Genomic DNA, 112,016 nt, shown 5'->3' with positions numbered 1-112,016 from the left:
GCAAAGTCATAAGTGACTCAGTTGAGCTTTTTGACACTTCTCTTGGTAGATTTGTAAACGTTTTGCGAAACATATTATACAACTATCATTAACATTATGGTCCAACCTAGCGCTTAATAACTTATCTTAATTATTGTTTTTAAGGCTTTTTATGTAAATTTATCAATAAGTACTTCTGTACGAAAGGGTTTATTTGAAACCCGTTTATGTTCAAATAAATAGATAAATCTTAGTGTTTCAACGTGAGTACCTCTTCCCTACGAAAGGGAAAAAATAAAACAATAGTGATAATAGAATTACCAAAATTGAATTTCAAATGAAACAATTCTTGAAAAGAGTTTTATTGATGAATTAAAATTTTTTACTCACAGAACTAAACCTTTCCATTGAAAAAGTATACATTTTTCCAGCCGTAAATGTACAAGGATTCGCGGATCTCATTATTATGATGATCAACATTTTTTGTGCATTCAATGACATTTTATACCAAAGTCCATCGTGTCTATAAAGAATAATTCAAATCATAATTATTAATTAAAAAACAAATATATGTAGTATATATGTGAATATTTAACTACTTTTTGCTATTGAATTTAATAAGTTTTACTAATAGTAATTTCTACTATGTTATAAAATTTACTATAATTCAAAAGTAAAAACATGATCTTTAATACAATTATTATTATTAAATAATTTTTAAAAAATTGAAGATTTTAGCAAATAGGAATTTGAAGACTGCGGTCAATTAAACGTTGACATGGAAGGGTTCGAACTAAAAGCATAAACATTTGTCCTAATGTATATAAAAGGCAAGCAACGTCTTCTCGAGGATCGTGAATATTTATAATCATCTAAGTATAAAAAATTTATAAATTTCAAAAACCAATTTCACTAAATGCACTGAAAAAATTTATTTGATTCAAGTAACCAATTTTTACTTATGGACAATTCCACGTGAGATTTAAGTCGACCTCTTAAAATCGGCCAAAAATATTTTTTTTCTATTTTGTATCGAAAAAAAACAGATACGTATTTTTTTACTTTTGTTTAATTGTCCAAATTTTCGAAATTTTGGACTTTTAATTGTAGACCTATATTCAGTAGCTTATAAGTCCGAAAATATTGAGTTTAGGAAAAAGTTGTCAAAGAATGAAAGTTTTAGTATTCTTTCGAATTTTGAAAAATGTAAACAAAAAATTTAAAAAAAAATTTTTTTTTTATAAATAAATAAATTTTTTTTAACTTTGGGTCGGATTTTTTTTTATTTTTTTAAAATTTATTTATTTATTTATAAATTTATTTATTTTTGAAAGTTTTTTTTAATAAAAAATTTAAAAAAAATTTTTTTGTTTACATTTTTTAAAAGTCGAAAGAAAACTAAAACTTTTATTCTTTGACAACTTTTTCCTAAACTCAATATTTTCGGACTTATAAGCTACTGAATATAGGTCTATACAATTAAAAGTCCAAAATTTCGAAAATTCATAACTCGAAAATTTTGACAATTAAACAAAATTAAAAAAATACGTATCTGTTTTTATTCGATACAGAATAGAAAAAAATATTTTTGGCTAATTTTAAGAGGTCGATTTAAATCTCACGTGGAATAGCCCTTATCCTTTCTTAAAAAAGACATGGAGTGGAAAGGTCGAATGTATCGAAAAGTATCGAAGTAAAGAATGGGCAATGAGAATGTAAAATCTTAATAGAAGGGTGTTTTCAAAATTGTTTGGACATTAGATATGTGAGGTGGCGCTGCAGTCGTATGTTATTTAAAAAGAGCGCGAATATATAAATTTTATTTTTGTTAAGAGAAAGTACTCATCATAAATCTTATTTTGCATTGTCAGAAAAAACGTCAACATTTCAAATATAAATAAGCAAATTATTAACTGAAAAAATTTGAATATTATTATTAATGAAAAAATGGACTTGGACAATGGACATAGAAAAACTAGCACCGTAGACAGCCGCTTGCGGCCGTCGGAGGAGCTAGTATAATATAATAATAATTTATTTCATTGTATGTCCTTTCGTAGGGCCTTTACAATTTCCTTTACACTTAAATTAAACCTTAATTAATAAAATTTACATATTATTTCTCTTCTCTTAACTTATTTTCGACATTCTTCACGTTCACACATAACTCTTCGACAATCTCTCCTCTTAGTGTTTCTACTAACTTATCCTTTAAATCTCCCTCCAGTCTGTCTCCTCTCCAATCTATTATAAATTTTCTAATACTATCATCCCGCAATTTCTCCGCTTCTAAGCAACTAAATAAGTGCGTTAATGTCTCTTCTCCCCAATAACATAGCCTACAAGTCCATTGTTTGAATCCTTTTTTGAACGCTCTTCCTACATTGCCACATCTCATCCTCGCCCATATTTCTTTGCAATCCTTATTTTTTACCATCTTTTCTAAATATTCAGCTCCCTTTTCCCTTGGTATCATTTCTTTATATAACATACTAAACGTCGATTGCTCTATTGCTTCTCTTTCCTTAATCTGTTCTCTATTCCAACAGTTATCCAGACCATTCTTTAATTTTTTATACACCTCTGACTAATTCTCTCTATTCCAAATAAGCCTGCACACATCTTCCACTTCCTCCAATATTGCAATCACGTTCTTTCCCCATTTTGTTGGCTTTTTATTTAAGATCCCCCTCATATCCTCCTTTAAACATATTTTAGGCCATCTGTCATCCTCCATTTTCATTATATCCCTTATATATCTGAAAGCTCTTTCTCTAACCGTGTATTCCATTCCTACTACTCCCAATTCACTTCTCGATAGATATCTTGGAGTATTTCTTGCAACTTCAAGTGCCATCTTATAATACCTTCCCTGTACCTTGCAAATACTTTTTAGATTTCCCCAGCTCAAAGTTTCTACACCATACATAGCTCCGATCTTGTTAATGAGTTCATTAAATAAATCCTGTCCTTTCCTTTATCCCTACCTGCCCTCTAAATCAGCCTTCACGTTGCATTAGCCGCCTTCTGTGCTCTACCTGCCATCATGCTAATTTACTTTTCTTCCGAATTAGCTGTACTGAACCAGTATCCTAGGTACTTAAATTCATTTACTACTTCCAACCTTTCCTTTTTAAATGTCCATATTTCATTCCTTTTTCTCTTCCCGCCCTTTCTAAAACCATGATCTTTGTCTTCTTCGTATTTACTGTTAGTCCATTCCTTTTTGCATACTTTTCTACACAGAAAAAAGTGAGTGTTATTTTAACACTGAATTCGGTGTTAAAAGTGTCTGCATCAAACTTTAGCTCGGAAGTGTTATTTTAACACTGAAAATAAGGTAAATTTTCTATTATAGAAAATTTCTGTGGAAGAAAGGCATAACAGCATAACTGACATTTTTATCAAATTTGAGATAACATCAGATTTGTATATATTTAATATTGCTCTTCAAAGTTCAATAGCTGAAAAATCATTAAAATGGTTATTAATGTAGAAAATAATGGAAAACATAATCGCATAATTGCGTTTTTGACAAAAGGAGACCAGCATAATAACATAACTGCATTCAGCTTAAAAAACAATTGACATAATTAAAAATGAAAATAACCTTTATGAATAAAAACAATAAGAATTTTGTAATAAAATGTTTTCAGTAAAATACATTTTTCGTACTTTAAATTAAATATATTTATTTTAATAAAACTGGAACAAATTTTTTATAGCATAAATTGTGCATTTAATTATGTACTAATTTTTAAGGGTATTTCTATTCTAAAAAATTTTGGAAAGTATTTAAAAAAATAAATTGAAAAATTCTTCAAGTTGAACAGTAAAGTAAATTTTTTCTTCGTTTCAATAAATTAAAAACATTTTATAAAAAATAAATTTTATAACTAAATAAACTCTTATAATTTTTTCTAACGAATTAATAGTTTAATTTGTCTTTGTATGAACAATTTTTTATTATGAAAAATCAAACCAAAATAAATTGTGACATTAAAAGTGTCTGAAGTTGGACTCATATACAATCTGAACTTGCATAACCGCATAAGTGCAATAAAACTCATGATTTCGATGAAAAATTATCAAAATTTATATCAAATCGTGTGTTTTATTAAATGTTATAAAAGAATTTTGAAAATATATTAAATAATAATACTAAATGCAAAAGACCGAACAAATCTGTTAATTTTCTGAATTGACAGAAGTGAGAGAACATTAAAATTAATTTATCTCGAAATCATGACAAATGCAGTTATGCTGTTATGCCTTTCTTCCACAGATTTATCCTCACTAAAATTACCCTACCAAAATTTACCCGCATCAAAAACAACACTCGCTTTTCTCTGTGTAGTGTTTTTAACATTTTTTGCAATTCTTCTGCCTCCTCTGCTATTACTGCTATATCATCAGCAAACTTTAAAACTCTGATCTTTAGCTTCCCTATTACCGTCCTCCCTTCTCCTTTTATTTCCCATCCGTTGTCCACATCATCAATGAAAACGTCAAAAAGCACTGAACTCAAGGGGCAGCCTTGTCTAACTCCTATATCCGCTTCGAATTCTTCCGTGATTCGTCCTTCTGTTTGGATTTCCGCTTTAGTAACTTTATAAATTTCCCTAATCATTGTATGCATCCTGCCTCTTATTCCTAATTCCCAGATTTTCTTTAACATCAATTCTCGGTCTACTGTATCGTAAGCTTTTTGAAAATCTATAAATGCCACATATAGCTTTCCCTTTTTTCCTTTAACCTACCATTTATAAGGGCATTGAGAACAAAAATGTGGTCTCTAGTTCTTCTCTTTTTTCTAAAACCAGCCTGACTTTCCTTAAGCTTTTTTCCCTTCTCAATCCAGCAGTTTAATCTATTCGCTAATACATTTGTTAGAATATTGTACCCAACATTTAACAGAGATATACCTCTATAATTACCAGTATCATTTACATCTCCATCTTTAAATATTGGCACAATTCTAGCTTTTTCCCATCCTCCTGGTAACTTTCCCTCATCCCAAATTTTATTTAAAACTATAGTTAACAAATTTAAGTCTTCACTGCAAAGGATCTTTATACATTCTATTGGTATTTCATCTTCTCCCATGGCTTTTCCGTTACACATTCTATTTACCGCCGTTTTAATCTCATCCACACTAAATAGGCGATCCAATGCTTCGTCCTCTGATGTCATCGTACTCACTGTCATTTCATCTTCCCAAGGCCTAATCATTTCGTCAATTATACCTTCATCTAACAGTCCTACTTTAAGTAAACTTTCAAAATGTCTTACCCATTGTTCATCTGTGATGTCACTCGTTACCTTTTGTCTCTTTGCTATCCTGAAACTATTAATTGTTTTCCACTACTCAAAAATATCCTTTGCCTTACTTATTGCATCCCATCTTTCTTGTGTCCACCTTTGACTTTCATTCTTTACAATTTGTTTTAGCTTATGCCTACATTCTATTAACCGTTTCTTTTTTTCCTGGCATCTATCTTTTAACCACTCCTTTAAATTTTTCTAAACTTCATTCCTAATATCTTTACATTCCTTTGACAATTTCCCATATCTATTCTTCATTTCATTTATTCCGTTCCATCCTCCCACTCTTTTAATAATTTCCGCTTTCCTTGCCGCTGTCCAAACTAAAGTTTTAATCCTTTCCCAGTTATAATTATCTTCACCCTCACTAGTAATTTGCCTTACATCCTCTGTAATAGCCTCTCTAAAATTTTGTGCTTTTTCCCTATCCCATATTATTTTCTTTCTTTTAATGTTATTATCCCTTCTTATGCTCTTTACATCATCCTTACTTCTCGCTTCTAATCCTAGTTAGTGTAACGAGACAAGCAGGTGGACTGATTCAATTCTAAGAATAATTTCAAGTTTTTCGACGATTTGTAAGTTATCTCTATCAACCATCATTACTAAATCGATTACCGAACCCGCATACATTTCATTTTCCCCTACATAAGTAATTTTACCTTCCCGGTCTCCTTTCGTTCTACCGTTTAATAATACTAGTTCTAACTCTTCACCAAGCTTTATTAATCTTTTCCCACTATCATTCAAAGTTTTGTCTTCTGATCTTCTTAAGTTTAGGTGATCTTCACTCCCTCCCTTATTACATACTTGCATTTCACCAACTCTTGCGTTCATATCCCCACAAACAAATACATTTTCGCATTCAGCCATAGCTTCTTTTAATACACATTTAAGCTTTAATTCTAAGTGAGACATTCCTATATTATTATAAACTGAAATTATACATATCACATCCTTCAATTTTAAAATCATCCCCGAATTCCACTCATTTATATTCCATCCCTCTATCATATTGCGCTTTATTCCTACAATTTGTCCACCCGATAATCGACCCTTCTTGGCATCTATTTTTTTTGTCGCACTCTTTACCCAATACTTAAAATTTAAATCTAAATTTCATAACGCTTTTTTTGCACTTTCTTGACTGAGCCAAGTTTCTTGTAGAATAACTATATTAAAGTCTCTTAAAAAGTCTTTTATTTCACTTCCATCTGCGCTGTTCTCTCGTTGAAACTCCAGCTTCTTCCATCGAGACGCATGCTTATTCCCGAAATCTTTTTTGACCAAATAGTTATTTGATATAAAACTACTTAACTTAAAATTCACATAACATGCACATTATTTGACATAAATTTCATTGCACACAAAAAGGATTTAACATAAATATCATTTGTCATAGAATTCATTAAACAGAAATATTATGTTACATAAAACTCAGAAAACTTAATTCCCATTTGACATAAAAAGTATGTAACATAAATTTCTATTGACATAAAAATCATTTAACATAAATTTCTTTTGACATAAAATTCATTTAACGTAAATTTTATTTGTTATAAAATTCATTTGACATCAATTTCATTTGGCATTAATGTCATTTAACGTAATTCTCATTTGACATAAATATCATTACACATAAAATTAGCTTGACATAAATTCCATTTGACGTGAATATCATTTAACATAATTATTATTTAACGTAAAATTAAATTTATATAAATTTCATTTAGCATAAATTCCATTTAACATAATTCTCATTTGGCATAAAATTTACTTGACATAAATTTCATTTGGTATAAATTACATTTAACATAATTTTCATTTGACATAAAGTTCATTTGACATAAAAGACATTTAACACAATTCTCATTTGTCATAAAAGTCATTCAACAAAATTCTAATTTGACATAAAAATCATTTTACACAAATAATATTTTACATAACAATATCGGCTCGAATTTTAAAAGTAACCAATTAGATATTATCAACAACATTGTGATTCGACAATTTTGAAATTCGCGCCCATATTTTCATGTCAAATGATCTTTAAGTAAGATAAAATCTATGACAACTGAATTTTATGTCAAATAAGAATTATGTGTCATGAGTTATCCGTCAAATGAAATTTATATCAAGTGAACTTTATGTCAAATGAAAATTATGTTAAATAGGATTTATACCAAATGAAATTTATGTCAAGTAAATTATATGCCAAAAGAGAATTATGTTAAATGGAATTTATGCTAAATGAAATTTATATAAATTTAATTTTACGTTAAATAATAATTATGTTAAATGATATTTACGTCAAATGAAATTTATGTCAAGCTAATTTTATGCCTAATGATATTTATGTCAAATGAGAATTACGTTAAATGACATTTATGCGAAATGAAATTGATGTCAAATGAATTTTATAACAAATAATATTTACGTTAAATGAATTTTATGTCAAAAGAAATTTATGTTAAATGATTTTTATGTCAATAGAAATTTATGTTACATACTTTTTATGTCAAATGGGAATTAAGTTATCTGAGTTTTATGTAACATAATATTTCTGTTTAATGAATTCTATGACAAATGATATTTATGTTAAATCCTTTCCCTATTGAAAATCCCCATATGGGAAACCACATGGGAAACCACATGGGATCCTATGTCAAAAACCATGTAAAACCCTACTTCCATGAAGGAAACCACGTGGTTTACCATGTGGTTTCCCATGTCAAACCATATGGGAAATTGAGACAGGATTTTAGTTAGGAATAGACATGGGGAATTTGAACAGTTCATCTATGCATAAAACCATATCAAATCCCACATGTTTTTCCCAGTCAAATCCTAAACCGAATCCCATGTGAAAAACAGTATCATTTATTTATAATTATTTTCCCATGTCAATCCCCAAGTGAAAAACAGTATCATTTATTTATAATGATTTTCCCATGTCAAATCCTAAACCAAATCCCATGTGAAAAACATTATCCGCCTTATTGAATATCCCTACATGGGAATCCACTTGGAATTTTACAAGGGATTTCACATAGGATTTTATATCGGAATTGACATAGGATTTCATGCAAGATTTCACCTAGGATTTAATGAGATATCACATAGTATTTTATTAAAGATCCAATGAAGAAATTTTCAAAGGATTAAAAATTATTTAATAAAAAATTAAATAATAAATAGTATTAGTGTTACAAGTCATCAAAAAAGTAAAAAAACGATCATTTGAAACACGTCCTCTCTGCTACAGGTTCTCAGCTTTTATATACTTCCAGAATCGTCTCAACAGCGAGAGAAGTAACTTTCGCCACCTAGCGGTGAAACTATAGGAGCAACAGTAATCTTTAACATTACTAAGGAAACCATGTGGAATACCACGTAGGATTCCATGTGGTTTCCTACGTGGGGATTTACATGGGATTTTACTTAGGAATTCATTTGGGAATTTATTTCTACTTAAATTCCTAAGTAAAATCCCATGTAAATCCCCACGTAGGAAACCACATGGAATCCTACGTGGTATTCCACATGGTTTCCTTAGTAATGATACTTAATTCCTATACTTTCACCGCTAGGTGGCGAAAGTGACTTCTCTCGCTGTTGAGACGACTCTGGAAGTATATAAAAGCTGAGAACCTGTAGCAGAGAGGACGTGTTTCAAATGATCGTTTTTTTACTTTTTTGATGACTTGTAACACTAATACTATTTATTATTTAATTTTTTATTAAATAATTTTTAATCCTTTGAAAATTTCTTCATTGGATCTTTAATAAAATACTATGTGATATCTCATTAAATCCTAGGTGAAATCTTGCATGAAATGCTATGTCAATTCCCATATAAAATCCTATGTGAAATCCCTTGTAAAATCCCAAGTGGATTCCCATGTAGGGATATTCAATAAGGCGGATAATGTTTTTTACATGGGATTTGGTTTAGGATTTGACATGGGAAAATCATTATAAATAAATGATACTGTTTTTCACTTGGGGATTGACTTGGGAAAATAATTATAAATAAATGATACTGTTTTTCTCATGAAATTCGGTTTAGGATTTGACTGGGAAAAACATGTGGGATTTGATATGGTTTTATGCATAGATGAACTGTTCAAATTCCCCATGTCTATTCCTAACTAAAATCCTGTCTCAATTTCCCATATGGTTTGACATGGGAAACCACATGGTAAACCACGTGGTTTCCTTCATGGAAGTAGGGTTTTACATGGTTTTTGACATAGGATCCCATGTGGTTTCCCATGTGGTTTCCCATATGGGGATTTTCAATAGGGTTTTGTGTACAATGAAATTTATGTCAAATAATGTGCATATTATGTGAATTTTAAGTTAAGTAGTTTTATATCAAATAACTATTTGGTCAAAAAAGATTTCGGGAATTAAAATGCGTCTCAAGAAAATGTACAAGAAAAGAAACTAATACAAGAAAATGTATATGATCTTGAACGGGTTCATGTACAAGTACTTGTACATATGAACACGTTTATGTTCTTGTACAAGTAAATTTATAAATAAATTTTTTTTAGAAAATTGGAATAAGTAAATTTTAAAATAATTTTTTTTAAATTGCCATTTTAATAACTTATAATCGTTAAGACTCTTCACTTTAGGCAAGCTAAAAACTATTGCGCAGCTCTAAAGGCTTATAAAAACTACTGCGCAGCCTTTAATGTTTATAATTTTTACAACTTAAAAATAATGTGTAAAGAAAATGTACAAGAACATGAACGTGTTCATATGTACAAGTACTTGTACATGAACCCGTACAAGATCATATACATTTTCTTGTACTAGTTTCTTTTCTTGTACAAGTATGTACATTTTCTTGTACATTTTCTAGTACAAGTTCCAATAGAAGAACTTGTTTCAAATCCGTATACAAGAAATTGTACATTTTGTTGTACAAGTTCAGCTGCTGAACGTATGCATTTTCTTGTACAAGATCTTATACAGGGATTTTCAGTAGGGCTGACAGCTATCACCCTTTACATTGTCAATTTTATTATTAATGTTTATCACTTAATCCATTCTATCATTTATATTTTTATTCTCGTTTTCTAAATTTGTACATGTTCCTTCTAGAGCGAAAATTTTTTCCTTTAAGGCTCAAGGTCTGCTTCCAATTCTTCAATTTTTTCTCTCGCCCACCTCCACTCATCCTTTATCAGTTCATTTTCACTAGATAGAATGTTCTGTGTTTGCCCTAACCATTTTATTTTAAACTGTAAGGCACTTAGCGATAAATTATTTGTCTGATTACCTTCCTCTACTTTAAATACTTTTTCACTGTTATTATTGTCATCATTCTCATACACTGATTTTTAAACTGAACCATTTTCGCTCTCTTGAGCCACTTTTTCGACACTTGTTTCTTTATTGTCACTTAAATCAACCAAATCGTTTTCTAAATCGCTTTCTAAATCACCATTGCTACTCTCTTTATCTGATTCCTCTATTAATATATTTTCCTCTTTATTATTTATACTTTCCTCCTCTCCCCCTAAGTGCCTTATGTTTTTATGCTGTGGCGAATGTATCACTTTACCTGAAACCTTATTTCCAAACTGTATGAAACTTAGTAAATCTCCCTCTTTCTCCTTCTTCTTATTTTTTGAACCTGTTGGTCGTCCTGGTCCTCTTTTCTGCTTTTTCTCATTTTTGACATCAGCCATTGTAACCTCACTTTCATTCATACTCGAAATTTTGCCCTTTAAAATTAGCGCTGCAGCACTATGTCCCACCTATCGGTAGATAATGCAAAGTCAAGTACGCAAGGTGCGTACTTGACAAAATTTTTAGGTTAGCTTTTACACTAAAGTTTTTCTCAAATAAACCACTAAATCATCTAATTCCTATACTAAAATTATACAACCTGGCCAAACTTCAAACAAAACTATACCCGTTCTCCATAATAACTTTACAATCACCACTAGTATATCGTATATTTAGAGCGAATTAATTTTCCTGTACACAGAACACATGTTCATTCTCCAGCGTCCCAACCGGAAGTCATTGCCCTTATATATATTATCAAATAAGTATTGAATCAAATGATTTTTATTTAAATCAATTAAATATCATTTAATAATATAAATTCATTATTATAATTTTTATTATTCTTAATAAAAATAAATATTTTGACAATTTGTAAACTAAAATGTACAAAGATTTTTATACTTAATTTTTTTACCTAATGCTGTACCAAAAAATTATAAATATTTATTAAAATTAAAATTATAAATAATTAATAGTTTATCACCTGAACCATGATGAAACTTATCATCAACATATTCAGTCCCAATGCAAAGAAATAAGGGGTTGAAAAGCAGTTGTTTATATCATTTACAAATCTTTAATAGACCCTGCTGGAAGTAAAGGGATAGAAATCCTATCTCTTTGAATATTTTTTTATCTCTGAGATAGAAAGAGATAAAGTTTCTCTATCTTAGTTTATCCCCACTTTATCACTTCAATCACTTTTTATCTCTCCTTCTGTATAAATCTCTTTCAATAACCTTTATTTCATCTCTTTTAATACTTTCAGTATCCACACCTATCTCTTTCTATTTCTAATTTCATCTAAAAATATACTAATCTCTTTTAATAATCTTGTTTCTATCCCAGGCTATCCCTTTTTATTCCCTTCAATTTCTTTCTATCTTCCCTTTTTATTCAATCTCTTTTAATAACCCTTACTTTATCGCCTTTTATCCTCTTACTATTCACTTCTTTCCCTTTCTATCCCTATTTAAATCTCAGTCCATACTTGTCTCCTTTTATTCCTTCGGTTCTATCAGAGTCTATCTCTTTTCTATTAAATTAAAAAAATTCGATTTTTTCTTTTTTCTTAATCTTTTTTAATAACCTTCATTATATCCCATTGAATCCTTTTTCAATCCCCAAAGATAACTTTTTATACCTTTTTCAATATCACTTCATACTTATCTAGTTTCATATCTCCCTGCTGGAGGTCAAGGGATAGGAATCTTATCTCCTGGAAATATTTGTTTATCTCTGAGATGGAAAGAGATAAAGTTTATCTCTCTTAAGCTATCCCCATTTTTATTACTACTATTGCTTTCTATCTTCTCTTCTTCTCAATCTTTTTGAATAACATTTTTCCTATCTTCTTCAATACTTTTCTTATTTACTTTCTTCCCTTTCTGTCGCTGGTTTAATCTATTTAATTTTTAAACTTCAATTAAGTAAAAAACTTAAATCCAAGAACACACTGATCCCTGCTTTTGACCTTCCTTTATCCCAGGCTTTTCCTTTTTTAATACTTTCAATCTCTTTTTATCTCGTATTTTTTCTCAATCTCTTCTAATAACCCTTATTTCATCCTTCTACTATTTACTTCATTCTCTTTTTATCCTCATTTGAATCTTAGTATTTACTTTTTTCCTTATCTTTATAAATAACATTTGTTTTATACCGTTCTATCCTTTTTATCCTTGTACTTCTCTCTTTTTATCCACATTATAATCTTAGTACACACTCATCACCAATTACACCTTGGGTTAAATCTTAGTCTATCACCTCTCGATTCGATTCAATCTCTTTCCATCACCTCCTTTTGCTCAATTTTTTTTAATAACCTTTACTTTCTTTTACTATTCACTTTCTTTTCTTTTTATCTAACTTTATTCTAATGCCATACTTTTTTCTTTTTATCTCCTCGATTCTATATCAGTCTATTTCTTTCCAATTCGATTGAAAAATAAGGCCTTTTCTTCTTTTATCTTAATAATTTTGTTATTTAGCCCTTATAATATTCTCTTCTTTTGCTTTCTAATCCCAATTACATATCAGTACATACAATACTTATCACTTGTATTCCTTTAACTCAATTGCAATTGGTTGCAATAGACTGCAGTCTATTTCCTTCCTATACATTGAATTAGCTACGTGACGATTTCGTGATAAATAAAGAGAAGTTAAAACTTTAAAAAGGAGATCAACTGAGAGATAAAGAGTGATAGAGTAAGAGATAAAAAGAGATCAATACAGTCCCAAAATTTAAAAGGTAGTTCAAGAAAAATATCGTCCAAGCTAGCGTGGCTGAGTAACATGTGTATTCGACTTGCGTCCCTAAGATTCAGGGTTCGATCCCTCCTGCGCGCGAGATTTTTCAAATTTGGTTTTAAGTGATATATGTACAATGTTAATTAATAATGTGAAATGAAATATAGATTTAAACAATAAATAATAATTTCATAACAAATAAATAAATAACTTGAATTGTTAAAAAAAGGTTATAAATAGAAGTACGAAAACTCTAAAAATATTTTTTTTAAATAATAAATTCAATTGAAATTGTAATACTTCATAAAGTCTTTAATATTGTTAATAATATTGGTTAATTAATTCTTTATATATTGAAAAGGATAAAAATCTGCAGAAAAGAGAAATAAAAACAGATAAAAGTACATAGGTATAAAAAGAGATAGAAATTTAGAGATAAAAAGTTATAATATTTCGGGTATGCGCACGGAGAGAAATCTGTTAGGATTAATGCTCGAAACTTTTCATATACTTTTTCCATAGATTCTTTGATGCTAAAATCCTAACAGAGAGCCTATATTTATTCCCAACGGAAAGTTGCCAATGGTAACGATTGGTTCAATAATGGGCCATGCTTGGTGCCCAATGGTTTTTTCTTGGCAAAACAATTGGCAACCATCATTGGACCACAAATGGTTTAAACTTGGGATGATCACGCTACTGCCAATGATCGGTAGCCAAGCATCGGGCCAATATTAGTTTCCAAGGAATTGCCAAGGAATCAAAATCGATTTTCAGAAGCTTGATTTTTTATTGGCAGCCAACAAAAAACCAAGGTTTTGAAAATTGATTTTTTTAAATTATTAATTAAAATTTATTTTTAAAAAATATATTTTTCAAAAATTAATAGAACATATTAATTTAATTTTTCACCTCTGGTAAAACAAAGGTGAAAGACTGATAAAAATTCCCTCACCGTATCTCACAGTGGAGGGATAACTGTGAATGTCTTTGCAAGAGAGGAGCAGGTACTTATATAGAGCCAGTGAAACAGGTCACAAGCGAGAAGAAATCACTAGTATGCACTCTGGCGGCGCTTGTCGGAAGTGGCGCAACGTTGGTGGCCAAGCGCTGTGTCGATAATGTCAGGATATGCATGTGCGCCAGAAAACAGTTCTGACAAGCGCCGCCAGAGTGCATGCCAGTGGTTTCTTCTCGCTTGTGACCTGTTTCACTGGCTCTATAGGCTTAAGCACAATAGATTCGCGAAAGTCGTTCGCGAACGCAAAGCATGAGTTAGAAAAGGACAGAGATATATTTGTGTCCTTGTCTATCTCATGCGTCTCGTTCGCGAACATCTTTCGCGAACCTATTGTGCGTTGGACTTATAAGTACCTGCTCCTCTCTCGCAAAGACATTCACAGTCATCCCTCCACTGTGAGATACGGTGAGGGAATTTTTATCAGTCTTTCACCTTTGTTTTACCAGAGGTGAAAAATTAAATTAATATGTTCTATTAATTTAAAAAAATATATATTTTTGAAAAATATATTTTTTTTAAATAAAATTTTGAAAAAATTATTTTTTAAAAATAAATTTTAATTAATAATTTTAAAAAATCAATTTTCAAAACCTTGGTTTTATGTTGGCTGCCAATAAAAAATCAAGCTTTTGAAAATCAATTTTGTTTCCTTGGCAATTCCTTGGCAACTAATATTGGCCCAATGCTTGGCTACCGATCATTGGCAGTAGCGTGATCATCCCAAGTTTAAACCATTGGTGGTCCAATGATGGTTGCCATTAATGTTCCAATAATGGAACAGAGTTCGCCAAGCATGGCCCATTATTGAACCAATCGTTTACTTCCCATTGGGTTGCTCCAGTCCGCCTGAATATTAGGCGGAGTCGACTGATATTCAGGCGGACCTCTTATACTTTTCGCTAGTAAGTGCTTATGCTATATATTCATAACCTCTACTCTATGCCTTATTCGCAACAGATTTCTCTCCGTGCAAAGTGGCTATTTCAAAGGGATAGAAAAAACTTTATCTCTTTCTATCCCCAAAATTCTATCTCTTTCTATCTTTTTACTTCCAGTAGGGGAGGCAACAATTATTATAATTATCATAAACTTAAAAAAAAATTATAATACAAACATTGTAATTGATTTGTGAAGTTTTACACAAAACTTAATTTCCTCCAATATATCGCTGTCATCACTTGATTGATCAGAATCCATTTTATAATATTTTTCAATCTAAAACTGAAATTTAATACCCGCGGGTAAAAATAATTTAAAAAAATAATAATTACGCGTAAAAATAATTAGTAAAAATAAATAAAAAACCGCTGTCAAGTTGTATATTTTTTGTAATTTTGGTGCTCATTTTTTCATATAAACACTTTATTATTGCTTCCTCATAGAGATAATAATAATAATAATAATAATAGAAATATATGAATAACTTTTTATAAATATGGTAAAAGTGATTGAATCTTGGGTCAATCAATACATTTTTAAATACCCTACAAGATAGTTATAATAATTTAATAGTTAAACAAAAATTTTCACTAAAAAAAGTTGAGAAAATGTCATTTACCACAATTTTTGGTTTTTAAAATACCAATAATTTCGAAATTTATGATCGAATTAGGTTCAAAAATAGGTCAATCGAAGCGTTTTTTAATGCTTTACAAGTTGGTAACGATAATTATAAAGTTACTTCTACATTTTTAACAAAATTTTTAAAAAAGTCTTATTTTCCAAAATTTTTAATTTTTTAAAGTTTAAGATCTCCAGTTAATATGTACAAAAAATGTTTAATAAGCGCTCAAAAGATGCGTCTAAAAAAACTCTACAAAATTAGAGAAAACATACCTAAAGGTACACTCTCACCTCTACTGCCTGCCTACCTGCGCAGGCATGCGCAATGAGAGTGAGAGAGAAAAAACATTTAATTTGAATTTTCTGACTCTCTTACTCTTATGTGTTACCATGACAACCTGCAGGCAGGCAGGCAGTAGGAGCTGTGCTAGCGCCTTTAAGCTCTTCATAATCTCAAGATATTTTTGAAAATGTAATGTTTACACACACACATTCGGAATGACATTTTCAAAAAATGTGATTTTTGAACTCCTGAGGTCAAATAACATAAAGATATGTCAAAAAATCGAACTTGAAAAATTTTAGTATTACAATACTTCCTCTATGAGGAAGTAAAATCGAAATAAATAAATAATATTAATAAAGATGAATAAACTACCCTGGTAAAAATTTCGGATTGATTCCGGATTAAATATGGACAGATAAGTACGCAATAGCCCGAAAATTGTACGAAAAAGGTCCGAAAATGATCCGCGCTAGTCTGATATCAATCCGAACGAAAACTTGAATTCGAAAACACTCCGGAGTAATCCTGAATGTCTACGAATTCAGTCCGTAATAAGTCCGCAACAATCCGAATTTATGACCGCGGTGAAGAATTCTTCTAAAATAAGTACGGAATTATCCGATATCAATATGTAAAGAATACGGAATCAGTCCGCAACAATCCAAGTTTAATCTAGTTAAAAAAACTTAATCCGCAAAATGTCCGGAGCAATCCGAACTCTGTAAGCAAGAAATCCGGTATTAGTCCGCAACAATTTGAAATTAAGTGTGACAAAATCCTATTCCGAAAGAAGTATGAAACAATCCGAAAACTGTATGCTAAGAATCCGAAAATTGTCTGCAACAATCCGTATTTAATCCAACTAAAACGTATAATCCGAAACAAATACGAAATAATCCGAAATCTGTACACAAAGAATCCGACATTAGTTCGCTTCAATTCGGAATTAGTGTGGTAAAATCATATTCCGAAACAAATACAAAACAATCCGAAATATGTATGCTAAGAATCCGGTAATAGACGGCCACCCGAATCATATTATATCCCTGGTAAAAATTTCGGACTAATCCGGATTAAATCCGCGGGTATATTAGTGTGGCTTAGTCCGATAATTGTACGAAAATAATCTGCGTTAATCTAACAGCAATCCGAGTGAGATTGTGAATCCTAAATCAGTCTGGAGTAATCTCAGATGCCTATGAATTAAGCAGTGTGCCCGAATTGCGTGCGAAAATCCAGGTATGATCCATTTTTGATCGAATTGCGTCCCAAGGGCTGGTAGGTAAATGTTGAATTGCGTCCCAGGCAAAACCAAAAATTACCCACCCCACATTTTCCTTCGCACTCTATCCAGGCTTAGGAAAATAAAAGCTTAGGAATAAACTGTTCTTTAATTATAGTCTCTTTGCATTTTCTCCCCCTGCTTCTCATTTTTACATAGACTTCGCATTGCACTCCTTTTAAAATGTCAATAAAATTAAAAATGTTTGGATTAGATTTATAAAAAAATAACGAATTAAATTTTGAATGAAAGCATTCACAGCCATTTGTAGTTCGAGTTATACTATTTGAAAATTCACCCCAAATTTCTGGAGGAAAATCAGAATTCTTAAATTTTCTTCCAAAAATTTTGGGTTAAATGGAAACGGCAGCCTTTTATGCTAATTGTTTGAAAACATAAGCGAATGGCATTGTGAATTGCTTTCTCGAAATCTACAAACACTGTTGATGGAGAAAATCGCAATTTTAATTTAAAACATTCTGCTATCAAAATATTAAACGCCTTTTGATATGATGTTGTCATTTTGTCAGGCAGGAGGAAAAATGCTAGAGGAATATAAATATTTTCATGATGTCCGTGGACAATAAAAAGTTGTTTAAACATTTTTGGACAACTATAAAATGTACCGTCAACAAAAATTGTATTTAAAGTACATAAAAAAGTTAAATTTTGTTTAGTTAAAAATAAAACAATGTTATTAATCTTGTCATTGTATAATAAAAAATTTTCTAAATTATTTGTTTTAATGTCAGTTGTGTTCAAAGTGTCGTGTAAAGAGTCTATTGTCTCTGGTAATTTTGGAAAAGCTTTCCTTCGCGCATAATTCATATTATTTCTTATTTTACGAACGTCGTCAATCGTTAATGTCTGTATGTCACCTTTTTTCAATTCTTTGTGCAAAATTTTTGATGGTCGATCTGAAGGATCGTCAACAGCTTTCCGCTTTAAACAATTACTCAATACCTGTCTAGAAAAAATTTTCTCACTGTCCGGATTATGATTATGATCAATATGTTTTTCAATAATTTTATGTTCAGAATTAATTTTTATATATGCTCTACAATTTTTTTTGGAACAAGCCCACCTTTTAACATCATTTTTTAAAGTTTTTTGTAAAGAAAACTTAAAACCTTCAATTACAATTAAAGGCTTACCTTTCTCTCCCATTACAACATTAACTTTATCCATATTTATGAAGAAAATGACACACAAATGAAAGAACCAGGATACACAACATAAACACAAGCACGTTAATTGCCAACTGATTTTAAAACGAATAATTTCTTTCAATGCTTAGATTTCGGAAAGAGGAAAATATGGGCGGATCTATTTGCCAGTGGTTCTCAGCTCATACGCAAATCTCGACCGGCACGCAATTCGATCGACCCCCCCTAGCCCCTGGGACGCAATTCCACTTATACCTGAAATCATTGGGACGCAATTTAACATTTACCTACCAGCCCTTGGGACGCAATTCGATCGTCCGCACGCAATTCGGGTTCAGCCGAATTAAGTCCGTAATTATTACGCAACAATCCGAAATTAGGGGAAAGGTGTACGAGATGATCCCCCTAAGGGAGAATGACCATTATTCATAGAAAAATCAACATTTTTGAGTTTGTTTTGTACGAACTAGTAGATAATTAATCCATATAACTTTTCTGATTAGAAATGTATGCAGCTAATTAATATTTTACAAGTAACTTTAATTTTTCTAAAACCTTACAAAAGGATCATGTGGACACCCCGGTGTCCAAGATGATCCCCCTGGTATGGACAAGATGATCCGTAGGTTTATCTTACCCCAATTATTGGAAAAGGAGACTAAATTGAAGAAATAACGTATATTAATATTAAATATGCTTTATTTAGGTTATAAATGCCTTTAAACACTCACCAAGATTCATTTTTCTACTTTATAATTACCAGGCATTGTCTACAACAAGAAAATTAATAAAAATAGATGTAGATTTTAACTTTTTGTTTTAAATAAGTTAGCTTTGATAATAAAAACATATAAAAAGCGAGAAAAATTGAATTTTTTATTAATACCCCTACTAAAAATAAAATCACAAAACGACTGAAATTTAGTCAGAATCTCTGACGTTTTTAGGCTGCATTTGTTACGATTGCAGCCACAGAACGTCAGGCTTGAGTCATGTTTAATCAGAAAGCTTCAAAAGTAGTCAGGTTTATTATACAAAGACGACACCCTTTTTTACCTGGAAAAAGGTCAACTGACCGTCATAAAATTGAAGGGAAATCTTTTTATTTGTTTATATTCATATTTATTTAAACATTATACTTGTTTTTCATCGACTTAGAATTCATCTAACAATCTGCTCTTATTATGCATGCAGTATATCCTTTAGAACTTAAATTCAAAAATAATATCCTTTTTTATTTAACAATTACGGTTTTCGAGATACGTTACAGTTTCCTTAAAAAAATGTTTTTTACAATAAATTTTAGATATTTGTAATTGTGGAGATTTCTAGATTTTGAATTTATATTCATTTCACTTGAAATTTTAAAATTGCAAAACTTTTGAGCAATAAAAATTAGGTTAGAGACCCGAACCTCGTAACAATAGACCTGCAATTCTATTGTGAAAAAAGGGCTACGCACAAATTTCAAGTTTTAACGGTACTTTACATTTACCGGCTATATTTCGGTGAGGGGCTGTAAATAAAAAAAAAGATTTCAATGCTCAATAATCACAATCCATAAACATCAGGATTCAACAGGAGCATAAAAAATCCTTTAGTCAGAATTAACCAAAAGCTTCATGAATCGTCAAAGTAGTCACAAAACATCAAAATTTCTGACGTTTTCTCTTTATTTCTGATTTTATTTTTAGCAGGGACTAGAAAATTCACTTTGAGGTGAGACGAAATACATGGGAATCAGGGGGGATCATCTTGCCCCAAATGCCACTATTTTGTAATTTGTTCGTAACTTAACCTATGAGCTCTGTTAATCCATAATACCAATCAGAACACTTAATTGAAGATATACTGAAGCTGTTAGTACAAGAAAAATGGAATTTCAGCTGATACAACAAAAGTCATCTAAGTACAAAGTTAAGCTTTTCTTAGATCAAAAGTATGAAATTTTTATTTTTACAATAGAATTTTTTTAACGACGAGTGTTGTCTTGACAGTTTGACTGATTCAAAGGTATGTCGTTGGCAACGTATTATCGTATTTGCCTAAAAGGTTACGCTTATAGGATCTCCAAAATTCAAAGGGATCATCTTACCCCAGGGGATCATCTCGTACACCTTTCCCCTATGTCCATCAAAAAACTCATCTAAAATAAATACGAAATAATCCGAAATCTATATGCTAAGTATCCGAAAATTGTCTGAAATAATCCGGATTTAATCCAATTAAAAGGCATAATCCGAAAAAAATACTAAACAATCCAAAATTTTTATGCAAAGAATCCGGTAATAGTCAGCGGCAATCCGAATAATATCCGATCAAAACACCCCAGTCCGAAAATAAGTCTTATAATAATATGATATTTGTAAATATATACAATCCACAGGCGGTCCGAAACAATCCATATTCAATCCAATTCAAAGACTTAATCCGGAATGATTTTGGTATAATATTGAATTTTTATATTAAAAAGAATTTGTATTAAATGCAGATAAATTCAAACTATAATTATAATTTCGTATGACAAAAACCTGACCAAAACCAGATTAATTCCGGATTTAATAATTTCACATTTGCAAGTTGCGTATTATCAGACAAACTTCGGACTAGATCGGACTAATTCCGGATTCACTAGTTATACACAAACCGCATTGAGTTTGAATTTATCCGGACAAATTCCGAGCGACAAAAACCTGTCCATAAGCAGACTGTTTCGGATTAGCTGCGAATTTACTGGTTAAACCAACCGGATTACTTCTGCATTTACTAGTTGCATATGATCTGACTAACTGCAGACTAAACCGGACTAATAACGGATTCAATATAGTTATAAAAAACGGTATTGATTTCAAACTTAATTCATGGTGAAAAAACTCCACAATAAACCGTACTGTTGCGGACAAATTCCGGATTAGTCCGAAATCGGTCCCACTTTTTATTCAGGGTATTTACTTATGGTAAATAAAATATTTAATTCTGCAGTCAATTTGTTTTTAAAATTTTACTAGTATTATTAGTTTTTGTTTCAATATTATAATTAAATGTGTTAGTTTTTTGTTATTTCTTTTCGTGGCATTTTATAAATTCTATTATGAATTTGATCTCCCATGCAAACGTGGTATAGTGGTTAGTGTATTCGATTTCGGTGCGTTATAATATTAGATAGGTGTAGGTTCGAATCCCCAAGCGTTAGAAATTTTAAGTTAATGTAAATAAAATTGCGATAGGTAAATAGAAAAATATGTTGAATGTACCATATAAAGTAATAATAATTAATATGTGTAACTTGCATAATTATTTTTTTATTAACATTCACTAAATTGTCCGGACTAACTTTTGACTGTTTCGAACTAATTCCGGATTCACTAGTTAAAATTAACTGATTAATTTCGGACTTCATCGGACCAACTCCGGTTTCACTAGTTGTTCACAAACCGTATAGAATTCGGATTTTTCCGGATTAATTTCGGGTGACAAAAACCTGACCATAAACCGCATTGTTTCGGACAAGTTTTGGATTAGTCCGAAATCTGTCCGGTTTTTTAACCAGGGTAATTAACAATATTTTTACGATTTAAAACTATTAAAAACTACTAATAAGTAGTAGTAACTATTATTAATAATAATTATTATTAATAATATTAAGAACTATTAATAAGTATTAATAACTATTAATAACATTAACTTTAAAAATTTTAAATTAGTAAAAGTATTAATTTATTCAATTCAATTATTTATTATTGAAGTATCTGTTATAATTTTGACATATAGAGGAAGTAAAAATTGATACCCTAAAATTGCAAGTTGTCCACAAGCATGATAAACAAAAACAATAAAAATTCCGTCAATGCTCAAAAAAACAGTGACATGTGCGAAGCATGAATAGATAGCATGTACTGATACTAAAAAATAATGATCGTCTGTGTTCACATAATAATCAGCGACAAGCATAAGTTTTCTTGGTCTAGATTCGTTTAAAGGCTGGAAGATGTCCAAAAGTATGGGAACAAGAGGCACCGAAAAATATTGCAATATGACTCCATAAGCCACAACTAAAAACAATTATTGAAGGAAGTGAATTTATCATTCGGTAGCTCAGTGGTCAGAGCAGTCTACCGGCAATAGAAAGGTCGTGGGCTCGTATCCCACCATGCTGCCGTTTTTTCTGAGTTCTTTGATAATTTTGAAATTATTAATTAATTTCGAAAATATTTTTCAAATTAAGCAGGTTTCTGTATTAGGGCAGCTGTGCTTTCGATACATTGAAGCCCATGAGCTTATCGAGATTTATTTAAGATATTTAATTTATTTGTGTAGATTGATTCGGGAAAATTTTTAACTTCTTTCAAATTTAATAAAAACAATTATATTTAAAATTTTGTTTAATTTTTAAATTAAAAAACCAGCAATTATAAATAAAAAAATGCCTTAATTGAATAATGAGTATAATGTTTATGATATATACCTATGAATATAATAAATAACTTTCTTCCAATGTTGACATTTTTTCGAACAAGTTCGAATTCATCAGGGTGCGATGACCATTCCTTCCATTCTTCTTCCATTTCCGATAAAAGCAATGCTATCTAACATTAATAAAAATTAATCAAAATTTATAATTTATTTATTTTTATACAAAAGACGTGTAAAAAATTTTTGATAGTTTTCTAATAGTTTTCTAATAGTGTACCTTTTTTGGTTAACAGAAGAAGCCCCTAGGCATACTACACCGATAAGATTTGTTAACATAGGTGGTAGTGCAATCAGCAATCATATCAAAATTATCTCTAAATTTTACCAAAGCTGAAATCTAGTTCATTTTTGAAAATTTAATTTTAAATACTCTATAAACAGGATTTTTACTGTTTATTAGCAGTTTTTATGGAATTTTGTCTATGAAAATAATAAAAAAAAAAGAAAACAGAAGGAAGAAAAATAAAAAAGTATAAAAAAACAAAGATTGAAAAGTCAAAAAAACATTAAAATCAAAAGTCTCTCACACAGCACCGAAACTTTCCTAAAAATTTATTAAAGATTTTCTTTGCAAACTTCGAAAAATTTATTTGCAAAGTTTAGTGAAAATTTGGTAAACTTTGCAAGTAAATTTTTCGAAGTTTGCAAAGAAAATCTTTAATAAATGTTTAGGTAAGTTTTGGCGCTGTGTGGGCTGTACTTGCGCGGCGAGAAAACTCAAAATACTAATCCAAAGCAGAATGATAATAGAAAATCTTTTTATTTTCGTCTGTTGTGGCCAACATCCGATAACGCATAGAAAATATTTATTAATTTTGAAAAACGATTCATATCGTTTTGCTGGTTAAGAAAGTATTAAGACTCTCAACCCCTTAAGTTGAGTCTCCAATAAGACAAGGTGCGCATCGATGTTCATAGCTATAGGTATAATAAAGTATGCTGTGGTATATCTATAGCTATGAACATCGATGCGCACCTTTTCTCACATTGGAGACTCAACTTTATTGAAATACCTTTTCATAGAATTAAGTTAATTATACTTTACGTACCCGTGTGGAAAAAGCCCGAGGTCGCCCGAGTAGAAGTCGGTTGCTGGTCAGGGGCTAGAAGGACTAATTTTTCACATAAAAGGATTGCCAGATCTAGAAGGGGACAAGTTGGGCTCAGTTTTTTGAAAGCCTTACTAGGAAATACATGAATTCTGGACAGTTTAGTTCAAACTTAAAAAGTTTAAAATCATTATCTTGACATAAAAGTAATATTTCTGAATACAAAATTTATTTCTTTATATTAATAAAGTTTTTCCTGCCGCTGAATCTGCATCTTTAGTTGAAATTGGAAATTTTTTATTTCGGCTTCAAAATAACAAAAAAAATTTTAAGTAATCGAATTTAACGAAATTACTTACTCACAAATTTTCAAAATTGCTAAAATCAAAATTTTCAACAAAATTTAAAAATTTTGACTTGAAAATGGCTACAAAAAATTGGCTTCTAATAAATGAAAAAAATTGAAGTTAATAAATTTGGATAGGAAATGACCATTTCGGTTAATCAGAGCCACTAAAACCAAATTTTCATTAAAGTTTTCTTAAATAAAATGTTTTCAGGCAGTCTTCTTATTTTTGATCTCTCATGGTGGTAAAAAAATGACAAAGTTTTTTAACCCTCAAAAATGACAGTTATAAAAAAATTGAAAAAGATGAATAATTTCATGTTATTATCGTAACCTTTTAATTTTCAGTTGCTTTTTTAAGAGCTAGTGCGAGCTGTTATTGTTCCAGAATGTCAATTTGACATTTCAATTTGTTTTTGCATATAAAACACAAGTTTAAGTACGAATTTGTTAAAAAAAATAATTTTCAAAAAATCCTTATAATATTAGTCGGGCCCTAGTAGGGCGCTCTAACATTTCGCTCGAATAGCCACCGAATAAAATGGTGTATCGTTTCTGGCTGGGATCCAGCCAGAAGCCCGATAAGTGCCCAGGTTACGTCTGTATTCACTTCCCATAACACGACTAGCGCCCAACTTTAACACGGGCTCCCCGGCCATGGCACGGCTAGCGCCCAGAATCAATTTCCACACGGGTAGAAAATGTCATTATTCTCTTTAAATATTTAAAAATCCGCACAGTATTCCCCTTATTATGAAGAATATTTTCCTTGAGCGACATTTTAAAATAATAACTTTTAATTATCACCTTGTTATTCGATTTCGTGCAACAAAGTTAATGTATGCAAAATGCTACTCAAGACTTTGTATGTCAGTCGCTATAGAGGAATAAAATCAATGCATTTCATTGTTAGTCGTTTTTCAACCATCGGACAGGAAAGATCGTCTTGAATCAAAGGGCCAAGAATTTACAGCGAAACATTTGACGAAAATTCCTGATACAAGTACTGACAAGTACTAAATCAAGTAAAAATGTACTCTAAAAATAATTATAAGTTAAGACCGAAGAAAATTTATTTCATTGAAACAAATGACTACTTTTCTATTTACAAATAATTTTTAATTATCAATTATATTAATAACAGTTAAAAATTAGTTGCCTGACGCATAGAAAATTGGATAAAAAACATAGAATTGCATCCCATAAAAACTCTATAGTATACATATATATTATCATAAAAACGACAATGCAAAATGTTTTACTGGACAAAACATCAAATTCATATTTTTCACCCTTGAAACACTCAATTCTATAAAAAACTGCAACATGCTTTTAGATTGTATAATATTCAGTTATTCACGAACTGATGTTAACACCGTTAAATACGAAACAGATGCTTTAACAACCTAAAAATATTTAATACATTTATACAATATTTGAAAAGAATAAACAAAATGAAAAATCAAAATAGAAATATCAAGAGAAATAAATAGAATAAAAAAAAATATTTTAATGACACAAAGATAGAATGAAAATAAAATTATGCATCTAAATTGAATTTAAAAGCAAAAGCAGATTTTATTTGAAAAATTAATTAAAATCTTTTACTCACAGTACCATAACTTTGCATTGAAAAAGTATAAATTTTTCCAGCAGTAAATGTACAAGGATTTGCGGATCGCATTATTATAATGATCAACATTTTTTGTGCTTTCAATGACATTTTATACCAAAGTCCGTCATGTCTAAAAAATAATTCAAATTATTTATAATTTTTTTGATTTAATTTAATTAAAAAGATTTAATTTATTTATATAAAGTTGGTAATTAAATAATTATATATGTACTAGGGTGGTTCTTATTTGGGCGATGTTTCCAAATCTTCGGTCTCACCCAAAAAATTAATCAAGGTATAAAAAAAAATTTTTCTGAAAGTTTGAAGCAAATCGAACTATATTAACACGTGCCTCTAGTCGACTGGAATTTTAATTGGAAAATACATGTGTTTTTTGGAGGAAATCACAAAAAAAAATTTCTAGCTTATAAAAATGTATTTAAAATTCTCTAACTTTAGGTTCTTTTAGAACATGATAAGAGGTAAAACTTCCAATTATTCAAAAATTTTTTGAACGTATCTACTCCGTTTACAAGCTTGATGAATATGCCGTTATCACCCCAGGTAGAAAAATTAGACGCATGATTTTCCCCTAAACGCCAAGTGGTCGAATGTTCAAATGGTCGAATACCAAGTAGTCGAATCGTTAACTGGTCGAATGCTAAAAACATCGAATGGACAAAACGTCGAATGTTCAAAACATCGAATCATCAAATGGTCGAATGCTCAAAACGTCGAATTGTCAATTGATCGAATGCTAAAAACGTCGAATCGTCAAAACGTCGAATCATTATTTCGTCGAATGCTAAAAACGACGAATTCTCAAATGGTCGAATGCTCAAAACATCGAATTGTCAATTGGTCGAATGCTAAAAGCGTCGAATCGTCAAATAGTCGAATGCTCAAAACGTCGAATTGTCAATTGATCGAATGCTAAAAACGTCGAATCATTATTTCGTCGAATGCTAAAAACGACGAATTCTCAAATGGTCGAATGCTCAAAACGTCGAATCGGCAAAAAGTCGAAAAATTTGCTTGGTTTAAGTTAATGTTGACTTACATCAAACAAATATTTCGAATTTTTGGTGATTCGACGTTTTGATTATTCGACGTTTTGATCATTCGACCATTTGATGATTTGACGTTTTGAGCATTCGACGAAATAACGATACGACGTTTTGACGATTCGACCATTTGCCGATTCGATGTTTTGAGCATTCGACCATTTGACGATTCGACGTTTTGAGCATTCGACTATTTGACGATTCGACGTTTTTAGCATTTGATCAATTGACAATTCGACGTTTGTAGCATTCGACCAGTTGGCGATTCGATGTTTTGAACATTCGACGTTTTGTTTATTCGATGTTTTTAGCATTCGACCATTTGACGATTCGATGTTTTGAACATTCGACTTTTTGTCCATTCGATTTTTTAGCATTCGACCAGTTAACGATTCGACTACTTGGTATTCGACCACTTGGCGTTTAGGGGAAAATCATGCGTCTCGAAAAATTTAATGGAAGCCTAGACATATGCTAGCACCACCACTGGAATTTGCATGTCAGTTTATCTCGCCGACAACTGCAATTTACTGTTCATAATAGTCTAGAGCCTTCATTTTTTAACCGATTTTACTGAACTTTGTTTTAAATGAAAGATTATTAAATTTGGAAGAGATTTGTCGAGGCGAAATTTTAAATTTCAATTTGTTTATATTAATTTTTTTATTGCAAAGTTTAACAAAAGCAACTATTTTTAAGAAAAAGTTATCTCTAGTCTCTATAATCGAATGGCACGTGCTAAAAACTTTTTAGAAACACACCTAGAGTACTCTGTAAATTGTAAAAAATTTGTGCAGGTAAATATTCGAATTTTATAAACTATTTATATTAACAAATAATTAAGTTTACAACAAATTGTTAATGTGGGCAAATGCTTTGATAGATTTTGATGAAATTGTATACTTAAGGGTTTTTGGGGTCGATGATTACGAATCCATTGTTGGTTTTTCAAAATTCAAAATGGCGGATCCAATATGGCGGATGCTTCTTTTTAAATCGATTCAGCTTGGCTAAAAATCGTTACTCGGGGGTTTTTGGGGTCGCTGATTACGAATCCGATGTTGCTTTTTCAATATTCAAAATGGCAGATCCAATGTGGCGGATACTTTTTTTTAAATAGATTCAATTTGGCTAAAAATCGTTACTCGGGGGTTTTTGGGGTCGCTGATTACGAATCCGATGATGGTTTTTTAATATTCAAAATGGCGGATCCAATATGGCGGATGCTTTTTTTTAAATCGATTCAATTTGTCAAAAAATCGTTACTCGGGGTTTTTTGGGGTCGCTGATCACAAATATGACGTCAGATTTTTAAGAATACAAAATGGCGTTGATAATATGATAAAAATCAAATTTAAATTATGTTTTATACGTTAATTTTTAAATTGATTATATACGTTTTTAAATAAAGGTGATAAGCTTTACTGAAGATTTTTATAGTCTTGTTTTGACAATTTTATTCATTTATACTTATTTTGATACTGAATAATTCAAAAAAGTAATAATTTTTTACAAATTGTGATTAATTCGTACACTTTTAAGTATGTTCAAATCTATCAATATAAGTATAATAAATTTTTTAGCAAATTTAAAAAATATTATTGATCTAAACAATTTTTTAACATTATCGTATTTTTCAATTTTTTAAAATAATTCTGAATAGTGTAAGGATTTTTAGCACAGATTGTTAGTCTTATTAGTGATTTAAATTTCGCGGTAAAAGTATGAGCTTTTCATCTTTGCCGCGAGATGGCTTGAAGCTTTTTTACGTCTATAAGTGAGAACGATTCGTTTTTCATTATAAGAGCCTATTACATTTGTGAATTAAGGGGAGACCCCACCTTAATTTTGATAAAATAAAATTATTAAAAGAGGTAATATTTTTTTTCTTGCATCATTTTTAACCTGAAAACATATAAGATGGTCAAAAATATTTAATTTTAATTTTTGAAGAGGTTAGAATTTTTTCTTTTGACCTATTGCATATTATTGCAAATCTATGCGAGAAGTTGTTTAGAATGATAAAATATGCATGGAAAAAAATTGTCGTTAAAAAATATTAAAAACTGTAAGAGAAGATCAATTTTTAATATTCAAATCTTTAAATTTTGCCGAAATTTCGAAAGCCTGTAAATCTTTAATTTTTTTCCAAATTATGTATATTCACGTAATTTTATGCTATTATTCAAAAAACTTTGTTAAAATTGACATTTAGCTCATTTTCGTGGTAAAAACCATAAAAATCATAGTTCGAAGCTCTTATGGTACACTTTATATATACCGAAATAAATGCAAAAAGCCATGATTTTTATAGTTTTTACCATGAAAATGAGCTAATCGTCAATTTTAATTATGTTTTTTCGACCCAGAGAATCAAATTGTAAAAAATTAAAGATTTTCGAAATTTCGGCAAAATTTAAAGATTTGAATATTAAAAATCGATCTTCTCTTACAGTTTTTAATATTTTTTAACGAAATTTTTTTTCCATGCATATTTTACCATTCTAAACAACTTCTCGCATGGATTTGCAATAATATGCAATAGGTCAAAAGAAAAAAATTCGAACCTCTTCAAAAATTAAAATTAAATATTTTTGACCATCTTATATGTTTTCAGGTTAAAAATGATGCAAGAAAAAAAATATTACCTCTTTTAATAATTTTATTTTAAAGGGGTCAAAATTAAGGTGGGGTCTCCCCTTAATAATGTAAAAGATTTTGATATACTAAAAATATTAATTATACTTAAAAAACCCAAAAAACCTCTCCGAGTAACAAGTTTCAAGTACATCTAATCAATTTTTCAGAAAACCGCCTTACACATTATATCATTTATTAAAAATTTTGAAAAACTAATTACAGATTCGTAATCAGCGACCCCAAAAACCCCCGAGTAACGATTTTTAGCCAAGCTGAATCGATTTAAAAAGAAGCATCCGCCATATTGGATCCGCCATTTTGAATTTTGAAAAACCAACAATGGATTCGTAATCATCGACCCCAAAAACCCTTAAGTATACAATTTCATCAAAATCTATCAAAGCATTTGCCCACATTAACAATTTGTTGTAAACTTAATTATTTGTTAATATAAATTGTTTATAACATTCGAATATTTACCTGCACAAATTTTTTACAATTTACAGAGTACTCTAGGTGTGTTTCTAGAAAGTTTTTAGCACGTGCCATTCGATTATAGAGACTAGAGATAACTGTTTCTTAAAAATAGTTGCTATTGTTAAACTTTGCAATAAAAAAATAAATAGGGGAGACTGGGGCGAAAAGTTAAATTTTGCATAAATGATTTTTTTTTGGCAATGTAAGCCGCTTAGATGCAAATATTTGTATATCAATATTGTAGGGCAACTTGTCCTCTACAACTTTCAATAAAAAAGTTCCTGATATTTTCGCAAAAAATACATGTTTTCTCCTTTTTTGAAAATTTTGTCTTTTTTAACTTTTCGCCCCACCCTGGGGCGAAAAGTTAAATTCTATTTTTAGCCTACTAAAACTATTTTCTGATAGGTGATAAATAGTAGATAAGTTAAAGTATACGTAAACAAGTAATTTAGTAAATAAAAGATCTTTGTTTATTTGACAAAAGCTTTAGAATAGTTGTAAAGTTAAAAAATTGAAATTTAAAAAAAAAAAATTTTTTGGTTTATTTCACGTTAACCGGTTTATTTTTTGACAGAGTACTTGCCCAATGTAAAATAAATCATTTTTAAATAAATAAACCCAAAAAGACGAAAAATAAAAAAAAATTTTTTAACAACATGTAAAAATACATTTAACTTTTCGCCCCAGGGTGCGTTTTTGGCTTTAACAATAAATATAAAAAATCTGACTAAAGATATTTGGCAAACACCTTTAGGTATCTCTTCAGGGGACCCAAATAAGGATCTAAAAAAATCGCGATGAGAATAAATTCAAAAAATATACTTAAAAGTTGATATTTTCTTTTCCGAACAAATTTTCAAAAGTAGGTTAAAAAAAAACTTTCAATATAGACACCACAAAAATGAACAGAATTGCACACAACTCCGGACATTTATTTAGGGTGATAACACCCTTCTATAATTAAAATTGCAATGCTCTAACTATTTTCGTTCGAAAGATAATGAATTTTAACGGTTTTGTCAGTTTAACTTTTCGCCCCAGTCTCCCCTACCTATAATTGAAATTTAAAATTCGGCCTCGACAAATCTCTTCCAAATTTAATAATCTTTCATTTAAAACAAAGTTTGTGTTTGTTTTTATTTTTATAGTAAAAGTAAATGTTTGCTTGTAGAATATTGTGGCATTTAAAAACAATAATACCTAGTAAATATTGCATTTTAAATTTCTTGTTCATTCGTTAATTTATACACTTATTTATAAAAGAATTTTTAGTATATGAATGTCTTATTCAACCTCCAAGAATATTTTAAAATATATTTTAAGTAATTAATCTAACGATTTATCACCAAGAATAACAATAAATACTTTTTGATGGATCAAATATATTATTAATTTCTCTCCATTCGAATTAGAAAACATAACCTCAAACTGGATTTATTTTTTCTTTACTTTTAATTGACCTGACAGAAAAGATTTACTGATTTTAAAAAGGAACTTAATTTTTGCAATTATTATTATTATTATAAAAGAAATTAGTTAATTTCAAAAATTTTAATTTCAATTATTTTTTTTTAATATTTATTTGGTTTATACACCTGTCTTCAGCCTTACATACTTGGCTATACAAGTGTTTGTTTACATCTCGTATATTTTTACTCTTACAAATATTTCTTATATACATTTCCTAATACTAAGTTTTGCGTCTACAGAACGGCTTGAAATTAGAAGTACTCGCATTTACCTGGACCACCCGTCTGATGGGTTTTCTCGCCAGTGGAGAGGGAAACTGTAGAAAACCTCTCTTGAGGACAACCGGTTTATCGACAGTCGAGTTCTAATGGTGTGTACCGGACAATAATCGACGGTGCACATCATTATACCTCGACGTCAAACCTCCCGCTCAGATTGTCTCACGTGCCGGAAAAATACCAAGCCAAATGGGCGCGAACCAACCTTGGTCAACCTTGGTCAACCTTGGTCCTTAAACGACCGCCAAGCGAGGCATCTATTCGACTGAGCTAATCTGTCGGTTAATTTCAATTATTAACATGTGTAACTATTTTTGACACTGTTACTGCAAAGAAATAAATAATTTTTATGGAAATTTAATAATAATTTAGGGTAAGTGTGTCAATTGTGGCGGGTGCTCCAATTATGGCGACTTTGTAAAAAATAGAATTATTTACTATTTTAGAATAATATAGTTATTTGAAAATGATAGAAAAAGTTATTTTCGACCTTACTCGATATAATTGTACGAAAAAAAACACATTTGAACTATTATTGGTTTAATTATTTAAGTACAAAAATTGTGCCCCGCCATAATTGGCACATTTTCATTGAATGTGCGTGCTCCAGTTATGGCGCGCAACACAACCTCTAAATACACGTTATTTTCCCCGCCGTAATTGGCGCGCCGAAATTGACTCAACCGCGCCATAATTGACGTTTTTAATCCTAATTCTTATTGCTTTAATTTTGTTTAGATAATTAATTTTTATAAAGTTTTTATAAAAGTTTTATTATCTATATGACACGGGCTTTTAGTTTAATAAGCCATAAATTTACTTCTTTCATTATAATTTTTGAATTTTCTATTTCAAAGACGGCTAAACCAGTGTTACGGCCGAACTCCGTAACTTTTTATATTGTTAATACCTTTTTTTAATTATACTTAAACTAAAATTACATGCAACAATTACACGCAATATGAGATTTTGTTAAACAACACAAAACATTTACACAAAAACAACAACAAATTTCACAAAAGGGACATTCTTCTCTTTGAATATCTTAATCCAGAATATTTTAATTGGAAAAAGATCTAACTTTATATAAATAATATATATTTCAATAGATTTAACATTCCTTTAAGTTTCACAATTTGAAATGAAAAGCCTAAGAATAAAACACGGTATTTCTTAATAAATTCCTTTTCTTGGACAAACAGTTTATTGACCCTTTTGAAAATTAGTTAGAAAATATCAAAGTTAAATTGCTCAATATAAGGAGTGGTGCATCCAAGTCACTGAACTCGGATCACACCACTGCCTAAATCTGCAAGGTTGCAGAAATTGACTTGACAACAGTCAAGTACAATGAACTTAACATACGATTTCCCCACTAAATCGTCTTTCAATAAAATTGATTGACACCGGGAAATCGAGGCAGTTTAAGCCAGGCCGTTGTAGCCGGCAGTTAGCCCGGGCAGTTTAGGCCCGCAGTTTTAGTCCAGGCCATTGTAGCCTGAAGTTCTAAGTCCGGCATTTAGCCGTGTTAATCGTATCGAAAGTCTAACGGTAGAATAAAAAGTTTGTTTAAAGAAAGTGAATACAATTGAGAATAATATAAATAAATAAAAGTTAAAGAAGATTGAATTGAAAATATATATATTGAATATAAATAATTAAATTGTGTAATTAAAGGAATCAAAGAAATATAAGAAAAATATTGAAATATAGTGAAAGAAAATAAATAGAGAGAATTTACTTAATAAAAATTAAATATAGGAAATTGAAAAGAAATATTAAAATAAAAGAAATGAAAATAAATTTAAAGAAATCATAAATTATGTTAAAGAGTAAAAGAATTGAAGTCTCAGCATTGTGCATTATCTAAGGAATATTAAAGTTCATAGTAAAGAGGATAAAAACAAGATTCGTCATTGGATTCGAATTTCGAAGTACAGAATACCAAGTAGTGAGTAAAAACATCTTACATTTTACGACACACACGATTATCTCATTCACACGTACAGATTCACACGTACTTTTTACACACGTAAAGATTAGTTTTATTTGTATTAGGGACTCATTGGGAAAATATATATCTTATATTGTTTAATCTTATTTTTGCTTATAATTTAATTATTCCTAAAACTATCCTATCTTCTCCAAATTCAAGGGATAGGATTCTCACCCCTTGGTTGAACCAATAACCAAGTAGAGGGAAGAATCCACTACCCTTTACAAATTATTTTGTCCGAAGGACACGTTTAGTTAAAGTTTCTTTAAAAATTTGATATTATTAAATTAATTTATTTAATTTTTCAAATTCGGCTCTAACAACCAGAACCGCGCCATAATTGGCACACTTACCCTATTCTTAAAATTTCCATATTTAAAACAAACAATTTTATACAGCAAATAATGATCAAAATTTTTATTAGGCTAGGGATTAAGAAAAGGTTACCGTTTTCTGAATTAAAATCTTACCATAACTTTAAACGAAACGTGTATAAACTCTTCAAATACGTTAAAACTTCATTGTAGGCAGATAACTAGTAAATGTTTTTATATGTACACGATTTTTTTAATTATATTCGTCAAAAGAAACGACATAGGAATTATTCTCTAATTCGCGAAATAAAGTTTTGGCAGGTGAGGTTATATTCATTATAGCACTGCGAGCAGAATGCGAGAAAGGCGCTAGACTACAAAAGTGTTTCAAATGCTCTCAGCGCCACTACAGCGCAATGGAACGCGAGAGTGGCACCATGCTACCCAGTGAGAAATTGCCAATAGACTTTAATCGGTCCAATATCGGTCCAATATTGGTTGCCGTGCTGGGCGCCGATTGACTCCCAATATTGGACCAATATGGGCTGATGCTTGGGATGTAACGGCATCGCCAGTCATCGGTTGTCAATATTGGTCCAATATTGGCCGAATATTGGCAACCAAGAGAAAAAAATTTTTTAAATAAATTTTTTTAATTAAATTTTTTTAATTAAATAATAATAATAAAAAATTAATGTTTATAATTTTTGTTTAATATATTTATTTGTTTAATTATTTATTTTTAATACTTCATGTAAATAATAAATAATTTATTATTTATAAATTATAATTATTTAAAAATGCAGCAGCTATTAGAAAATAGCATTCTGCAAAAAATTCTATCATTGAAAAATCAATGATAGGCGAGAGAAATCCGCGTCTTTAAATAGATTCGCAGATGATAGACAAGAGATATCCGCGTCATTAAACGGATTCGCAGATATACTCTGGTCTCGCGACGAATCTCTCGATACTTATATACACTGGAGTCGCCGTGTCAGTTGCGAGAACGGTTACAGCGTCCCTCTTTCGGCGGAGATAAGAATTGTCACGTAAACTGCGGGTATAATAAGGCGGTCGGTAAAGCGATTTAGCAGTTTACGTGACAATTCTTATCTCTGCCGAAAGAGGGACGCTGTAACCGTTCTCGCAACTGACACGGCGACTCCAGTGTATATAAGTATCGAGAGATTCGTCGCGAGACCAGAGTATATCTGCGAATCCGTTTAATGACGCGGATATCTCTTGTCTATCATCTGCGAATCTATTTAAAGACGCGGATTTCTCTCGCCTATCATTGATTTTTCAATGATAGAATTTTTTTGCAGAATGCTATTTTCTAATAGCTGCTGCATTTTTAAATAATTATAATTTATAAATAATAAATTATTTATTATTTACATGAATTATTAAAAATAAATAATTAAACAAATAAATATATTAAACAAAAAAATTATAAACATTAATTTTTTATTATTATTATTTAATTAAAAAAATTTATTTAAAAAAATTTTTTCTCTTGGTTGCCAATATTCGGCCAATATTGGACCAATATTAACAACCGATGCTTGGCGATCCCGTTACATCCCAAGCATCAGCCCATATTGGTCCAATATTGGGAGCCTTTATTGGACCGATGATCGGTCTCTTGGCTCCCAATATTGGACCGATATTGGACCGGTGAGAAATTTCTCACTGGGTAGCGCCACCAAATTTTCTACTAGGGACAGTATAAACATGACTAGTATATTAATCCTTAGATACACACATTTTTTTATTCATTTAAATTTGACGAAACTCGGTACTCGACGGGTTTTTCGTGAGGTCATTTTGAAAAATTTCAAAATGTCGGATCCAATATGGCGGACATAAAAAATAAAAAGTCGTTCAATTCGACTGAAACTTGGTACTCGGGGGTTTCTAGGATCGCTGCTTGCGAATCCGAGGTCAGTTTTAAAAAATTCAAAATGGCGGATCCAATACGGCGGGATAAAAAATACAAAAAAATGTAAAAAAATAAAACCTTAGATTCGTAATCAGCGATTCCAAAAACCTCCGAGTACCGGATTTCTGACAATTGAACGACTTTTTATTTTTTATGTCCGCCATATTGAATCCGACATTTTGAATTTTTTAAAACTCACCTCGGATTCGCATTCAGCGACCCCAGAAACCTCCGAGTACCGAGTTTCAGTCGAATTGAACGACTTTTTATTTTTTATGTCCGCCATATTGGATCCGCCATTTTGAAATTTTTCAAAATGACCTCAGATTCGTAATAAGCGTCCCGAAAAACCCTCCGAGAATCGAGTTTCGTCAAATTTAAATGAATAAAAAAATGTGTGCATCTAAGGGTTAATATACTAATTAGTCCTGTTTATGGAGCTGTTTACTGTGATAGCGGCATGGCATACAGAAAAAATTACATGTATTTTCCATTTAAAATTTTAGTCTACTGGTGGCACGTGTTAATATTGTACGATTTGTTTCAAACTTTCGGGAAAATTTTTTTTTATATCTTGATTAATTTTTTGGGGTGAGACCAAAGATTTGCAAACATCTACCAAATAAGAACCACCCTAATATGTACCTAGTTCATTTGAATGTTACTTAAAATATAAGTAAATTAAATCTTTTTAATTATATTAAGTAAAATAAATTAAAAATTATTATTTATTATTATTATGTTATTATTATTATTAAAATTAATAAAAAAAATTTTTAATTTACAGGCAAATAGGAATTTGAAGACTATGGTCAATTAAACGTTGGCAAGGAAGAGTCAGACATAAAAGCATAAACATTTGTCCTAAAGTATATAAAAGGCAAGCAACAACTTCTCGAGGATCGTGAATATTAATAATCATCTAAGTATAAAAAACTTATAAATTTCAAAAACCAATTACACTAAATGCACTGAAAAAATTTATTTGATTCAAGTAACCGATTTTTACTTGTCTATACAATGGAACCTCGATTATCCGAACTAACCTAGGTAAGGCCGGGTTCGGATAATTGAAAGTTCGGATAATAGAGGTTTTAATGATTTTCATAATTAAAGTAAAAAAAATTGGACAGTTGAACTATATATATTCAATTTAATATATTTTTTAAAGATATATAAGTATATTGTATATGTAAATATATATATTAATTTATAATAATAAATTAATAATAAACAGAGAATTCATGATTTTTAAAGATTTTTTTGGCATAAATTTCGTTATTTTGCTTTGAAAGATGCTAAAAATGTCCCGCGAAAATATGAATGATAAAAAAATAGAGAAAATAAATGTTAAGATTCGGAAGGTCAAGAAAAAGTTCGGATAACAGAAGTTCGGATAAAATGATTTTTGGTTCGGATAACAGAGGTTCGGATAATCGAGGTTCCACTGTATTATCAAGTAAATTAGTTGACTGCTATTAATCAAATAAATATTTACTTGCAACAAATAACTTTTACAACAAAATCAAATAAATTGTATTCGAACAAATAATTTCTGCATTTGAATTTTGAATCAAGATATTTTATATAAATAGAAATTAATTCATATAAAATTATAAATACATTTGATTTATCTCTATAAGGAAAATTAATTTATTACATTTCATAATAAACATATATTTTGAAAATTCGTAAACTAGAACGTACAAGAATTTCCGAGAATTTCTATACTTACATATTTCTTTACCTAATTTTACTATATTTGAATATTATAAATTCAAATCGTATAATTAAAAATAATTTAATCACCTGAACCATTGTGAAACTTATCATCAACATATTTAATCCCATAGCAAAGAAATAAGGAGTTGAAAAGCAGTCTTTTATATCATTCACAAATCTTTAAAAGAACCAACAATTTAACCCTTAGCTTTAAAACAATTATGGGTGATTCTCCGCGTAGCGAACAATTTAATGTCCCTCATGTTTTCTAAGAAATCAGTTTCATATATTCTAATAAATATAACGTGGATAACTTATTTCCATGATAACAAATAAAAGTCTATAGTCGTTTTCATTTAAAAGTTTATAATTTTACTTAAAAATCTGTTTTAAGGTGCCAAAACGTCATGGTGTAATCAGTCCCCACTACCATTTCATATATAAAAAGTTATTTTTTTAGCAAAATATAATAATAAATGTAATGAATATTGACATTTTCTTATTGTCTAAGTTAGTAGAATTGAGAAAAACTTTTGTTTTGTGGGAAAAAAATTTATTTTTTAATATTTTTGTAGATATTTCTTGTCCCCCGTTTTCGCGTCATGGTAGGGGAGAGTGGGGCAAGACGGGGTACCGGCCTTATTTAACAAACGAAATTAACGAATCGCGATTATATTTTACATAATACTGCACCGAGACGATAGTTTCTTGTTTATGAAACCTAAAAGCCATGAGAACAAATTTTTTATCTGTTTTACTAAAAAACTGTTTTTGATGATTTTCTTGTGATTTTTTCACTTTTTTAGGAGGTGTTTATTATTTAATAATAACAGTTAATGAACTATATAAAATTTTTTATAACTGGCAAGGGTTACAGAAGAAGGGAAGCATATGTTTTTTTTCTTTGTTGAATTGTCAATATTGTAGTAATTAATCGTTTTATTCAATTTCGTAGTTGCGGGCAAGATGGGGAAGGGGAGGGTGGGGCAAGACGAGGTACACAAATTAAGCAAAAGAAAAGCAAAATAATAGAAGTTAAGAAAACTACTTAAATCAAGCCTGAATAAAATAAGAGTGACCAAAAACAATAAAGCTTGTAAGGTTAAAGCATCACTTAGCGAAGGTAAAGTGGAAAATACACCTTGTCTCTATTGCAATGGTTATTATTTAGACTCAAATGAAGGCTGGGCTGCTTGTTCTGTCTGCGGCCAATGGGCTCACTGCAGTTATGCATGAAGATGAAGATGCAACCTTTACTTGTGAAATTTGTCGACAGAAATAGGTTACTTTCTTGAGTACCCCATCTTACCCGCCGGTGGGGCAAGATGGGGAGATTTGCAATTTTTTCAATATTATTAATTATAAGCTTTTTTAAGAAACATGTGGCCTTTGTACGCCTTTATTACGAAAGACTGATTCCCAAAGATGATAATTAAAAATAATAAAGTATATATTCGATAATTTTCGTTTTTTTGTGCTTTAAACCTTAAGTACCCCGTCTTGCCCCACTCTCCCCTATAATCACATTGTAAAATTGCATAATTTACATTAAAAATCAAATCTAAAAATTACTTAACATTAATAAAAAGCATTAATAAACTCTCCTAAGTAAATTACTAAAAAAGAAATTAATAAAAAAAATTTTTTTCCTTTTTTATATGTGTTACAAGCATGAAAGTTGCATAGGGAATCACAGAATCGTCATGGTCGAATTATAATATATTTGCAATAAAATTAATAATTATTTATATTTTACGTCAAAACAAGTTTAGTAATCTAAGGTTAGTGAAAACAAAAGACGTGGAAGAAGAAGAATTTTTGAAATCGATAAAATTTGCTTAAAAAATTAGTTTTTCTTGTGCGTCATGGTGTAATCACAGCGTCATGGTCGAATCACTTTTTCATAGTAAGGCTTTTCTGTATTGAACTGCGTCACTAAAGCACTCATAAATGTAAGGATGTGCAGAACCGAAACAAGATATTTGGCGCAATCTAACCACGCCTTCATAATCCCACTATAATACTGACTCACTGCTGTGAGTGAGAAAACAGCCGAGTTAGCCCTCCTGTCACTAGTCTTCTTGGCCTGTGCCTTGCTTCTGTGCGGATCAGGCCCTTGCTTGGTCTTATTTCCTCATCCGAGGAACTTCTTTCCTTAGAAAAGAGAAACATTTCTTCCTTTTCCCTCGCCAAACGATCTGCTGGTGGGACATTTGCTAGGACCTGCACAGCACTCGTAGATACCGTCTTATATGCAAAGATGATACGCGTAGTTATCGATCTCTGCGCTGACAGTATCTTATCACAGATGGTCACACATTTTATACTCCTCAGGGATGAAAGATCTGCCGCACTCTCGATCGCCTTATTTGACGCCGTAGCCATGTGATGGTGGAAGTTTAACCTTCCATCCAACTCCACACCAAGATATTTAATTTGTATACTCCACTTGACCTCGAATCCGTCTATCACGATTCGGGGAGCTCATAACCACATCTGTCTGTGACCAGCAGTGCCTCGGTATTTTCCAGGGCCATTTCAAGACCTCTGGTATCCAGCCAGCTTTTTGCTAGTCGCAGACATTCGTTCACCAATGTCCCAAGAGCCTCCTCACTTTCGGCAGTGCACACGAACAACGCGTCGTCCGCAAAGCCGATGATCACCGCACCTTCGGGCAGATCCTTTCGCAGGAAGTCATCGTAAGATACATTCCATACAAATGGACCCACCCTCGAGCCTTGAGGAGCCCCACGCTGCATCTCTTCCTTGAGAGTGCAGGTGTCTCCCTCATATAAAACCCACCTGTCGCTAAGATAATTATTATCCATTATCTGCAACAAGTAGGGCGGCATGTTTTTCTTTCTCATCGACTGGATGAGATCTTTCCATCTTGCGGAATTAAACGCGTTGCGTATGTCAATTGCTACCAACGCGCAGAAGCTCTTCTTTTTTCCAGGTCCCAATTTGTTTTTTCCTGCTTTGGCTATGTTCACAACTGCCTGGATGGCATCATCTGTGGACTTGCCTTTACGGAAACCAAATTGGTGATCCAATAGACTATTCTTTTCGGTCAAGTGGCTTTGCATTCTCTGCAGAACTATATCCTCTAGGAGTTTACCCATTGTATCCAACAGGCATACAGGCCTGTACAATGAAACCTTATCTAGAGGTTTTTCACCTTTCCTTAGGAGGACTAACCTCTGTCGCTTCCAGTCGCGGAAGAACTCTCCTTTTTTAAGGCAAAGATTGAAGCATCGAAGCAGAATCCGGGGTGCAGTGACATATTTATAATAGAGACCAATAAGGCTCTGGCCTAGGGGCGTTAAGTTTTTAAGGGCGGTAAAGAAATTGACTAAAACAATAAAAAATTTTATAATTTTTATACATTTGTCACTAAGGCAGAAGTCAAACGTTTAAAACGTAAATCAATGTTTACAACGTGTGATTTCACCTTAATCTCAAGAGCAAACTTCCGAAAAAAATATCTTTTTTATATTTTCATTTACTATAAACGAGTCATTAAAAAAAATTTCGCCTTAAGTAGGGCGGATCATTGATGTGGCCTAAGGCGGTAAAATTTGTAAATTCGGCACTGCCGGGGTGAAGTGTCGATATAAACAACTTTAGGATCTTGTTACTTATCCCATCGATTCCAGGCGCCATGCCTGTTTTCAATCTTTTGCCTGCTTTTTTCAGTTCACTAAGTATGAAGAGTTCTTCCTCTTCGACTTTGCAAAAACTCCAGTCCATTCTAAGGTATGGCTCTGCACGAGGAAACAAAGAATTTATTATCTTTCTGACCCAATCGGTGTTGTCCAGGCCGAATGTCTTTTGCCTCGTTACTAATTTCTTAGAAACGATTTTAAAAGCCATACCCCATGGGTCCTTATCGACTTCCTCGATAAGGTCCTTTCAGCTACGGCGTCGCGACGTACGGATCTCTTTTTTGAGGTCCTTTTTTGCCTCCTTGAAAGCCTCTTTTAGCAAGGGATCTCCCTTAGATCGGGTGTATGTCCTTCTTGCTTTGAAGCATTCCTTTCTCAAGGGAACAGCTTCTCTGACCACCAGTGCAAGAATTTTTTTCTTGGAAAGGCATCTTTGCGACGTGGCATCGACGCATTGCAAGCGGTGACGATCATATTCCGCACCGCTCGCACCTCTCCATTCAGACTTTTCGGCCTCCGCACCCAACCAGAATCCTTAATTAAGATAGATTCTTCTTGGGACCGGCCGAACTTCTCCTTGTCGAGTTTCTTAATGTTCCACGAGAAGGTTTTGCGACTAGGAACTTCCTGTCTTTTTCCTCGTGTGTCTTCCATTGAGACTGAGAACTCAACGTACTGGTGGTCACTTGCTGTATATTCCTCAGAGACCTGCCAGTCGCTTATGCGGCTAAATATATTAGACGATGCGATCGTTAGATCTATAATCGATCCGATCGCACCTCGTCTAAATGTCCACGTTTTCCCCTGGTTTACAACTAATAAATCGTTCTTGGAGATCATTTCTCCAATCAGAATTCCTATCTTGTCGAGCCTCGTCTCACTCCACTCTGGCGACTTTGCATTAAAATCGCCAGTGATGATGACATCCAGCTTGGATTCTATGAGGCTCGATTCTAGGTCTTCTATATTGGCTTCGAAGGTGGTCAGTGGATCGTTGGGTGTGAAGTAGCAGCTATACATACGTATATTAGCCACCTCTATCCACACAAACTCGCTGCTTGTCTCCAAGAACTTGTCAACCCGCAATTCTGGGTTGCCAGCCGTCACATAGTTATAGTTATATTTAAGTGTTTACATCAATTTTTAAATTATATTACTTTTTTTAATAATATTATTAATCAATCTTTTACGTCCAAGAAATAGTAATTATAGTAAAGGAGAATGAAACAAAAACATTTGGACAAATAGTTTTTAAAAATTAGTTTACTCCAACGTTTCAAAATCTAAATGATTTCCTCTTCAGGGAGTCAAAAATAAAAATTAATAAATAGACATTCGTCAGCAAAAAGTAAAAATAAATTTACCCATCAAACGTCAGAGAATTCATTAGAATTTACACAGCTCGGCTCGAAAAATGAAAAGCTCGAAAAAGCTCGATCAAACTTCGAGCTTCAAGCTTTTTGCACAACTCTAATTTTTGGTCTTGATGATTAAAATTGTGAAGTTATTTTTAATTATACTAACTCTCTTAGCAGAAACATGATTTGCAGAAGCAGCTGAAATATTTTTAAAGTATTATTATCAAGTTGTTGATAAAAACGGATTATTATAAAAGTTATAACATTTTACAAAATCAATAACAAATTTTTTAACACAGTTAAGGGAGCGTTCACAAATGATGTCACGCAATTTTTCAGGCTTTATTTTAGACCCCCTCTACCCTGTCACGCAATTTCACATGCAAAAATATATTGTGTCACGTTTAGTAGAGACCCCCCCCTGCCCCCAAAAACGTGACATCATTTGTGAACGCTCCCTAAAAGCTGACTGACGCAAAAACTTAAAAAAAGTAGTTTCTGACAAAAATGGCTGGTTAACGAACTTGGCCTTCATTTTTGCACCAACTTTAAGTGTGTTAAATTTAAAAACGATCGGATAAGTTTTTCAAGAGTTATCGTGGGAACAAAATTTTTGGTCTACAGACAGACAGACACCATCGCCGGACCATGTTTTTTGGGTTTAGGGAACCCCAAAACGTCGAGATTTCATGAAATTAGCGAAAGTCAATTTTCGACCAAAACTAATACTTTCTCATGTGATGAGAATGTAAAAATACTTAAATAAATTAAAACTCTGCGTGTGAAGTCAAAATTTTCATTCTCCTTTACAATAATATTATTATTAAATTGTTATTATAAAAGCAAAAATAAGAACTAAACTTAAAACAGTCTCATTCTAAACATAATATGTATTTGAATTAAAAGTAAACAATTTTGATATGTACTATAATTATGGCTCTGTACTATAATTTTACGGCCCTGGTCACATAAATCTCTCTTTAAAAAGCTGCACTGAGAGAAGACCGAGACGTAATAGTTCCCGCTAGACGTCGCTATGAGCTACTCTGCTTGTCGTGTTTGAGTTGTTCCGAATCGGGTGCTGAGACTCCCCGATCCAGTCAAACATTGTTCTCGCATGTGAGAAAACAACTGGTGGCAAACACTGAAAGTTCTGTGTAATCTCGCTTCAGGACGTTCCACGTTTCGCATCGGGGCTTGAGACATCCCGATTCGAGGGTTCACATAAAAACATTCAAAAGTACAACTCAAGGCTCGCACGGGACGTATTAGTTCCCGGACTTCTCTCAGTGTGGCAACACTGGTTTCACTTAAGCGGACTAGTGCCACACATTTTATATAAGAGACTGAATTTACCAAAAGAAATAAAAATTCTAATGATTTAATTAAAAAATACTATTTTACTCATAAAAAACATACTAAATATTTAAACTTCAAAGTTAAGTGATTTTTGAACACAAAAACATTGTTATACTTTGTAAAGGTACCAGAAGAATTAATGATAATAACAAATCACGATAGAAAATTCAAAGTAAACGCATGCGCTTAACCGTAAATTTGTTTAGCTTCTATGACGGCGACATCTGCACCTTTTACCTAGAACTATAGTTATAGTCTCCCTTTATTTAGTGGAAGTGCCCCCACAGTGGTCAGAAGTCGGCAAGTCACATCCAAGTCAGGGTTTTGCAACTTTTCCTTTAAATATGGCAACCTAACCCATAAATTAAATACATAAAATTTCACAAAAATAAGTTCGCGCGCATCAGATCGTACACATTTTCTGCACAACTTCTAACCCTCGATATAATGGGAGAGAATATACAAGTAGATTTCCATTACCAATTCAAAATTTATTTTAGAAGGACTATTTAACTCTCTTCGTAAGCAAAGGAAACATACACTTTTTGAACCTCTGAATTTGGCTCTCCAGTTTTCTCAGTGCAGAACCTGTCCAAACAGTGAATTTGTTAATTATTATACTTGTTTACAACAAAAATTATAAACAATTTTTCCGGCCCGCTATGGATTTTTCTTTCTGGAACCTTTATCTTTAAAACAATATATTGATAATAAATCACAACGATAAATTTTTTTTTAAATTTCATAAACCAAATTGTGCGCTACGCGGAGAATCACCCTTATATTAACCCTGTTGAAAGTAGAAAGATAGAAGTAGATAAAAACTGATTTTAATATATCATTTCAAATTTTTAATATATTTTATTGAGATATGTAATAAAATAAATATAAATATTATTGGGAAATGGAATATATACATACTGGCGATTCAAACAGTTCAACCAGCGCCACTGTTGGAACTAATATATGCAGGACATCTGGTCTATGTTTCTGTTTGTTTACTTAAACTTTGTAATGATTTTAATAAAATAATTTATTTAATTGTATAATATACAGTTTATTTATTAAAATAATTATAAAGCTTAAGTAAACAAACAGAAACATAGACCAGCTGTCCTGCATATATTAGTTCCAACAGTGGCGCTGCTTGAACTGTTTGAATCGCCAATAATATATATTTTTTTAAAGGACTATAACAAATTATTTTTTAAATATTTGTTGTAATAATTTAGGTGTATAGAGTTGTCAAATACCGTTGAGTATTGTTCTATAATATAATTCAACCACATGGGTAAATTAATTGACTTATATAGAAATTAATACAGTTCAGAAAATTTTTCAATATTTTTATATAACTGATATAAATTTTAGTTTGCAAGTTATTCGATTGATAGTAAAATTAACCATTAGAAACAATCATAATAGATAGATTTGGATACCATAATGTTTGAAAGTCAAAGATATATTTAGTTCCAGACTACTGTAATTAAATAAAATTAGCCTATTGAAAAACATTGTTTGAGATTTAATTCCAGAGATTTATATAGATATAAAACTAATTAGATCATGAGATAGAAAATATTGAAGATTATTGAAAATAGATTATGTTTCATAAAAAATATGATTAAGAAAGATTGGTTTCTTCTTCAATTGAAACAGGTAAAAAAATTATAGATTAAGATGAAATTTAAGTGATTCGTATGAATGTGAAATACAATGGACAAATGTAAGGATTACAAATAACGAATAAATAAGATAGAAATAATCTATCTTTATTAATCTTTTGGATTAAAAAATATTAAATTGGATAGAATTTGTATCCATATACTTCCAACAGGGAAATTAATTAATTTCATTTAGTTAACTAATTATTTTTATAATATAGGTATATATTTTTAATTTCCCTTCTAATCCCATTTTTGTATATATTTCAAAAAATAATACCTAACTTACCTATATGTGCATGTAACTTAAGTAAATAAAAATTTTTTTTTTGAAAAATTATAAATAAATTATTATAGTAAGTTTTAAAAATTTTATAATACAAACATTATAATCGATTTGTGAAGTTTAACACAAAATTTAATTTCCTCCAATATATCATCGTCATCATTCGAATAATCATAATCCATTTTTACAATATTTTTTAATCTAAAACTGTAATTTAATCCCCTTAAAAATTATTAGTAAAAATAAATAAAATTAATCAAAATAAACAATTTTATTAAACATAAAAAAAGAAGTTAATATTATTTTTACAATTAATAACTATAAATAATTGTTAATAAGTATTAATAACTATTACTAAGTGTAGTGTATAGAGGGCAGCACTGAATGCGGCTCTTGCGCCGTACGCAGATAAGGGACGAATTAGAAGGTTAGCGACCACGTGCAAGGAGAGACGCTGGACAGCCACGTGTTACAAAGTGTGTTAGAATTAATATAATTGTTCATTAAATAAGTTTAAGGTGATATAAATAAATTATTGTTTTCTATATTGGCGACAAGGTAAAAAAACAAACAAACAAAAAGTTGAGTATATAGAATGACTTCACTGACACCGTTGGAGAATTTCGATTGTGAAGGAGATCCTCATGCTCTTGGTTGTAAATGGGAGACATGGAAGAGAGGTCTTAATATATATTTAGAGGCTGCGAGTATAAAAAAGCCGGAAAAGAAAAGAGCCACTTTATTACATTTGGGAGGCCTTGGACTACAAGAAATTTTTTACAATTTGCCAGAAGCTCATGTAATTGCTACCAGAGATTCAGGGGAAGACCCGTACAAAATTGCACTTGAGAAGTTAGATGAGTATTTTGTCCCAAGACAAAGTAAAGTGTTCGAGAGGCACATGTTTCGGCTTACAAAACAAGAAGCAGATGAAAAGTTTGACAAATTTTTAATTCGTTTAAGACAACAAGCAAACAAATGTGGTTTTACAAATATGGAGGAAAATATTATTGACCAGATTGTTGAAAAATGTTCTTCAGGTGATTAATGAAAAAAGATTTTAAAAGGTGGTGACAAAATGACCTTGCACGAGATTATAATATAGTCAAATCTGTTGGAAAGTGTTAACAGACAAATGAACGAATTTTACAACAGAACATCGTTTACCAGTGCAGTCAATGAAATTGTCAATATAAGTCTCAAAGGTGAAAAAAATGTACCAGATGCGGAAGCTATAAATACGATTCTCAGTCTTCCGAATGCCCTGCAAAAAAAATTAAGTGTCACAAGTGTGGCATAACAGGTCCCTATTGAAAATCTCCATATGGGAAACCACATGCGATCCTATGTCAAAAACCATGTAAAACCCTACTTCCATGAAGGAAACCACGTGGTTTACCATGTGGTTTTCCATGTCAAACCATATGGGAAATTGAGACAGGATTTTAGTTAGGAATAGACATAGGAAATTTGAACAGTTCACACGGAGAAAAATGAGTTTGCTATTATATGGATAGCGAATTTTTAGCTATTACAGCTAATAATTAGCTGTTTTAGCAAAAAAAGTTAGCTATTTTAGCTAATTATTAGCTGCATTAGCTAACAATAATTGCTATCTATATAATAGCAATTAAGGTTAGCTAAGGTAGCTAAAAATTAGCTGAAATAGCTAACTATTTTTCTCCGTGCATCTATGCATAAAACCATATCAAATCCCACATGTTTTTCCCAGTCAAATCCTAAACCAAATCCCATGTGAAAAACAGTATCATTTATTTATAATTATTTTCCCATGTCAAATGATTACTGTCGCTCCTATACTTTCACCGCTAGGTGGCGAAAGTGACTTCTCTCATTGAGATTTGATTTAAGTGATTTCTTCATTTGATGTTTAATAAAATACTATGTGATATCTCATATTAAATCCTAGGTGAAATCTTGCATGAAATCCTATGTCAATTCCCATATAAAATCCTATGTGAAATCCCTTGTAAAATTCCAAGTGGATTTCCATGTAGGGATATTCAATATGGCGGATAATGTTTTTCACATGGGATTTGGTCAGGGTTCGGAAGTTACGTGTAACTTGAGAGTTTTTGACGTATATAACGTTTTCGACGTAATATACGTCAAAAAGAGTAAAATATTCAGTATATTACGTTTTCAATATGGCGCGCGCAAGATATGTATAAATTTTTCTTCAAAATAGTTTATATTTATTTGGACGGCAGAGAAAAAAAAAATTTTGTTACAATATTATATAATGCAGTAGGATAAACTCCGCAAATATCAATATTAACGTATTAATTTTTTTGTAAGGATGTTCACTCATAACATAACCTTTAAAAACATATACCTTATAATTTTCCCTACTTATTAAACTTTGCATAATTAAGCGATAAAATTATATCACGTTTTTTTAATTTAAATGTTGGTTTTTATACAATAATTATACGTAAATAGCATTAGTTTTCTGATAGTCTGTCAATTGTTTTAGAAATGTCTGTAAAAAAGGGTGACAAAAATGCGTTCAATGCAGAAAATTTGCAGTCAAAACATTCATCTTCGCAGGCAGATGATTAATAATAAACAATTTGTGGTTATTATTAACAATGTGGTTATTGAATTACAAATATTTGAGGTTATGTTATGCACGTTTTACCCGTTCTACGCATGCGCCGTAGTAATATCGACAAAACGTACTATACATCTATTTTCGTAAAAAATTCAAGACGTAATATACGTAGTAATATACGTGTAGAAAACTACGTATATTACCTTGACGTATATTACGTGCGAACCCTGGATTTGGTTTAGGATTTGACATGGGAAAATAATTATAAATAAATGATACTGTTTTTCACTTGGGATTCGGTTTAGGATTTGACTAGGAAAAACATGTGGGATTTGATATGGTTTTATGCATAGATGAACAGTTCAAATTTCCTATGTCTATTCCTAACTAAAATCCTGTCTCAATTTCCCATATGGTTTGACATGGGAAACCACATGGTAAACCACGTGGTTTCCTTCATGGAAGTAGGGTTTTACATGGTTTTTGACATAGGATCGCATGTGGTTTCCCATGTGGGGATTTTCAATAGGGGTCACTTCCAGAAACATTGTCTGACGAAAAAAAGATTTCCAAAAAGAAAATCAGAGAATACGGAAGGCAATTTAACCGAAAAGGGACAAAAATCTGACGATAAAAAGGACGATGAAGAAATTGATGAAGAAATTGACCACGTTGATGACGATACCCACAAAGCACAGACATTTTCTGCAAGTTTGCTGCATGTTTTCCATGCAAATTTCGCAAGTTTGCAGCAAACTTGCATAAATATAAATATGTCACCCACTTGGAAAGTTTGCACTGCAAGTTTGCAGCAAACTTGCGCCAAATAGCAAAAACTTAAATGTATGCGCAGTAGTTTACTATGACATCTAGAGCTGCGCACTATATTTTAGTCATCCTCCCTACAGGGAAGGCATCATTCATAAAAATATATGCAATTTGAAAAAAAAATTTCTTTTAATTTTTTAGGTGTTTTAGAAAGTTTGCTGCAAATTTTCCTCAAGTTTTCATTGCAGACTTACCAAGAGGGTGACATGTTTATTTGTATGCAAGTTTGCTGCAAACTTGGATGCGAACTTGTGAACTTTGCATGGAAAACTTGCAGCAAACTTTCAGAAAAATACTGTGCTTTGTGGGTACTATTATCGACTGTTGGATTGGAGACGTGAAAACAAAATTGCTAATTGATTCTGGATGCAAATGCAGTTTAATAACTGATAAAACATGGCAGACAATGAAAACAAATAAAGTAAACGTATTTGATATAGTGAAATCACCAAATAAAACGTTTTATGCTTATGGAAGTAAAAGTCCGCTAGTAGTTTTAGGATCATTTAAATCTGTTATCAAAGTTAATGTCAAGGAAAAAGTTGCAACATTTTATGTTATAAAAAATGGAACGAAAGATCTTTTAGGAAAATTAACTGCTACAGCTTTAGGCGTACAACTAGGGATTAAAATAAATCCTGTTGAACACAAATCAGAGGAATCTTCTAGAATAGATACTGATACGTTTTCAAAAATTTAAGAATGTGATGGTTAAAATCCCTAATGATGAAAGAGTGAACAGTACAGGAGAACAATAATTCAAAAAAAAAGTTAGGGAAGAATATAGACCTGTAATTGAAAAATAAAGAATAAAAAATAGGAAAATTTATAAAAAGGAAGAGATGTAGAGTATAGAGGGCAGCACTGAATGCGGCCCTTGCGCCGTACGCAGATAAGGGACGAATTAGAAGGTTAGCGACCACGTGCAAGGAGAGACGCTGGACAGCCACGTGTTACAAAGTGTGTTAGAATTAATATCATTGTTCATTAAATAAGTTTAAGGTGATATAAATAAATTATTGTTTTCTGTACTAAGTATTAATTTTACTAATCTTAAATTTGTAAAATTATTAATTTATTCAATTCAATTCAGGCTCCGGATCTTAACCCGTCAGCATTATCGCTTTTTTAGTGTCTCACTCGCACTCCAAGAGTTCCCTATAGGTTGAGTAGTGTTGCGTGAGACTTTTTCTCTATAGCGCGAGTGCTGACGGGTTAAAAGGACACACGCGCGAACACACGGCAAATAAGTTGGCCCCTGAAGATAAAATTTTGAAGTTGTTCAAAATTAATTTTAAATTATTGTTTCTTATACAGAATTTCAAGGCGAAACTTTTTTTCTAACAAAAATTTTTATATAATTTTTCGTTTTCACGTAAATTGAAAAAACGTATTTTTTTAAGTTAAGAAATTTCAATTAATTTTTTACTTCAACTAGTGACTACTTCGTTAAATATTAATATTTTTCCACGAAATTTACACGAGCAATAGAGAAGAATTAATTTTTCTAATATTTTGCTGTTCACAGAGGAATTGGGTTTTTTTGGAAATTCGCCTATTCAGAAAGATTAAAAAATCCTCGTTTAACAGAATATTTCTGGAAATTTAATCTTTTTCTATTCCTCGCTTCTTACCGGGTAAATAGATTATTATGTAAACATACTCAAAATAATAGATAAAAATTGATTTTAAAACTTAACTATGAAATGTCAAAAGTCACTACATTTTAATTACATTTTTCTAAAAAGTTTATAAATATTAAAAAAATTTATTACTTCATAATGTAAAGTATTTTCAATGTACTTTCATAATATGTGCTAACTTTTCAATTTTATAATATAGAAATATCAAAAATTTTACCTTTAATATTGAGTGTTTCATGATTTTCAGTGATTTTAATCACTTATTTCTTCTCAGGTGCAAGACTAAAAAATCCAATTTTTGTCTTAATATTTAAGTTTGAACGTCTTTTCCATTCTATTAAATTTTGGTGATGGAGAACGAGCTACTTTGTAGTTTTATTCATGTTTAAAAAGTCTGCTTCCAAAAGCGAGTTTGTTGGTTAAAATGCAGGTAATTTTATAACACTGAAGTTGCTATCTCAATAGTTATGCAAAAATCTACTAGCATTTTAACCAACAAATTAGTTTTTTCAGCAGATTTTTTAAACTAAATTTAAACTGAGAAGTAGCTCGCTCTCCATCACCAAAATTTAATAGAATGGAAAAGAAGTTCAAACTTAAATATTATTATTAGAGGTGTGCAAAAAGCTCGAATAGCCGAGCCGGGCCGCAATTTTTTCGAGCCGAGCCCGAGTCGGGCTCGATGTATCGGGTCTAAAAATGAAAAGCTTGAAAATACCCGATCGAGCTTCGAGCTTTGAGTTTTTTGCACACCTCTACTATTTATACAAGTAAATTAGCTCATTTTTAACAAATACACCGAAAAAAATGCCTAGGACCCGTATACCAGGAATTGACTGGGTTTCCTAGTTACGAGAGGAACCCACTATAGAATCTTAGTCAAAGTAATAAAATTCAAGCATAGTTAAAGTCACCAGGAAAATTAGTCGATGTAATCAGGAAAAAATAGTCAAATTGACTAGGATAATAATATTAGATTTATACTGTGTATCATAATTATTTGAAATTCTCAATCAAATTCTTATTATCCAATAAAAAAGAGAAAGTAAATATAATTAAAAAAAATAATTAATTATTTTATTAAACATATTGATATTTTACTTTGCATTTATATACCTTGGAATTAACTTAAACTTATGAAATAAATATTTGACGCAGGGGGGAAGCGAACACCTGAACCTAACCAATACGCACTTTGAAACTCGGAACGCCCGCGCCCGGCAAAAAAGTACCGGGCCGCATATCAAATAAATACCGGCCCAGTACCGGCCCGGTGGTAAATGTGGATTTCTACCGGTACTGGTAGTGTGTACCGGGCCGGTTGATTAAAAATATCTGGCCCAGCACCGGCCCGGTACTATAATTTACTTCTTTTTTTATACCGCCCACTCTCTAAATCTGAATCAGCGATAAGTATGCCACTATTTCAATTAGCGTATATGCGCTGTGAATTAGTGAAATTTCACTAAATAATCAGTGAAACTTCACTGATTAATTAGCGCATATACGCTGTTTTAAAATAGTGGCATACTTATCGCTGAGAATCAGTGAAATTTCGCTGATTCAGATTTAGAGAGCAAGGAGATTTGCCGGTGATAATATTTGTACCGGCCCAGCACCGGCGTATCACCGGCCCGGTACTGTCATTTCGCTCTGTTTTATACCGCCGACGGAGATTTGCCGGTGATAATATTTGTACTGGCCCAGCACCGGCGTATCACCGGCCCGGTACTATAATTTACTTCTGTTTTTATACCGCCGAAGGAGATTTTCCGGTGATAATATTTGTGCCGGCCCAGCACCGGCCCAGCACAAAAATTTACTTAATGCTTTCTACTGACACAGAAGTTTTGCCGACAAAAATATTAGTACTAACCCAGTGTCCTCCCGGTTGTTTGCCAATGTTAAACTATCAGAAAAAGAATGAAAGAAAAGAAAAAAAATTTGAAAATTAATTTATTAATTAATTTATTAATTTAATTATTAATAATAAATTAATTAGTTAGTTGTGCCGGCAATTATATTAATACCGAGTAGGTTGCTTATTGGTGCCGGCCTGGTATTTAGCCGGTGAATAGGGCGGTTATTATTATTTATAATTACTATTTTTATTTATTTATTTTTAATGATTTAAATTGAATTAAAATAAATTAGAAAATACAAATACTGGCCCGGTACCGCACCGGTTGAATATTAGTGCCGGCCCGGTACTGCTGCCAGGTGGAATGTCGGTTGGTCTTTATAAGCTCACTTTGCATTTGCTTTCCATATGCAGGTTTAGGTTAGCGGATGTGGTGTTGACTTTGCAGCCTCAGGGTCCGGAGTTCAATTCCTCGAGTCTTCAGATTTTTCTATAATTGTTTATGTTTCTCTGTTTCAGCATTTAATATATTTACTGTTTCCAATTTAAAATTAATAATAACATTGATAATAATAATAATTAAACAATTAATCAGACTGAAATGTAATTCTTTTAACCGGCCCGGTACCACACCGGTTGTTTTTTAGTGCCGGCCCGGTACTGTGTCAGATATTCATCAGTGCCGGCCCGGTACGGTTGCCGGATACCTACCGAAGTTATCATCCGGCAATTTACCGGTACTGCGCCGGTGGAATGAACAGATTTATGCCGGTACTGGACCAGTACCTAGCCGGTTGTGCAGCCGGTAATAAACCGGCACCAAATGCCTTCCAACAATAACCGGGCCAGTACCGCCCCGGTGGATTATTCGGTACCGGCCCGGTACGTATGCCGGATACCTGCCGCAGTTATCATCCGGCAATTTGCCACCAAGACGGTGAAAATTGCGGTCTTATGCCGGTACCGCCCGGCACTTATAATCCGCCGTTTGTACCGGGCCGGTACCATCCCGGTCGTCAATTTCTACCTGGGTAGGGTCATAGTTAATAATACCATCGAGATTTTTTTCGGTGTATCATTCAAGAAATTTCTATTATCTAAATTATTTCCATGCTTTTCTATTAAATTTTCATAACTGTGAATCTAACCTTTTTTCTGTCCAACTCAATTTAAAAATTAAAATTCTAAGTTAAATTCAAGAAATTTTATGAAATAATTCTCAAAAATGAATTCTATGGATATTAAACATCATTTTTACAAATATGAGATTTTTTTAAAAATATAGGCCGCAACGGCTTCAGGTGAAATATAATGGACTGACCCAGTAGAATCATTTTTCCGACCAAATTATTTAAATAATTATATTTACTTTGATATACATTTTTTTTAAATTTCCAAATATTGTTTCACTTTTTGAATAGTTTGAAGAATATTGCGTGTAAATTTTGTTGAAAATATTAATATTTAACGAAGTAGTCACCAGTTGACGTCAAAAATTCATTAAAATTTCTTAACTCAAAAAATCACGTTTTTTTCAATTTACGTTAAAAAGAAAAATTATATAAAAAATTCTTATTAGAAAAAAAGTTTTGCCTTGAAATTCTGTACAAGAAACAATAATTTAAAATTAATTTTGAACAACTTCAAAATTTTGTCTCCAGAGGCCAACTTATTTCCCGTGTGTTCGCGCGTGTGCCCTTTCAAGATCCGGAGCCTCAATTATTTGTTATAATTTTACATAGACATATAAGAATAAACTGCGCGAGTTTCATGATTCCCATGAGAGGAGCAAGCCGGTGGTATAAAAAGAGACGGATAGAGCGTAAGAACTCTCTTTTTTCTCCCTCACTCCAAAGCATGCCGTGCGCTAGAAAGAGTCTGACAATCGGTTCTCCTGCTCTATCCGTCTCGGTCAAACGCATTGATGTCTCTTTCTATTTCACAAGCTGAATTTCAATCCTCTTGCGCAGTCTATTCTAATATGTCTATGTAATTTTATCATATACACCGAAAAAAATGTTTTCAATTTTAGACGATTCCTCTTCTTTTGCATCATTTTTTCCTCTTATATGTGGGCACTAAATTTTTCTTTTCTCATTAAGTCGAGGATTTTCCTCTTTTATAATTTATATTAAATGTCACTTTTTAAACAGTTTGAAGTTCAGAAAAACAAAAAAACAACTTAAAAATCTTCTTTCTATTATAAAGTTTCAATTTGAGAGGAATAATTTCAATCAAAGAAGGAAGATTAAAATTCGTCTTTTTGTTAAAAACCTTTCAAATATAAACAAAAAATAATTGTTAAGCGGAATTCTCTATTCTCACTTTGAGATTTTATTTTTTTCTGTGTAGGGGGTGTAAAAATTATTACCCTAAAATTGCCAATTGTCCACAAGCATGATAGACGAAAACAATAAAAATTCCGTCAATGCTCAAAAAAACAGTCACGTGTGCAATGCATGAATAGATAGCATGCACTGATACCAAAAAATAATGATCGTCCGTGTTTACATAATAATCAGCGACGATCATAAGTCTTCTTGGCCTAGTTTCGTTTAAAGGCTGGAAGATATCCAAAACTATGGGAACAAGAGGCACCGAAATATATTCCACCATGACTGTAAAAACCACAACTGAAAAAATCAAAATTAAAAAAAAACGCATACACTAGATAATAATTTTTTGATTCATTAATTTAATAATATATTAACTTAATATTAATTAATTTTTAAAAAATGTACTAATTTAATAATTTATTGAGAAACTGTATGAAAAAATTTTTTATCAAAAATAAAATCTAAAATGTTTTCAGAAAAAATTTATAAGAAAGTTTGTATAATTAAAAAAATGTTTCTTTATAGTTGAATATTGAGTATAATGTTTACGATGTACCTATAAACATAATAGATAATTTTCTTCCAATGTCGGCATTCTTACGTACAAGTTCAAATTCAACAGGGTGCGATGCCCATTCCTTCCATTGTTTTTCCATTTTCGCCAAAAGCAAAGCTATCTAACATTAACAAAATTAATGAAAATTTATAATTTATTTATTTTTACAAAAGACATGTAAAAATGATCGCTTTTCTAATAAATGTACCTTTTTTTTGTTGACAGAGGATGCCAGTAGACAAACCATACCGACAAGATTTGTAAATATAGGCGGTAGTGTCTGAGCAATCATATCAAAATCATCTCTAAATTTTATTAAAGCTGTAATCTATAGTTCATTATTGAAAATTTAATTTAAAATTTATTATTAGTATTTCTTTGGTAGTTTTTCCACTACAATTTTTATGCTCGACTTTTGTCTATAAAAATAAGAAGTAAAAAGCAAAACACAAAACAGAAAGCAAGAAAATTAAATGATATAAGAAAAGAAAAATAAGAAACAAAAAATAGAAAGGAATTCATAAGCAGAAAAAATAAAATAAACAAAAAAAGAAACATAAAAAATAATTATTAAGGGAAAAAGGAAAAGGAAAAAACTTAAAACATAATGAAGTCTACCTGCGCGGCTAAAAAAATTAAAAGACTGATCCAAATTAAAATAGTAATTGACAGTTTTTTTATTTGCGTTTGCTGAGGCCAAGATCCGATAACGCATAAAAAATATTTATTTACTTTCAAATAGGATTTATATGTTTCCATTTTGCCAGTCAAGAAAGTATTAAGAACTAACCCATTATAACCAGAATAAGATAATTATTTTACACAGAATATTTCAAAGTATTCCGTTCGTTAACGCTGTTTTTGAATATTTAATAAGCTTAGCAAGAGTTTTCCCTTATTTGAAGAATATTTTCCTTTAACAAGGTTTAAAGATAATAACTTTTAATTATCACCTTGTTTCGATTTCGTGCAACAAAGTTAATATATGCAAATTACTATTCAAGACATTGTATATTGGTCACTAGAGGAGTAAAATCAATCTATTTCACTGTTAGTCGTCTTTCAACCATCGGACAGTAAAGATCACTTTGAATCAAATACAGTCAACAATTATTGATAAAGAAATTATAAATAAAAATTATTTTATTTATTTTAAATTAAAACATGAGGCTGCCCTCGTGCCGTTAACATCGGCACGAAAGGATTTTAAATATTATGTAAAATAGTGGGCGAACTAGCCTTTGTGTCACTGTCGTAATAATTTGCCATATTTTAATAGTAACACTGAGGATGATCAGCGTCGATCTGATCAAAAAGCTTTTGTGACAATATAAATATTCATAAATAATTGACTTGATAAGAAACTATATAACCTTACACCTTTAATTAAATAAAGAAATTATATTTTCAAATTTCTTCAAAATTGCAATAACATTGTAAAAAGTGTGTCTTTAGTCCGATTTCGGCTAAATTTACGTTAGTCATTGTCTGAATTTTAAGATTGGAAAAAATGATTTTAAAACCCATGTAATTGTGTCAAATTTTTATTTTAAGCTTATTTTTAAAAAAATACGTTTACGTTTTCAGTGCTTTAAGACTTTGTTATTACAGTGAAAATTTAATAAAAAAAAATACTAAAGTAAAAATTTTCGGATTTTAACAATTTCCATTTGTTCCTCAATAAAAGTACATGTATAGAATAATTTTTCATATAGAATTTCTCTTCCTGTCTTTCGATTTCCGTATATATATGCAAAATAGAAATTTTTTATTTACGCTCGAACTGATGCCAAAACAGTTAAGTAAGAAACGGATGTTTTAATAATCTGGAATATAACATGAATTCAATAAATTTTTTTACGTCGTTGAAGTTCACAATGTTTAAAAACAATGATTAAAAAAATTCACGAAGAACAACTCTTCGTTTCATATAAAACTTTATATAAGAATTTGCTTACAGAAATATTCTCTTTCCTTCACGCTAATCATAAACATTGTAAACTTTTTTGTAAACAAAATAATTTTTACCACTTATTTACAGTTTTTCTAAGAATATAAAATTGAGACAAAAAGTTTTTTGTCTCAATTTGATTTCATTCTTTTCAAAATCAAATTTATTTGCTGAAACTGGCACCCACTTAATTAAAAAAAATTTTGGTTAAAAATCAAGAACCAATACAAAGATTTGAAAAATTAACTGGGTGCCAGTATCAAGATTATATAAATAATTAACATTTTACTAACAGAACAAAAATTTTCCATTGAAAAAGTATAAATTTTTCCAGCAGTAAAAGTGCAGGGAATTGCCGACCGCATTATTATCATGATTAACATTTTCTGTGTTCTCGATGACATTTTATACCAAAGTCCATCGTGTCTGAAAAATAATTAAAACTCTAAACAAATATTAAAAAATCAAAAATTTACATATGTAGATTTAATTTTAAAAAAATATTAATGATAAATAATAACATCCAAAGTCATGAATTAAAAGGACCCTAGGCCGATTTGCTTCTTTTCGAAATAAAGATCAATTCCCGAAAAAAATATGATGTATTATTTCGAGAAAGGTATATATGAAGAAACTTGTTTTTTAGCTTCAAAACTTTCCGGTGTGTGCGCCTATTTTTGACTCCTTAGGAAGTTTGTCTCGGATTATTTTTATTTACCCTCTCGTCTTCTGTTCAGTTCTAAGACATTGGGGCTTTTGGTACCTCAGTTGTCCCAATATCCTTTCCCCTCATTTCTTCTTCTCCAGCTCCCCTTTTGTCGCTTTTGGACTGCCAGGGCTCCTTTCACGTTTCCTGGCCTCCGTGAATAGATGAAAAACATTCGTCATCTGTTTCCTCATGTTTTGTCATTGCTGCCTTTATAATATCTCAAGGGTTCTTAAATCCGTCCTTTATCATTCTGTATTCAACGATTCAACGTTTTCTATAAACGTTCTATTAATTTAAATCTCGAGTTTCTTTTCTTCATTTTATTTATAAGTGATTTGATTTTTCTGAAAGTGCTACTATATTGAACTTCTATTTTTTAATTTATTCAGATTTTTTTAAATTGTTTTCCTCTATTGAAACTACTTTATTTCATACTCAAGAGTAAGAATTTAATTTAATTTTAATGTGCATTAAAAATGTATACTGAAAGAATAAAAATCTTGGACTAATTGTTTTTTTTTATTTATTAATAGAAATTACAATAATTATTAACTAGTACACTTTAAATAGTTTTCCAGAGTAAATCTCAGTTCAGTATTTAATCGATAAATTTTCTTATATTTGGGCCTTTTTTAATTTTAAAATAATTAATAATAATTAAATAATAATTAATTTTAAAATCTTAAAATAAACCGCAAATGACTAAAATTACTATTTCGTTGGAGCACATTTTGCTTTTAATATTTCTACAATTTTCTAATTGTGCTTTATTTTCCTCATTTCTCTACTCAGAAACATAAAATAAAAATTTATTGTTACATATTAAATAATCGTAGATATTCAACACTTGATCAGAACTGTTTTCAGAAGTCAAAAATAGTGTAAAAATTATAAAGTTCATTCCCAATTAACAAATAAAAAAATATAAAACATTGATTAATGATATTTTTCAGTCTTTTCTGGATGATTAAATTGTTTAATTCATATATGAGGCATTTTACGTGAAATGTCCTAAGTTGAAATTTCAACTTCTTGAAAAAAATTGAAACTCGAGGAATTTGTTGTTCTATCAAGTAGAAATGTGACCCAAAAAATATTTTTGATTTTTTCGAAAAATTGGAGGGGGTAGAGGGGGGTCAATTTGACCAATTTTGCCAACATCGGCTACTTTGTGAATTTTTTCTGAACATACTTGTAATGGGAAAAATTTTTTAGAATATGTTTCTGAAAGGTTTTTTCGTCCTCTTTCCAATAGTGTATTTTATTTTTTAATATTTTAAAAATTTACCCTAATTTTTGATAATTTATATTTAATTTTCAATTACCCAAAAATCGGTCCGTTTTTTTTTAAAATAAATTATTGCAAACGAAAGCTGAGGTTTTTTCCTATCGGCATGTAAATTTTCAGAATGCCCTTTTTTTTGTTTTTGAGTTATTGAATTTCAAAGAATAAATTGCGGCGCGCTGCGTCGCGGTTGCACTGAGCCGCGTGGCAACCCATGGCAACCGGCGTGAGACGAGGCGCCCGGGACGCTGCGCGCCGCAATTTATTCTTTGAAATTCAATAACTCAAAAACAAAAAAAAAGGGCATTCTGAAAATTTACATGCCGATAGGAAAAAACCTCAGCTTTCGTTTGCAATAATTTATTTAAAAAAAAAACGGACCGATTTTTGGGAAATTGAAAATTAAATATAAATTATCAAAAATTAGGGTAAATTTTTAAAATATTAAAAAATAAAATACACCATTGGAAAGAGGACGAAAAAACCTTTCAGAAACATATTCTAAAAAAATTTTCCCATTACAAGTATGTTCAGAAAAAATTCACAAAGTAGCCGATGTTGGCAAAATTGGTCAAATTGACCCCCCTCTACCCCCTCCAATTTTTCGAAAAAATCAAAAATATTTTTTGGGTCACATTTCTACTTGATAGAACAACAAATTCCTCGAGTTTCAATTTTTTTCAAGAAGTTGAAATTTCAACTTAGGACATTTCACGTAAAATGCCTCATATATATATATAAATTTCTTGAGCACTTATATATTTTGTGAAAGTTGAGTACTCTGATCAATCAGACGTTGACTTGGCAATGTTATCATAAACAAACGAAGAATTTGCGTCAAAGAAAACAATAAAATTTCCGAAACATCACGAGGATGATCCAATGAAATGATCAACTAAAGATTTTCGTTCAATTTTTCTCTAATTTTTCGCTCTTTATCATATTCTAATAATAGAAATGGTTTAGTTTAAAAAAAAATAAATTTCTTGTTACCTGAAGTCCTGTCAAACTTAATGATATCATACTTATTCCCAAACTCAAAAAGTATGAAAATGAAAAGCAATCTTTAATTAAATGTACAAACCTTGAAAAAGAATAATGCATAATGTGAATATATTTGTTAATATTAGAGTGTATTTAAGATGGTAAGAATTACTTCAATTACGTTAAAACTGATTTGTGTTTTTCAATGCAGAATATAATTTCTTTTTGTATAATTTATTTTCATCATGGGCTGATAGTTTTAAATCTATTTTCACAATAAGGTTCTTCATTTTGAATCTGTAAAGGAGAAATTTTTTTGCATTTTTCATCACAATGAAATGAAACAAATTTGTAATAGAGTAAAGAGTTTTTTGTTTTTTTGCAAATCTCTTAGGAGTGTTTAAAATAAATAATAAAAATAAAAGAGGAAAATTCTCTCAATTAAAAATGATTATACTTTAGTGTTTAGATTAGTTATAACTTTAGAGGATGCTGCAAAAAAACAGGAATCCTCTAAAATTGAGAACAATTTTTTCCGGTTTATGATGTAGTGTGAAAGAGAAAAGTAATTTCTTACCCTAATATTTCCAATTGGCAACAAGCATGATAGACGCAGACTATAAAAATTCCATCAGCTGTCAGGATGACTGTCGTTAATACAATTGTAACATGCCACTGATGTGTTGCTATTGCTGCATAATACTGACCATCAGTGGTATCTACCAAATAATCCGCAACATGAATTTGCTTTCTTGGTCGTGTTTCATTTAATGGTTTTATTACATCCAAAAAAATTGGAATAAGTGGCATAGGACATGAATTCAACCATAGCCGCATAACTGAAAACTGAAATACAAACATAAAACTAGGACTTTTCCTCTAAATATGAAATTACTTTCATCCTCGAGCTGTGATTTGTATCATTATTTACCAACTCTTGCAATATTTAGATTACTTGATTGAACTCCATTATTATGCAAAATCTCAAACTCTGAACTTGATTCACACAACAACCAATCTTGTTTCATTTTCGATAAAATTAATCCTATGCAAAAAATATTTTTTTCTGTAAAAAAAAGGGTAAGGAAGAAAGAAGAACCAGAGTAGAGGGTAATGAAAAAAGAGATCATTAAAATAATAAATAAATAAAAATAAACTAAGAAGCGAGTTAAGATAGGATTGAATAATGAAGTAAATGAAGTAAATTCCTACCTTACTTCTGTGAATGGAAGTGGTTACTACAAAATTTATACTGAGAATATTTGCAAAGCAGAGCGAAAGGCAATTTATTATAATGTCCATATTGCCCCAATTGTTTATTAAAGCCAGTACCTAAGACTTTGCCGAATTTAAATTAGATTTTTGAGCTTGTTGCAAAGTAAGTGCAGAATTAAAAACTGGTATTAAATTAAGATTTTCTTGAGCAGCCTTGTTTGGAACATACCACGCAATGAAAAGTGTACTAAGAAAATTTGCTGCAATTGCGGTAATTATTTGATATAGTAGAAATAAGCAAAGATTTACTTGTGTCACTAGAAAACTCATAAGGCTGAGCAATAAAAATAAAGAGATTAATCTGTGAGTGGATTTCGATTGCTTAGGCCACAATCCTGTGGCACATAAAAAATATTTACTGATTTTCATGTAAGAATTGTATGATTCCATTTCGACGTTTGGTGATGAAATGACAAGCGCACTCCCTTTCAGACTTTCCATATTCTCTTTTCTTTATACTGCTCTGTTCGTTAATTATAGTATAAACCGCGTAAGATAATTATTCTCAATGTAGAATCAAGTACTGCTTTCTATTATATACCAAGAAAAGGTGAAATATTCCTATCTAATACCCCAGTAGCACGTAATATTACAGCGATATTGGGAACATTGCCTTAACATTACCAATATTGTCTCAATGTTGTGGCATATTGCTGGAATGTTCCCAATATTACGTGCTACTTGGGTATTAATTAGTACTTCAGCAAAAGCTATACTTTACTCTTAGATATAATCTATCTTGTCATAAAAAATTATCTTTAATTCCATAAAAAGCTTTAAATGCGAAAGCAATTTATTAATGACTTTCAAGAATAACAGAAAAATCAATTTTTCCCTGTTGAGCACAGTCAGTCGAGATTTAAACTTTGAAGAAAGAGGATCGTCATCATTTTTGCTGTCCAAAATAAAAACCTATATAGTATACTGAAAGAATTTTAGGCAGGCTGCTGGCTTTTCATGTCCGAAATTAGTGCTCCTTGCACAGGGCTCGCAGCTCACCTCAAAAAAGCGAGCATCTACTTCCGAAAGGTGAGCAGCTGCCCCTGAGGAGTTGCTGCTTACCTTTCGGGAGTAGATTCTCGCCTTTTTGAGGTTAACTGCGAGCTTGAGGCAGCGAGCTCTAGCGGCACTCATGTAAAGCCTGCAGCCTGCCCAAAATTCTTTCAGTGTAGGCGCATTTGCAGAGGTCGCGATTTGTTTAAAAACTAACCGAACTGAGACCTTACGAAAAATGTAAGTATTAGGTTTTTACTTTTAATAGCAGATTTTACAAAGAAAGTTAATCAAGAAAACTAATTTTTTTGAGATATTTGTCAACTTATGTTTCACCCCAGCAAACACTGTTACAGATCTGTTACAGAACTGTGACAAATAATTGAAGAACATGTTCTGTAACTGGTGACTCACAGGGGACTCACTGGGTACGCAAAATGTCGTAGTCAGGGGGATGTCACAGTTAAGTAACAGATCTGTAACATGGTGACGAAGATACTTGTCACAGTTCTAGAACAGTTACAAATATCTGTTACTCATATCTGTCATTAAAAAATATTTAAATTAAAATTAAAAAAATATTCCACGCTGTTCTCGCATGTCATACATACCCGGAATGTTTATACATGTCGAAGAAAATTTGTTTTGATATTTATTTAAATATTTACAATCACGAGGTCTCGAACGCAAGACGCAGCTAGGAGTGGATTAGAAATCAAACGCTCTACCAACTGCGCCACGGAGGCTCATGAAAGGAAGTTTAGAATTTACATATATAACGAAGGAACTATGAAAATGTGCTTTGTAACTTGAAAAAGGATACTGTATTTGCAACAATAGTATAATTATGTTATGTATAATATACATTATATTTAATAATGTTAATTGAAAAATGTAAATTTTCAAAGTTACAAGTATAAGGAAAGGCTTAAAAATTACTTTTTAAATGAAAGATTAAAGCAATTAATTTAAGCTTAATTAATGAAATTTCTAAATTTTTAGAACAAATTTATATTATATAATTTTTCATTTAAATATAAATAGATTTTACAAAATTCTTTGTCAAATTAATTTATCAAAAAAATTTGCTATTACGAATAATAATAATGTCAAACAATTAACGAATAATTACATTCAAGGGGGTTAAAATGGTTAAAATGTTTAAAATGGTGTACACTCTAATACACTACATTTTTCTGCTATTACGCGTATTATCTAGTATTATAGGGTATTACAGAACTATTACAGGGTATTACTGATTATTACAGAATATTACCTTTATATTATGTGGTATTAGACTGACGTAATAATGCTCTATTACACTCTATTACGTGACTAATACGCGAGGAGCGTACACGCTAATTCACAAATAAATACCCCCTCGATTACATTACATGCACCTTTAAAACATTTATGAGACTTTTATACATAATAATATTGTTTAAATAGTCACTAGAAGAATAATAAAACTGAAGAAAATTTAAAGATAGAGTAAAAAATGCTACTAATAGTAGTATAAAAGAAATAAGAAAGCAATTTGTTGTCAATAATTACTATATAGGTATTTTTTATAAATTATTACGAATTATATTATATTATATTAAAAATTATATGAACTACACCAAAGTTTTTAGAAGAGTTTAACATTGTTCGGACAATGTTAAACTGTATATTACAGAACTGCATTGCAACATATGTTTAGACCAGTTACACAACAATGTTCCTACACAGTTATAGAACAAGGTTGGAACAACAGTTACAGAAAATTTGTGACATTAAAGTTATGTAACTCTTACATCACATTGTGATAGAACTGTGACATAAGCATAATACAGAACTATTCTATAACTAACTTGTAACTATGTTCTAGAACTCTGTTACAATCAGGTTATATCACAGATCTATAACTAGTTAGGAACAAATGTTCTATAACACTGTGACCTCACTGTTATAGAATACTTATATAACGTGTTTGCTGGGACTCATCAAAGTGTTAAGTTCTTTAAATTCCAAGTCATTCTAACAAGTCATGGGAAGGAATAAAAGTACATAATATTAATTTTCATGGTAATTTGATGATTACACCATCAATTTTTAATCATTATAGTTTCTAAATACATATACAAAACTTACAACTACCATTTTTCTTTTTAAAAAAAATTTGTAATTTCAGTACTTGTACTGTAATAAAAAAAAAGTTATACAAAACAAAAATTGTATAATCACTTTTACAGAGTGTAATATATGTTATGGCTGAAAATTATTCGAAAACTAAAGGCTCTCAAACATTTTCAATGACAGAACGTGTCGTAATATTTACTGTACAATAGTATTACATGATTTTTACCAGTTTAGTCAAAATTTACAATTGACGCAAATTCTTTAATTATCCAAACATTATTTATACATATAATTTCTATTCAACGAATAAATAGAAATGTCTCTTGAAATATTATTTTATTCACGTAATGATAGCAAAACTGTGAAATATGAAATCGATGTTTTTACCACCTTGAAAAGATTTTTAAAAAAGCACAATGAATGTTTATTATTAATTAATTGATACACGCTATACATATTATTTAGAACTAAATTTATTAGTTATATCTAATTTATTTTGACGCCTATATTTATTGAGTTGTAAATTATACTTGCCGAACCGAAATTACTCATGGAGAAAACGTACAATTTTCCTGCTGTGAAAGTACTAGGCTTTATGCATCTCAGCATTATTATTTTTAACATATCTTTTGAACTTGGAGTTAAATTGTACCAGTAGCTATCATAACTGAAAATTTAAAACAGTTCTTTATACTTTACATAAATAAATAAGCGAAATAATGCAGAATTGTTGTGAAAATAATTTACATATTTTGTGAGAGTTGTATGCTCTTATCCATTAAACGTTGACATGGCAATGTTAAACTAAATAATCGAAGAACTTGACTCAAAGTATATGACAAGATGGCAAACGTTTCACTTGGATCATCCAATTTCATGATTAACTAAAGATTTTTAAAAAAATATTTCAAACAGAATCGCATGATTCAAAATTTATTATACGTATATTAAAATATAATAAAATATTAACATTAACGAATGTTTTAGTATCAAAATTTTTTCGACAGACTCAAATTATCAACTTCTTACAAAAAATTCAATTTACCGCAGGAAAGTTCAATTATGAAGAGATGACTGTATAAAAGTGCAAACTATATTGCAAGTACAAAAAATACAGAAATACTTTCAAAAATACAAAATAATATTATGAACCGACTGGGTGGGGGTAATAGAAAAGTACGCAGAAATAAATACAAAATTATATAAACTAACATTATAAATTATAAACTCAAAAAATTGTGTGTTGATTATAAACTTTCTATTACCTGCACACCTGTGAAGCTTATCATTATCATATTAAATCCCAAGCCCATAAAATACGATGTGGAAAAGCAATCATTAATTTGATTTATAAACCTTCAAAAAGTAATAAGTGTCAAATTAAAATTATATATATTTTCTAATCTCAGTGCGTGTATGTCTAATAAATTTTATAAATAGCTTAACATTTTCCGCAGGAGTTTGTAATACAACCAAATTTTTTTTACCGAAAAATGTTCTTGAAAAATGTGCTTTTCAAAAGAAAAAAAGATTTCCATATTCTAGGGCATAAATTGAAATTTACATCAATAAAAATAAAGTACAAACATTAAAACCGATTTGTGCTTTTCCACGCAGAATTTAATTTTTTTCTGTACATTTTTCTCGTCAGTAATATCCATGCTGTAATCTATATTTACAAGAGTTCTCATTTTGAATCTGAAATTTAAAGGCTTTTATTATTATTATTATTATTATTATTATTATTATTATTATTATTATTATTATTATTATTATTATTATTATTATTATTATTATTATTATTATTATTATTTTTTTTTTTTTTTTTTGCTTAGGGAATTTTGGGAAATCTGTTTACAGATACCTTGGATTCCGCACTCCAAGGTTATGTGGGGTTGGTAAAATAAAAAAAAAGGGAATTTAAAAAAAAGGATAAATAAATAAATGTTATAATAAATTTAATAAACTGGCGACCTACTACCAGCCCGACCCACTAAAACCCGTAACCCTTCTTTTGGAGCCCTTTACCCTCCCTCGGAACTGTCGTAAGACTTTAGCCTTCGAGGGAGGCGCTCCAACTCTATCGCTGCTGCGACTTTGTTCTGTGTCTGCGGTTCTCCTGCGTCAATAGTTAAAAAATTTAAAACTATTTCAATATAAAAGCGGAATTAACAGCACAACAACAATAAAAAACAAAAATTTTAAGAAGTTTAAAAAGTCAAAAGATAAAATTATAAACGGATATATAAAAAAAAAATAAAAATAAACGCGTATAAAATATTGAAAACATAAAATTGTACAAAGATGAATAAAAAAAACAAAACAAATTAAAAAAAATGTATAGGGACAAATAAATCACAAAATAAATTAATAAAAAACAAACAAACAAATTAAAAGCTGTTTAAATTACGCTTTTTGGCGGCCGTCGAGATCCTTCCTCGACATAACCGAGATTATGAAGTTCTCGACTTGCCGCCAATTCTCTTCCGACTGGGTCATCAGCGATACCATATTCTCCGGTGTAACTTGACTGTTTACACCTTCGAACATGGCCCGCCTCTCCAAGTCCCATTTTTTGCATGAGAAGAGGGTGTGCTCCGCGTTGTCCTCAGGGAACTGGCAATATGCACACACCTCGTTCTCGCGTAATTTAAAGCGACACAGGTACGAGTTAAAACACCCGTGACCTGTGAGCGCCTGAGTCAAATAATAGGAAACCTGACCGTGTTTCCTATTTATCCAGGTGGCGAGTGCCGGGATAAGGCGATAGGTCCATCGACCTTTTCCCTCACCATCCCATCTTTCCTGCCATCTTTCTATGAGCCTGTGCCTCGCTTCTTTGCGGATCAGGCCCTTGCTTGGTCTTAATTCCTCATCCCAGGAACTGCTTTCTTTAGAAAAGAGAAACATTTCTTCCCTTTCCCTCGCCAAGAGATCTGCTGGCGGGACACTTGCAAGGACCTGCACAGCACTCGTAGATACCGTCTTATATGCAGAGATGATACGCGTTGTTATCGATCTCTGCGCCGACAGTATCTTTTCACAGATGGTAACACATCTTTTACTCCTCAGGGATGGGGCCCACGCTGGTGCTGCATAGAGCATTTTAGCGTGGGCGACACTCGCCACCAGTCTTCTTTTTTGTTCACGGGGTCCGCCAACATTTGGCATTAACCGTGAAAGATTAGCCGCACACTCGATCGCCTTATTCGACGCCGTAGCCATGTGGTGGTGGAAGTTTAACCTTCCATCCAACTCCACACCAAGGTATTTAATTTGTTTACTCCACTTGACCTCGAATCCGTCTATCACGATTCGTGGGAGCTCATAACCACGTCTGTCTGTGACTAGCAGTGCCTCGGTCTTTTCCAGGGCCATTTCAAGACCTCTGGTATCCAGCCAGCTTTTTGCTAGTCGCAGACATTCGTTCACCAATGTCCCAAGAGCCTCCTCACTCTCGGCAGTGCACACGAACAACGCGTCGTCCGCAAAGCCGATGATCATCGCACCTTCGGGCAGATCCATTCGCAGAAAATCATCGTAAGATACATTCCATACAAATGGACCCACCCTCGAGCCTTGAGGAGCCCCACGCTGCATCTCTTCCCTGAGAGTGCAGGTGTCTCCCTCATATATAACCCACCTGTCGCTAAGATAATTATCCATTATCCGCAACAAGTAGGGCGGCATGTTTTTCTTTTCCATCGACTCGATGAGATCTTTCCATCTTGCGGAATTAAACGCGTTGCGTATGTCAATTGCTACCAACGCGCAGAAGCTCTTCTTTTTCCCAGGTCCCAATCTGTTTTTTCCTGCTTTGGCTATGTCCACAACTGCCTGGATGGCATCAACTGTGGACTTGCCTTTACGGAAACCAAATTGGTGATCGGACAGACGATTCTCTTCGGTCAAGTGGCCTTGCATTCTCTGCAGAACCATATCCTCTAGAAGTTTACCCATCGTATCTAGCAGGCATATAGGCCTGTACGATGAAACCTTATCTAGAGGTTTTTCACCTTTCCTTAGGAGGACTAACCTCTGTCGCTTCCAGTCGCGGAAGAACTCTCCTCTCTCAAGGCAAAGATTGAAGCATCGAAGCAGAATCTGGGGTAAAGTGTCGATTACCAACTTTAGGATCTCGTTACTTATCCCATCGATTCCAGGCGCCTTGCCTGTTTTCAATCTTTTGCCTGCTTTTTGCAGTTCACTAAGTGTGAAGAGTTCTTCCTCTTCGACTTTGCAAAAACTCCAGTCCCTTCTAAGGTATGGCTCCGCAGGAGGAAACAAAGAACTTATTATCTTTCTGACCCAATCGGGATTGTCCAGGCCGGGGGTCTTTTGCCTCGTCACTAATTTCTTAGTTACGATTTTAAAAGCCAGACCCCATGGGTCCTTATCGACTTCCTCGATTAGGTCCTTCCAGCTACGGCGTCGCGACTTGCGGATCTCTTTCTTGAGGTCCTTTTTCGCCTCCTTGAAAGCCTCTTTCAGCAAGGGATCTCCCTTAGATCGGGTATATGTCCTTCTTGCTTTGAGGCATTCCTTTCTCAAGGAGGCTAGCTCCTCTGACCACCAGTGCAAGGATTTTCTTACTGGAGTGACGCCTTTGCGTGGCATTGACGCATTGCAAGCGGTGACTATCATGTTCCTCACCGCTCGCACCTCCCCATCCAGACTGCTCGACCTCTTTACCCAGCCCAAGTCCTCAATTAAAAGGGCTTCTCTTAGGGACCGGCCGAACTTTTCCTTGTCGAGTCTCTTCATATTCCACGAGGAGGTTTTGCGACTAGGAGCATCCTGTCTTTTTCCTCCTCGTGTGTCTCCCATAGAGACTGAGAACTCAATGTACTGGTGGTCACTTGCGGTATATTCCTCTGAGACCCGCCAGTCGGTTATGCGGCTAAATAGTTTAGACGATGCGATTGTTAGATCTATAATTGATCCGATCGCACCTCGTCTAAAAGTCCATGTATTGCCTCGGTTTACTGCCAATAAGTCGTTTCTGGAGATCATTTCTCCAATACGAATTCCTCTCTTGTCGAGTCTCGTCTCACCCCACTCTGGCGACTTTGCGTTAAAATCACCAGTGATGATGACATCCAGCCTGGATTCTGTGAGGCTCGATTCTAGGTCTTCGATATTGGCTTCGAAGTTTGTCAGTGGGTCGTTGGGTGAGAAGTAGCAGCTATACATACGTATATTAGCCACCTCTATCCACACGAACCCACTGCTCGTCTCCAGAAACTTGTCAACCCGCAATTCTGGGTTGCACAGCTTTATGGCGGCTCTCTTCGCCTTATCCTGATACCAAGGGGCGAGATCGCTTCCTTGATACTGCTCACTGCAGAACAGGATATCGACCTCATTTTCCCTTGCTGTTTGCATTAGGAGCAACTGTGCATCCTTACTTGTATGCAAGTTGACCTGCAAAAATTTTAAGGATTTGCCCTTTTAATCTTTTGCAGTTCTTCTCTGTAAACCGGGCAGGCTCTCTTTCCGGGATCGTGATCCGTCTCTGGCTTTCCCAGGTCCAAGCATGTAAGGCACTTCGGCTTAACTTTACAGCTCTTCGCGAGGTGTCCCTCTCCGCCGCATCTCCGACAGTTTTTGCTTCTGTCGGGGCCTTTGCAGGTTCGGGTTGAGTGTCCGTATGCTAGGCACTTTTGGCACCTAGCTACTTCAACATGCTCGCGAATTGGAGCATTTATCCAGCCGATTTTTATTTTACCAAGCTTTAGCAGAGTGTTACTTTCTGCCTCTGTCAGACGTACCAGAGCAACCTTAGTTCCTCTGTATCGCGGCAAAAGTCGACACTCCATCTTCAGGTCGGGTTTACCCAGCTTTTCTCTTAGTGCTGCAGTTACCTCATCCTCTGAGGTGGCTTCGTCCAAATCCTTAATCTCTAGAGACCTTTTATTCACTAGAGGTGTGACCTCAGCTTTACCATGCAGGGCCGAAGACAGTGCATCTGCAAATTTTAAGGTCTCTCCGCCCTTTTTCACTATCACGAGAACCTCCTGTTTAAAGGTTCTCCTGATTTTCCGGATCACGGTACCCGTATCTTCTGGGTTTACCTTTGCTTTTAGCAGCGGCAAGATACCCTCATAAAGCTTTGGGTCGCTTGCCGTAATTTTAACAGCTTCCGTGCTCCTCAGCTTCAAAGGGGGCTTCGGAAGCTCTTTTTTCTCACCTGAGGGTTTCTCTTTTGGAGTCCGTTTCTTTTTGCTTTTAACAACTTTGAAGCCGTCCCCATTGTCCGCTCCGTCCTTTAAAACGGTCTCAGCATACGAACTGCCAGGACTATTTAAGGGCGCCTCTTTCGTTCCATCTAGCGACTCAGAACCAAGCTGTGGAGCATCCTTTCGCTTAATTCTTTTCCCGCTTTGAGTCGCCCGTTGCGGACTCGCATCTGGGCTTGCACCTTCCCTGGGGCGCTTATTAACGCCCTTTGCCTTATTAGGGCGTGCAGTTACGCCGTCCAGAGCTGTAGTCGTGCTCTCCGTCTGATCTCGAGCTCCCACAGTTGGATGTTGCGGCGCCTGGTCTTTGAACGGCTCGGGGATAAAACGTAAATTCTTACAAATTGTTAAGAACGAACTCTCCAAAACCGCCACGCCATCCTGGATGTCACGACTGACGTTCTTTTGGCGCTTGAATGCCTGGTACACGCTCTTAAAAATCCCGGGAATAGCCAGAAACTGATTTGCGACATTTGATTCGTAGCATGTCAGCTGGCTATCTATTTGGCTCCCTCCAAAATCCTTGGAGCCATCTGCACCGACTATCGGGGCTTGCACCCGATCAGAATCGGTGGTGGGATTACCCTCTTTCGAGGTACCCACTTGGAGTATTTCGTTTAAAATTTTGTCCATTTCATTTGTGTTTTTTTTTAATTCTTTGTCCCGTGTCGAGGGACAATCGGGCCTTAACAGGGTACTACCATCTGGCCAAGATGGGCCCTGAACCGCCTCCGTTAGTTACATAGACGTTATAGCATTGCCGGAGCATTGATGCGACGTCTATGATATCCAAGGGCACGTGAACATGTGTGTTCGGACGTGGAGGTCGATGTGTCTCTCCAAGATAGCAGGAAGTTTCCGCAAAGGGAGTGCATCCTGGTATCTCTTCACAGAGTTTACCCTCATTATTATTATTATTATTATTATTATTATTATTAAATTTAACATTTAATTAATATTAATATTTAATTATTTATTTATTAAATTTGTTGTGCTCCAAAGAAAGTTTCAAGAAAGAAGCAAAAAATTGCAGATGTTTATAATTTTTAGAGTAAAAATACAGAAAGGGAATCAATTACTATTAAAAATTGTTGATGCTCAAGTATTCATTACATCCAAAATATTTTAAAAAATGGTTTCGAATTTACAGAATTTTGAAGTAACGTAACGGCCTTTATGGGAAACGTAATGTAACGTCCCCTTGGAGAGAAGGAGGGCTTAAAAAATCCTAACTCATTAACGATGTTTTTTATAATAGGGAGTAATTAAAAAATTTCTCAGTATTTACCCTAATATTTCCAGTTGTCCAGCGGCATGATAAATGAAAGCTCTAAATATTCCGTCAACAGTCAAAATAAGAGTGATTGTAACAATAGATACGTGCCAATGATGAGCCGCTATTGCTGCATAATATTTATCCTCATTTGAATCCACTAAATAATCGGTTATGATAATGAGCCTTCTTGGCCGTGATTCATTTAGTGGTTTTATTGCATCCAAAATACTTGGAATTAGTGGTACCGTAAGGAACTCCAGCATGGCCACATAAAAGAAAACTAAAAAATATTTTTTTGGGAATTCTTTCAAAAGAATTCTTTTTAAACTTATTTTTAATTTTTTATGTGTATTTAATATTTTTTATTATAATTAAAATTCCTTTTCAATTGTATTTGCCATTACCGTAAATTGTATTGTTTACAGTCTTTGCTAGAGCTCCGTTATCCTTTAAAATTTCAAACTCAGCATCCGATTCACAAAATAGCCAATCATCCTTCATTTTTGTCAAAATTAGTTCTATCTAAGAAAATTGAAATAGAAAATTATTAAAATTCCAAAAGAAATTATTATTATTCTTGTCCATCACTGTTTAATTTTTACTCTTTTTCTGTTGATAGAGGCAGGTACGAAACAACTTATGCTAAGCAGATTAACAAAGCAAGGCGGAAGCCACTGAATTATAATGTCCGAATCGTCCCAATTGTTCACTAAGGCCAGCACCTATAAAAGATATCTTTTATTTGCAAAAATTCTTACATATGAGCGATTCCACGTCAAGTGATCAAGGGGTCTTACGATGCAATGTTTATTTTGATAATTTTTTACTCTTAAACAATTAAACATAAAAATTTGGCCAAGTACAGTTTCGAAAGGTTTTTTCATGCTCTTTCGATTGGAAATAAGCATTTAAAAAAAAAATTTTTTTGACCAAAAAAATATCAAAATTAAAAATAAATTTTAATTTTAGTAGGGGAAGGATAAGATTTTTTCTTTTTTTTTTTAAAGAAAGCTGAGGTTTTTTACTAAAAGGACATATATATATATATATATATGGGCAATCCCACGTGAGATTTAAGTCGACCTCTTAAAATCGGCCAAAAATATTTTTTTTCTATTCTGTATCGAAAAAAAACAGATACGTATTTTTTTATTTATGTTTAATTGTCCAAATTTTTGAGTAATGAATTTTTGAAAATTTGGACTTTTAATTGTAGACCTATATTCAGTAGCTTATAAATCCGAAAATATTGAGTTTAGGAAAAAGTTGTCAAAGAATGAAAGTTTTAGTTTTCTTTCGACTTTTAAAGAAATGTAAACAAAAAATTTTTTTTTAAATTTTTTATTAAAAAAAAATTTTTTTTTATAAACAAATTAATTTTTTTTAACTTTGGGCCGGATTTTTTTTATTTTTTTTTTTATTTTTTTGTACCTTATAATATAGAGAAGATTTTCCAAAAAGTCCCGAAATGGGCCTGATGTGTTAAACGAGTTTTAAAATATTTTCAAAAATCACTTGCAAGCATCACAGTGGGATTTTTTTACAATTAACTTTTTAAAACTGTTTACAACGTAGACCCTTTCATTTAAAACAAAGAACACTCAAATATATTAAAAATTATACCTTGTAGACAGTTTTAGAAAGTTAATTGTAAAAATATCCCACTGTGATGCTTGCAAGTGATTTTTGAAAATATTTTAAAACTCATTTAACACATCAGGCCCATTTCGGGACTTTTTGGAAAATCTTCTCTATATTATAAGGTACAAAAAAATAAAAAAAAATAAAAAAAATCCGGCCCAAAGTTAAAAAAAATTAATTTGTTTATAAAAAAATTTTTTTTTTTAATAAAAAATTTAAAAAAAAATTTTTTTGTTTACATTTCTTAAAAGTCGAAAGAAAACTAAAACTTTCATTCTTTGACAACTTTTTCCTAAACTCAATATTTTCGGACTTATAAGCTACTGAATATAGGTCTACAATTAAAAGTCCAAATTTTCAAAAATTCATAACTCGAAAATTTGGACAATTAAACATAAATAAAAAAATACGTATCTGTTTTTTTCGATACAGAATAGAAAAAAAATATTTTTGGCCGATTTTAAGAGGTCGACTTAAATCTCACGTGGAATTGCCCATATGCAAAAGTGGGCCTAGAATGTTTAAACATTGAAAAAAAGAGATTTCTACTGACCGGAGAGCTCAAAACCCGGTTTTTGGCTCTGTTTAGTAGAAATCTCTTTTTTTCAGTGTTTAAACATTCTAGGCCCACTTTTGCATATATATGAGGCATTTTACGTGAAATGTCCTAAGTTGAAATTTCAACTTCTTGAAAAAAATTGAAACTCGAGGAATTTGTTGTTCTATCAAGTAGAAATGTGACCCAAAAAATATTTTTGATTTTTTCGAAAAATTGGAGGGGGTAGAGGGGGGTCAATTTGACCAATTTTGCCAACATCGGCTACTTTGTGAATTTTTTCTGAACATACTTGTAATGGGAAAATTTTTTTAGAATATGTTTCTGAAAGGTTTTTTCGTCCTCTTTCCAATGGTGTATTTTATTTTTTAATATTTTAAAAATTTACCCTAATTTTTGATAATTTATATTTAATTTTCAATTTCCCAAAAATCGGTCCGTTTTTTTTTTAAATAAATTATTGCAAACGAAAGCTGAGGTTTTTTCCTATCGGCATGTAAATTTTCAGAATGCCCTTTTTTTTTGTTTTTGAGTTATTGAATTTCAAAGAATAAATTGCGGCGCGCAGCGTCCCGGGCGCCTCGTCTCACGCCGGTTGCCATGGGTTGCCACGCGGCTCAGTGCAACCGCGACGCAGCGCGCCGCAATTTATTCTTTGAAATTCAATAACTCAAAAACAAAAAAAAAGGGCATTCTGAAAATTTACATGCCGATAGGAAAAAACCTCAGCTTTCGTTTGCAATAATTTATTTTAAAAAAAAACGGACCGATTTTTGGGTAATTGAAAATTAAATATAAATTATCAAAAATTAGGGTAAATTTTTAAAATATTAAAAAATAAAATACACTATTGGAAAGAGGACGAAAAAACCTTTCAGAAACATATTCTAAAAAATTTTTCCCATTACAAGTATGTTCAGAAAAAATTCACAAAGTAGCCGATGTTGGCAAAATTGGTCAAATTGACCCCCCTCTACCCCCTCCAATTTTTCGAAAAAATCAAAAATATTTTTTGGGTCACATTTCTACTTGATAGAACAACAAATTCCTCGAGTTTCAATTTTTTTCAAGAAGTTGAAATTTCAACTTAGGACATTTCACGTAAAATGCCTCATATGTCCTTTTAGTAAAAACCTCAGCTTTCGTTTAACCCCTTCGCAGTCAAGACTAAAATCTCATAAGTGGGCTCAAAATGTCGACAACTTTTTAGAAAACTAAAATTTGCGCAAACGAGCATACTATTGTATTTGAAGTCGCTCATTACGAATCCGATATCAGATTTTGAAAATTCAAAATGGCGGATCCAATATAGCGGACATGAAAATGAAAAATCGACTGAATTCACTTGAAACTTGTTACTCAGGGGTTTTCGGGGTCGCTGATTACGAATCCAATATCAGATTTTGAAAATTCAAAATGGTGGATCCAATATGGCGGACACCATTTTTTAAAATTCATCAGATTCACTTGAAACTTTTTACTCGGAGGTTTTCAGGGTCGCTGATTACCAATCCGATTTCAGATTTTGAAAATTCATATTAGCGGATCCAATATGGCGAATGAAGTTTTCTAAAATTCATCGTTTTCATTTGAAATTCGTTACTAGAGGGTTTTCGCTGATTACGAAAAACTTTTGAAACGATAATAAATACAAAATTTTCCCCCGCAGTCAGTTGTTAAATATACTACTTTACTTACGACCCCAGAGTTTACCATGTGGAGGTTTGCGGTTGGATTTTACACTTTTTCATTTATTTTGTTTTTTTAATATTTTTTTTGTTTGTTCTTATATTGGATTCGCCATTTTTAAAACCGATATTACATTTTTAATCTACTACATCAATAAATCCCAAGTAATAACTTTTAAGTAAATCTGATAAATTTTTTAAAATGGCGCCAGCCATATTCGAACCGCCACATTGTATTTTGAAAATCTGATATCATATTTGTAATCAGCGACCCCGCAAACTCCTGAGTAACGAGTTTCAAGTGAATTCGATGAATTTTTGAAAATGTCCGCCATATTGGATCCGTTATTTTGAATTTTTAAAATCTGATATCGGATTCGTAATCAGCGACCCCGAAAACTCCTGAGTAACAAGTTTCAAGTGAATCCGATGAATTTTTGAAAATGTCGTCCGCCATATTGGATCCGCCATTTTGAATTTTTAAAATCTGAAAACGGATTCGTAATCAGCGACCCCGAAAACCCCCGAGTATCAATTTGTGGACAAATCTGTGTGTTTTTGTAGACAAAAATCTGCTTGCGTCTATACACGTCATCGACAGTTTGAGCCCACCTGCACCATGACGTGTATACACGTCATCGACTGCCAAGGGGTTAAAAAAAAAATCGTATCCTTCCTCCCCAAAAATTAAAATTTATTTTTAATTTTGATTTTTTTAGTCAAAAAAAAATTTTTTTTTAAATGCTTATTTCCAATTGAAAGAGCATGAAAAAACCTTTCGAAACTGTACTTGGCCAAATTTTTATGTTTTATTGTTTAAGAGTAAAAAATTATCAAAATAAGCATTGTACCGAAAACCCCAAAACTTTCACCCCCTCCCCCTCGGAAAATATTGGACTAGGTAAAAAAATATTTTCACCAAAAATCACTATCCACTAGTACTACAAAAGCCCCAAGTTTAGGCACGATTGGAGAAAAATAAAATTATTGTCCACCTTGATCACTTGACATGGAATCGCTCATATTGCAAAATGAATCTCAGCTCTGAAAGATAATTATTTGCTTATAAAATATTTCTAAATCAATTTTTTTTTTTTTTTTTTTTTTAATAAAAATTATTTGATTCAATTTTCTTCTTCAAAAATTGTAAGCAATCTTTCTCTTTATGCTTTACTGGTAACGCAATGTAATTAGTATAATAAAAAAATTTACTTGTGGTATGAGAAAACTTATAAGACTAAGCCATATGAAAAAGGAGCAAAATTTTTGTGTAAATTTCGACTGATAAGGCCATAATCCCGTAGCACATAAAAAATATTTATTGATTTTCATATAAGAATTGTATGCATCCATTTCAACGTTTGATGTTGAAATGACACGCGTTCACCCTTCTAGATTATCCATTCTCGTTACTTTGTTCGGTAATTATAGTTCAAACCGTAAGATAATTATTTTCAGTTTTAAATTCAAATACTACTCTGCGATATACAGGAATATAAGGCGAAATTTTCTGATTTAATATTAAATAGTTTTAGAGCGAAATCTCTACTTTTCTTTAAGATAATCTTTCTTGGGCTATAAAATATTCTTTTCAATTTCTTAGGAAGTATTTAACGAATGCAAATTATTATTCAAGACAAGACCGTTAATTATTATTATTCTTTTGAGCGAATAATCAATATTTAGCTACAAAATATAGTCAGTCTCGTTTCAACCTCTCAACAATGATGATTGTTCAGAGTTAATATAAAATTTCATAAATACAAATCGTTTTCTTAAAGATTTGAATTGAAAAAAATGGTTAAATTGCTTTTTTCTTCTTAATATATTTATTTTATTGACTCTAAAACTTATACTATTAAATCTCTGAAACTTCTACTATTAACTCTTTAAGACTTTATATGTATACTATTAACTCTCTAAAACTACACTGAGAAAACTGTTTGGTTCCGACAACAAAATTTTGGTTGTACCAACAAAATCTTTTATTTGAAATATGTGCAATAAAACGGTTTGGTTGGTCGAACCAAATTCTTTTGTCAATTTTTTCCAAAACAAATTTCAACACTAGTATTTTGGTATAAAGATGTAAATTTATAAATAAAGACTGTAAATATCATTAATTGAATTCAATAAAATAGTGTTGATCTTATCTTATTTGTTAAATTATGAAAAGAAAGAAAAAAACAACGTCAACTGTCAAAGTGTAGGGAGAGTGTAGGGGAGAGTGGGGCAAAGGCGCTAGGTTTACATTTATCGATGTATATTTTTTAAATTAAGCAATTAATTTATGCGGTCTTTGTTTTCCATTATTCTAAAACTAATCAACAAGAAATTTTAATAGTTGTTATTTAGTATATTATAATTATAAATACATTATTTAATGAAATTTAAAAACAATGCAAAAAATGCCTTTGCCCCACATGCTGGGGCAGCGACGTTTTCGCTTATATTTCTAAAAGAAAGCATTTATAAGCCTTAAAAAAATTAACAAGTGATATTTATTAGTATAATATTTACGAAACATAAGAATAACAACATATTATTAAAATAATTAAACTATTTAAATAGAAAATAAAAACTTTTAGTGATTTTAACCTTATATTGTGAATAAATACGATAAATACATAGAAAATTCGAATATTCAATTGTTTTTAACCAAATTATGTTCAATATTGCCTTTGCCCCACATAACAAACTTTTTTTTTACTTTAAATTTCAAATATTTAGATACAAAATTAAACTAAAACACCGCGCCAGTTGTGTAGAGAAATATTTAATTTATTTACATGTTACGTTTTTAAAAATTAAATACTTAAACTTATGTTTTAAAAAATAAGAGTTTGTTCAGTAAAATTATCATTTTATTATTGCAAAACAATTTTTTTGTTATATTTCTTAAAATATTTAATATTTTTAGGTTTTTCTTTTTTTAATCAATTGGTCTGATTGCAATGCAACTTAATTTTTAATACCAATTGAGTAGCTGCATGCAATAACTCGCCGAGCGCTGAATGTTCAGCCGAGCGCTCGGCGAGTTGTTGCATGCAGCTACTCAATTGGAATAGACAGAAAATAAATGAGATATTTTAAAAAACGTCTTTGCTCCGCATAGCGCCTTTGCCCCACTCTCCCCTATGGTTTCATGAGCAGCCATATTTATTAGAACAACGCGTGCGCAGCAGACGATTTAATCGCATTCTGTAGATTATTTAGTACGGACAACCAAATTTTAGTAATCTCAACAAAAAGTGCTCAACAAAACGATTTTGTTAACAATACAATATTATTTTTCTCAGTGTAAAACAGTAAAATTCACCTGTGAACCAGTAAAACTTGTCTTATTTTCAAGAACTCTATTTTCAGGATTTTAATCAATTTAAGCCATCATAGTTAAAAAATCACTGAAATTTTTCCTTTTTTTCAATTGATCTGAAAATTAATCCAATTGAGGCCTTGGATCCAATAACTCGCCCGACGCTCGAAGGCATGCGCCACGAAGTGGTATTAAGGTACACTCTCACCTCACCGCCTGCCTGCCTGCGCAGGCAGGCGCCATAAGAGTGAGAGAGAAAAAACATTTAATTTGAATTTTCTGACTCTCTTACTCTTATGTGTTACCATGTCAACCTGCAGGCAGGCAGGTAGGCAGTAGGAGCTGTGCTAGCGCCTTAAGGCTGCGGTTACACCTCTGCAGGCAGCCTGCCTGCCTGCAGGTTGTCATGGTAACACATAAGAGTAAGAGAGTCAGAAAATTCAAATTAAATGTTTTTTCTCTCTCACTCTTATGGCGCCTGCCTGCGCAGGCAGGCAGGCGGTGAGGTGAGAGTGTACCTTAATACCACTTCGTGGCGCATGCCTTCGAGCGTCGGGCGAGTTATTGGATCCAAGGCCTCAATTTTAATGATTTCAGGGCTCGAACCACACGGAAAAACCTTTAAGCAGTCTGCTCACCCAAAACTTATGCGTCAGCGCCACCACTAAACTTGTTCATCTGCACTCCCAAACTGGGTGACCAACGTACCCAGTTGTAATTTTCTAAACTTTTTGGGAAGTTTGTCTATCCCCAGTAAGAAACAAAAAATTGAAAAGTATTAAAAAGATTCTATTCTTTTGAATGCCATTTCTGTCCAATACTTTTCTATCCAGTGAGAGCAATATGAAAAGTAACGATATCAATCCTCTTGAATACCCAGTAAGAAAGCAAAGATTAAGAAGCGTTAAAAAAATTCTATCCTTTTGAATACCATTTTTGTCCTATGCTTCTGAATTCCGCGACAGTAGTATAATAATATAATACTAATATTGTTGACATATAGAATGTTCAATTACTTTCAAATATCTGCACTCATGAATTTATTTGCTATTTTAAAAAGGAATAATTATTAAATTATCAGTTAAGAGGGTTAAAAGTGTTTAAAGGTCTCTGAAATTTTTAGGTTATGATTTAAGAATAACGGCCCTGACTCGTTTAAATGACGTTAAATTGGTAAACAATCAATTTTTCAGCAAGTTTTTCTTTGAACACAAACACTTTTTACAAAATCTGCCACTGTATGTATCTTATAAATTACAAAAATCCAGATGATTGCTTGAATGCATGCAGAAACGCGGTTCCAATGAAAAATTGAAAAGTGATGTAATGACAGCAGGAAGGAAGAGTAAGGAGACCGAACTCTGCTTCTACAAATGTCTGAGAAATATGCACGAAAAGTGCCAGACTCACTGTGTTCTAGTTGATCGCCAATTAAGTCGATCATGCGCATTGAACTAAAGTTCAGTGTTGACATAGATGAAAAGTGTGGTTATGTCAAGGTAAATATAACATAGTTTAAACAGTGTTAATTTTAAAAGCAAATTTATTTATTTGCAATTGTGATATTATTTAGATTTTCAAAATAATTTAATAATATATTTATGAAAAGGGAAAAATTTTGCGAAAATGGTTAAGAAGAATTGTGTTTATAACTAGAGTATATTTACATACCGTAGAAGGATAGAAGAGACTAATGTTTTTAGACTCTTTTTGTTCTTTCTTTACATCCGGGCACACAACACGACATTTTTTAAATAAAATAAATACATAATTATTAAAACGAAATGTATTGTATATGTATCTCACTAAGACCGGCTAAATGTAAACATTAGATCTTACATCTCACTCGCACAATTTTTACGAGAAACAGAGACACAACACAGCTTATGCGCATGATCGACTTAATTGGCGATCAACTAGAACACAGTGAGCCTGGCACTTTTCGTGCATATTTCTCTGAGATTTTTAAAGCGCTTTCTACACAGAGTTCGGTCTCCTTACTCTTCCTTCCTGAATGACAGGCTGTAATAATTTCGGATGGGATTGGAAAGCATTCAGAAAAAAATTGTGTCTTTGTTAACAATTACAAACAGAATTGAATAGCATTCATTTTTAGACGAAACGTGGTCCTATCATGGTATAGAAAAGTATTGGACAGAAATGGCATTCAAAAGTATTGGATAATTTCTACTACACCATACAGAGTTTGAATTATTTCAATTCTTTTCAATTCCTCGCTTCTAAGAAGGAGTTTACACCGTAAGCCTTAAATATAAGCCTCCGCGAGCATAAACGGATATGCCTCCATGAGGATATACTTGCGTCTGCGCAAAGTGTTTGCCTGCAGCTGTGTTGTGAAAAAGTTTGCCTTGACCACGTGTTCGCGCAGGCGCAAATATATGCTCATGGAGGCATATCCGTTTATGCTCGCGGAGGCTTATATTTAAGGCTTACGGTGTAAACTCCTTCTTACTGGGTCGAAAACGGTAATGCTACGCACCCAGTGGCGGGCGATCAGACTTTCCATGCAGTGAGAAGCGAAATTTTGTCACAGTGGGAAGGCAGACTTCTCAAAGGTTTTTCCGTGCAGTGAAAGTATTTAAAAATACGGACTTTACGGACCAGTTACTGACAAAAATATAATCAGTCCGAGTCAAATAAGCACAGGAAAAAAAAAGTCTGACTCCGTTTACACCTTAAATTCAGCCCATGTATTTCACATAAGTCTGTCCTTGTTTAACGGGACTGACTCCGTTTACACCTTAAATTCAGCCTCAAAAATAGGCTGAAAGTAAAACTTTTTTTTTAGTGTGAGAGAATAACATTTTACTTAAAACTATAAATTAAATTTTTTCATAAATATAAAACATGAAGAAATCGATTGATTTCTTCATGTTTTATAAAATGGCCCAGTGATAAAATCATTAAGAATATTGTACCTACTTCTTCAAAATTATTTTTATAATTTCAATCAAATTATTATTTTCAAGAATTTTTAACTAAAATTCTTTTTTCAATCAATTATTTTTAATAATTTTCGAAAAAGTTCTTTGGCAATTTTCAAATTCATTTGTTTACAATATTCAATTTTACGAAATTTCAATTATTCGTAAATTCTTCAATTAAATATATATTCGACAATAAAAACTTTAAATAATTTCAAAAAAAATCTGCAATTAAACTTTTTCAAAAGAAATAATTATTTTTATTAGAAAATAAATAAGTTATACATATAAGTTTATTTGTTTTAAATCAGAGATTCATACAAAGAAAAATAAATAAGTTTATTGAATAATTGAATGTTTCTTAAAGCATAAATTATTTTATCAATAAATTTGTAAATAACTCAATTCTTTTGACAAATTGTAATCAAATTTTTAAGAATAATTACAATTTTTGAGAAATTCTATTAAAATTGAATTTAAAATAATTGAAATTCTGTGATGAGTTTTATTATTTATGAAAATAATGAAAATTATTGAGAAGAAATTTATAAAAAATTTGTAAATAATTGAAATATTTTGTGAAATTTTAATTATTTTATGAATAAATTTAAATGTTTGCGCAGAATTTCATTAAAATTTTTTTAAATGATTGAATTCTTTTGGAAAATTTTTCTAAAATAGTAGATATTGAAAATCATTTAATTAAAAAAAAAATTTGAAAATAATTTTGAAATTTTTTCCTAGAATGTTATAAAATTGTTTAAAAATAATTGAATTGATTCGAAGAATTTTCATAAAAAAATTTTAAAATAATTGAAAATTGAATTCTCAAAAATTATTTTATCAAAAAATTTTTAAATAATTAAATTCTTTTGACGATTTTTTATAAAATTTTCAAGAATAATTACATTTTTCGAGGAAAATTTTATTAAAATATTAAAAATAAATGAATTTGTGCGATGAGTACTTTTAGAAAATAATTAAGTTCCTAAAAAGAATTATATTACTGTAAAAAATTGTATTATTTATAAAAATAATTGAATTTCTGCAATAATTTGTAATTTTACCAAAATTAAATTTTTTTTAGTGTTTCTTTAACTAAAATTCTTCTTTAAATCCATTATTTACAATAATTTATGAAAAAGTTCTTTGAAAATTTTCAAATTCATTTGTTTACAATACAATTTTACAAAATTTTAATTATTCGGATATTTTTCGCAATTAATAAAAATAAAAACTTCAAAAAATTAATTTCAAGTACAATTCGAATAAATTTTTTCAAAAAAATTAATTCTTCTACAGAATTGATAGTTTCAAAGATTTTAATATGAAACCTTTTCAAAATTCAGTTATTTCTAAAAATTCACGCTATAATGCTTTTAATATTCAATTATAATCTTTAATTTTAAATGAAATTCATTTTTAAATCAACTTTTATTAGTAAATTCTGCGAGAATTCAATTATTTAAATACAAAAATAAATAATTTATTAAGTAATTGAATGTTTCTCAAAATTGAATTCTCATATGAAGAACTTTATCAACAAAATTTTAAATAATTCAATTCTTTCGACTAATTTTAATAAAATTTTCAAGAATAATTACATTTTTCGAGGAAAATTTTATTAAAATAATTAAATTTTAGAAAATAATTGAAAATTTGCAAAAATTATTGAATTTCGAAGAATTTTAATATTTCTAAAGGTAATTGAAATTTTGACGAGAATTTAAAAAAAATTTGTATTGAATTTCTGCAATCACTTGTAATTTCTCTAAAATTCTCCAAATCATATCGTAGGGGTCATTCACATATTACGTGATAGATATTTTAAGTATTTTAGACCCCCCCCCCCCCTACGTGATACTTTTTCTATAGTTTAGTATAGAAAATTTGTTAAAGCGTGATACTTTGCTTACCCCCCTCCCACCCCTAAGTGTATTACGTAATATGTGAATGGCCCCGTAGGTACAATTTACGAACTTTTCGTCCTTTTCTATTAAATTACGGACTTTACGAAACTTTTTCAAAAAAAGTGACTTTTACAGATTGCAAGCAAATTTACGGACCTTTACGGGATATACGGACCTAGTTCGAGCCCTGTGATTTTCAGTGGAATTTCACTAAATCAGATTTAGAGAATATATTTTTAAATTTAGAACATTTTTTCGAGTTTTTTTTAGGGAGAAATACTGCTTTTTTAAAAAATGCTGCCAAGAAAAATAATACATCTTTTCCATCTTAAAATAAAACGTACTTTTTATCGTACTTAAAATAAGTGCGATAAGAAAGAAATTATACATCCAGAGTAAATTTCGTTGTGCTTGCAAAATAAGTTGAGAGAAATATAAACATATAATGGCATAGACTCCTCAACTAAAATCTGCAATTCATTCTTGTTTTCAATAAAACATTCCTCTTTTAGAATATGCTAAAAACTGTTTCGCGTATAATAAACGGTTTATATTGCTCTCGAACAAGAAGAAGAATGATTCGCTTTTATAGTTGTACCTTCTCATTTGTGTTTCAGACTCTGCTGCGCTCGTTGCTCGTTGCTCCTTGTCTCATCTTTATATGTATAAGACGTCTCTCTGTGGTATATTATACGCATTTTGTGAGGGAAGGGCTCTCCTCGCATCATTGGCTTACATCCTCATACACCTTCCTCGCGAAGAACGAACAAGTCAAGAAGTGCTGACTCGCAATAGTCTTCGAACCTTTATAACATCGGGCACGTGAAACACAGTGTGTAACATAATGATAACACGCTCGAATAATAAGAGGAGACAGGCTTGGCTACGCTCGCATGGGTCCGGGTTTGGGGTCCGACCAACATAGTCCACACGTTCTGGCTGCTGCTTCAATTATTGAGGGCCCCCAAGTCGTCGGTGCATTGTTGTTTTTATTCCGAGGCAGTACCATACTCTTCGTTTTCAAACTTGAAAAACTATTCCCGTTTACTTCCTCTTCTCTCTTTAAACAATAAACATCGAAAAATTTCTTCACACCGTAACGCGCGCGCGCAATTTAGAAAGCGTTTCGTTTCAAATTTTTCGGCTAATACTTGCCGCTCACGATGGCGCCACTTTGAATCGAGTTGGGATTTTTCAAATTGCCCTTCGACTGCCTTCGACGTCGAGGGTCAGTTGTTGAGCGTTCCTTTTCGAGTGAAAATCGAAAGGACGGAACTCTGTGATTCGGTTCATTCAAAATTCAAAGACTCTGACTTACTTTCAAAAATGTGACAGTAGTGTGTTTTGTGCTCAAATATATTTTCAAAAACGTTAAAAAAGGAAATAGAAAGAAATTAACTAAAACATTTTTTAAAGGCTGTTTTTCGTCAAAATAAATCGACTCGAAATGACGAAAATTCGTTTACAAAATTGAAAGAAAGAAGTGTAGTTTTTTACCATTAAAATAAAGGAAAATATGAATTCGTGCAAATTGAATTATTAATAAACAAAAAATTAAATTAGATAAATAAATAAAAAGTGTGAACAAAAAGTGCAAAGTATTTTAAAGGAAAATAGTGAGTTCTTTTCATTACTAAATTATTTATAGTTAAAGAAAACAAAACAAAAAGAGGATTTTTTTTTAATAAAGAATTATCAATATAAACAATTGCATTCTTTACTAAATAAACATTTGTGTAAATAAAAAGAAGTGCAAATTGTTTCAAAAAAAGAACAGTGACAGGAAAAAATGATTCATTTTTAAATTATTTACAATAAATAAATAAATGAATATACAAATAAATATAAATAATATAATATAAAATTCAAAATTTTGCTGAATAAAAAGTACAAAGTATTAAATTGTTAATAAACAATAATTACACCCATTTAATAAAATTTTGTGTATAAATAAGTGCAAATTGCTTCAAAACAGAATAGCAAGAGAAGAAAATATTTCTTCTTTTTTAAATAAATACAAATAATACAATAAAAAATTTGACTTTCTGCTAAATGAAAAATCACAAATTATTAATTATTAAACTATTAATGATCAACAATTTATTTGTTGATTCAAACAACAATCAACCAAAATTAGAGTGTATTAACTAAAAGTGTATAAACAATTAAAGTAAAAATTATTTCAAAATAAAATAGCAAAAAGAAAAATAATTTTCTATTTCTAAATTATTTACAATAAACAAATATTACAGGAATTAAGAAAATGTTGAAGTGAACTACTACTCTGAGCGAATCTTGTAATTTAAATAATATAATTAATATTTATTATAAATAAATATATAAATAGAAAAATTAAATTATTAATAAGAATATTAATAATTAATTAATATCAATTATAAATTATACGCTCAATTGACAAAAAGCAAGTTGAAAAAAATAATTTTTGTGATGTGAGAAGAAAAAATGATTTTTCATTTCTAAATTACAATTAAAAATTAAAAAATTAAAAAAAAAGAAAAGAAAAATGATAAACACGGGAAATTGGATAGTCGTGGCATTAATTTCGGCGAATATTTTGTGCTTAAATGGCGAGCAAAGATTTGTCGAAACCCCAGCATCGTATCAGGAGGTTTCAACCGGTGAAGATGTACAACTTAGGTGTAAAGTACAGGACAAAAGGGGTCAATGCATCTGGCAAAAAGACCGTAAACCCGTTGGCATGCATCCTGATAAATACGAATGGGTCGGAGGAAGGGACAGTGATTGCAGTTTGCTGATAAGAAGAGCATCTTTGGATTTTGATGACGGATTCTGGGAATGCCAGGTCACTCCTGGCGATTTTACTCGTCAGGATGCACTCACATCTCTTCCCGCTCGACTTCTCGTTAGAGGTTTGTGTTTATCAACATTTTATTTTTTCATTTATCATTTATTTTATAATTTCCGACCTATAAAAATGCATGTTCCTAAAATTCTGAAAAGAAGTAATAATAAAAATGACACTTTTATATACTTCTTCTCAAAACTTTAGGAACATGAATTTTTTTTATTATTTCTTTGAATTTGTATTGTATTAAAAAAATTATTTGTTGGTGTAAAAAAACTTAATTGTTAATTATTTAAAAATAAAAAGTAAATTCCGTTCATTTAAACGTTCAATTATAACTTCTGGGCCAATAAGCCGAATTTTCAATAAATATTGTACATTATATAAATATTATGAATAAATAAATAAAATAAAATATTAAGCAATAAAAAACAATAAACAATGTAATAATAATAAAGAAGATAATAATAATTCTTGTTTATCAGAATTTATGGTGAAAACTACTTAAAAAATTCTCAAACATATTATGATTTTATATTATATTTATCATTGTTATTGTTATTTATGAATAAATATTTCTTACGAATTAATTAGTGAATATTATTGGAATTTTTTATAAATAAATCGGGGGACGTTTAGAAAATGTGATTTTGGTAATAAAAAAAATGACTGCTACTGCTTAATAGTACTACAATTAATATACACTATCAATATTGATATTATTTATAGTATATCACTTAAAGTAAATAGATGGAGTTTTTATTTCACTATATAATATATGAAAAGATCTATTTTTCAAGTCATAAGTGATCGCGGAGATCATGTTCCTTTGACTTTAAGTACAGCTGTTCTGCTTCCACTCGAATTGACAGCAGACATCGTGAGAACCATCTGTTATAATATAATATGCAACAAAATGTTATTTTTTCAATGTTATCATAATCTTAAATTCCAATTAGTCCTCTTTAAATTTTAATACGAAAATAAAAGAGTTGATAATTTCTATTTTTACCAATAATACAGTTCTTTGTCAAATTGCTTCTCTTTTTTTCTTGTATTTTTATTTTTATACTTATAAGTATTATATCATTTAGTTCTCATGCACGAAAAGGGCATTTTTAATTTTGTCACCCCTTACATGGTAGAAATAAATTAATAAATACAATAATTGAAAATACTAAAAAATAAAAAATATATAGATACTAAAAAGACGAAAATCACTAAAAAGAAGACGATAAATAATAATAGAAAATGGTAATAGTTAATGATAATAAAAAATAATGATAATAGAAAATAATGTTAATAGAAAATATAATGATAATTGAGAATCGAGAAGAAAATAAAAAAGACAATGACAAAAGAATAAAATTGAAAGGATTGTTTTTACCAATTTGTTTATTTGAACATTGGAAACGTCAGGGTTATAAATTTTGGAAAGCAACATGCATGTATATCTGAATAATCTGATTTAAAACCTGGAGGTTGATGGATTTAGGCTCTTGCGTAAAATCCACACAGAATTAAATAAGTAGGTAAATGAGATTCAGAGAAGCTAAGATCTTGAATTGTACAGATTGTTACAACAAGATTGAATAATTGAAGAAACTCTTCTTTTGTTGTATTATATACTTCTTTATTGTGTAGACACACATACAGAGAAACTGAGATTTAAATTCGAAAAAGCATATATCTTCTTACCTATAAATATTTATATTTGCATAATTAATTCCATAATTTAATAAACTAAATATTTTCAGTTCACTCAATAAAAAAGAATATAAAAATAAAAAAAAATAATACAAAAATAATATACGCAGTTTTTCTAAGGATATAAAATTGAGACAAGAAACGAATCAAAACGTTGCTTCGCAACATTTTTGATTTATTTTTTGTCTCAATTTAATATCCTTCAAAAGATTGTGCATAAAAATAAAAAAATAAACGCAATATATAATATAAAAATAATTATATGGATTAATAACAAAACGGAAATACGGATTAATAAAGAATTATCAAGAAAGAAAAAAGCATTTTTAACACTATTAGAACAATTACATATATTATAATCGTTCGAGATTAGGGCAATAAAAGTATTATTTAATATACATTAAGGAAATTGTGGATTCACAGATGTTTTTTCTTTTGTTTTGAAGAAAAAAAAGCCTTAATGATCACTATTATGAATCATACTAATCATTCATCAAAAAGTTTTGTGTAAAAAATAACAATTCGTCATCCATTATATTATATCGAGTCACTGTGACGATAATCACTTAACATTAAACTGCACTTTAAAAAAAGAACCGTAAGGTAACAACTTAACTTTCGTAAACTCATTTTCAATTCATTGAAACGGAAGAGCGAAAATGTTCCGTTCCACTTTCGGAAAATTACAACATTAGATTTGTTGAAGAGGAGTAACAAATTCAAAAATCATCGAATCACTATGATGTAAAATCAATTTGCGCAATAAAAAACACGTGTTGAAAGAAATTCCTGTTGTCGATGTGCATAATATAAATATTACAAGTTTAATGTTCGACAAGACGTGCCTATTGTGAAAAAAATTTATTTTGTAATAATAATAATAATAATAATAATAAATTTTTGAAAACTTTTTAACTTGATGCCTTTAATAAAAATGGATAATTTCAGTTACAATTATTAAAAAAATTTAATTTTTGTATTTAAATAATTGCAGGTTTCACACTCAATAATAAAATTAATTTTAAAAATTATCAAAATGTAGCTTTAATACTGAAAAAAGTAGTAAAAAAGTAGCTATCAAAAATTAATTTTAACGAATAAAAAAATTGTTTTAGTTGATTCACAAAAATTTGATTCAGTATTTCCCTGACTGTTTCCTCTGATTTAAATCAAAAATATTTATTTTTATTCTAATCCTAAGAATTATATTTAATTCTTTCTAATAATTTATTGAATTTTCGTGAAAAATGTTATATTGCTTGTAAAAATAATTGAATTCTTGGGGTAGAATTTTATAAAAAGTTTTTAAATTAATCTTCTTTGAAAAATTTTATGAAATATTTTTAATAATTCAATTCCTGTACAAATGTTATTACTTATAAAAAAAATTGAATGTTTGCGAAGAATTTTATTAAAAATCTTGTGTGGAATTTCATTAAGATTGTATAGATATTGAAAATTATTGATTTTCGAAGAGTTTTTTAGAATAATTGAATCGCTTTAAAGAATTTTATTACAATTTTTAGAATTTTTTTTTTATTTCAACTATTAGCGAATTTGAAGTGATGCAAATTTCTCCTAAAAATAATGAAAAAAGTAGCTTTTAGTCTAAAAAAAAGTATCCAAATATAGAAAATTGCAAAAAATTAGTGTTAATAGTGGGTTTTAGTAGATAAGTGCAAAGCCTGTAATTGAATTCTCGAAGAACTTTCGGAAAATGATGATAAATAATTGATTTAGAGAGAAGTTTATTAGTTAAAAATTGCAGAAAATAATTGAATTTTGGAAAGGTTATAGTTGTGAATGAGTGATAGTTAAATTTTAAATTTTACTATTAAAATAAAAGTACCTATTTAACTTTACAAAAGATTTTTTTAAAGAAAAAAGAAATTTACCCACTTGAATGAAAATAGGGCAAACTTAAAGATTTATCGAGATAAATTAGAGCAGTGTTGGTATTTAATGAAATTTGGATTAATAGCATTCAAATGAATTCGTGAATTTATACAAATTTGTTAATTACATGATTTTTTATGCAGTGGCTCCCCGGAAACCACGTTTGGAGTACGGTGGGTCAATTTTGAGCACTGCCCTAACTTTGAGGGAAGGCCAGGAAGCAACGATTTCCTGCGTTTCCAGATACGGAAATCCGCCAGCCCTCATCAAGTGGTAAGTAGTGTGTATTGTAATTTTTTTTCCATATTCACCTGTGAGTGTGTGTGGCATTTTGATACATAAAAAGGTAGTAAATTTTCATTTACAAATTTTTTTTTATTTTAATCACTGATCTTTTAGCTTCCCCTCAGAGAGAGAGGAGCGAGAACCTACACAGTATAACAGTATAATACGGCTACTTTATGGGCATATCAATTTTCATTCACGATGAATTATTACAGTATCCGTTACTACTTTACTATTCAATATTCAAAAAAGGGAATAAAATATATTTTAAAGAATTATGATCATTGCCTATTATGTTTTTCAATTTGTATATTTATATTAATCTATTTATCTCTTTTAATAATTTTATTTTATTTCATAATCTTTATTTCAAAATTCAATATTTATTATTTTTTTATTTTATTAAATTATTAAATTTATGTATTCAAATTATTGTTTATTTATTTTACGTATAATAGAGAATTTTCGTTTTTATTTTTTAATACTTAAAATTATTTATGCTACCACCGCGTAAAAAAAGTAAAATTTACTGCGAAGACTGAACTATTTAATGATAATAATTTACGGCTCAATTTGCGGTAAATTTACGCAAAATTTTATTTGATTAAGAATATTTTTTTCTTCTCTTTATTGGCATATGTTATTTTTTTATTTTAAAAAAATATTGTAAGTGATTTATAAATGAACAATATTTTTTTTCCTTATTTCCCATGCACTGCAATCTGTAACATTATTATTTTTCTTACCTAGAAAGTCCCGCTTTATATTAAAATATAACGTGACGCGGAAGTGATCGAAATTCTTTTCCTGTTAACCACCACAATTTAAATATCATGCTCGATTTAATTAGACGTTCATGACGTTTGAATTTCATTCAAATAATATTACTTATTTTCATATGAATAAATTATTCAAATTTACATTGCAAGTTTCCATTTGTAATGGAAAACAACAATTGAATTCTCGATTCAAAAGCGGGGGGATTTTTAATTAATTTCCATTTTTTATTCTAAAATTTTTTGTTAAAAATATCTTTAAATTTGAGTTAGTGAAAATGTTTACTAATTTCAATTATAGAGACCGACTTTTTGCTAAATTTTATTAATAAATAAATTTTGTTAATAAAAGTAAGTAAATTTTATTAATAAATAGTAATTTTTTACTAATTCAAAAACGAAATGATTTTTCACCATAAATAAAATAGAAATATTATAGAAAAATAAATGAATAAAATATAAAAAAAGGTAAAATATATAAATAGAACATTTTGGAAACTTAATATGAATTATTTTTTTAAATGACACAATATTATTGTAATAAAATTTGAATTTGAGAAGAATTTGAATAATTTTGGTCTTTATTTGACAGTTTAGAACATAAGGAACATTAATTAATAGTTTCTGTCCAGAAAAAAGTTCATCCAAATTTATGACAATTTATTTTCTAATAAATTCATTTCTATTTCAAAACTGAATTTAAATTCTCTTGAATATTGGTACTTATCGGATTGAGATATACGGAGTGTAACTGATTATAAATGAAATTTTGATTCAAATGGAAATTCAGGGTCCATTAGAATTTCATATTAGTCTGTAAATAAACCCTCCGAGAAAATAAATCAAAAATAAATCATAGAAATGGAAAACAAGTCGAAAAGACAAATCTCTGTGGTTTTTTTCTGTTGCAATAAGTATATTAAAAACCGTTAAAACGATGACAAATAATAAGTATATATTTCAATTGTGGTGCGCCTTATTTTCAGGGTCCTCTTCTAAACTGCCGTATGTAATAATTTAAAAAAAACCGCAAATTTATTATATACATTTCTCCGCATGGTATTTATCAGCGACTACATTATATATTATTTTTTCGGAGTTTTCGTTTCATAAAAAGAATCTTTATAATTTTCTTACAATTGCGAGGACTGTTTCATTTCCCGTATAAGCATATATAGATATAAGAAGAAGAGCAAGTTCCGGAACGTCGTTTTTGTACAGGAAAGGGTTGTCCATGTCTTACTTCATGGTCTAGTGATTTAAGCCGCGCCTTATCTAAACTTCTCTAATAGTGGGTGCGTACCCTCAAGAGTTTTTTTCTGCTCCACATTCTCCCATCCTTCCTTCACTCTTCCAATAATGCTCAGTGGGGTTCTGTATAGTCAGATTTAGAACTTGAAAAGATTGCATTTTTTCTTTTACGAGCTTTGCTTTCGGTGCATTCCTTTATACTAAATTATTCAACATTACTATATAATAAATACAAAAAATAATAATAAAAAGCTAAAAATAAAAAAAGGAAAAAAATATTATACTTTGAAAGTGAAATGTCCTCTGAAGAAAAATATTTTTCTAAGAATGTGTCATTTATTAAATTAATTGTATTTTAGATAGAGATTCTGCTCTGTAGAAAAATATTTTTCTTTATTTTTTAAATTTGAACAGATGAACAAATAGTTTTAGTTTTTTAAACTTCTTTTTTAGTTTTCTTTAATAAAGACCTATTATGCCCCCACAGCACCGAAACTTTCCTAAAAATTTATTAAATATTTACTTGCAATATTCGGCATATTCAACTGAAAAGTTTAGTGAAAATTGTGTAAAGATTTAAATGTCTCGATTAAATAAATGTTTAGTAAAAATATCATTTAAATGTTCAGGAAATTTTCACACTAAACATTTATTTAATCGAGACATTTAAATCTTTACACAATTTTCACTAAACTTTTCAGTTGAATATGCCGAATATTGCAAGTAAATATTTAATAAATTTTTAGGAAAATTTCGGTGCTGTGGGGGTGTTAAGAAAATATCGGTGCCTTTAGTTCACAAAATCTTATTTTTTTATTTCAATTATTGACAAAATAATAATAAATTTGAATAAATTGTTTGAATTTGAATAATTTTTGCTTCCTAATAGAGGAAAGTATTGTAATACCAAAATTTTTCGAGTTCGATTTTTTGACATATCTTTATGTTATTTGACCTCAAGAGTTCAAAAATCACATTTTTAAAAAATGCACGGAGAGAAGAGTTGCAGTAAATGTGACAGAACGCGTTTAGTAAATCATTTAGGGCACCGGTTAGTGGCGCCAACTGTATGTTTAGTAATGGTTTAGTATAATACACTACGACACCTCTCTGTCTAGTAGAATATACTGTTTGCTCAGTGTATCTTACTATCTTACTAAACAGTGCAGTAGATGGCACTGTCCGTACCGTCAGTCCAAACCTAACGATTCTGTTTAGTATATTTAACTGCCATGTCAGTAGAATCTACTACGCCCTTCTCTCCGTGTGTCATTCCGTATGTGTGTGATTCAAAATTCAGGGATGAATTTTTTTTTAAATTGTTGGTCTCACATGCGGACATAAAATGAGAGTACTTTGTGTTACGATACATTCAAAGTATCGTTTTTTTATTATTGAATTAAAAGTTATACTTTGAAAAATCGGATCTCTATTTGATTATGTGCCATATATAATAATTAATTGTTATTTAAAATTTAAATAGATTATTAAATTCAATAAACTTATTTGTAAAAGCCGCGTAGTGTCGCAAACAGGTCAATAACTAGAGTTGTGCAAAAAGCTCGAAGCTCGAGGCTCGATCGAGCTTTTTCGAGCTTTTCATTTTTCGAGCCGAGCCGAGCCGATCTGTGTAAAAAGCTCGAATAGTTTCGAGTACTCGAATTTTTCGAGCACTCGAGGGAATTCGAGTACTCGAATTTTTTCGAGCTCTGAGTAAATTCGAGTTCTAGAGAAAATTCATAGAATTTTCGCATTTATTATATTTAGCAAATAGAAATATTGATTTAGTAATTCAAATAAATTCGAAATTTTTTACTTATTAATAGTTTTTTTAGTAAGTCGAAAGCTCGAATCCATTCGAGTACTCGAATTTTTCGAATACTCGAATTTACTCGAGTGCTCGAATTTAATCGAGTACTCGAATTTTTCTAGTACTCGAAGTCACTCGAGTACTCGATACATCGAGCCGGCTTGGGCTCGGCTCGGCTCGAAAAAATTTCGGCTCGGCTCGGCTCGACTTTTAGAGCTTTTTGCACATCTCTATCAATAACATAAGGATTGCTTCGAGTTCATAACAGTCTTTTTGCATAATTAAGAAATTCCAAATTCTTTCATATTCTATTCCTTATTTAAAATAATTGACAAGCACAAAATACAAGAATGATTTCACCACTTTTATGCATTAACTCGAAAATTTAAGTGTCAAAGACTCTTTTGGTTCAATGACCAGATTGTAGTTTGTTGACAAAACAGAAACGCAGGCGTTTCTGAAAAGGTCCTTAACCTCACAGACCTTATTGCCATCACATGATGCAAAATCAAAAATGAGTTAAGCCGCATTTTTGCACAATAAGAAAAAGTGCAATGAAATCATAATTATTCAGTTTCATCAGAACATATTTCCTAATACTTAACCCTTCCCAATAATTTGTCACACCCAAGCCTCAATTTCATGCAATAAAACTGGTGTGCTTACGATGTAATTCGATTCTTCGCGACAGTTAACTTCTGGAGACAGGTTATCGCGAGGTTGACCGTCTGCGAAACTCGACCGGTTCAAGGGTTCGCCACGGGCAATCGAATTCGGGTAGACGTTAAACTCAAAAATCGCGAAGTGTTTGGAATAGATAAGACTGAGAAGTTTTAGTGAACACAAAATAAAGAAGTGGAATAATTTAAATCAATTCATTAAAAATAACCTAAAAATTGTTAATTACTCTCTCTTGCACATTATACAATTTTGGCAGCCCTTTCGTCACACTTTGAATTGCTCTGAATATAAATATCGACGGCTCCCGTTGATATGATCTTGTTTCAATTCCCAGTAAGAAACGAAAAATTGAAAAGGATTAAAATAATTCAAACTCTGTATGGTGTAGTAGAAATTATCCAATACTTTTGAATGCCATTTCTGTCCAATACTTTTCTATACCATGATAGGACCACGTTTCGTCTAAAAATGAATGCTATTCAATTCTTTTTGTAATTTTTAACAAAGACAAAATTTTTTTCTGAATGCTTTCCAATCCTATCCGAAATTATTACAGCCTGTCATTATATCACTTTTCAATTTTTCATTGGAACCGCGTTTCTGCATGCATTCAAGCAATCTTCTGGATTTTTGTAATTTATAAGATACATACAGTGGCAGATTTTGTAAAAAGTGTTTGTGTTCAAAGAAAAACTTGCTGAAAAATTGATTGTTTACCAATTTAACGTCATTTAAACGAGTCAGGGCCGTTATTCTGTTAGACAATAAATCATAACCTAAAAATTTCAGAGACCTTTAAACACTTTTAACCCTCTTAACTGATAATTTAATAATTATTCCTTTTTAAAATAGCAAATAAATTCATGAGTGCAGTTATTTGAAAGTAATTGAACATTCTATATGTCAACAATATTAGTATTATATTATTATACTACTGTCGTGGAATTCAGAAGCATAGGGCAGAAATGGTATTCAAAAGAATAGAATTTTTTTAATGCTTCTTAATCTTTGCTTTCTTACTGGGTATTCAAGAGGATTGATATCGTTACTATTTATATTGCTCTCACTGGATAGAAAAGTATTGGACAGAAATGGCATTTAAAAGAATAGAATCTTTTTAATACTTTTCAATTTTTCGTTTCTTACTGGGTTGTCAAAATAATAAAATCGTCTTTGGAGCTCAGTTCAATATGATCTCTATTCAATTGTCAATTTAATATAATCTCGCAAAAGTTTCCGTGTAATAAAATCTTAATTCAGAGTAATTTTAAATTCACTTAAAAAATAAAATATTAATTCGTTTTTAATATTATTTTTTGTTTTATAATGATTAAATAGTGATTAATAAAATATAGAAAAAAAATAAAGAAAATTATATAATAAATAAAAAACGATATAAATAAATTAATTTTAACAATTAATATAAGAAATAAAAATTAGAAAAAATAAAGAAAGTAATAAAATTATACGAAACTAATTAATAAGAAAAATACTAAATAAACTAAAATTAAGTAAAATTTCGTTACGTTTTAATTATATTTTATTTTGTTAATAATTATTATTTGAAATTTCTTTGATTTATTTTATTAATTTTACTATTATTGTAGGTTAATTATTGTATTTATAACAATATTTATTTTTTATTATTTATATTACCTACATTATACCTAAAAAATAATTTCAGTTGAAAAATGTAGTGTAATATAATTCTTAATATATTTTTTTAAAATAATATAGATAATACCCATTTTATTATACTTTGTTTTTTTTTATTTAATTAATTTTATTATTTTTTGCAATATTATTTTATACTTTTTAATGAATAATGAATTTTATTAATTAAAATTAGTTAGTTTAGTATTTTTATTATTATTTAGATTTGTATAATTTTATTATTTATTTTTCTATATTTTATTTTATTAATCATTATTTAATCATTATACAACCTAAAATAATATTAAAAATAAATTAATATTTTATTTTTTAAGTGAATTTAAAATTACTCTGAATTAAGATTTTATTACACGGAAACTTTTGCGAGATTATATTAAATTGACAATTGAATAGAGATCATATTGAACTGAGCTCCAAAGACGATTTTATTATTTTGACAATTGAAACAAGATCATATTAACGGGAGCCGTCTATTATGACAGTGATCATATAACAAACTCAAAGCAATATAGATAGTCGAATTAAATAGTCGCGTAAAGATTGAGAAATTAAGACGAGTAGAGACGAAAACAACGTGAGGTTAAAAATGAGTGTTTTAAATTGTCCCATTTAAATAAACCGTTAATAGTGAAAAGTTCAAAATAGTAATTACTGACAATTAACAAATGAACAACCCATTAACAAAATAATCAATCATCAAATTTGCCCGTTCTGACCAGAAGAAAGGTTAGTTTTAAATGACTCTCTCTCATTCTTCTTGTTTCAGTGCGGTAGGGATTAAGGTTACATAATATAAAGATAATTGTAAGTAAAAATCAATTATGACTATTGCTAAATAAATATAATATCTTATTTGGTCTAAACAAGATGTTAAATTGTTCTGAACCCATAGTTCTTATCTGCAATCCCTAATGAAATTCCTAAAAGTCCTAAATTAACAATAGATTGAAAATTAAATTAATCGAGATATAAAGAGAAGAAGAATACACGATCCCATAAATAAAAACATTTAAATTCATTTTAAGTGGTTGTTGTGAACCGAAGATTAAGCTACTACAACTTTTGTTTTATTAATTAGATAACGAAGGACCTTATTGAATAACCTATATATATATATATATATATATATATATATTATAAACATTTTTTCACAACACTTTGGAATAGATTAATAAAGTTTAACTATATTTTTTTGGGATTTTAAATTTTGCAAAAAATTAAAAATTTCTCGTAAAAACTTGCCCGTAACTTTAAAAAAATGTTAGGATCAATGTTTTTCCATAATTATTTGTAGAGTTTTTTAGACGCATCTTTTAAGCCCTAATCTAACATTTTTCGTCCATATTAACTATGGAGATATTAAACTTTTAAAAATATAAAATTTTGGAAAATAAGAATTTTTTGAAAATTTTGTTGAAAAATGTAAAAGTAACTTTAAAAATATCATTAACAACTTGTAGAGCATTAAAAAACGCTTCGATTGACCTATTTTTGAACCTATCTGAAAAAAATATATTTATGGTACTGCCATAAATGTAGCCAATTCTCACATATTATATTGGCGGATATGGAACTGCCATACAGTATTGCTGTTTCAGCCATACGCAGTGTAGAACAACCTTATATGTATGTGAGAGATAGTAATATGTATGTGGAGAACACCAACACTGTATTTTAAGAACATCAATACAGTATTGCTGTTTCAGCTATACATCCTAACCATACTTGTATGTCAAAATTTACATTATCATTTTTTTCAGTGTAATTCGATCATGAATTTCAAAATTATTGGTATTTTAAAAACCAAAAATTGGGGTAAATGACATTTTCTCAACTTTTTTATTTGAAAACTTTTCTTTAACTATAAAACTATTATAACTATCTTGTAGGGTATTTAAAAATACATTGATTGGCCCAAGATTCAATCACTTTTACCATATTTATAAAAAGTTATTCATATATTTCTATTATTATTATCTCTATGAGGAAGAAAAGTGTTCATGAAATGAGCACCAAAATTATAACAAAAATGTACAACTTGGCAGCGTTTTTTACTCCTTTTTATATGTAGAAACATTATTATATATATATGAAATTAGTTAGAAAAATGAACAAATGAAAAATTGACTGAAATTAGTATTTTTTATTCAGCTAAAAAACAATTTTAAAAAAATGCTCCAAAAGCTGAACTTTATTTTTAGTTGCAATATTTTTTTGAACTACTTATTGCAGTTCTTTGATAAGACAATGGATTTTAATTTGTACGTAAAACTTATCTTTCTGTGAAAATTGAAAATATTATAAAAGAAGTTCCTAAAAGTTTCCTAAAAATTTCTTAACAGTTTTCTGAAAAAAATAAGAAAATGTTGAATAGAAAAGTTCTATATTCGAAAAAATAAATAAAAAAAATACTCTGACTTTGAACGTAAATATTTATATAGAAACCAATACTTTTTTCAGGTATATTGGCGGGGATGAAGTTGAAGCTTTAAGGGAGCAAACAAATGCAACGGAAGTGGACAGCCCAAAAACGTGGGTCGCCTACAGTCTTTTGAAAATTCGTGGACAAAGGGAAAATCACGGTCTTCCTATTAGATGTCTCACTCTACATCCATCCAACACGTCTCCTGCTTACGCAGAATCGCGACTGGACGTTCATTGTGAGTGACTGTTACAGACTTCGCACTCGATAATTAATTTTCAAAAAGTGTCAAAAAGTAGCTTTCAAACTAAAAAAAAGTAGTCAAAAAGTAGCTACCGAAAAATTAAACTTGATGACCAAAAAACTCGTTTTAGACACTTATATATTTTATTTTCCTGACTTTTTCCTTATTTTCATCAAAAATATTTAATTCTTTCTTATCCTGCTAATAAATTTAATTCCTGCAACGAATTTTATTAGATATTCATAAAAATAATTTAATTCTTGCGAAGAATTTTATAAAAATGTTTAAATAATTAATTTCTTTCGACTAATTTTATGCAAATTCTAATTTAAATAATTTGATTCCTGAGAAATTTTTATTATTCATGAAAAGAATAAATTGAATTCTTACGAAGATTATTTAAAAAAACTTTTTTTAATAATTGAATTCTGTTTGGAAATATTATGAAAATAGTAGATAAAATTGCGAAAAGCTTTCAAAAATAATTTAATTCTACAAAGAATTCTATTTTTGACAATAATTGAATGTCTGTGTATAGTATTTTATTAAATTTTTTTGAAAATAATTGAATTCCTAAAAAGCATTTTATTATTTATGAAAATAATTGAATTCTTGCGAACGATTTCATTAGAATTTTTTTAAATAATTGGATTTCCATGAAGAAATTTATTATACTTTTAAAAATAATTGAATTCTTGTGATGAATATTGTTATTTATAAAAACAATTGAATTTTGCAAAGAATTTTATTAAAATGCCTCAAAATAATTGAATTTTCGGGAATAATTTTGTTATTTATCGAATTAATTAAATTCTTTCAAAGAATTATTTATGTAAATAATTGAATTCTTGGAAAGAATTTTATTAAAATCTAAAAGAATAATTAAATTATTACAAAAAATTTTAATTAAAAAATTGTTTTTAAAATAATTGATTTCTTTCGAACAATTTTATTAAAATAATTGAATTATTGCGAAAAATTGTATTAAAATGTTTAAAAAGAATTAAATTTCGGTGAAAAATTTTGTTATTTTTGAAAATAATTTTTTCGAAACATAATAAATAGATATTATGAAAATTTTTATTTTAAATAATTGAATTCTTGTGGAAAATTTTTGAATTGAATTTTTCTATTAATTAATTTAAAATAGTACCTATTAAAAATAATTAAAATTGATTTTTCAAAATTTTTTGAAAATGCTATTCTAAATTAATTGAATTCCTGTGGAAATTTTATGCAATATATTTATGAAAATAATTGAATTTTGGATGAATTTATCAATTTTTTTTTAAATAATTGAATTATTTTGCGAAATTATGAAAATACTAGATATTGAAAATAATTGAATTTCGAATATTTTTTGAAAATAATTGAATCTTTTTAAAGAATTTGATTATAATTTTTGAGAATAGTTTTTTGATTTCTAGTATTAGCGAATTTAAAGTAGTGGAAATGTTGAAAAAAATAGTAGCTTTTAGTGGCTGAACCTAAAAAAGTACCCAAATAGTAGCATAACGTAAAAAAGTAGTAAATAGTAGGTTTTAGTAGATGAGTGCGAAGCTTGATGTCATTTAATAAATAATACAACTTTAATTAATTTCAATTTAAGTGTAAGAATGAAAAAAAGATAATTTCAACTATATATCTTGTTTGTAATGTATTGGATTTTGATTACTTTTTTCCGTTCAGATACGCCGGAAACGAGAATAGAAACTAGTCCACGAATGTTGACGACCGCCTTAGAAGATTCAGCGAGTTTCATAAGTTTGAAATGCATCGCCGATTCCAATCCGGTCGGTTCAATTAAATGGTTCAAAGATTCCACTTCAATAAGTACAACGAACAGCGCAACAATGACTTTTTCAGCTAACAGGACTTATCAAAATAACACTCTAATTGCGTCCGAAGTGAGATTTGAACCCGTAATGAGAGGTGACGCTGGACTATATTCCTGCAAGGCTACAAATATCATTGGTGACAGTGCACCAGCCAGTTACAGAATGGACGTTCAGTGTTAGTAAAGATCATTTTTATAATTTTATTTCCACTGATTCTAGCATTTTTGAAAATATTCAAAAGATTTAATCCTTCTAGAATTTTTTCTTCAGGGTGCTACAAATGCAGATATCAAATTGAGACAAAAAACGTGGAAAAATGTTGAAACTAAACTTTGAAATTATTACAGATGCGCCAAAGTTAAAAGCAAGCAAGAAGACGTTAAATGGAAGCATTCCAGATGTGGAAGAAATTACGTCCCTCGGCACAACCATAGATCCATTTGAGTGCGCTGAATATGATGCAAATCCACCGGCACAATACAGATGGGAGCATGTGCGTGGAGGGATTCCGGAAATTATTGAAAATCCAACACAAGACAAACAGGGCGGCAAAAAACTAAGACTGGAAAATGTCATGTGGTCCGATGAGGGCGAGTACAGATGTTTCGCATACAATTTCATCAACGGCGTTCGAAGGGAAATTCGAAGCGAGGAACGTTTTATGCTCAATGTCATGGGACCGCCAGAAATACAAACCATACGTTCTTCTGGAGATAATGGAATTTATGAGTCAATAGGATGGTCCGGAGAACCGGTACATCAATTAAAGTCCAGCTTTTGCTCGAGGCCTCCGCCCCGATTAGTCGCTTGGCAGTGGGGGAGTTCTCATATTAGAGCAGGTATGTATTTTTTTTTTAGAAAGAGAAACAAAAAAAAAGTAAAAAACCCTAATTGCCCTCTGACTAATTTCAAACAATTCCTTTCTTTCGTAATTTTCGTTTAGAGCCTTACTATCGAATTCAAGACTAAATTGGATTTTAATGGCTTTATCATATAATTTTCTCATTACGTAAGACAATAGAAATGGAGACGCATGAATATTCATCGAAAAAACAACATGAGTCGAATTTTAAGTCTTTCGAAATTCTTAAACTCGCGAATTAGCAGATAATTTTATATTTCAACAAAGATCTCTGACTTTATTGTCAAGAAAAGAAATATTATTAAAGTTACGGTTTTAAAGAAGTATTGCTAATTTAGAAACAAGGGACAAAAGTCGTTTTAGTCGATGAAAGATATAAAAACATCGAAAAAGTAATTTATTTTAAATTCAATTTTGGCACAAAATCCAAAAAAGTCCGCACTGAAAAAACAATATGCAGTCAACCAAAAATTATTTTTGAATTAAACATAATAATTTTCATTCAACTGGATTCAACACCTAATAAGTTTCAATAAGTTTTATTATTTTTTTTTAATAGAACTTTTTTATTCATCATTTTTTTATTTCTTTTCAGAAAATTGTTAGGAAAATTTTAAGAAATTTTAAGGGATCCTTTGTTATACAGAGAACATTAAGTTTATCGTATAAAGTAAAATCCATTGTCTTATCAAAGAACCGCGCAATAAGTGGTTTAAAAAAAGTCATTTATTTTAAATTCAATTTTGTCACAAAATCGGAAAAAGCCGAAATAGTAATTTATTTTATTTAATAATTATCACAAAAATTTAATTTTGTATTTTTCTGACCTTCACTGATTTCCAAATACAATTATTAAAATTTTCAATAACTTTGTTACATAAATATTCAAATCAGCTTATTTCTTTTTTTACATAAGAATTAAAATTTTTTAAAGTTCACTTTTAAATCTACTGAAATTTAATTATTTCTTAAAATTACAACTGTAACACTTTCAAAATTTAATTATTTTATAGAATTTTTTACTAAACTTTTTTTCTGAAACAATTATTTTTCATAATTTTTCGAAAGTTTTACGACAATTTAATTATTTGAACAAAAATATTCGATTTTTTGTAAAAATTGTTATAATTATAATAACTGTAACTCTTCATGTTTTCTTTCAAAGTTATTAAGGCGAATTATTAAAAATTTTTGAAAAATATTACAAAATACTAAGGTTCTTCAAGAGTTTTAAATATAAATTTTGAAAGTATGTACATGACCGAGTGATTCAATAGTGTGACAGTAATCAAATGTCTATAAATGTAAAAAAAAAGTTATGTCATTTCATTTTAAAAAAAAAGTACTCTGATTTATTGTTACACTGTTGGTCAAGAAGAATTGACAAGGGTTACTTGTATTCGGGACTTGGGATTGCTTTTTTGCAGTGACCTTTCATTTAATAGACATACATCTGAAGTAATTTCAAAAGCCTTAAGAGCTCTTGGTTTCATAATTAGAAATGCATCAATGTTTCATAATATTAATACACAAAGAATTATTTACTTCTCTTTGGTAAGATCGCTGCTGGAGTATGCTTCTGTAATATGGGTGCCATTTTATGATTTTAACATAATTAGAATTAAAAGAATTCAAAATAGATTTCTTCATTTTGTAGCGAGACAATTTAATGTTCAATTTGACAGATACTCCCATGACTACAGTACATTGAGATTATCATTTAATACTCCACTAATTGCATCCAGATTTCTTTTTAATGACTTGACTTTTTTTTATAAGGTCTGAAATAATAAGTGTAAAAATAGTCGTAAATAGTTTTTAGTTGATAAATGCAAAGTCTGTTGTATGAAAATTAAATAAAAATAATAAAATATTTAAGTATAATATTAATTAAACTTTATAAAATCTGATGGAAATGAAAATCTAAACGTTTTTTTGGTAAATATCCGCGCGACTCCAGAAGCACCTCAAAAAAGAACCCAAAACAGAAAAAATATAAAAAATTGCCAACTAACATGAAATAAAATTTTTTCAGGTGAAACGATTCATCCAAAATACGAGGCACTACCCCTGGAGCCAATTGTCGAAAGTAAATCGATTTCCAATTGTTATTGGGCGATCCTCGTTATAAAAAATGTCCAAAAAGAAGACGCAAGAACGTACACACTTTTGGTGGAAAGTGAAAAGGGCAGGGATTCGACGAATTTAAAATTACTCGTCCGCGACCCAACGGAAATGCGAGTACTGGCAGCAGCTGCTGCGGTGGGTTTGCTTTTTATCTTTTTGCTGATATGCATCGGAATCTATTGTTGGTGCCGCGTAAAACACAGACGATATCGGCAAGAGGAAGAAGAGGAGGGCAGCATCGCGGCCGATGCATTCTATAATACAACTTCAATAGATCGACAGAGTAAAATTCATCATGATTCCACGCAAAATAAAAATAATAACTTCACAAGAAAGCCGACCACTGACAGCGGCCTGTCAGTTATGTATAATTATGATCAGATGAATAAACAGATGAGTCCAGAAGCATTGAAAGTCAGACGTGCTCCTGCTGTTCTGCAGGCTCCAACAATTGTTTAACAATTCAAGCGAAACGACCATTTTTTGCGTACAAAAAATTATTATTATTTGGGTCATTCCAGGGGAAATTTTCATTGAAAAATTATTTTTCTCGATTTCTGTATTATTTATTTTGTCACCGAATGAAAATCGTGGAAGTTGTGACTTTTACAAATTCAACTTTTTCAGTCGCCGAGAACATCACTTCGGTTTCGAGAAGTCACTTTTTCAAATTTATTTTCAATCTGCTTCTCAATTTGTAAATTTAACTAATAAATTAGTAGAAATTACTATTTATTAGTCAAATTTACTAAATTAGTAGAAATTACTATTTATTAGTCAAATTTACTGATTCCAAAGCAAAAAGAAACATAATCAGTCACTAATTAAAATTATTAAACATTTTTACTAATTTAAATTTAGAGAAAGTCATTTTTTATTAAATATCTATAAACTTTAAGAAAAAACGAATAAATTATAACAAATAGAAATAAATAAAATAAAAACGTTTTTCTCTACTTTTTTTTTACTTTTTTTTCTATTAGAAAAACGTATTTCAAAAAAGTCTTCGGAGTCTGAAAAAGTTGAATTTAAAAAAATCACAACTTTCCCAATATTCTCCAAGAAACAAAACAAAAAAATGTGTTTTCTTATTTGTTATATATGTACAATTCAAAAATAATTGTTCCAAACAAAAACAAAAAAAAATATAAAAAAATGAAAATTACACCTGGAATGCCCCATTTATCTTGTACAAATTTATAAATAGTAATACAACTTTTTTTTGCTACAGATTTTTTTTTGCAATTTTTCAATTATATAAATTTTTTAGAAATATTTGATAATCTTTTTAAAAAAATTTTTCAGAAAATTTTCAAGTTTTCAATTAATATTTCAAAAAATTGTATTTAGAAAAAACTAAAACTACTGTCCGAAGTAAAAACCTAGTAATGTCGCATTTGCCGTAAGGTTGAAATTCGCTTACTTTGTAAGCGACTTTCAACCTTACGGCGAATGCGACTGTACTAGGTTTTTGCTTTGAACAACAAAAATGTCCTTTTGTACAAAAATTATTTATAAAACAAGTTTTCCTTTTTAAAAAAGTATTTTTGAATGCAAAAAAAAGTATTTTTTTTTATAAATTTACAATAATTTGATAATATTTACAACGTTTGGAATTTTTATTACAATGTTGTTAAATTTAAAAAAAGAGAAGAAGACTATCACATCATCATCATCTTCTAAATTATATTTATTATAAAAATCAAAAACTATGTTTATTAAAAATTTAAGTTAAAAAATTATATTATAAATATCACATATTCCAAAGATTTTGTAAAGTTCCTTCGATATATAACTATTTTGTAAGTAAATTAAATAATACCTATAGTAAAATAATGTTAAAAAATCATGCGAATTCATTTTGTTACAAAACGACTGAAAAGTCGCACAAAAAATTAGAATTATTTATTATATTTGTTGTTTTGTACTTTATTTTGTAAGTTAACAACAAAGAACTGAATATAATAAATTTATTTTATAGTTTTAAATTTAGTATATGATTTTAAAAATATTTTTAAGAGTATGTATCATTTGTTATATGTTAATGTATAAATATAAACAAAACGAAATGACCTGTAAATTATATTTTTCAATAAATTAACAATTTCAAACAATTTATGTGCTTTTTTGAATTTAAATTTCGATATATCGCATGTGCCATTCGATTCGATCGTATCAATTAATTTCGAGAATTCAAAACTCGAAGTGTCAACAACACAACGTATCACTGACATTTGTGTGTAATGAAAAAAGCGAAAAAAGTAATAAAATAAATGAAATTAGGTGCAAATCTTGAAACTATTATTAAACGGAGTTAAAATTATTAATAAACATAGTTTTCAAAATAAAATTACTTCATCAAGACAAGGTGACTATGTACACTTATTATAATATATCATTTTCCTCTTTTTCTAAAACATAACCTAAAAATTGTACAATTCTCTTTTCGTTGTGTTGCAATAAAAATGTTATTTTAAAAACGATTTTAGTTTAGTATTCATTAGTACTTATTGAATTTTCTTTATTTTTAGGCACTGCAACTTTCATAAAAATTATATATTTTATTTGATTGACTGCAAAGACTGCAAATAAAAATGACATCCGACAGCAGTAGTAATAGCAGTGACGACGAAAGTAGAAACAAATCTCGAAGAAAGCGAAAGAGTTATCAAAAAACCAGCAGTGATAATTATCGAGAAAGTAATCGCAAATATGATTCAGACAGAAATGATCGAAGAAGTAAATTTCACAAAAGTAACAGTCGACCCGAACGAAAAAGGAGGTTAGAAACTCCACCTCCAAGGAGAAATGATCATCAACGACACATGGACGCTGAGGGAACGTCAAAAAGGCCTAGGAGTGATAAACGTGATTTTAAAGAGAGGCGAGATAATAAAAGCAGTTTCGACAGAGAACGAGTTAAGAAAGAAGCATCGCCACAGTGGGGAAAATCGAATATAAAAACCGAGGACCGACCAAAACCCCCAGAGAAGGAGAAGCCGAATTTTGGATTATCGGGTAAATTAACCGAAGACACTAATACAGTGAATGGAGTTGTGATAAAATATGCCGAACCCGATGATGCCATGAAACCAAAAAGAAGATGGAGACTGTATCAGTTTAAAGGAGAAAAATCTCTACCTACACTTTATATTCATCGTCAGTCTGCCTTTCTAATGGGTAGAGATCGTAAAATTGCAGATATTCCCTTGGATCATCCTTCCTGCTCCAAGCAACATGCGGCTTTGCAGTATCGTTTAGTTCCATATTCGAGGGAAGATGGTTCACAAGGTAGACGTGTGCGACCCTATTTAATTGATTTAGAATCGGCGAATGGAACATTTGTTAATGATGTCAAATTAGAAGCGAGAAGATATCACGAATTACTTGAACGAGATGTCATTAAATTTGGCTTCAGTACCCGAGAATACGTTTTACTTCATGAAAAAAGTAAGGATGAGGACCAAGATGACGATGTTCCAAGTGGCTCGAAATAGGTAATATTTTAACTCTTTTCTTTAATTTCTCCTTTCTAACACAATTTTAGGCCTCGGATATAATTTTGCAACAAAATACCACATTTTTAGTATAAAATGAAATTTATTTCGATTTTTATAGTGTGAAAAGTATCTATAACTATAGACAAACGTTTGAAAAGATATTTTTCAATCATTTTTCTAATTAAATATTTGAAATATACAAGATTTTGAATAATTGAAATTTTGTAAAATTTAATTGAAAATAAATCATTTTTTTCAAGTGTTTTATTACAATTTTTAAAAAATTAAGTTTTCAAAAATTTTAATTGAAAATTTTTGATTTTTTTTAAATTATACAAAAATTCTTTTTAGAAATTCAATTATTTTCGAAAAATTACATTACAATATTGATAAAAAACTAATTCTTCAAATTTTTTTATCATAATTTTTTAAGATTCAATTACCTTCGAATAGAGCTGTGCAAAATTCGAAACGAACCGAACCGAGTTTTGTTCGGTTTTGGGGCGCCGAAATGTCGAATGTCGAAAATTCGACATTTGAATCTCTAGGCTAACTCGAATGTCGGTTATTCGACATTCGAACTAGGCGACTGAAATGTCGAATTTTAGAATTCGACATTTTAGCGTTCCAAAACCGAACAAAACTCGGTTCAGTTCGAATTTTGTAGTAACTCGAATGTCGAATATTCGAATAATTTTTTAAATTATTTTTCAAAGACTTTACCAAATTTCAATTTTTTGGACATTTCTTAATTGTATGTAATTGTAAAAATATTGTCTTTCACAAATTATTTAGAAATATTTAAAAAAATTAATTTTAAAAAATTCTTTATTAAAAGTTTTGAAAATATTCTTCCTTAATATCTTTAGAATGAAAAATGAACAGTTTCAATTATTATGAGAATTGAATTTTTGTATTGAAATTATTGAATTCTTGAAGAACTTTTGGAAAATTATTAAAAATTAATATAGATAATTGATTTAGAGATGAAGTTTAGTTCAAAATTGTAGAAAATAATTGAATTTTGGAAGGGTTATAGTTGTAATTTTAGAATTTAATGAATTTCAAAAGTTGAAATTTTTTAAATTTTATTTCCCGTGAAAAAGAAATAAGAAGTATTTAAATATTTATTTAGCAAAATTATTCGAGTTTTTATTAATTCAATTTAGAAATCAGTGAAGAATCAGAGAAATATAAAATAAAATTTTTTGTGACAACATTGAATTAAATAAACGACTTTTCTGACTTTTTTTTCTATTTTTAATCGACTAAAACGCCTTTTTTGGTTCGTTAAAGTTGATCCGAGGCCTGCAACCTGAAAATACGTTTAAAATACACAATAAAAAAAAGGAATTAACAGAAAAATTTCTTTTACAGAGTTTTCAATCTACATACCTTACGTTTGGAACATTGTAAAATAAAACCTGTAACTAGCAAAGAAAATAAGACGGAAGTTTTAGACAAGATTTTGCATAATATAGAATTGCAAATCAATGAGCAATTTATTTAGGTATGCTACAATTTTTATATTGGTATTACTGATATAAAAAAACATTTTCAGAAAAAAAAGAATTTCGATAGAGTGATATTAGATTTTAATGAAATTTAAAATTATCAAATGTACCTCTTGAGTTATAATTAAAAATTCGAAAATAATTAATTGTAGTTCAAAGGATAATTAAAAATAATTAAAATTAGTTGAAATTAATTTTTTAAAAACGATTGTAATTAAAGAAAAATTTAATTTTCAAAGGTTACGAGATTCGTATCCTCCCCCGTTTGCTTGTTTGGTATTTACAATGACTTCGAAAAATTGAGATAATTACATTTTTAAAAATCATAAAGACAAAACAGGTGAGTTTTAAATTATAATTACAATTGTAATTAACAAATAATCAACATGTATGATTACTCAATTTGATGAGTATTTGTAAATAATAAATGCAATGTAAATATATATAAAAATTCTCAAATGTGATGAAAAATTTATTTACAATCGTTATGTCAAATATTAACATTACTTTTGATTTTCCATGTCTACACAAACGTATGAAGCAAATTTTTAACAAATTTACAATTGATATAAACAATATACAGGACTTATAAATTTCAGATTGCTGTGAGTTTGTATTTGTCAAAATTAGAAATATATGAAAAAATCAGACTTTTTTTCCTTAAATATTAATTCTGTTCGTTAATTTTTTTTCAATGGGTAATTTTTCAACTTTTTTGTGAATGAAGTTCACAACGTTTATCATCAACGATTGGAAGACAAAACATTTTTTATTCATAAAATAAAATTTTACGTTGCAAATTCTTTTTTAAGTTTTTCATCAAAATTGTAAACATTTTTGGAAATTAAAGTTTGGAACTTTTAAATGAACGACGATATTTTTTAACCTCTTTAAATTTTTATTTTGTTTGAATATAAATTATTGTGTATATTTAAAAAATTAATTCTTAACTAAATAAATGTTTAATTTTAATTATTTTTTTTCTTTTTTGAATTGTAATTTTAGTAAAATATTTTAGAAGAAGAAAAGTTTCGTTCATTGCAACGTTTTTGAAGATAAAATTTGAATAGACAATTATTTTTTTCTTTAAATCGATGATTATAAACGTTGTGAACTTCACCAACATCAAATAATTAAAATAATTAGTCATAAACTTTATTATAATTGAAATAATTAGTTTTTAATTTCTCTTCTCAAGGAAAAAAATTTATACGCACTTCTGAGCGTCAAGTTCCGTAATTTTTTGTTGAATAAAAATTTCAAGTCCATTCTGCAAGTTACCTGAAGTTTACCTAACTTTATAGAAAATCAATTTACTACTTTTAAATACATAAATAATACCTAATTGAAGGCACTGTTTCGTAATAAATAATTCAAATAGAAGAATTAATAAACAAGTAACAGCTTATATATTGAAGTACATAAAAGTAAAAGCTATTTCATTTATTCCTTAGACAATAAATTATTCTCGTCTACTTTTTTAATGTATAAATAACTAGTATTTAAATAT

The 112,016-nt window shown here is 30.3% G+C and overlaps 3 protein-coding genes across 3 annotated transcripts; 2 read left to right on the top strand and 1 right to left on the bottom strand.

Moving 5' to 3' along the window:
* Positions 1 to 57,803: 57,803 nt before the first annotated feature.
* LOC122511328 lies at positions 57,804 to 86,682 on the bottom strand. The gene is made up of 13 exons (XM_043626487.1): positions 85,691 to 86,682; positions 73,639 to 73,758; positions 73,441 to 73,558; positions 73,049 to 73,316; positions 67,109 to 67,219; positions 66,787 to 66,877; positions 66,269 to 66,405; positions 66,023 to 66,188; positions 61,710 to 61,978; positions 61,142 to 61,232; positions 60,911 to 61,043; positions 58,448 to 58,578; positions 57,804 to 58,029 (listed from the first exon to the last, which is right to left on the bottom strand). Exons 3-13 carry the CDS (start codon positions 73,535 to 73,537, stop codon positions 57,976 to 57,978), a joined length of 1,548 nt encoding a protein of 515 aa, XP_043482422.1. The 5' UTR covers positions 73,538 to 73,558; positions 73,639 to 73,758; positions 85,691 to 86,682; the 3' UTR covers positions 57,804 to 57,975.
* A 604-nt stretch (positions 86,683 to 87,286) lies between these two features.
* On the top strand, positions 87,287 to 106,269 carry LOC122511284 (kin of IRRE-like protein 1). The gene is made up of 6 exons (XM_043626436.1): positions 87,287 to 87,983; positions 91,666 to 91,795; positions 100,460 to 100,659; positions 102,355 to 102,678; positions 102,851 to 103,342; positions 105,401 to 106,269. The coding sequence occupies exons 1-6, from the start codon at positions 87,617 to 87,619 to the stop codon at positions 105,949 to 105,951; spliced, it is 2,064 nt and encodes a 687-aa protein (XP_043482371.1). The 5' UTR covers positions 87,287 to 87,616; the 3' UTR covers positions 105,952 to 106,269.
* A 1,425-nt stretch (positions 106,270 to 107,694) lies between these two features.
* LOC122511312 (smad nuclear-interacting protein 1) lies at positions 107,695 to 110,449 on the top strand. The gene is made up of 3 exons (XM_043626470.1): positions 107,695 to 107,860; positions 108,024 to 108,989; positions 110,370 to 110,449. Exon 2 carries the CDS (start codon positions 108,087 to 108,089, stop codon positions 108,987 to 108,989), a length of 903 nt encoding a protein of 300 aa, XP_043482405.1. The 5' UTR covers positions 107,695 to 107,860; positions 108,024 to 108,086; the 3' UTR covers positions 110,370 to 110,449.
* The last annotated feature ends 1,567 nt before the right edge of the window (positions 110,450 to 112,016 follow it).

The sequence above is a fragment of the Leptopilina heterotoma genome, unplaced genomic scaffold, assembly GCF_015476425.1.
Source record: "Leptopilina heterotoma isolate Lh14 unplaced genomic scaffold, ASM1547642v1 Lhet_81, whole genome shotgun sequence".
Lineage (NCBI taxonomy): Eukaryota > Metazoa > Arthropoda > Insecta > Hymenoptera > Figitidae > Leptopilina > Leptopilina heterotoma.
Note: the sequence above shows the minus strand (reverse complement) of the source record. Positions and strands in the feature narration are given on the sequence as shown.

What these genes read in the sequence shown, in the direction of transcription:
- LOC122511284 (XM_043626436.1), top strand. Translation starts at nt 87,617, where the DNA reads ATGATAAACACGGGAAATTGGATAGTCGTGGCATTAATTTCGGCGAAT. An exon ending in CGCTCGACTTCTCGTTAGAG is followed by an intron (nt 87,984 to 91,665) that starts GTTTGTGTTTAT and finishes TTTTTTATGCAG; the next exon opens with TGGCTCCCCGGAAACCACGT. An exon ending in TTACAGAATGGACGTTCAGT is followed by an intron (nt 102,679 to 102,850) that starts GTTAGTAAAGAT and finishes AAATTATTACAG; the next exon opens with ATGCGCCAAAGTTAAAAGCA.
- LOC122511312 (XM_043626470.1), top strand. Translation starts at nt 108,087, where the DNA reads ATGACATCCGACAGCAGTAGTAATAGCAGTGACGACGAAAGTAGAAAC.
- LOC122511328 (XM_043626487.1), bottom strand. Translation starts at nt 73,537, where the DNA reads ATGAAGGATGATTGGCTATTTTGTGAATCGGATGCTGAGTTTGAAATT. An exon ending in ACAACTCAATAAATATAGGC is followed by an intron (nt 61,979 to 66,022) that starts GTCAAAATAAAT and finishes TTTGTATTTCAG; the next exon opens with TTTTCAGTTATGCGGCTATG. An exon ending in TGCCAATTGGAAATATTAGG is followed by an intron (nt 61,233 to 61,709) that starts GTAAGAAATTAC and finishes TTCTTTTTCAAG; the next exon opens with GTTTGTACATTTAATTAAAG.